Here is a 142,932-nt window from a genome sequence, read left to right as displayed (position 1 = left end):
GTCTTTGATCTACTGAGGACGGCCAGCCTCAATTCCCAAAGATGGCACTGCTCTCCTACTGGTTCACCCCTTATCACCTTAGGAACGGAGGGTTTCCTGGGCCTGTCCTGAGAACATAGTCAGGGGAGATGTTCTTTTGTCTTAAATGGTAGAACCTTCTGACTCCTTCCTTACTACCATACTGCAGAAGTCCTGAAATCTCCACTTCATTGAGTACAGGCCATCATGATGACCAAGCCACCAAGTGACATCTTAGTGGACTGTTAAATCTCATATTTTGCTAGAACCCTGAATCCTGTGAGTGCCCATGTTGATAAATTGTACCCTATCCTGACTTACATTCTATCCTTTTCAGTCTAACACCCATAACATGCCTTCCTGTGCATATTTCCCTGGTTCTTAGCAGAAAATACTACCCACCTTGTGCAGTTTCTCAGGTATAGAAGTTGTCCTCACCCAGAATTGGCACTGTACTTCCTGCTCGGGCTGTGCTTGAGTTATCAGCCCGACAGCCATGGAGACCAGTAGCCTGAAAGCGGTGGGCAATAGCGAGGCTGATCTTGAAAAGAACAAAACTATCTTGAAAGACACCAGCTTCATGAGAGGTGGTTTTGTGCAGTCTTGGGGCAGCTCTTCCGCTCACACAATATGGAGAATTCTGCTTCTGTTGGCTAGAAGTCTTCAGAGGAGTTGGGAAGATGCCTTCAGGCTTCTCCACCATGTTCACTCAACTGTCTCGACCCCAGGTCTCAGGGCCCTGCTCTCCTGGTCAGGGCCCCAGCTGTCAGGGTTGCACCTCTGCAGTTCTACTATTGCTGTTTTACTCTCTTGAGCTTAGCTTGGGCTCCCCAAGAAACTAGGTGTAAAACACAGTTTATAAGCTGCCACTTCACTGAGGAATGTAATCCCAGCAAAACAAGGAGGAGGGGAAATAATAGTGAGTCAGGGAAGGACGGAGGGCTAATGTGAGAGTGCATTACCAAGCTCACCACCGCATGTTATCAAACACCAAGAAATTGTTTGATCCCTCGGGACCATCTCAAGAGGTTGAATGAACTACAAGATAGTGTATACAGAGGATTGGGGAGGTTTACCCACCAGCTGTTTTCTCCCCAGTGGTCAGTTTTTCACCCCTCAGCACTAATGAGCCTGCACTTCGGGGTTGTACCTGTGTGGACACCAACTGTGTCCCATGGTATCCATGCTCCCCACCACAAGTCAACAAGAATGCTCTGGCACAGAAGTGGGAAGACACACGGTGCAGGCCTGAGGTGAGGCACTGTTGGGTTATGGCCAGGAGGGGTCACATGAGCCCACACTTTGGCATAGCAGTTCAGAACATATGACTGTGGATTCCAGAGAGAGGTAAGACTGAGAGGATCTGAGGTGGCCTTTAAAACGCGAGGTACCACTTCAGGGACCAAAAGATGCTTTATAAAGAATTGTGAGTGGGTGGTAGTCATCCATCATGCTTGACAACCTTCGTGCCAGTTGAGTGATATGAGGGATGCCCCTGGTGGATGTCCTGGAGTCGTTTGTTCTTTGTGGAAATCTGAAGTCCACACGTGCAAAGGATGCGGTAGGTGAATGCGGGAATTCTGCCTCGGGCACTGCGAGCTCCCCTCCTGCGCCTTTCCACTCGCGAGTCTGCAGGGTGCCTTACTGACCATGCTGTGCTGAGAAACACATTATTTTTAAGGAAATCCTTCCAACTGAGTGGACAAACTGCTAAATCTACCGTGGAGGTAATGGATGGCTTGTTCCCAGGCCAATTCCGCCCCCAAACTGAAATTTCTACTCAAGGTTCTTTTGGCATAGCTAGAGTTTCAGGCCTTCTGGTCTTTCCCAAAAATATATTTGGCCCTGATAGTCACTGGTACACAGAAACACCATGTGGACCAAATAGGAACATTTCAGTTTGCAACGTGATATGACCGAATTTCCGTGGGAACCCAAGTATGTGGCACAGACTATCAGAGAGAAGGAACTTTTGAAAGAAAACTACCATGACCAGTGCAGTCACGGTTGGATTTTCCTGTGCCTTGTCCTTGTTTCATCTGTGTCTTCGTGGTGGCTCGCACTAGCATCTCATTTCAGCCACTAGGGTCTGTTCTTGATATCCTCTGCCTCTCACTTGATATCTGCGGCTCTTGAACCCGTCTAGCTTTTGTTCATAGAAGAAGCAATTTCTATAATCATCTTCTTTGTAACCTACGCCAGACTCCTAGTTCTTCCATACCATTCCATCCCTGGGCTTGTACACATCCAGACCTTTATTTTTTTTCTTTAACCATGTGGTCCCTATTTCAGTGTTACAGATATAGTACAAGTGTCCCAGTTAGAAGGAGTTCAAGTGCAATGCCAAGGTTGCACACTGGGCTCGGGAAATTAACAGGGAGGTTTGAATGGAGAAGACGACTCCAGGATGCTCTTGGGTGAGTCTGATACTCACTCTTCCAGTGGGCAAAGGTGCCTTTGTGAAGGTGTCTGATCTTTAAGAGGTGAATTCCTCTTTCCATCCATTCACTGGAGTTCAAGCCGGCAAGTTACAGGCTTAGAAGAAACTAAAATCTGTGGTGGGAATAGGATCATTTTAGAAGTTCTCCACTTTGCACTAAGGGAGAATCTACTTTTAAGTTCATGGAAAGGATTCAGGACGATAGCTAAAAACAGGAAGGGGAGCTGTGCGAGCCTTGGGAGTGTCTATCGCAAACAGAGTGCATATCCTTCATGCCAAGTCTCAACAAAAACTGTTTTTAACTGCATCTGTCCAGTGTTTACAAACTGGCTTTTGTTCAAAGAATAAGCTTCGGTTTCTATATTCATCTTTTTAGTAACCTCTGTCGGACTCACAGCTCTTCCAGAGTTTCTGCTCCTGAGTCCATATGCTACAAATCCAGACGCATGAATTCATAGCTCTAGAGCTAGTTCTTTGCAGCTCTTTGAGCAAAAATCTTACAGTTGACTCTCACTGGGTCAGATGCCAAACCCTGAGTTCACTGCCATGGTCTTAAGATGCTCTCATGGACTTGGACTGAGCCACATGAGAATCTCTAGAGATAAGACTACCTGAGCTGTAAGGACTGAGGCGGGGGAGAGGTGCCCCCCAGAAGAGGATCTGGTGCTGTTACCAGAAGAAGAGCAACAAACAACAGATATTTTCCTCATGTCATGCCACAGGTCCGGTTGTTACGCAAACCAGTAATGTCTAGATTTACACGGGAATGACCAGGGGTGCGCCACAGGTTCCTTTATAGAATCACAGGCTTTCCCTTACTTCTTTTTTTTTTTTTTTTTGAGATTTTATTTATTTATTTGACAGACAAGTACGCAGAGAGGAAGGCAGAGACAGAGAGAGGAGGGAGCAATCTCCCCGCTGAGCAGAGAGCCTGATGCGGGGCTTGATCCCAGGATCCTGGGATCATGACCTGAGCTGAAGGCAGAGGCTTTAACCCACTGAGTCACCCAGGTGCCCCTTTTCCTTACTTCTTACGAAAGATGCACCATCTGAAGCTTTGTTTCTCTTAAGGACTGTGTGCTTCTTTCCCCCTTTTTTCATAGTAAAAAAAAATTTTTAATACAAAAAGTATAGAAATGTGTCACATATAAATATATGCCATATTACTTTGCTGGAGTTTAAACCCAAAAAACCAGAAACATAATGAGCTGAGCATCTTTATAGATAAGCTCTACACAGAGGTATGTCTGCATTCTGCTGATGGAGAAAATTGTTGCAACCAAGCCTCAAGTCCTGGTATTTATAAGGGATGTGTAAGAAATTAAAAAGATACCATTTGTTCCTAGACATGCATCCCTCTCCTAGGAGGCTCCCCACCAGGCCATTCCAGCTCCCTTTAGGCTGCATCCTCAGTACCATGTGTGTCTTAAGTGACATTCCTGGATCCCTGTATCTGTTTTCTAGTTCTCATGGCTTCTGTGCCTCTCTCGGGTGGGCACACCCTGGGTTGTCCATTCTGGTAAAGTGTAGGACATTAAGACTCAAAAAACCTTGCTTGTCAAACAGTAGCGTGGAGCTTTTCTTTCTCCTTATCTTCTCCCCCTCCCTGCCATTTCTTCCTTCCTTCCTGTTTTCCCTTTCTTTTCTATCTTTTTTTTTTTTAAGCTTCTTAGTGGAGAGAAGTGGGGTTTTGGTTAGGATAGAATGAAGATGCAAAGATTTTTATTAAAGTAAGACTTGTGAGTTGTGCCATGAGACCACACATTCATATTAGCCAAGAAAGGGCTTGTGTTGCAGAAGCTCCCGTCGTGAAGGCTGCAGGCCAAGGCTAACATCTCTAAGAGAACAAGGGCTGCACCTCCATTCTTCTAAGGCAGAGCCAGGAGGCTGGTGGGGAGAGCTGTGTGAAGGAGGAGGAAGGCCAGGAGGTCGGACGAGCTAGAGAAGAGCCACGGACAAAGGAGGCCACAGAAGGAGCTTCCGTGGGTGCTTCTCCAAGCGGGACTCTGTGTAGAACTTGGAGAAGTCAGTGTCCCAGTAAAGGGTTTGCCTCTTTCTCTGCACTCTGGGTGTGTTCAGGCATAGCTAATAGTATAATTATTTTCCTTCTGGGCTATATTTGCAGAACTTTTCAGATGTCACATAGATTATGGTGGACAGGGAGGGGAAGGGGGGGGTACAGCTGGAAATGTGAAGTCAACACCAAAAACCACACATAGTCTCCACCTTATGGACTCATTAAGAGGCCATAAGTTAACCTGGAAAATAAAACCCATGTAAGAAGAAAACAATGGAAATCATCCACAGCTTCCAAGTCGACAGATTCGTTTCCTGATTCACCACCCAGTGATGGTGGGTGGTGAGGAGACCCATAGGATGCAGTCCCGTCTGCTTTAATTATTTTGTGATGCATTTCACAAGGAGATTTGAGATGTCTAAGAACTGGAAAGATGGTCCGGCCAGAAAGTTCTGAAAACCCAGGCAGGGGGCTCTTGGCCCACAGCTCTGCCTGCCCTGGGCACGGTTCCTGTGTGACTGATCACGGCTGCTGGGTTTTCACGGGCACCAAGCACACAAGAAAAAGGCACAGATTTGGTCCCTGCGGTTGTATCCAAGGCCGGGAGAGCAGTTTGCAGCCTTGGGCACTGCCAGGTGCCGGGCTGTCTCAGCCCTTGGGGACTGTCTTTCGCTAGCTGGCGAGGATTATAGGACATGACTGTAGTGTTCAGCCTTGGGTGCACATGAGAGTCACCAGGTGAGCTTTTGGCAACAAGCAGGAGGGTTACACATCTGTATCATATAAACCGTAATTGGACAGGTTCGTTTCCAAAGCTTCGCCGGCGATTCTGAAGGATGGGCAGGGATGACTCTTTCAGGCTTTTCTGGGGAATTCTCTGGCTCTGCCTTTCTGGGGAATTCTCTGGCTCTGCCTTTCTGGGGAATTCCCTCCCGCCCCTTTCTATTTCCCTCAGCCCCGCTTCCCTCTTCCCTCCTCCTCCCTCTAATAAAAACCGTTGTGATGACGACTTATTTCTCCAAACACCTTGATTCTCCTTCTTCGTACTGAAAACGTACTTTCAACTTGCAGGGATCTGTTTCCAAACATTCTCTAGGCATATAGGAGCCTGGTTCTCAGTATGTGTATTCATAAAATGACGGCCTCCCCTGTGGGCCAGGCTGGCGGGGGCCTTGGTGGGAGGAGTTGCAGAGAGAAGGAATGAGGGCGCCTGGCTGGCTCAGTCGGTGAAGCGCTAAGCACCTGCCGAGACGCAGCCCGAGATCCCGCTCGGCATCGGGCTGCCTGCTCATCCCGTCGGCTGCCTTTCTCCCTGCCGCTCCCCCCTACAACCAGGCACACACACGTACATTCTCTCTCTCTCTCTCTCTCCCTCTTGCTCCAAGAAGCAAAATCTTTTAAAAAAAAAAAAAAAAAGTAATGGAACTAAAGAAACTTAGGGTCATGATTTGCCATTTCTCCATTATCCTCGTTGGTACCTCGACCCACTCAGAGGCCCGTGAAGGACACCAAGTCCTCAGTTCATTCCTAAAGAGAGGCTGATGACAACTGGAGGGGTGGCTGGTAGCCCTCACAACACACCAGCCCTGTACGAAATACGCCCTGATGAATAAGAAGAGACCTTCACTTTTTGGAAAAGATGTTATTTATTTATTTATTTATTTATTTTAAAGATTTTATTTATTTATTTGAGAGAGAGACAGTGAGAGAGAACATGAGAGGCGAGAAGGTCAGAGGGAGAAGCAGACTCCCCGTGGAGCTGGGAGCCCGATGCGGGACTCGATCCCAGGACTCCAGGACCGTGGCCTAAGCCGAAGGCAGTTGCTCAACCAACTGAGCCACCCAGGCGCCCCATGGAAAAGATGTTATTTATTTTGAGAGAGAGATGGAGTATGTAATAGTGGGGAGAGAGGCAGAAGGAGAGGGAGAAGCAGATGCTCCACGGAGCAGGGAACCCGACTTGGAACTCGATCCCAGGACCCTAGGACAGGACCTAGGCTGATCAGAGCTTTGCCACTTGAGCCCCCGGGTGCCCCTAGAAAATACTTTCACTTTTAAGTGGGTTAAACTTAAATATTTTACTGTAGTACAAGTGAATGGGTCTATTTGAGCTGAGTCTCAGAGATGGGGTAGGAATTAACAGGGCGAGAGGGAAAGGGTCCTTCTGGACAGAAGGGGGAGCAGGCAGAGGCTGGGCGGTGAGAGACGCATGCGCCCTGCGGGGTCTGCGGGTCGCCTAGTGGGCTTGCTTTTCGCTCGCAGGCTGAGAACTAGCCATCGACTGAACAGTATCAGGCCTCCCTGCCTCTTCTGATTTCAGATTTAGAACATGGCTTTGGGTGGTCTTTCCATCCAAATTGAGCTGCATCACAAATTTAAATTTTGTATGTTTATTCTTTGTGGTGGTGGTGGTTTTCCTCTCTTCCCTGCCGGGTGGCAGGCTTCAGACTAGGAAAGGTTGGGGAGGGAGGAAGTGAATCCCCACCTTATTCATAGGCTCGACAACACACACGTGCACACTTGCACACACGCACACACATAGGGACACACTTAGGGGAGGCTGCTTTTCCGGCCCAGGATAAAGACTTTCTAGTGGTAAGTTCTCCAAGGCTCCTCTCTGGAACTGGGCCTTGGAATTCAAATTTTTTTTAAGATTTTATTTATTTATTAGACAGAGATTACAAGTAGGCAGAGAGGCAGGCAGAGAGAGAGGGGGAAGCAGGTTCCCTGCTGAGCAGAGAGCCCGATGTGGGACTCGATCCCAGGACCCTGGGATCACGGTCTGAGCTGAAGACAGAGGCTTTAACCCTGAGCCACCCACATGCCTAGGGAATTCGAATTTTTAAAAGCCCACCCCCTGCCCAGTCATCCCACAGCACAGTCATGATTGGGAACCACTGGCCTGGTGCCCAGTGCTGACCCGAGAAAGCGACATTCCGAGGCTAACAGCCGACTCAGGCGGTGCTAACAAAATGCCACATCGGGCTCACAGGTTCTTGTATTAACTCCCTTAACCCCTGTCTAGCCCTGCAGAGGGAGCGCCTGCTTATTCCCATTTCGGACACCGGGAACCCGGCACAGGGTTCAGGTGCCTTGTGCGGGGCCCAGAGTCGACCACTGGCGGAGCCCGAGTAAAGCTTGTCTTAGTCCTTGCCTGAGCTCTGTCCTCTCGAGGGGAGCCACTAGCCGGGCAGACAAAGAGCACGTGCTGTGGTCCCCGCACGGTCTGAGCGGCCCGTTTGAGGACCTCTGAGGCAGCCTCCCAGCACGTCCCAGCTGTAAGGGCTGGGGGGCTCTGGCCAGGGCCAAGGTGCATGTGATTCTCTGTGCTCCCTCTTTCAGGTACCAGCACTGCTTCTATGGGGTCAACCTGTCCAGCCTCCGGGCGGCTGCAGTGGACGAGTATTTCAGGCAGCCGATAGTAGTAAGTGGCTCTCCTGGTAGGCTCTACCCCACGTGTTTTTCCGGACTCGATCGCTCACTCGCTCCCGCACCTGGCGGGCGGCGTGCTGCCAGGCTCTGCGAAGCCGTCACCGAGAAAAAGGAAGAGCTCCTCGGAACACTGTTCTCAAGTCTCCCAGCTCTCATCTCCCAGTCAGTTAAGAAAATTCTCAGAGCATGATGCCGTCACAAGCAAGGAGCTTTTCTGACTGCCTCTCAATAAGTAACTTCTGCTTCCCCCACCGCCCTGACTCACCCCATGTCCACACTGAGCCCTCACACTCGTTCAATAATTCATATCTTCCCATTGATTCTGGTGGCCTGAGGCCTCATAGAAGAGGCAGCTTTGTGAAATAAATAACTTAGAACAGGAGCATTGCTGTCAGACAGATCAGGGTTTCCATCGTGGTCCCCTCTAACTGTGTGACCTTGGACAGTAATAATTTGGCATTACCCAAAACTGACTTAATTACTGGCCCTCAAACCTGCAGAGCCTGGAGCTAGCGACCCACTGCTGGAGTTCGGGCAGTGTCACCCGAATCTGATTTCTCTATCCTGAAAATTTATCTCCGTTGCCTCTAATTTATCTCCGTTCCCTCTAATTTATCTCCGTTCCCAGACAGGGTCTCCCCTCCTGGTAGCAAGATGGCTTCAGGAACTCCTGCCTCAGATTTGTACAACTCTTAAGTCCCACAGGAGAGCCAGCTTTTCTCTAATAACTCGGGCCAAAGCCCCCGAATTAGTTTAGCTAGAGCCTGAGTGTCCTCACTCGGGTTGAGTTCCTGCCTGTGAAACCATCTTCAGGGGAAAAGTCACGCACTGATTGATTGGCCAAGCTAGGGTCACCGGCCATACTGGGAGCTGAAGGTGAGCTGAGGTTTTATGGAACTTCTTAGAATATGGTGAAGGGATAAAGTCTGAAAACACACCAAACACCTGCTTCAGGAGCATTGGAGGACTCGATGACACCACCTTAGCACTTAGGAAAAGCATGAAGTACGCCACGCTTGCATAGTAAGCCCGGAATAAACGCTAGTCGTCATTATGGACCTTATTCTCATTAAGCTCATGCCTTCCAAATCCTAACTCTTGTTGACTTGAAATTTGGGGAGGAAAGCCATCCCACAGTTTTGCTGGGGTTCGTTTGTCCTGATAGAGAGAGAACTTTTCTGCTTCTTCTCCCCCACCCCCCACCCTGCCAGGACACATTCGACATCAGGATTTTGATGGCTCGGACAGTCAAATACACAGTCAACTTCATGGACGCCGAAGAGGCAGATCTCCACAGGTTCGTAAATACCAGTGTGGCTCTGGACTTTTACACTCTCCGCCTCGCTCGTCCCCAAACTTTAGTGCAGGCTTTTGCCACTCACGCAGGGGAGAGAGCTGAGGTGGGGGTCTCGCCCAGAACAGTGCAGCACTAGTCGCGTTTTACTGCCAAACAAGGATGGTGAAGCTTCTCCCGTAGCATTGGTTGAAGAGTTGTGTGTGTGTAACGTGAGTGGTAATAGCTTGTGCTTATGCAGTCCGTTGGCGTTCTGAGCCCCTTACACATACCGACTCACTGAGTCCTCAAAACAGTACTCTGCATGCAGCACCGTGGTGACCTCCGTCTTAGGAGGACAGGTGCAAGGCAGAGTGGCACAGTAGGTTGTGCAAGGTCACAGAATGACGGACCATGTGAGACTGTTCCAAAGGCTCCAGAGTCCGGGCTGCTAAAGTCCTCACCTGGGCCAGGAACATTCAAGAAGCAGAGCTACAGCTTGCTGAGTGCTTGCCTACCTGAGTGCTGAGCTAGGTGTTTCGCAGGCACGAGCTCATTTTCAAAGACAGCACTCAGCTCCTTCCCTCCACCGGAAGAGACTCTGAAATGAGAACCCATTCTGCGGATCCTGATAGGAGCCCGTTTTGCCTTTTTTTCCTTGAGAAGGTCAGTATGCCAATATATTTTTTTCCTGGGTATGCAGCTAAAGACCCAGCCAGGTTGTCATTTTGCCCGGGCTTCTGAGGAAGTAAGGGCCAGACTTTAGCAGGTGCCGCTGGGCAGCTCAGAGCATCCTCTGTCTGGAGACCACAGCGGGCGCAGGGTGCTGTCCTAGTTGGGGCAGGCTAGAACCCGCTGCTGTCCTCAGAAACCACGTCCGTGGCTCAGACCGCAGGAGTCATCCCCTAGGGCTGTTTGTGCACGGGGCGCAGCTGTGGCTCTGTGTGGCGTCACCCACCCTCGCCCACCAGCCTCCGTACAGAGCGTCGCTCCTCACTTAGTCAAAAAGAAGGAGCGTGGCCGCACACGTCCTGGCAGTAAGAGCTTCTGCCCAGAAGCAACACAGCTCGCTTCTGTTCACGCTGACTTGGTCGAAGGCCCGGCTCAGGGGGCCAGTGTCTTCCTGCCGTGTGCTCCGCTCGAGGACTGGCATTTGGGAGCAACTCAGGTGACTCCCAGGGGCCCGGACAAAATTGGCCTCCGTTGGCTTTAGGTGCTGCTCGGGGCCACCTCCTGAGTCCAGGGAAGTTTGAGATCCGTGTCGGCTTTCCGTTCTCCATTTGCGTGTGTGGTTTCAGCAGATGCTTACTGAGATCTCGCCAGGGACCAGGTACAGTGCCGGTGCTTACACAGGCTCTGAAAGTAACTGCCAAAAGTCTGCACTTGAAGAGCTCAGTCTACTTAAGGGAATGCCCCCCCCCAAAAAAGGAGGAAGTAATGGCAGTGCAATACCAAACAATTCAGTGGGATCAGCACAATGGAAAACTCTAGAAACGCTCTGACTGCCGCAGGGTGAAAGAAGTTAGGGCTTTGCAGGCACCGTACATGCAAAGAAGGTATGACCTCCTTTGAAAATCTTTAGAGCACTCACTAAGCCAAGTCTCCCCTCAGCAAGGGACGAATAAGATCATCTTTTAACTGTGAAACTCTGTGAAGTTCACAGAGCGCTCTGTGTTATCCCCCTGCCCAACACGCACGAGACCCTCACAAGGGAAGTGGGAGGTTTTGTCACCCATTGACAGGTGACAAAACTGAGAGAGGATTTAAGTGACTTTGCAAGTTAGCATCTACGCTTTGTGTTATCTTTTCCACTCTTTCCTCTTCCCACTCACCCCGCGTGTGATAGAAGCCACAGCCACGTCTGCGTGTCGTTTGCTGTGGCCCTGTGCGAGGTTCAGTGACCTCCCCCAAAAATAAATGAACTGTGACAGTGGCCTTTATAGCTGGATGCAGCCCCCTATGATCTGCTTCATCTTTTAGCGGCCGGCCGGCCCTTGCCGTCTGAGCAGCAGCACAAGGGGGCTGCCTCACTTGGCGCTCTGACGTCTGGAAGGACGGGTGTCACCTGGGCGTCGTCCTCCTCTCTCGGGCTCACACCCCACTCTGGATGTCGCCTTCCCCCCGGGGAGTCCTGGGTTGCCCAGTGTGGTGATGGAATTCTTGCCAAATTTGGTCAAGAAACCACACTGTCACTACATCAAAAATTAGTGATGGACTGTATGGTGACGGCCATAATATTAAAGAAAAGAAGAAGAAAAAGGAGCCACATTGTCAAATGCATAATCACGCACAGAGAGAACGCTGCTTCCCAAGCCGGAGTGCTTAAGAGAGAAAGAAAGTAGCCTGGGAATGTTCTGGTTGATTGCTCGAATGTATCTTGTACGCCTGTCAACAGCAACAAAATAATTCCAAGTGTTCCCGCGCTCTCTCTCTCTCTCTTCTTTCCTTGCAGAGTAGAAATCCCCTTTGAGTTTCAGCTGACGCAGTCTGGCCTCGTCCACGGCCTGGCGTTCTGGTTCGACGTGGCCTTTGTGGGATCTCTGTAGGTATCACCCCCTTCCACGCCCGCTCGGGCCCCGTGCTGTTCCGCACCGTGTGTGATCGTGACTCCAAGGTGTTCTAAAGTGAATTTCAACCCCCATAATGCTCATTTCTCTGGGTTTCAATAAAATAAAGCACTGATGCAAACGGAACTTTCCGATTTTACGGCCAAGTTGAAATGAGGCCGTTTTCCGCAGTGTCCTTTCGGCCCTGGCTAAAATCCTGGGAAACCTATGGAGCCAATTGGATTGGGTTTTGAAGGAAGGACGGAAGGTCCGGGCTTTATCATCCCTCTTGGTTTTTTCCAGAATAGGTGGTGGGAAGGACCCCAGGCACCCGCCGTGGCTTTCTCTCTCACCATCCTGGTTCCAGAACAGCCTGTGTCCAGGTGCAGCCAGACTTAGACCTTCCCCCTCTCTGGTTTGCACCCTCAGCTCCTTAGGCTAGAACCTTCCTCAGTGACCAGGCAGGCGTGGACGGCTAACGCTGACAGCCGCGGCGGTGACATCTCCATCATGTACTCCTTCCCCGTCCTGAAAAGATCCAAAACCCCAAGGGAAGAGAGGAGACAGACTACCTCCAAGCTGATTCTCAGTGTCTGGCATTTCTCGTTGGGGCTGCACTATCCCCGGGACCCCCCCAAATCTGTGCTCTCCTCCGGACTCCCCCTACTCCCTTGCCAGGCTTTCTCGTGTTCTCTAATGAGTGAAGACAGTTGCTCTGGGTCACGTGGCCAGGCAAAAGGCAAACTTCTGCAACACACTCTCCTCCTCTCCGTATAAAAGCAGGCAGGCCCACCATTGCATCTGCAGAGAGAGAAGGACTCGTGGGTCTGTGATAAAGCTCAGGGAGCTTGGGGGGCTCAGCGGGGAGGGGGTCCCTAGAAGCCTCATCTGGGCTGACAATCAGGGAGAAAGAAAAGGGTGTATGAGTCAGTCCTGCAGCACGGAAGCGCATTTGTCCAAGGGAATCCACGCATTCATGTCTCCGACTTTCCCCGGTGAATTTGTTCCTGCGGGAGCAAGGGAGATAAGCCAGACGTGGCCTGCTCCAAGGGGAGAACTTCCTTTGAAGTTAAACGCTTTATCCTAAAAAGCTTTCAAAAATTTGCATTCTACTCTAATCTACTCTGAGTATATTTTGATCTAGAAGTGGTTTATGTTACTTAGCTAAATTTTGTCAGATATCCCCACAAAATCTTCCAGTCAAAATGGACCCTTCCTCCGTCCAAGCCAGAGACACAGCCTGAGCCCAGGACAGGTGACCTTGGTGTTGGAGGCCCAGCCAGATGTTCTCACCTCTTCACATAAAAGGAAGAATGTCCATTTAAACCCTTTCACACACATGCGCGTGCAGGAAGTGTGAGCTGGAAGGACTGTAGAGACCATCTGCCCAGGAGCTTTTCTGGCCTCCAGAAGCCTCGTCAGGTTCTCTGAACAGGTTGGCATGAGCCAGTTAAGAGACCAGCTCCAGACTCCTCACCCTGACAGATGTTTTTCAAACAAATCATTTCCTAGTTGAACTCTGTTACTTGTTGAATTTCTAGTGAAATTTGATGCAGAAGTAGAGATCGATAGAGCGGCCAAGTGCACGGCTTTGAACCTGGCTCTCCAGCTGTCCTCTGTGTGGCCTTGGGAAAGTCCTTTAACTTCTCTGGGCTGACCTCATTGAGCTGTTGTAAAGACTTAGGGGGATAATACACGCAGAGCTCTTGGTCCAGTGCCCGGCTCAGGGCAACGACCTAAACTGAGCTATCCTTATCTTTAAAGGAGTCCATGAGTCAAAAACCCTGGAAGACCAACTCTCAACCCAAGTCCCCAGGGCAGCCCATTAAATGTGAGCCTGGGCTGTAAATGTCTCTTCACTCTTTTCTTGCCCCACAGGGTAACTGTCTGGCTGTCAACAGCCCCAACTGAGCCTCTGACCCATTGGTATCAGGTGCGGTGCCTTCTTCACACTCCGCTCTTCGCCAAAGAAGGAGAGACCCTCTCGGGGAAAGTGCTGTTTGTAGCCAACAGACGGTAAGCAGGCGCGTCCCGACGGGAGACCACCTCTGCGTGCTGCTCACTGATGGGGAAGGGGGTACAGGAGGCGGGAGCCTTCCCAGCACCTAGAAGCGTGCATGGCGTGGTTTGCCAAAGCCTGGCTGACTTTGCCGGGTGCGCTCAGCTGCGGGGCTCAGGGCGGCAGGGATGGGGAGCTTGGGCAGCGTTCTCCAGCTGACCGCAGAGGAAGGAAGGGCATCCATCTGCTCAAGGGAACGCTTACCAAAGGCTCGAATTATCAAGTGCTTTAAATCCCACGTCAGCTTCCTGGCCTTCCTTGCAGCTAGCCACACACCCCCAGATTTAGCCCAGCGACATCGATCTGTACCCAGGGGGACAAGCACGGCAGGGCCGGTGCACCCTGTGTCAGCCAGGACTGGCGGCTTCCCTCTGATAATGGGTTTCACGAGGCCTTGGCAGGGATCAGTTTGATGGATCTCATTTTTAAAATGCTCTGTTTTCTTTCACCTTGCTGGAGCTTCTCCTGGGTGAATCAGAGGAGAAAGGATACAGCAGAGTGGTTCAAGGACTCTCTGGATCTTAAGGGTACTCACAGGTCATCTCGCTCCACTTCCTTCCCTCCCTCCCTCTCCCGCTTTCTTGGGCTTGTTCTTGAATACTCCTGTGACAGAGAGCTCACCACTTCACATACCAACCCTTCCGTTTCTAAAGTCTTGATTTCTTCCATTACAAAAACCTAACGCATTCACAAGTACATTCAAAACTACAAAAGCGTCCAGAGCCCACACACACTGCCAGCCCTCGCCCCAGGCCCCAGATGTGACCCTGTGCTCCGTAGCCTTTCAGGCGATTGTCTGTGCATACACTAACCAAAAATTTTCGTGGGGTTTTTATTGTTGTTTTACAAGAAGAGTAAACGAACAGTCTCCAACTCACATTTTTACTTAGCAGTGAGTCCTGGATCTGTGCAGACAGGTTGTTTTGTCATTTTACTAAATGCATCAGAGATGGACATAGATCATGTCTTTTTTTAAGTTGCTGGGTTTTTTTGTTTGTTTTGTATTGTTTTGGTTTTGGCCATTGCAAAAAACTCTACATTAAATACCCTTGAACAGGAAGATTGTACAGTGGCAAGAATATTTCTACGTGAGATCCCTAGAAGTGGAAATGCTAGATGAGAGATTATGTGTATGTTACGCACTGATAAATACTGCTTTTCTCCATGGTTGCGCCAACTTCACTCAACGCTGCAGCGGACAGCCTTATGCATTCTTGCACTTCTTTCCCTGCATTGCCCGTTACTGGTCTCTATGGTTTTTGCCAGACCCAAAAATCACTTTTCAAAAGTTGCTTCTGGTTATTTGGTGTCTATTTCTTTAACTACTACTAAGATTAAGTAACTTTTCATACAGTCTTTGGCTATCAACGTCATGTACTTTAGACATCTCTGATGATTACAACATGACTCTTGCTGCCGACCCTGTCTACCACTTTCGGTTCATTGTACCCATTCATCTTACTTCTGCTTCTGAGTCTGTTCCAACCTCCCAACGGCGGCTGTGACTATTTGGAGAGTTCTTCCAAAATGCTCCCAGCCTTCCTGCCTTTTGGCTAACATCTTCAACTCCTCACTCCTATAAGAGTGATTTTTAAATTGTCTGAGATTTTAAGTTCTCCCCCTCTGGAACTGAATCCCGTTCCTGGGACGTTTCCAGAAAGTAGTTCACAGGAGAGGCGTTCCTGTGGCCGGGGAGTCATGACCGTGTTCACGCGTCTGCTTTCCTCACCTCACACTCTGTCCTGCTCAGTCCTGGCACAGAGACATCCTGCTTCCTGCAAACATGGCTGCCCGGTGCGTCTCCAGGTGGGTCTGCTGTGTCACCGTTCTAGATGCGTCTCTGCCTGAGAGCCTTGCCTGCCCTCGTTCCTGCACAAGATGCTACAAACAAGGACTAAAACTTGTGCAGTTCAGAAAACGCTCCTCGTCTTCAGGGCCCATGTTTTGGGGAGCACTCCCTGAGGACGGCTGCCCGGGGCTCTCCTGCTTCTCTTTGCACTTCTGTACTATTTCCCCTATGACCCACGACCAATCTCGAGTGCTTTTGTATCCGTCATGCATATGCTAGAGTTGGTCGATTAGATCTTTCTCGCGGTTGGACAGAAAATGAGGTCTGTGGTCTGCAGTGTCTTTCGATTTTGCTTGTTAGGGGATGGCTTTCAGGAGAAAAATGGGAGAACACTGATTTTTACCATGTTTACCCTGAAAGTTACCACTTTCTTCCTGAATCTTCATAAGACATCTATGTAATGACCAGTTCTACAGGGGAAAAAAAAAAAAAAAAAGGCTCAGGAACAGTAGCCCACATCAGCCTGGAGTTTGGACTTGCCTTTTCTGCTTGATAAATTTTTGCTTTCAAATATTTGTATGTTAACATACCACAGGGTACTATTAGGTGAGTGAATTTAAACCATCTTATTGTTTCATTACTTTTTCTAACGTATCTTGGGTTTCATCCTCATCAGTCATACTTTCCTACCATCCTCTGCTTCATTCCCCTAGTCGGGAAGAAAGAAGCAAACATTCACCTCCCACACCTGTGTCGTGACTCCCGGCTCCTCCTGCCCGCCAGCCCTTTCCTAAAATACCGATGTCATATTGCTGGTATTTGCCTTTATGTGAGCATTCCAAAAAGAAGGCCCGAGTCTCACTCTATGGCGTATCCCTCCTCACTTAATATACTTCAGAGGTTCAGCAGTGATGTGGAATGACCACTTGAATGAAGAAGTCATAGCTGATGATCCTTCTCTTAGTAAGAATTTCATCTAGCACAGCTGAAAGAAGACGCTAAGATATTATGGACCCACAATGCTTTGCAGCAGGACTAAAGGGAGGGGGTGGGAGGGAGGAAGTTCTTCATATTAGACCAGCACCCAGGTGTAGTGAGAGAGGCCAGCCTTGGGTGTCTCCTGGTTTTGTCCAGTCTCCTCTGCCCATAGTTGGTGCTTGAGTGATCTTGAGCAAGTTAATGAATTTCTCTAGCCACAATTTATAGTAATTGTGTCATCAGGCTTGGCAGGTATTAGAGAAAACATAGTATAGTCATCAATACACAGTAGATCCACAGAAAATCTTAGCTTTATTTTCTCCTGCCTTATTCTCTTTCTTTTTCTCATTGTATCCCATCAGAGTGTTTGCTGGAAAATTCTTCTCTTCCTTGGTATTTTCTATGAACCTCTGCACTTCCTGAATGTCAGTGCTTTGACGCCCTTTTCAGTAAGGTGCTACGTGTTTGTCCTGCCTTTGGAGGGGAGAGCCCCCTTCCCTGCTGTCAAACAGTCTTTATAACCCCTGGCCTCCTGGGAGAATGTGTGCAGCCACACAGGCGGGGCAGTGACTGCCCTTTTCTCCCCAGCCAGGCCAGGGCCATTTATGATTGTATCATTAGCATTTCGTTTTCCACCGACCCCCCTCCTTCTGGAGCTCTCATTTATTTTGGTGCTTGGGACAGTCAAACAGAACTCACCTTACTTAGAAACTTTATCGGATTTACATCCCTACAGTTCATAGATGTGGCACCCGTGAAGCTTTTTGGTCACGTGCACCTAGGAGTAAAAACATTTTATGTATGTGTCCTCCAAGTATACTGCCACTTATCTTTTAATTACGTGAGTATACTACAGTAATAATAGAAAGCATAAGACAAAGTGCGTGATATAGAGATCTATGCATATATATGTATGTATATACATTCATATACTACAGACACACATGCATAGACATGTCTCTGTGTATGTGTGTGTGTATATATATATATACACACACACATAGAAATTTATGTAGTGTGTATCTTAAAAGATACAAAAATAGAAATAAAAAGAATGAATGGGGAAAAAAACCACAAATATATGTAGGCTGATTTTGGGTCTAGCTCAGCAACTTACCCTGGGCCAACATTTTTTGGAACAGAACTTAAAACTTTTGGATCCCTCTGAGGGATCCCAACTGAGGTTTGCCAGGGAATTTGGTTTACAGGGAGCTTAATGAGCTTTGTTTTCGGAACTAGAAGAAATGCTGACCAGAGGGCTTGGGAGGCTCCGAGTGCTTCCCCTCATGGTCATTACTGAACTTGCTTCAGCTGGCACTCAGCTTCTCTTAGCCCAAATACCTATGTATTCGGACTGCTACATCAGAAGGAACTGTAGGGGATGCTCTCGGGTCTGATTAAGGGCAGTGAAGTAATAGTATTTGCAGACGGCCTTTTGCGCAACGTTTCTTTGTTCTTCAGTGGTCCTCAGAATCTTCTAGCTCGAGCCCTTTGGTCCTTTACATGCTTGGTGTCTCCTTGGTTGCGTTGGTCCCATAATCAGACTCTTACTGAACCCTCCCACCTTAGCAAAACCTGAGAACTAGGTGAGCCTAACACATACCGTAACCGTTAGCTGGGGTTTAGAATCCAGCATTTACCTAGTGAATTCACTAGTGCTCAGGAGGTGTCAGGTGCACAACTGTCTTGGCTTCCGAGGACTGGCAAAATTCAAAATAAGAGCTCCACATTTTCTTCCATACCCCAGTGTACCGTCCCTCCTCCTCCCGGGGCATGCTCAGTCCAACCCTGCTGAAGCACACTGAGGTGGTGTCTATGCCAGTGAGGTTCCAGCTAACTTCCTTCAACATCAGTAAACCCTCGGTGGCTTGGGCCATTTTCTCCCCAAGCTTCCACTACTTCTGATTCTCCAACACCTTCTTCTTCTTTTTTTTTTTTTTGACAGCTCTTTCCCTCTTTACTTTTATATATATATATATATTTAAAATTGTTTTTATTAACATATAGTATATTATTTGCCCCAGGGGTACAGGTCTGTGAATCATCGGGCTTATACATTTCATGGCACTCACCATAGCCCATACCCTCCCCAATGTCCATAACCCAACCACCCTATCCCTACTCCCCACCCCCACAGCAACCCTCAGTTTGCTAAGTGAGATTAAGAGTCTGCTATGGTTTGTCTCCCTTCTGATCCCATCTTGCTTTATTTTTTCCTTCTCTACCTCCCAGACTCCCCGCCCAGCCTCTCAAATTCCTCATATCAGAGAGATAATATGATAATTGTCTTTCCCTGATTGACTTATTTCACTCAGTGTAGTACCCTCTAGTACCATCCACATGATTGCAAATGATTTTGCAAAAGATTTCATTTCTTTGGATGGCTGCATAGAATTCCATTGTATATATATACCACATCTTCTTTATCCATTCATCTGTTGATGGACATCTAGGTTTTTCCATAGTTTGGCTGTTGTGGACATTGCTGCTTGTAAACATCCGGGTGCACTGTGCCCCTTCAGATCACTACATTTGTACCTTTAGGGTAAATACCCAGTAGTGCCATTGCTGGGTCGTAGGGTAGCTCTATTTTTTTTTTTTTTTTGAGGAACCTCCATGCTATTTTCCAGAGTAGCTGCGCCAGCTTGCATTCCCACCAACAGCGTAGGAGGGTTCCCCATTCTCCGCATCCTCACCAACATCTGTTATTTCCTGACTTGTTAATTTTAGCCCTTCTGACTGGCGTGAGGTGGTATCTCATTGTGGTTTTGATTTGTAGTTCCCTGGTGCCCAGTGATGTCGAGCCCTTTTTCATGTGTCTGTTGGCCGTTTGGATGTCTTCTTTGCAGAAATGTCTGTTCATGTCCTCTGCCCATTTCTTGATTGGATTATTTGTTCTTTGGGTGTTGAGTCTGCTAAGTTCTTTCTAGATTTTGGATACCAGCCCTTTACCTGATATGTCATTTGTGAATATCTTCTCCCATTCTTTCAGTTGTCTTTTGGTTTTGTTGACTGTTTCCTTTGTGGTGAAAAAGTTTTTATCTTAATGAAATCCCAATAGTTCATTTTTGCCCTTGTTTCCCTTGCCTTTGGCGATGTTGCTAGGAAGAAGTTCTACGGCTGAGGTCGAAGACGTTGCTGCCTGTGTTCTCCTCAAGGATATTGATGGATTCCTTTCTCACATTGAGGTCTTTGATCCATTTTGAGTCTATTTTTGTGTGTGGTGTAAGTAAAGGCTCCAGTTTCATTTTTCTGCATGTGGCTGTCCAATTTTCCCAACACCATTTGTTGAAGAGACTGTCTTTTTTGCATTGGAAATTCTTTTCTGCTTTGTTGAAGATGAGTTGACCATAGAGTTGAGGGTCCATTTCTGGGCTCTCTATTCTCTTCCATTGATCTATGTGTCTGTTTTCATGCCAGTACCATACTGTCTTCATGATGACAGCTTTGTAATAGAGCTTGAAGCCTGGAATTGTGATGTTGTCAACATTGGCTTTCTTTTTCAACATTACTCTGGCTATTCAGGGTCTTTTCTGGTTCCATATAAATTTTAGGGATTATTTGTTCTATTTCTTTGAAAAAAAATTGTGGTATTTTGATAGGGATTGTATTAAATGTGTAGATTTCTTTAGGTAGCATAGATATTTTCACAGTATTTGTTCTTCCAATCCATGAGCACGGAACGTTTTTCCATTTCTTTGTGTCTTCCTCAATTTCTTTCATGAGTACTTCCTAGTTTTCTGAGTATAGGTTCTTTATCTCTTTGGTTAGGTTTATTCCTAGGGTATCTTATGGTTTTGGGTGCAATTGTAAATGGGATCGACTCCTTAATTTCTCTTTCTTCTGTCTTGCTGTTGGTGTATAGAAATGCAACTGATTTCTGAGCACTGATTTTATATCTTGACACTTTACTGAATTCCTGTATGAGTTCTAGCAGTTTTGGAGTGGAGTCTTTTGGGTTTTTCACATAAAGAATCATATCATCTGCAAAGAGAGAGTTTGACTTCTTCTTTGCCAATTCAGAGGTCTTTTATTTCTTTTGGTTGTCTGATTGCCGAGGCTAGGACTTCCAGTATGATGTTGAATAGCAGTGGTGATAGTGGACATCCCTGCCGTGTTGCTGACCTTAGGGGAAAATTCTCATTTTTTTCCCATTGAGAATGATATTCACTCTGGGTTTTTCATAGATGGCTTTGATGGTATTGAGGTATGTACCCTCTATCCATACACTCTGAAAAGTTTTGATCAAGACAGGATGCTGTACTTTGTCCAATGCTTGTTCAGCATCTATTGAGAGTATCATATGGTTCTTGTTCTTTCTTTTATTAATGTATTGTATCACATAGATTTGTGGATGTTGAACCATCCTTGCAAGCCCAGGTATAAATCCCACTTGGTCGTGGTGAATAATCTTTTTGATGTACTGTTGGATCCTATTGGCTAGTATTTTGGTGAGAATTTTTCCATCCATGTTCATCAGGGATATTGGTCTGTACTTCTCCTTTTTGATGGGGTCTTTGTTTGGTTTGGGGATCAAGGTAATGCTGGCCTCATAAAATGAGTTTGGAAGTTTTCCTTTCATTTCTATTTTTTGGAACAGTTTCAGGAGAATAGGAATTAATTCTTCTTTAAATGTTTAGTAGAATTGCCCTGGGAAGCCATCTGGCCCTGGACTCGTGTTTATTGGGAGATTTTTGATGACTTTCTCAATCTCCTTACTGGTTATGGGTCTGTTCAGGTTTTCTATGTCTTTCTGGTTCAGTTTTGGTAGTTTATACATCTCTAGTAATGCATCCATTTCTTCCAGATTGTCAAATTTTCTGACGTATAGTTGCTCATAATATGCTCTTATAATTGTTTGTATTTCTTTGGTGTTGGTTGTGATCTCTCCTCTTTCATTCATGATTTTATTAATTTGGGTCCTTTCTCTTTTCTTTTTGATAAGTCTGACCAAGAGTTTATCAGTCTTATTAATTCTTTCAAAGAACCAGCTCCTAGTTTCTTTGATTTGTTCTACTATCCTTTTGGTTTCTATTTAATTGATTTCTGCTCTGATTTTTATTATTTCTCTTCTCCTGCTGGGTTTGGGCTTTCTTTGCTGTTCTTTCTCCAGCTCCTTTAGGTGTAGGGTTATATGTGTACTTGAGACCTTTCTTGTTTCTTGAGAAAGGCTTGTATCTCTATATACTTACCTCTGGGGACCGTATTTGCTGTGTCCCACAGATTTTGAACAGTTGTGTTTTCATTTTCATTTGTTTCCATGAGTTTTTAAAATTCTTCAATTTCCTGGTATTTGCGTTGTTTTGAACTCAAATAAAAAGAGAGAATTTGACTTCTTCTTTGCCAATTCAGATGTTTTTTATTTCTTTTTGTTGTCTCATTGCTAAGTTCTTTAATTTTCTGGTATTTTAGTTCTTTTGAGTATTTCATGTATTTGAGTTCTTTCCAACCTTCCTCTTATGATTGAGTTCTGGCTTCAGAGCATTGTGGTCTGAAAATATGCAGGGAATCATCCCAATCTTTTGGTATTGGTTGAGACCTGATTTGTGACCCAGGATGTGATCTATTCTGGAGAATGTTCCATGTGCACTCAAGAAGAATGTGTATTCTGTTGCTTTGGGATGGAATGTTCCAAAAATATCTGTGATGTCCATCTGGTTCAGTGTGTCATTTAAAACCTTTATTTCCTTGTTAATCTTTTGCTTAGGTGATCTGTCCATTTTGGTGAGGGGGGTGTTAAAGTCTCCTACTATTATTGTATTACTGTCTATGCATTTCTTTGATTTTGTTATTAATTGGTTTATATAATTGGCTGCTCCCATGTTAGGGGCATAGATATTTAAAATTGTTAAATCTTCTTCCTAGATCCCTCAAATATGATATAGTGTCCTTCATCATCTCTTATTATAGTCTTTGGCTTAAAATCTTATTTATCTGATATAAGGATTGCCACCGCAACTTTCTTTTGATGTCCATTAGCATGGTAAATTGTTTACCACCCCCTCACTTTAAATTTGGAGGTGTCTTTGGGTCTAAAATGTGTTTCTTGTAGACAGCATATCGATGGTCTTGTTTTTTATCCATTCTGATACACTGTGTCTTTTGATTGGGGCATTTAGCCCATTTACATTCAGGGTAACTACTGAAAGATTTGATATTAGTGCCATTCTATTGCCTGTAAGGTGACTGTTACTGTATATTGTCTCTGTTCCTTTCTGGTCTGCTTCTTTTAGGCTCTCTCTTAGCTTAGAGGTCCCCTTTCAATATTTCCTGTAGGACTGGTTTGGTGTTTGCAAATTCTTCTAGTTTTTGTTTGTTCTGGAAGCTTTTTATCTCTCCTTCTATTTTCAGTGACAGCCTAGCTGGATATAGTATTCTTGGCTGCATATTTTTCTCGTTTAATGCTCTGAATATATCATGCCCGTTCTTTTGGGCCTGCCAGGTGTCTGTGGATAAGTCTGCTGTCACTCTAATATTACTATCATTGTATGTTGTAAACCTCTGGTCTCCGCCTGCTTTCGGTATTTTGTCTTTGTCACTAAGACTTGTAAGTTTTAGTATTAGATGATGGGGTGTGGACCTATTTTTATTGATTTTGAGGGGAATTCTCTGTGCCTCCTGGATTTTGATGATTGTTCCCTTTGCCATTTTAGGGAAAGTCTCTATTATAATTTGCTCCAATATACCTTCTGCCCCTCTCTTTCTTCTTATTCTGGGATCTCAATTCTAATACTGTTTCATCTTACAGTATCACTTATCTCTCAAATTCTTCCTTCATGGTCCAGTATTTGTTTGTCTCTCTTTTGCGCAGCTTCTTATTCTCCATCATTTGGTCTTCTATATCACTAATTCTCTCTTCTGCCTCATTTATCCTAGCAGTAAGAGCCTCCATTTTTTATTGCACCTCATTAATAGCTTTTTTAATTTCACTTGGTTAGATTTTAGTTCTTTTATTTCTCCAGAAAGGGATTCTCTAATATCTTCCATGTCTTTTTTGAGTCCAACTAGCACCTTAATAATTGTCATTCTGAACTCTAGTTCTGACATAATACCAATGTCTGTATTGATTAGTCCCTTGCCATTTGATACTGCCTCTTCTTCTTTTTTTGTGGTGGGTTTTTCCTCCTATATTTTATCCAGATAAGAATATATGAATGAGAGAGTAAAATATTAAAAGGGTGGCAAAGACCCCAGAAAAATATATGCTAACCAAATAAGAAGAGATCTAAAACCAGGGGAAGACGAGAGGGGGTAAAACAATAAAAAATTTAAAAATATAGTTATTAGACTGTGAATAGAACTGAGCCACCCACTTGATTTGGGGTGTATTCTGGTCTCTTAGAAGAAACTACCTCCCAAAATTTTAAAGAAAGAAAAACTTATATATTTTCAAAAATAGGGGTAAACACAATGAAGAGAAGGAATATGACTGTAAAGATGAAAAAGATTTAAAAATATTTTAAAAGATTTTTTTAAAAGGAATTGGTAAGATAAGTTGGTTGGAAAAAGAAAAAAAAAAGAATATGATCAGACTGTAGCTAGATTTAGGGTTTATTTTGATCTATTAGAAGAAATTATATCCCAAAATTTTAAAGAAGAAAAATGTATATGTATACAAAAAATAAGGTTAAATACAATGAAGGGATAAAATATGACTATAACCATGAATATTTTTAAAAATTCTTTTTAAAGGTATTGATAAGATAAAATAGTTTAAAAAATGTTTAAAGAGGAAAGAAGAAAAGTTTAAAAAATAGAATAAGAAAAAAATAAAATTAAAAAAATTTTACTTTGCAATACTGAAGGATCATGGGGAAAAAGCCATGAATTCTAAGTGTTGCTTTCCCCTAGCTCTGGAGTTCCACAGTTCTCAGTGACTAGAAAACTTGGTCTTGGCAGGATGTTCTTGCTGATCTCCTGGGGAAAGGGCCTGTTCCAGTGATTCTCAAATGTCTTTACCCGAGATGGAACTGCACCACCCTTGCCAGGGGTTGGGCTAAGCAATCTGCTCAGATTCGCTCTTGGGAGCTTTTGTTCCCTGGGCACTTTCCCTAGAGCTCTGGAGGACTGGAATGAAGATGGTGGCCTCCCAATCTCTGGTTTGGTAGGAGCTAAGAGCCAGGGCCCCACTCCTCAGTGCACCCTCAGAGAAAAGCAGTCAATCCTTCTCATCTCCTGGGTCTCCGGCCACACTCCAAGCTCCCCCAGCCCGTGACCAAGCGTTCCTTTTTCTGGAGCATGGCCCCGTTTGGAGTCCCAAAATGCAGCAGATTCCTGCCGCGGGTTCCCGCACCGCTCCTCCTGAAGGAGGAAGGAGGGAGTCTCCCCAGATCTACCACAGGGTCCCTGCTCAAAGAGCAGTGGCCTGACTGCCGCAGATCACAGTTTAAGGTAGCTCCGATCTGAGAGCTCACTCCTCAGCTCTGTCTCTGTAGTCGGCTTCCCCGCTTTAATACCTGCAAGCTCTGCTACACTCAGACACTCCAGTCATTCTGTGACCCCACGGGTCCTGAGACCATACTGTGCCCATGAGGGCTCTACCCCTGCTTAGCCTCTGGAGTGATGGCCCTCAGTGGAGCAGACGTCCAAAAGTTCTGATTTTGTGCTCTGCTAGTCTACCACTTGCTGGGATCCAGCCCCTCTGCCCCTTTCCCCGCTGTGGTCTATCTTCCCGTCATGTCAGATTCACTTCTGCACATGTTCTACCTTTCCAAGAGGGGTCGATTTTCTGGTTTCTAGAATTGCTCCTCCTCTTCTCTTCTATCTTCTATTGAGTTTGTACATGTTCAGAATGGCTTGATAACTATCCAGCTGAACTCCTGTGACCTAATGCTATTTCAGTTTCCTAGTTTTCTGCCATCTTGCTTCCTCTCTCTATTTCCATCTTTCTCTCCACCCCCTTCTTTCTTGGCAGTCAGCACTGAGCCTCTCCCTCCCTCTACTGTACCTTTCTGTTTTCTCTAATAAAACAGAGTTACCACATTCCCTAGAAAGACATGCCCTGCATATGTTGTTCCAATATCTGCTTGAGGACAAAAGAAATGTTGGTATACAAAGCAATGATTTTGCACTTAATCCTGAACTAAAGTATGTCCCCACGTATGTCACTTGACTCCATCTCCGTAGATTTAAAATAACTAATTCTGGCAGAGAATGAGGTTTTGTTTTTGTTTTTAGAGAATACACATTGCCACATAACTGGTTCAAAAGAATCCATGGTTATTTAGGATCCTGTGTACAGTCTTAGGGAAGAGTCTCCATTATTGGTTGCTTTATCCACATTGCACATTAATTACAGAGTCTGAAGTCGGCCTCCTGGGTGTCGTGGCACCAGGATGACCTGCTCCTGGGATAGGAGAGCGCATGGTTTTCATGCTGTCTTAGGAAAGGGCACATTCTCCCATGGTTGGGTGAATCACTATCAAATTAGCATGTCTAACCATCCTCCCCACCGCCCTCTGCCCCTGCCATCACAGAAGGGCTTTGAGAACAAACCTCATCTCTCACTCATCACCCTGAGCCATGACCTAACATAACACGAAGCTCCTTTTGCCTTCTGGAAAGCCAGGACTCTGAGGTTGGGTCAGGGAGAAGAGCAGGTTGAGAGAAGTGAGTATAAAGTGACAGTGTTATCTAGCATTCTGAAGAGAGCCTTGGTGAACACGCTATGGCAGAAACGTCCTGATTGTTCTTCCCGACCACACCTGGGGCCACGCAGGTCTCCCTTGTGCCTTTTATGCATCCGTGGACACACACATTTGCACAGACCTTGGCATCCCCCATTTCTGGTTGAAGTCCTATATTAATTACTTCAAATATTGTTAAGAAGGTGTCTTTCCTTTGGGAAAAATATGCATGTGTGTCACTCTCTGAATTACCTGTGAGACTTTCTCAGCCTTTCCATGACCAGGAGGGCTGCCTCCCTCCCAAGATCTTGGTGTCTCTGTGTCTTACTACCCCCACATCTACCTTTTGGTATCACAAATGCAGTGAACTACTGGATGTGGGTATCATGGAGGAAACTTACAGCACAGTAGTTTGGAGTTAATTATAGGAGTTGAAACAGAATTGAAGAACATCTTTCTTTCTTTCTTTCTTTCTTTCTTTCTTTCTTTTCTTTTCTTTTCTTTTTTTTTTTTTTTAATGTTTATGTAGGCCTGTCTTTCCCTCTTACTTTGTCTGGTGCTGATAAAATCTAGAACTGGAGCTACAGGTTTCATAGGATCTGACATTATATGTAAGACTTTCCACTATTGATAACGACAGGGTAGAAGGCCTTTGTATCTTTTAGTAATTTCTGGAATTTGAAATGAAAGCCAAACAGTCAAGGAAATTCAAATTAAAATAATAACATGTTAACCCCAAACATTTAAAATATTAAGGATTTGAAGATGTGTAATGAAACTAGCCTTTTGTACTTTGAAAGTGAGGAAGTAATCCAGTCCACTTTCTAAAATGTCTATTTTAGCAGTAGGTATTGGGAACCTTAAGTGTCTATGTGCTATAGCCTTGTGAGTCTAACACTAAGAATTTATTCCAAGGAAATAATCACAGATAGGACATAAAGATGTATTACAAGAATGTCCTTTACAGCAGAATTTGTCATAAAATTAGATTTTTTTAAGGTTTTTATTTATCTATTTGACAGAGATTACAAGTATGCAGAGAGGCAGGCAGAGAGAGGGGGGTGGGGAGAAGCAGGCTCCCCGCTGAGCCGACAGCCTGCTGCGGGGCTCGATTTCAGAACCCTGAGATCGTGACCTGAGCTGAAGGCAGAGGCTTTAACCCACTGAGCCACCCAGGCGCCCCATAAAATTCGAATTTTTTTTTTACTATAAGTAGTAATATGTTATTACATGTTTATAATATATTATAAAAATATAAATATTTGAATGTGGGGAATTATTAAACACATTATGCTATACCCATGTAATACTACTGAAAAATATATTTCCAAGAATTATAAGATAGGGGCACCTCTGTGGCTCAGTTGGTTAAACGTCTGCCTTTGGCTCAGGTCATGACCTCCGGGTCCTGAGATCCAACCCTGTGTCAGAATCCCTGCTCAGCAGGAGTCTGCTTTTCCCTCACCCTCTGCCCCTCCCCGCTAGTCATGCTTTCTCTCTCTCCCAAATAAATTTTTTAAAAGAGGAATTACAGGCTAAGTGCTTGCTTATGTTAAATAAAATTAGGATATATGAAGGAATATTTTAGGTGATTTTATTTAAAATTTACCCATTTATAAAAAAAATGGTAGTAGGGAAAATAATGGTGAGATAATATAGTAGAAGAATCTTCACCCAGTGATGTTATGGATTATTTTATTTTATTTCTATTTTATTTTTATTTTATTTTTAATTTCTATTTTATTTTTCAGTTCTACAAATGAATATGTAACACTTTATGATCTGAAGAAATACATATTTTTTAAAAGATTTTATTTATTTGTCAGAGAAGAGAGCTCAAGCGGGGGGAGCAGCAGGCAGAGCAGGCATACATGTGACTAATAAAAATCCCGTGCACATAATTCCTCCAGATTAGTCATCAAGGATATGTGTCTTATTAGCTGATCTTATCAGACAGTTCTCGCCAGAATTGCATGAGCCTTCATCTGGGGTCTCTTAAAATCATTCACATTTATTAACTGGCAGTCTGCAATTTTATGTCGGTATGAGATTTTTAAATTATCCAGTCTTTGCACAATTAAGATTGTTTTGGTACCTCGGTGGGTGACCCAGAAAGTACCTCTGTTAATTAAAGCCATTTCTGTCATTGCCATTGGTAAAACCAGAAGCATAATTAACTTTGTAATTTTGTAGATCACAAGACTATAACTGTCAAACTCTTCTAACAAATAAATATTAGTAGCATCCAGATAAGCTCACATGGGCCTGTACAAGATGCCACCCATGCACTCTTCAAACCCTTATGAGGTAGGTGGGTACGTGTAGGCAGTGCCTTCAGTGTATGTGAAGATATCTGGTCTTGTCAAATGACGGGTTTTTGTTTTGTCTTGTTTTCTGCCATCCAGACAGAGCTATGACATTCAGATTGTGGCACTGGTAAACCAGACAGGCTTCAGATCTGGGAACATCCTCGATTTAAAGAATCCTTTCTTTAGGTAAGAAATGCTCTCATCCATTTCACACCCACACATACAAAATCTCAACTGACCACAGGACCTGGTAAAGATAGTCAGACTGATTCCATCTTTCCTAAGAGGAGAAAAAAAAAAATCTACTCTTCCTCTTTAAGGAGACTTGGATCTTGAGATGGAGTTGAATGTTTTCTGTTCCATTAAATGGAATTCAGTCTGTACCAATCTGATCCTGAAACAGGGAGCACTGGGTAGTCCTACCAAGCGAGCTCTCTCCTTCCAGCTGAGCTCTAATGAGCTGTGTGACCTCAGGCAAAGTCACTTCCTTCCTGCATTCGGGTTTTCTCTCACCTGCAAAATGTGGAGTTTAACTCTGTGCTCCTCTGACCTTACCTCACTAACAGATGGTTTTTTTGTAGTAGGTATTCTTTTTTTTTTTTTTTAAGATTTTATTTATTTGACAGAGATCACAAGTAGGCATAGAGGCAGGCAGAGAGAGGGGAAGCAGGGTCCCCACTGAGCAGAGAGCCCAACGTGGGGCTCGATCCCAGGACCTTGGGATCATGACCCGAACCTAAGGCAGAGGCTTTAACCCTCTGAACCACCCTAGGTGCCCCTGTAGTAGGTATTCTAATTCATCTAAAACATGAAGTCCATTGAAAATGTGTTTTTGAGACATTTTTTGAGAGCATGTAAGTCAGGACATCCCTCTCTTTAGAAGCTGTGCAGATTGTGTGTGATACAAAGAACTTGCCACAATGAGATGGACACGACAGATCTTTCTGGAGAAACTCCCCATCTTTACACCCAGTCAATAGGAGTGAAGTCGTGTTGGATTGACATGAAGTCAACCCAACAATTAAAACCACTGAACACGGTCACTCTTTACTTTCTTAAAGACTTTATCTCATGTTATAATGTCTCCCAAGGCTTTTCTTCAAAGCATCATGTCTTACAGTACTTTTTGAAAAGTGTAAAGAGAGGAAGAGACACGGGAAACCAAACCTGGAATTCTTTGGCAGAGATGGGAACATGAAATGGTGACTTGGGACGTCATGGGAGGAAAAAAAAAACAAGCAAGGCTGCCATTGTTTACATTGTGTGCAAGTTGCCACACACAGTAGGACTCTTGAAAGCCTATTCCCGTTTCGGGATGTGGGTGCCGTCTTTCATTCTGAGGGAAAGGGGGTTTTCTCCCTCCCATTCCCCTACACAATCCTGTCACATAAAGTCAAGGGCATAGACTGTGGCCTCAGAACAGGCTGACTGTTCACTAGGACAATTTAACCTGCCGAGGCCTCAGTCTTCTCATCTGTGAAATGGGGTCCATACCATGTCCAAGTACTTAACAGTTGACATAAGTAGTATTCAGTAATTGTTACTTTCCTGTCCTTCTCCCTTTGCTTACTGGTCTCTGCACTCCCACTCTCTCAGTAAGTAAGTTAGGTGATGATCTGTAGTTCATTCCAGACTGAATCATTTGGATTTGGGGGTAGAAAATGAATTTTCATAGGGTTTTAGAAAACCCACCTCTTGAGGGCAAGAACCACGTGAACTAGTAACTCTTGAGTCCAGCTTTCACTTTTAACCAAGAAACACAGGGACAGGGCCTGGGCCTTGGCCTTTGCCAGCCCCTGCTTTGCACAAAGGCACAAACACAGTGGTTACAAGGTCAAAGTGCAGACTGGTCTAGGTTGAGTGATACTCAAGGTGGCCACCGGACTGTCAAAACAGACAGAGAGGGGTGGGGGTGGTGGGGACAGCCGATACCTCTCCTTTCCCCTTCTTCTCTCATTCAGCACCAAGTCAGACTGATGTATTTAATTAAATAATTAAGTAGATAAGGTTGCTTAAAATGTGACTCCCTTGGGAATTCCAGATCTTGATTGTATTTTTTTCACCAACTCTTCCCTAATGTCTAGGCCTCAGTATCTTCAGTGAGGATGTGTGCTAAATGACCAAATCTTGGAGAGCACGTAGCCTGTAGTAGATGCTCGGTTAAATGTTCAGCTATAGTAATGTCCTTCTGCTCCCTGACAGTCAACTCCAATCTGCTGCTGAGGAACAGAAAAGCGGGACACATGTGTGTGTGTGTATGCATGCTTGTGTGTGTTAGGGAGAACTAAAATAATTGGCATTACTGAGAGGAATTATTGGTAATTTTCCATCAAAATAAGTAACTTTATCTCCACCTGATTTTTATTCTGTCCATTTTTAGGGCTTACTATAGACTTACACACAAAAATGAAAGATTCATTTTTGGTTTTTTTCTGATCCCTGATACCATCTAAAAACATCTAATGGGGCATGCTAAAAACATCTCAAGATCTACAAGTTAATTACTAAAAACATAAACATCCACCATTAGAGTCAATTGATTTTCGACTGTTGCAAAGGCAGTTAATGGAGAGGTGATAGTCTTCCGAAAGTGGGGCTGGCATAATGGACATCAGTACGCAATAAAAACAGTGACCCCCCGTCCATATCTCAGACCGTCTATAAAAATTAGCTCAAAAGGGATCATGGATCAAAATATAAAACTTTGAGAATAAAACATAGAAGAAAACCTTTGTGATCTTTGGTTTGAACAAAACTTTCTTAGATAAGATTCCTGGAAAGAGAAAGAGAAAAAGGATAAATTGTCCTTTATGAAAATTAAAAACTTATTTTTGAAAGACACATAATATGAATGAACCATGATGAGTTACAAACTAGGTGGAAGTATTAGGAAATCACTTATCTGAAAAAAATAAAATAGTATCCAGAATATAAAAAGAATGCATGATATAATACTTTTTAAAAAGCCCAATAATAAGAAACCATTTTGTTCAGGACAAGAGATTTGAACAGACCTTCCTTCAAGAAGATATAATAACAAATAAGCACATGAAAAATGTTTACCCTCGGGGCGCCTGGGTGGCTCAGTGGGTTAAAGCCTCTGCCTTCGGCTCAGGTCATGATCCCAGGGTCCTGGGATCGAGCCCCACATCGGGCTCTCTGCTCAGCAGGGAGCCTGCTTCCTCCTCTCCCTCTGCCTGCTTCTCTGCCTACTTGTGATCTCTGTCTGTCAAATAAATAAATAAAATCTAGAAAAAAAAAATGTTCACCCTCATTAGCCAATGGGGAAATGAAAATTAAAACCATAACAACATACCACCACACGTCTATGAGAATGGCTTAAAATAAAAATTCGGATGATAGCAAGTGCTGGTGAAGATGTGGAACTACCAGAATTCTCATTCATTGTTGGTAGGAATACAAAGTGGTACAGACTTTTGAACATAGTTCACCAGTTTCTTCTGTAGTTAAAAATGCACTTACCAAATGACCCAGCAATCTCATTTCCAGGCATCTACACAACAGAAATGAAACTGTATTTGAATGTGTATGGCAGTTTTATTTGTAATCATCAAAACTGGAATCAACTAGAATGTCTTCTAAATGGAGAATGAATAAACTATAATCCATGCATACAATGAAACAACTTTCAGTAACAAAAAGGAAAGAAATACTGATGCATTTATAATAATACAGATGAATCTCAAATAAACTAAGCTATAGAAAGTGAAAGAAACCAGACTCAAAAGGCTACATAATATATGATACCACTCACATGACATTCTGGAAAAGGCGACACTGTAGGTACAAAGAATAGCTCGGAAGGGCTTGGGGAAGGGTTAGCTATGAAGAGATGTGGCGGCAGTTCGGGCAGTGGAACTTTCTGTATCTTGACCATCCTGGTGGCAGGATATGCCTGGATGCATTTGTCAAAACTTGCAGGACGACAGTAGAGGGGCTGAATTTTATTGTATGTAGATTTTTCCTCAATGACATGAAAACTTACTGATCGGTGTATTTCATTAAAAAAAAAAAAAAACCCACAAATCCACAAAACACCAAAACTGTGTAAAGAGAGAGTAGAAAACAAACAGAGTGTTAGGCCAGCCAGTGGCGAGGGATTGCATGAGGGCGTTGTTTACAGTGTGTAATCTGGGAGGCTTCTCGGAAGAGGTGGCAACTGAGTGGTGACTTAAATGTCAGGAAGCAACTGGGATGGGCAGATGTGCAAGCAGAGCCTTCTACAAAAGCACAGTGAGGGCAAAGGCCTGGGGCAAACCAAGCCTACGGAATAGCAAGAAGAGCAAGAAATAAGCTGGTGCTTCGTCTTTGCTGTAAACCTATTAAAAAAAGAAAAAAGTTCTCTCAGTGAACAAAAATCTGGATCATCATCTCAGATCTGAATTTAGGCTATGCATAATCAAACTTACTAAATATAGTGGGTAAATATAGATCTACGGCTGCCCGTAAAAACTTCAGGAAGGGCACGGGAGTGGGAAGAGGGGGGGAGGGGACGAGGAGGGAGAGAGAAGACAAGAACCCCCAACCAGCTTGCCTGCCCGGAGCTTTGGATCGAGGTGGGACTTACTTACTCAGTATCATAGAAATCACCTTCTCTGTTTTAGGTTTGCTTAGAAGATAGCCACAAGCCAATCGATAAGTAAAATGAAGACCTGAGAAGTCCCTCAACACCGAAGTTCATATTTCATGTTCCAAATATGCACTCTAAATTTTACAAGGATGATTAGGTTGATTTGAATTCGTATTTTTTCCCTAAATATAAAATGTGCATCCTCATTTTATTGACAAGTCTATTTCTTGGTGCTTCTTAGACTGGCTTTTTACAGCTTTCTGCTTATAGCTGAAGAAGAATTTTTTCCTCAATTTGTGATTTCTCTTTATTACTGTTTCAGTAAAGCCAACAGCTCTGCTTTCGTTTTTGAAGTATTTACAAAAGAAATTTAACAAAACCCTACCTCATGTTTATATGTATGCGTATGTATGACATAACACAAGAGCATGTTAGGAGTGAGCTTCTATTTACAATTTTAAGCTGTTTTCACTGATCGTCTCAGCCAATCAACAGTACTTTCTAACTCAGCAGTGTGTTAAAGAATTTTTGCCTTATCCATGTAATGGAATAATAGGACGTCAGGAATGTTCTTCATTGGCCGTATTTGATGACTGTATGTAGCTAAGGAAATAAAGATGGACCCTTTGTCAGTTCTTTTAGGTTTACAATAAAAATGTACAGTGGAAGATACCAGTGAGGCCTCTCCTTTACTTTAAGACATTTGTTATATGTCACACGTCAAAGGGTGATGAAAGATGATCTTTGCAAAGAGCAGGTTTTCCCCTGGCCCAGACAACTCTTATAAAAATGGATGTCGCATCAGTATGACAAGCTAATGAAGCCCGCAGCAGCCCGCCTGCTCAGGGGCGGGGGAGTGAGAGAAGCTGGAATCAAACCACAAGGACAGACCCTTACCAGCCAGTCAGTCCCCAGCAGCTGGGAGCTTGCCACTCTGCTGCTTTGGCTCGCTCTGGCCTCTCCATCCGACACAGTCTTGCCTTCCTGTCCAGCCACAGCCTTCCTTACCGCACTGCAGGGCTTCCCGTCCAGTGGACCGTCACGGGCAGGCCTTCTGCCACCTTTCACACTCACGTTGACACATCTCCTGTTCCTCCCTTCGTCTAACCCTTTCTTGCAGCTCTGTATGACCTCGTACCCTAAACACACATGGGTACACACACACACACTTTGTCTAACGTTAACCAAGTTATTTATTGGTTGGAGTGAGTCTGATTGATTCACTTTTTAATTTCCCACAATGCCTAAGGGTATGTCTCATGCATCAAAGGTGCTCAATAAATGCACACTGATGGAGTACATAACTTCATCCTGAAGTTAAGAGTCCTTGTAATCATGGAATCAGTTCTGACAGCGTTCCAGTCGCCTTTCAAGCAGAGTAGGCAGAAACCGGGGAACCCTGCACTGCACGAACTCAATGTTGCTGCTGCCGCCGGCTCCACCCACACCCAGGGCAGACATTGCTAATCGATCGCACAACTCTTCCCCAGGCAATATGACAGGCCCTCACCGGCCTCCTCAGCCCAGGCTCTAGAAGACGTCAGCAGTCTTTGGGATGGGCATGAGAGAGAAAAATCATGACTTTTCAGGATGCCAAAAACCTGATGCTATTTCCAAATTTTTGACCTATCCCAAAGATCTGTAATGTTTATAAATTTGTAATTTGACAAAGCCCAAATTTGATACGGAAATCTGTCTATATATACATATGCACATACTGTGGGTGTGGACGAATGAGTGTCTTTTTTCAGTCATTTAGAGAACTCATCTCCATGTAACTCTCCTGATGTATTCCTTATAACTGGTTTTCATTGGCTTCACCTTATTTCTGGAAATGTAAGTAAGTTCTTAGTGTTGCTTTTTAAGAAATGATGTAATGTAGAGTTTATTTTGCTGGAAAAATTTAGTAAGTTCACTACTTGTTCCTGTCCTTAAACCTATAGAATCATTAAGAACCAAAGGGGATTGTGTTAAGTGTTAATTTATTGTGTTTCATGGAGAAATTACATTGCCATAGCATCCTGCAGATTTGAAAGTGATGTCAGGGCATGTTCATTGTGAATATCAAGAGTAGATTGTGGATTTCAGGAGATTTTGGAAATGTCGGAAAGCTCAGTCTTTCAGGAAGCCATCCCATTGAGATTAAGATAAGGTCAGAAGTGGGGTCCCAGCCAGTTGGCAGGAGCTGCTCAGACATAGTCCGTCGCCAGCATACCTGTGGGCCCTGGAAGTACAATAGCCACGGAGCTCCCGGACAGATACCAGGAAGCCACCCTTGACCCCAGGACCACGGCAGCCCGAGGATATCCTGAACATGAAATGTATCGCATCTCACAAGGAGGCCAGAGGTCGAATGGTCTCCAGGATGGTGACAGAGTCTCAGCGACTCATCAAGGACTGAGGCTCTTCTCCACTCTTTCTCCAACTTCTTTCCTCCAGGCCAGCCTCTCTTATGTGCACAAGGCCATGATGGACATTACTGGAGTCACATCCAGGCTCGTAAAAGAGACACTCACCTCTGGCATCTCGTCTCAAAATAATGATAATGACAGTTAACAAGTGACAGTGTGCCCCAGAAACTTTCCTAAGTGCTTTGCAAATATTAACTGATCTTTATCCTCGCCACAACCCCATTAGCTATGTATTATTATTAACCCCATTTAACAGATGAAGAATGGAGGCAGAAAGGTTGCGTGACTCTCCTGATGACACAGAGCTGGTCAGCCGTGGAGCCGGGATTAGAAAGCAGGCAGTCCATCTCAGAGACGGCACCCTTAACCATAAGAGTCACCTCTACTGAGAAGGTCTTTCCAAAAGCATCCCAGAGACTTGCCTTCATGCTTGCTTGGCCACAACTGAGTCACATGGCCATCTCAAAGCCAGTCAGCAACAGGAGATGCTGCCACAAAGAGAGAGAATCCCATCGAGATTTATCACTGAACTGGAGACAGACTCATCTTTCCCAAGGGAGAAACCCTGAAAAAAATGGAATTCTATTCCCAAAGAAGGAGATGGACATAAAGCAAGGAACTAGCATCTCCTGCTCTGAGGTGCTGTAACAACAGTCCAGCTCGACCATAATTCCATTTCCTCTGCTTTGATAAGGAAAAGATTATGCTACCCCATGGTTACCCAGGCATGTATCTCTACCTCCCCTCTTGCTTGTAAGCGCTCCCAAACTAGGAACAAATCTCATGAATCTGTCTATTCCCCACAAGGCCTGGCACAGGGCCTTGCACATAGAAAGTGTTCCAGAAATGTTTGCTCATTGTAATTGAATTTTCTTTCTCAAGTCTGCTTAATTGAAGAGGTCAACAGTTGGCCATGCTCAAGGCAGGCAGATAATGCATTTTCACATTGATCTAACAATCAAATGAATTCTGAGAAGCTTCCCTTGCCATGCAAAATAGCATAAAATCACACATTAACATAGGTCAATCTAAAAGCCCACATTTATTAAATTGTTAGTGTCTTGCACTCAGCACCCTTGGAGGTAACACTAATGTCATATTTTTATTATGTCTTGACATTTCCACTGTATCTGAAGAAACACATCAGAGAATCATGAGAGCAGGTTACATAATCGGCACCACCCTGTGCAGAAAGGAGATGCAGACACCGCTCTGGGTAGATCAGTGAATCTTCCCTTTCATGGGCCTCCTGCTCTAACCTTCAGGGGTTAGGTGAGCCCCAAGACATTGCAACCTCCCAGGACTGGGCGTGAGTGAGAAGGCTGCATGGAGCAACCTGCTGAACTCGCTGTGGTCGCATCTGCCCAGAGCAGGGACATGCACTGCCTCGCCCCACCCTGAGAAGCTGCAGGATGTGTGCTTGACCTTGACCCTACCTGCTCCTCTGCCAGGTGGAGTGTAACAGTAGAACTTGGGCCATCCCGACCCAGTTGCCGCAGTCATCAGAGGTAGGAGCAGGGGCTGGGAGACCGGGCAGAGCGTGGAGGCCCAGAGTTTGGTGGGCGGATGAGAACTCATCTCAGAGGGGCACTAGGGAGTGGGGACCACCTATGAGCTGTCTTCAAGCCCTCGATGCAGGCTGCCTTTAGACTTATTTCACTTACAAAACACAAATTCAAAGATAAAAGTATTATGGATTTCAAGATGATGACCACAGGGCATTAAACCCCAAACACTTCTGAACACAGGAGCCTATGAGATCGCGCTTATCACGCACCCTGGCCTTAGAGGTGTGGGGTTGTACCTTGTTTCAAGTGAATGTCTATCCATGGAGAAGATAGACACCATTTTAAGACATGCTGTTATACAGTCTTATTGAATGAATGAATTAATCTAATGGGATGGGAAAAGACACTGGGCAGCGACAAGGGTTACTGGTCCCTGTTCATCCTGTGTTCCATTCAGCAGCTCCTGTCCTAAGTGTGTGCCATGGCGACTTTGGACTTCATCCTACAGACCAGCAATGAGGAGCCGCTTCTGCATGTTTTAAAGGGAGGAGTGGCAGCATGGAGGAGGAGGGAACTCAGGGAAGAAGACACTCTGGGCAGGCAAGTCACCTGGACTCTAGATTGACTTAAAGTAACTTTATAGCGCAGAGGCTAAAGGTGTGGGCTCTTCAGTCAGAGACACCTGGATCGTCACATCCTGGATCGACTTGGGCCACTCACATGCTTTCGCTAGCTGCACTTTCCTCATCTGTTGGAGCACTCGTGAGAGGGTTCTTTGTGAGGGCCGAAAGAAATGATTGCATACGATGCACATAACATAGCGCCTGGGTCGTTACAGGTAGCTGGTATTATATTATCGTAGGAAATGGAGTCTTAATAGTTTCTCTTAAGCCCTTACACGTTATCTACAACTGCTGTGCTTTCAGTTTCAAGAAGGAAACGCCCACATGCCTGACCACCCCCATCTGCAGGACTGTCTCCCTTCTTCAGTACATAATTGGGGGCACAGGGGGCGGCTGTTCATTCCCCCACTCCACAATCCTGTCTTCACCTTTGGGCACAGTCTCAAGATGTAGCTCTCCAGTGTTGAGCAGCATTCTCTCTCCTGTCCAGGAGGAGCTCTTGGTTGGGTCTCTCATTCATAAAAGGAATTTAGAAAAGTCCACTTTCATCCAGAGCCTCGTTTTAAACATCTTGTCTTGCTCAAGACATCACCTTATTCCTGTACGCATCCCTTCATTTATTCATCCTCTCTTGCCCCAGCGCATAAGGGTGATCTAAAGGATGATGATTCAAGGAGAAACAAAAATACATTACTTTGGCATTTCAAATAGATTGTCTCCATTAAAAGCATAGTGCATCATTGTTATAATAGTGTAATAAGTAAAATAATTTGTGGAAATCCCATTTATCTATAACTTACCAGGATAGGAGTTATTTGGGGGACACAAGTTATTTGGGGGACACAACAAAAGCAGTTATATCCCAGAAGCACCAGAGGTTGCTGACACCGTTTTCCAGGTATTAAGAAATACCTAGAAATCAGAGTGAAAGTATATTTTCATCAAAAAAAAAAAAAAGAGAGACTCTAGGGCCATGTTTTGTCAAAATGGAGGCACCATGAGCTTTAGAATCAGGCATGCTCGGTTTGCTTGTGTGGGGGTCTGACTGCTGCCCACCACTATTTCCAGTTTTCTTCTGATTCCAGGCACAGGAGATGATCACATTTCCTGGGCCCCTCGAAGTTAGGCATGGCCTTGTGACTTGCTATGGCCTGTGTGAGAAGGGATGTGTGTCCCCTGCCTATGGAAGAGATGGCATGAGACTCTCCATACCTGCCCCTTCTCCCGCCTCAGTGGTTGTGGGATTCCTGTTAACGTGACATCACACAGTAAAGCTGCCTTCAGCCTGGGTCTCTGAACATCTCAGAACTTCCCTGTCAACCCATGTCATACATGTCGTTTGAGGAAAAACAGACCTTTGTTGTTTTCAGCCATTGTGCTTTGGGAGTATTTCTTGCTGAGGGATTCTTAAGCCTCTCCTATCTAATGCAGCCTCATTTCAGGCTCTGAGGATACAGAAATAAGCAAGGTAGACAAAGTTTCCCTTTCACATGGTAGTGAGAGGGACAAATAGAGTAGACCTATAAGCAAAGAGACATAAAATTTTGGAATGTGATGGGTGCCCTGAAGGTATAACAGTGGCAGAGGAGGTACGGAGGGTCCTGGAGGTTGCCGCGGGGGCAGCAGTGCTCAGAAGAACCTCAACAAAGTGCTGGGCCCTGAGCTAGGGCAGAGAGAGCCACCTCGAGATTTCGAGGAAAGAACTCAGGCAGAGACTTAGCAGCAATCCGAGTCTTCGCAGCTGAGGATGGTATGAGTGGATGTATCCCATCTCCTGGTTGCTTTCGAGAAGCTGACTGTATGTGGGCAAGAATGAAAACAGGAAAATCCTGGTGCAGTGAGACAATGAGAGACAGGGTGTTGAGGTAGGCGGAAGACGGACAGGGACGAGATTCAGAATCTCTTTTGGAGATGACCGTAACACAACTCACTGATAGATTGATGGGTGGTGGTTGGAGAGGAAAAGAAGAATCAAGACCAACTCCCAGGGTTTTGGTCTGAGCAGCTGGTTGCTATTAACTAAGACCAAGAAGAGGCAGGGAGCAAGTCTGGGAGGGAAAATCAAGAAGTTCTGTTATGAGTTTGTGGGGTAGAGATGGCCACTTGATGTTGAAGCAGAGTGAGCAAGAGGTGGCTAACTGTGCATGGACCCAGGAGGACAGAGTCTGGAGTCGGGGTTGGAGAGTCATGGAGCATACAGGTGGAAATTAAAGCCCCGACCGAGATGTGGTCCCTTGGAAGGTGGTGTGGACAGGAGAAGAAAACCAAGGACAGGGAACTCTAATATGTAAAACCTGGAGAAGAAAGGGTCATCAGGAGACACTGAGCAGTTGGCCCCATAAGGTCAGAGCGGTAGAGTGGCATGGGACAAGAGAAGAATTTGCTTCAAGGAGGACGGAGGAACAATTTGTGTCAAATGTGGCCACCAGGTCAAATAGGATGGGAGCGGAGATTTGGTCACTGGAAAGGGGAACATGGACATTGATTAAGACCACTGCAGTAGTGAAGAGCGAAGGGAGCAGGCACGAAGTGGAGAAAGCTGGTCAAGGTGGCTCTCCCCTGGAGTTCGGGTGTGCAGAACAGCAGGACAAGGGGGTGAGAGCTGGGTCCCTGCATCCAGACCTGCCTTGACAACGTGCATGACCTCACATCCTCCCTCTCTGAGTGGGCTGGAGCCCCATCTTGCTCTTATATGGGCTGAAGTCCTCTCCTGAATCTTCGCCCCTCATCTGGGAACATACAACTGTCTGCCAGACTGACCTGAGGACACCTTGCTGCCTCCTAGAATTTTCACTTAAAGTAAGACTTAACTACATGCCCTGGAAAGACAAAGGAGGAAGAGACCAAAAGAGAAAAGAAAAACCGTTTAATCCTTTCACAAAATCAGAAAAGTCCTGTGTGCTTCATAGCGGTCAACGACAATGCTGTGATATCTGCAAAAGGCCTGGCCTTCAAGATGAGTGGTGATGGTGAGGACATCAAACGCCTCACGTGAACCGCAATGAAAACCAAGGTCACAGATGGTCACAATGCTGGGAATCAGTAAAATTTATTTTTGAATTGTCAACACAGTCACAGGGTTCAAAACTCAGAATGTAAAGAGGATGTACAGTGAGGTCTGCGTCCAACCCCTGTCCAGGCTTCCCATCCACGTCTCCCCCTTCTTCCACACACTCGTGCAAACACACCGGCATCCTTTCCTCTCTCCATCTTTTGGCTGAAATGCTGTTGCACCCTACGTACTCTCCTGCATCTACAAAGCTAGAAGTTGGGCAACACGGAAAGAAGTGGATTTTTGCAGCTTCACCTAACAGCTACTGAATTCATGCTAAATATTTTTAGGGAATTTTTTTTTATTAGGTAGTAGGCATGGTAAATGGAATCTAAATTGAGTTCTCATATGTCTGGGAGCATCTGTTGAATGGGGTGAACCTGTGAGGAGGGGGAAGGCTCCCAGGAGAACAAAAATAGGAAATGTGACATTTGTGCCTAAGCATCCTTATACAAGTTCCCAGGGACTGTCACAGAACCTAGTCATCACTGATGTGTCTGCATCTCTTCCCCATCCCTCCCAGCCCTTTTGGGAAGGCTCTGCCCTCCTCCCAGCACACCCCCAGGGGTCCTTGGCTGGCTCTTTCAGAAGTCCGTCAGATGCCAAGATCACCACCTGGCCCCTGTCAGAATTGGCCTTGAATTGCCCAGGCCTCCCTCCTGGCTGACCATCCTTGCGTGGCTTCCGTCAGGATTTACCGAGGAACCAGATCCCCTGCTCCTGGTTTGATGTCCCATCGCCAGCTGCGTGTCTGAGCCCCTCTTCTACAGGGGGCATGTGCCTCTTGAATGTGAACCAATTCTAATACTTCGGGGGGGGAAAAGAGGACCCGCTTTTTAAAATTATCATCTGATATGCGAAGTGAAGTGAAGCTCATTTTCAAATGATCCCCAGCTGTCATAATAGCGTCGTGCCTGGATGGCTGTCTTCACAGAAGCAAGGAGGGCACCTCGATGTCATATCCGACCTGATAACAGGAATTGTAGTAGGAAATCAACTTGAGATACTTAGAAAAGCTCCTTAGGATCATGTCAATTAACATTTGTACATTGCTTTCCTGTTTATAAAGCCCTTTTTTATGTGCGCTGTCATAGTATGTTAGGAGTGATGGTAGCTTTAAGGAGGGAACAGGACCCGAACAGTTTTCTTGCCTCAGCTTGGAAACAGGAAGGAAACAGACAGGTTCTCACAAAAGGGAAGAGCAAAGGCAGACCACGATGCTAAGCATGATTGAATAAGCATTACCTGTGCCGAACCCAGGGAAGCGGCTGGAAATGTCACCTGCTCAAGAGAGACGCTCCGTGGAGGATGGTCCAGCCGAACTGCAGTCCTTGAACACGTCCTTGAACATGTACCAACATGTTCAAGACTGAGGGCTGCTGAGCAGCTGTGTGGCCAGAAGAGGTTGTTCCTTCTTTCATTGGAAATCCATAGCTTTGGATCAAACTATCACGACCACAGAGAAACCGGAAGAAAAGACATAGTGGGCTGAGGCCTCCCTGCCTAGTCTCTCTTATGACCCCATTCTTGGAGACAGATGCCTGATGCCCACCCCCCCCATTTTGCTGCTTCTTCTCCCCTTTCCTGGAAAAGCACTAATCAGTTCCCTGCCCAACCTGCTCCCTCATCCAGTGGTTCGGGAATAATTATCTTCCTCGCTGTTGATGACTCAGTAACGGCTTCATTGATGAGAACTGCATTTCCTGGAGAGTTGGTTAGGCGTGGTTCTCTTTTGTCTCCGAGGCTGAAATACACAGTGTGCCTGTGCAAACTGGGGAAGAATTCTGCTTGATTAATGTCATGGCCATGAATGCCAGGCAAAATCATGATTCAGCACATCTGGTGACTTTGATTTGCCAATTCTGAATAAATATTTTCTTGCTGAGACTTTCCACAAAGAGTCCTACGGAACTGGCTCGAAGACAGCTTTGTGTCTCTGCTCTCCAGCCACACTGCCGCTGCCTATCAGATTCCCTTGCATACAGCAGGCGCTCGATAGATGTTTACTGAATGGAAGTTTTCTTAGTTGCAATGTGATGAGGCTCCACTGTTGAACGGACGCAGTAGGCTTGGCTTTCACATGAACTCCTCGCGTAGGAAACCATTGTCCTGGGGAGCAGACAAGAGCGGAATTGTTGAGAGGTCTGATCTCTCCACTCCTCGGGGATAAACGTAAGGACGTGTGTGAGTGTTGATGGCATGGCTGGAATGTGACCAGCCTAGTTGTGTGCATGTACTCACAGGCATTAGGACTTTATTCCAGGTCTGTAGGAAGTTCCCAGCACGTGACTCTTTTCACCAGAAGCTAGAACGAGGACTTCTTTCTCCTCTGACAGTTCTGTCCTCCAGGCTCCCCTTGCTCTGGTAAGTTCATCCATCTTAATACAGTCATACCCAAATGCTCCAGGTAAAAATTGACCTTAACTCTTGGAGAAAACCAGACAGGCCATGCTGGGCAGGATGCAAGGTGGAGGTTAGCTCTCCAAAATGAGGACCAGGGATGGACCAGAGAATGGAGCAAGAGCAAGACTGTCAGTGAGATCAACACTGGCCTAGCAACACTGGTACACATTTGAGGAGCTTTTTTTTTCTGGAAAGTTCGAATAGTGCGTAGTCTATAATCACCCTAAACCCTAACCTGGCTTAGAGATGAGGAGAGGAGCAAGGATGGGAGACAAGAGGCAGGAAAGGAGAATGAATGCAGGAAGTTAAGTTAGAGGGAGAGCAGAGAAGGGATCTAAACATGGAATCAAGGGCGCCTGGGTGGCTCAGTGGTTAAGCCGCTGCCTTCGGCTCAGGTCATGATCTCAGGCTCCTGGGATCGAGTCCCGCATCGGGCTCTCTGCTCAGCAGGGAGCCTGCTTCCTCCTCTCTCTCTCTCTGCCTGCCTCTCTGCCTACTTGTGATTTCTCTGTCAAATAAATAAATAAAATCTTTAAAAATAAATAAATAAAAAAATAAAAATGGAATCAATCGAAATAGTCAAGATTTATCAATAGCTCTTTTCCTAGGTGGAGATGGATCTATTTACCTTTCTATCTCTGTCTCTCTGCCCATCCATGCATCTAGGCATCCTGCCTTTTTTCCCAAAGGATTTACGTTAGTTTCCAAGGCTACATTGTAGATGATGATATAATATAAACCATGAGAGACTGTGGACTCTGAGAAACAAACTGAGGGTTTGGGAGGGGTGGGGGTGGGGATTGGGTGAGCCTGGTGGTGGGTACTAAGGAGGGCACACATTGCATGGAGCACTGGGTGTGGTGCATAAACAATGAATTTTTGAACACTGAAAAAAAATTAAATTAAAAAAAAAAACCTAATTGGGCAGAATAACAAAGAAATACTAGGATGGGTACAAAATGGAACTAGGAGGTGCTCTGGCCACACACGCTTCTGGACTGGATCATGGCCTGTGGCAGAGGGAGACAGTGGGACCCAGAACCATAGAGAGCATCTTACTAAACACAGGGCTCTGGCCTGTGAGATAGGTCTTCCTCTTCGGACCCGCCTCTCTGGCTGTGTATGGCCCAGACAAGAACACCCAGCTGGGCTCTGTGGGTGGCAGGGAGAGGGCAGAGCTAAGTATCTGGGATTCTGAGGGTTTCAGCTGTTAAGAACCAAATGCAAATATTGCTTCACCTGCATAAGACATATGGACAGAAAGAACCTGTCCAACTATAGAAAATACACTGTCAGAAGTTATAAAACAGCATTAATTTTTTTTTTCCAGATCTCAAAAACTAGCAAATCTGAAAATCTTTTTTTGAGTTAAGGCAAAAATAAATAAATAAATAAATAAATAAATAACAATCCAAAGAAACAAACAACAACAACAAAAAAAACCCTGGAATTTCAAATCACAGTGACAGGGCCTATGAGATTCTTTTCTTGTCTGACATCTCCCTCTACTGACAGGACACTCTCTCTTTTCCCAGGCAACCCAGCAGAGTCGTCTTTAGAAAGCGAGATGCCCATGAAATAGTTCTGTGTCCTTGCTCACAGATGCGAGGGGGCAAGGGAGAAGATCATAGGTTCTTCTTGGGACTTGGGGAACCGGGCCATCGGAGTGCAGTCCGCAACGGGACATGATGTCCGCAGCTCGGAAGAGGGGCCCCAGACAATGCGCGGAGTGGCAGAGTGGCTGTGCGGAGGGGCTGACGGAGGAGAGAAGGGGTGCCCTCCTCTGAGAGTCTCTCAGACATCAAGGTCAGGGAGATGGGTCGTTCCTCTGAATGAATACTTTCCACACAGAGCCACCCGTCTGCGGCCTCTATGATCCCAATGTTGGGAAACTCATTCCTTCGTGGTTGAGAATTTTTTTTTTTTTTTTCCGTTGTTCATTGTGAGGAAGTTACCACTTCAGGTGAGCTGGGATCTGCTCCCCCCACGTACCCCTCATTTTTATCATTCTGCTGTTCTGTGTGATATGGACACTCACCCCATGCTTACCCGAAGAGGCTTCCCCGTGAGCATCCCATGAGACAAAGCTGGCCACATGGGTCATTCACCCAATTCAGAGTCTACGCCTCCTCTCCCCTCGTTCTCCCTGGAGAGCAGAGGCTGTGTCTTACCCCGCTTCTGCCTCGGCCTCCAGCCTGTCGCAGGTTCAGGAAGGCACGGTCTCTTCAGCCATCACATCAACTGAGTGAGCTGGACAGCACTTCCCGCCCGCTCACAGATGAGGGACCTGAGGCTCAAGGAGACACGTAACTTGCACGAAGCCCCATGGCACGTGTTTGGAAGAGCCCCACTTGGGGTCCACGTCTCCTGGCTCTCAGAGCTGGGGCGCTTAACCCAACGTGATTCTCCGTGTTTTGTCTGCAGACAACACCAGCCATAGGGAGAACAAGAAAAACCCTACATCAGTGTCCACTGCGAGGAAACAAAGTGTGATAATACCTACCTGAAAATTGCTCATCCGGGGGCATGGGGCTTGTAGACGAAATAAGTAACGGTCTCCGGAGCCAAGATGCTTCCCGGCTGACCCTACTGACACTTCCTGATCTCCGCGCCGGCGTCCGGCCAACCTTTCTCTTTCCAGCTTTATTCCAGCAGCTGAGCCACTCCCACCGCACCTGCTACCTGAGCCCACCGGCAGCACCGCCTCCCGCCAGCCCTCCCGGGAAGGCCCCAGCCTCACAGGGACTCCTGCTGTCCTACAGGTGTTTCCAGCTCCCCGAGTTCTGTTCTGTTCTGGCTTCCCCCAGAGAGCCGCAGGCTCCTGCTGGCCGTATTTGGGGTGTAACTGGATTCCCACTAACCACTCCTTAACCTTAGATGATCACTTAACTCCTTGGAGCCTTGTGTCTCTTACTGTTAAAAAGGGAGTAAGACCCGATGGTCCGGTGTGATTGAGAAGTGAGTCAGGTGTCCAGTACGGCGCCTGCCCCACACCGGAGCCGCTCGAGTTGCCACCCTCAGCCTGGTGGGAAATGGAAAAATCTGCCATCATTGTTGCCACTGGAGGGGGTTGAACGATGAGGGAAAGACTGGGAGCAAATGGAGAGCAAAGTCGGGGTGAGAACATGCAAAATGCAGTTTCACGGAAGCCACAGAAAGAGTGTTCTCGGTTCCTATTCCCTAGTGGCCGTTCATGAGTCCCTGTCTCTGCTGTGACTTCCACGTCTTGTTCCTGTAGAAAAGTGGAGATAGAGACGGATGCTGGAGAAACCGAGCAAGGGCTTAAGGAAAAAGGCAATTATTGATATCTGGAAGGGTCGGCAGGAGGAGGAGACGAGCAGCAATCCAAGGGCAGTGGGTTTTGTCAAGTACACGGTGGAGAAGAGCTCCCTGAACCCGCGGCAGAGGGAGCACCTGAGTGAGGGAACGAGCGAGTGATGCTGGGGTTTCACTAACTGATTTTGATAATGTTAATATCATTCCGTGTGTCACCCTCATGCCTTTTTGCTAATGGTGGGAGGAAACTTGGGAAGATCATGCAATACTTTTAGCCACTCCGCCCCCCCCCCAACTTTAAACATGAACATTAGGTAAAAATCCTTCCACCTGCGACCATCTGAGGCTCTCTAAACCGCCAAGCTTTTTCCAAGTGCCCTCCAACTGCATGGGATCTGAGATAAGGCGTCAGTCAGAAGCGACTCGGGAATATGAGTTTTGGGTTGGAAGCTGGTCATCAAGGACTTGGAGATGGGTAAATGTGAGTTAAACATTTGAACCCATCCAGGGGCGGCTCCTGAGATCCTTATGCTCACATTGACTGAGACGGGATGAAAACCTACTTATCTGTTCCTCTCAGCTCCTTACCTAGAGCCAGGGCCCCAGTGCTTGAATGCTAGTGGCTGGCAGAATTAGCCGAAGCTGCCTAGGGCTGGGCGGTGAGTACCCAACTGGCCGCCAACCACCGATCAGGACTTCTTCCACTTTAATGTGCATGAGAATCCCCGCCTTGGGTCTTGCTGGAAATGATGATTCTGCCTCCATTAATGGGGTGGTGGGCGGATGGGGTTGCTGAGAGTCCATATTTTACCAGCTCCCAGGTGATGCTGATTCTTAAACTGCTGGGCACCAGCGCAAAGGACCCTACTTTTGAGAAGCAAGCTACAGCGTGTCTGACACCGGTTTGCACACACCCACCTTTGTGACATATGATGAGGACTTAACGCATTCTTGGTGTCTGTTCAGTTCTGGGCCTGGCTTCCTTCCCCGTCCCAACCACCACCACCAGTCCCCGCTAGAAAAATGCAATAAACAGAAATTGAGTTGCTTAGAATTCTGAGTTCACAGCTTAGAGGTATTTCTTCCCTGTTTGCTTTGGGAGGAAAATGTTTTTTCTTCTTTTTTGGATCCCAGAGTTCTTGATATTTTTTTCCTCCTCCCTTCCTGGTTTGGCACACACCTGCCTTTGTGGATTTGGTATTTCCTCTGTGGATAAACTTCCTGGCTTTGGAAAAAGCCTCCTTCTTTTATGAGGCACTTTTAACCTGCAGGATTTCCATTTAGCTTAATTGGCATATTTATGTATTGAGATGGGTACCTAGAGGGCTTGGGCCACAGCACTTTTGTATAAATCGAAAAAAATGAAATGAGCTGTTCTCACAGTTGTGTGCCCCTCAGTCATGGAGTGCGGTAAAAGGCTCATCATTTACAGGCTGCGAGCATTCGGGGAGATCAATAGGCATAATGCAGCCCGGAGTCATTTAGAAAAGCAAAACTCGGGATTTTCAAAGCCCAATTATTTCAGGAGCTTGGCCATTACTAATTCCCTGTTAAATCCTTCCTGGGCCTCCATTCCCTTGCCATGTTAAGGAATGGCCTTCGAAACTCCTGATGGATTATTCCCCCGAGAGGACGGCGGAGAACCTTCTCCTGATGGCCGGACCGTTCGTCACCTCGGAGGAGCTGACTGTTCCCGGCCAGCCCCTTCCGATAGCAAGCCCCGGCCGCAGACTGGGACTTTTCCGGTCCCTTCTGAAGCCTAGCACGCTTTGAAGGCAACTGAGGGGATTGATTCTTATTGGGTTCATATACCTATGGCTAATGGTTTATAGATTTTTATATAGTTTGGCCCCGCTAGGCATGGCGGTTAAGTCTCTATTAATGTTGACAGAGAGGAGAGGTCAAAGGAACTGGGTCACGTGCGTGGCTTTCCTTCAAGGCTGAGGGAGAAAGGACTCCTTAACAGAGAAGGCTAGCCATCTGAGAAGTTGAGAAAGAGGAACCATTTGGGAGGCACTGGGGGAATCCGGCCCCTGAGTGCAAGAACGCGTGCTGCCCCCGAGGGCCGGTGAGGGCAGCAGCGCAGGTGCCCGGCTTATGCGCCTTCACGGAAACAGATAGTGAACCAGCTGCTCTGGGAGTTCCCAGCATCTGGCAAGATGTCTACGGGGAGTTGGGTGGCGGTCCCAGACTCTGAGAATGTGACAAGGGTTCTTTGCTGATGTAATTAAGGCTCTCCAGCTGAGACCTTCCTGGATTATCTGAGCGGACCTTAAATGCAAGGACAAGTCTCCTTATAAGAGGTGAAGACACAGACGGGGAGAGGCGAGGGCAAGTTGAAGGCGGAGGTTCCGGGATGCGCTGCAGCCAGTGAGCCTCGAGGACTCTAGGTGAGAGGTGCCAAACCGAGCCTCCCTCAGAGCCTCCGGAAGGAGCCAGTCCTGTCGAGAGCTTATTTTTGGACTTCTGGCCTCTAGAGCTGTAAGAGAATACATTTCTATTTTTTAAAGCCACCAAGCCTGTGGTGATTCGTTTTCAGCAGCCCGAAGAGACTGACTCTGTCCTCCACAAGGAACCATGGAGAAACTCAAGAACCAAGAGGAAACATGGGTTCTAGAAAGCAGTGGCCACTAAATGTGAGGAAGGAGACCGAAGGTTGTCTTGGGTCGGGGTGGGACAGGTGGGCAGCGGCAGTAACAGCCATGAGGGAGGTAAGAGGGTGAAATCCGGCACTCCCTCTCCTCCAGGTCACTGGAGAAAGTGCTGACTGACCCTTCCCAGTTCCTCTGCCCAGTAGGGAGACAGACACCAGAGCCTTGCAGGGGTGGGTGGGGAATGAGAGGGGGCTCAGTATTGAGCAATCTCAGTGTGCCCACTCTGTTTCTCCTCCTCAGTCCCAGAGCTGTTGCTTACTGGGATGGGGGGCTCCCTGCCCCCTGCTGCTTCCCCCAAGTTTTTAAAGATGCCTTCCTGACCAGAGGGGTCACCTCATTTGACAGCAAATGGAAAATACCGACCATGGTTCTGGGGTGCCCACGGCTCCCCTATTGGGCTCAGCTTCCTCCTCTCCTCAAACTCGTGGGAACTCCCATGCCCTGTAGATTCCATCCAAAGCAGGAGTGCTGGAACAGGAACTTAAAGGGAATGTGAAAAGTTCCTATCATAGCAGAAGATAGATACATGAGACAATAAGAAATAAAAACAAACAACAACAAAAACAAACAAACAAAAAACGGGTGAAAACTGGTGTTTTGAAGACAGAATATAACAGATGGAATAAATAATAGAGCTGAAGAACAGAGCAGCGGGTTCGATCGGGCTGTAGCAATAACAAAGACCAACAGTGGGTTGATAACCTCACTGTTCGAAGAACCTGTGGAAATCGACAACAAAACCCCTTTACACTCTAGTTTTTAAACATGTGAAAGAGAGGAGCAAAAATTCCTAACAGAAATAGAAAAAAAAGGCCCAACCTTCACACAGGAATCAAGATCTTTTTGGCTTACTTACGATCTGAGATCTAGACAGAGATGCGAGCAAAGACTTGTGACACCTTTGGACTTCTGACCTCTGCTCTGTTAGGGGAAACTTCCTTCTCTGTTTTCTTCTGGCCCTCAAAGGCAAAGCCCCTCCGTCCTCCCATTCTGGGACTTCTTGTAACCTGTTCACTTTGCTCAGGCTTTGCTAAACTACCTGATGAAGGTTGCCTTCTGCCAGCCATATTGCATGATGAAGCAAGCTTGAAGGGACCAGCCATAGCCCAGGGTGGTGAGGCTGAGGAAGGAAGATGCCTGCATTCCTGGTGGCAGTGACTTACCTTACCAACCTTGTCCTGCCTACCTCTAGGTCTTTTTTTTTTTTAATTGCAGTAAAGTTATATATCAATATATCAATCTCAACAATTCTATCAATATGTCATCTCAACAATTCTATACATGAGTCGGTATTCATCGTGATTAGTGATCTTTTCATCCCCTTCACCTAGTCTACCCATCCCCCTGCCACTTCCCTTCTGGGAACCACTAGTTTGTTCTTTGTATTTAAGAGTCTATTTTTCTGTTTGTGTCTTTTTTTCTTTGTGTGTTGGTTTTGTTTCTTAAATTCCACATATGAGTGAAATCATACAGGATTTGCTCTTCTCTGACTGACTGATCTGTTAGCATTGTACTCTGTGTACCCATTCATGTTATGCAGATGGCAAGATTTCAATCTTTTATATGGTTGAATACTATTTCTCTGTGTGTGTGTGTGTGTGTGTGTACACCACATCTTCTTTATCTATTCATCTATCGGTAGACACTTGGGCTGCTTCCATAATTGGGCTATTGTAAATAATGGTGCAGTAAACATAGGGATGCATATGTCTTTTCAAATTAGTGCTTTTGTGTTCTTCGGGTAAATACCTAGTAGTGGAGTTACTGGATCATGAGGTGATTCTATTTGTCATTTTTCGAGGAACCTCCATGCTATTTTCCATGGCGGCTGCACAAGTTTGCCTTCCCACCAACAGTGCATGAGGGTTCCTTTTTCTCCACATCCTCGCCCACACTTCTTGTTTCTTGTGTTTTTGATTTTAGCCTTTCTGACAGATGTAAAGTGAGGTGGTTTCTCATGATTTTGATTTTCATTTTCCTGATCGTGAGTGATATTGAGCATCTTTTCTTGTGTCTGTTGGCCATCTGGTTTGCTTCTTGGAGAAATGTCTGTTCATGTCTTTTGCCCATTTTTAAATTGTATTCTTCATTTTTTGTTGAGCTGTCCTTTGTTGAATTGTATCAGTTCTTTACATATTTTGGATATAACCCTTTATTAGATATGTCATTTGCAAATATCTTCTCCCATTCAGTACGTTGTCTTTTAATTTTGTTGATTTTTTTCCTTTTCTGTGTAGAAGCTTTTTATTTTGATGTAGCCCCAATAGTTTATTTTTGCTTTTGTTTCTCTTGCCGTAGGAGACATATCCAGAAAGATGTTAGAGCTGATGTCAGGGAAATCAATGCCTATACTCTCTTCTAGGATTTTTATGGTTTCAGGTCTCATATTTACATCCTTAATCTATTTTTTTTCAAGATTTTACTTATTTTTCAGAAAGAGAGATAGAGTGTGTGTGTTCACAAGCAGGGGGAGCAGCAGGCAGAGGGAGAAGCAGGCTCCCCCATGAGCAGAGAGCCTGATGCGGGGCTTGATCCCAGGATCCTGAGAACATGACCTGAGCCAAAGGCAGAGGCTTAAACCACTGAGCCACCCAGGCACCCCGATACCTCCAGTTTTTTATCTTTCAAGATTGCTTTGGCTATTTGTGATCTTTCATGGTTCCATACAAATTTTAGGATTATTTGTTCCAGTTCTTTGAAAATTACTATTGGCATTTTGATAGGTATTGCATTAAATCTGTAGATTGCTTTGGATATTATGGACATTTTAGCAATATTTGTTCTTCCAGTCCATGATCCTGGACTATCTTTTCATTTATTTGTGTCACCTTCAATTTCTTTCATGAATGTCTTCAGAGTATAGTGCAATGTTTTCAGAGTTTCTTTAGTCAATGTTTTCACCTCCTTGGTTAAATTTTTTCCTAGGTATTTTATTATTCTTGATGGAATTGTAAATAGGATTGTTCTCATAACTTCTCTTTCCGCTACTTCATCATCAGTGTATAGAAATGCACCATCAAACACAATTAAAAGTTGAAGGCTTTTAATAAAGTTTTTGAGCTTAGCTGCATTCATGAGCACGCTTGCCATAAATTTCTCTCAGGTTGCAGGTATTTGGGTGACATCCATTTCCTGAAATACTGTGAAACTTACATGAATCATCAAGTAGTTTATTTTCTAGATGGATTTTTCAAATCCAGATGTTCTGTGGCAGCTCCGGAGCAGATGGTCGATGACGCGTGGAGAGGTCTTATCCAAGTAATACACAAGAGTGAGCAGATGTGGGCTTTCACAGTTGAACTGGATAGAACATCTGTAAAATACATTTCCTCCGGTTTTCCACATGTAACCCAACCTCCCCCTAATGACTCTTAGTGGCCTCCATGTTTATGTGAGGGAACTGGTAAAAGATGAGCGTGACCAACCTCAGTGGCCAAATATGGGTGCGCTGCCGAAACAGAAGAGGTGAGGCTAGTGGCCCCGGGGAGCGGGGCCTGTGTGATGTGGTTTCCACAACACCAAGAAGATTCTTGCTTCTTCTCAGGCATCTCAGGCTGGAACCTAGACTTTCTTCCATGGATTTTTGTCACTTTACTTAGAACCTGTTGAGAAGAGACTAGAAGGGAAAGGATTGACTTGCTAAGAATGGGCAGGGAGAATAATTTCATTATTAGAACATACTCCAGATGTCTGAGGAATTTGGAAAGGACTGTATTTTTAATCAAAAAGCTGCAGCTCTGAAATTCATGGCTTCTAACCTTCTAACATATCCCTCGTGACATCATCATACCATTAGCCAGATCTTTTCCATTGGTAGGTCCTCCTCACTCCCACCTCCCGGTTGCTCGGAATGTTTACAGAATCAAGTTCATTAGTATGTGTTTAAAGCTTCCTTACCATTGGCCTAGCAGGGTCTCTTGTGCCTCAGAGATTCCCGTCTTGTCTTTTGGGATATTGTCTGAGAAAATAAGATGCTCTCTCTCTATATTCCTTTTCCCTACCAAGATCTCCGTGGGAATGGCCAAGTTGTGTATCACTCTGTAGCGTTCTAACAGATTGACTCTCCGCACAGATGCAGACCCTTTCTCCTGCAAATTTTACCCTAGTTTTCCTAATGCTAAGTTACGTCAATGTTCTTATATAGAGACAGCATACAAATGTAGTTAGAGCTTGTGAAATCCCATTAGATGTCTTTGGTTATTGTTTAGATACAGATATCACTGGGGAAGATAGGAGTTTTGCAGGCAATACAAATATGAGAGTAATTCTTGAAACGGAGACTCAATAAAAAGTTAGGAGGAAGAACATGAGTGCCCTGGGTGCCTGGGGAGATGAGGCGGAACATCACCAAGGAGGAGAGGGAAGGTTGGAAGGAGCAAGGGAGGTGACGAGAACCCCCAGAGGGGCCGGCATGGGAGTGCTAAGGGTGACGGTACGCTGGCGCCCAGGCACTTTGCTGTTTTATGTCATCTGGTTTCTCAAGTCACACAAACTGTAATGTGGGTCTGCAGGATCCACCGAGGGCATTTGTGCGTGAGACGTGAAGGCATTGAGGAGAATTCATCTCTGACCTCATTCCCGCTCTAGTAGATATGTAGAAAAAATGACTGTTTTCCTGGAAAAGTAGGAGAGGGTAATTCTCTTTTAATTCAAATCTTCCGCATCTGAAAGAAAGCAACAAGACTTGCATAAGCGAGCGTGTTGCTATGAAGTGGACTTGGATGGAAATATTTCCTAGGGACAGTGAGTGGGAAGAGGGAGGGAAGAACGAAATGAAGCCAAACGCATCTCCATTTTCATTACTGCAGATTCAGCACCAAAGCAAAGACACAAGACCTGAGGTCCTGGTGCAGGGACAGACCAGTAGACGGTGGCACAAGATAGAAAACCCAGACACAGATTCATACATAAATTATCACTTAATTTATAACTAAAGAGCCACTGAAAAGTCATAGGGGAAGGATGCCATTTTAAATAAATGGTGTTAGAGCAATAGAATATCCTCAAGTGAGAAAAAGCGGAAGGAAGGAAGGAAGGAAAAGCCTTGATTTTTACTTCAAACCGTACAGACAAATCAGCTCTAGGGAAGTAAAGCTCTAAAAGTGAGAGGGAAAACAATGAATCTTTTACAAGACAATGTGGTAGAATATCTTTGTAATCACAGAGTACGAAAATATTAACCAGAACTGAGGGTGCCATTGAAGGAACATATTAATAAATTAGACTGTATTAAAATTAACACTTTGGTTCACCAAAGGTTACCATTAAAGAATGAAAATGCAAACTGCAGAGTGGAAAAAGATATTTGCAACACATTATTCAGAATATGTGAAGAATTCTTACAGGCAATAAAACAACTCTGTAGAAAACATGAGCAGAAGGCTTAAGCACTTAACAAATGTGGGAATCCAAATAAGAATATACTCACCTTTGTTAATACAGAGGCCACATAAATCAAAGGCACAATGAGGTGTCACTGCACATGCTCCAGACTGGCAGAATTAAAAAGTCTAACAGTGTCAGTTGTTGGTAAGAGCATGGAGCAGTGCACAAACCTTCATGGGCATCGTTGATGGGAACATGAGTTTGCATTTCCACATCAGAAAATAGTTCGGCACTAATCCGTAAAACTCGAGCTATGCGTCCTCTTGATCTCACAGTCTTACTTCTAGATACCCTAGAAAATGTTTGCATAAGTGCATTAGGAGACCTGTAGACTACCCAGAGCCACAGTAGTCATAATGGCAAAACCAGAAAAAAATGACCACCAGAGTCACTTAATCAAAATGGATAAGTTGTGGGATTTTTATACAGTGTTATTCCATATAGCAACAAAAATCAAATCAACAACACAATCAACAGCAGGTGTTGGTGACGATGTGGAGAAAGGGGAACCCTCTTGCACTGTGGGTGGGAAAGCAGAGTGGTGTGGCCACTCAGGAAAACAGTATGGAGGTGCCACAGAAATTGTAAAACAGAGCTACCCTACGACCCAGCAGCTGCACTACTGGGGATTTACCCAAAGATACAAAATACTGACTCAAAGGGATACAGGCGCCCTGACATTTAGACCAGCATTATCTACAGTAGCCAAATTATAGTAACAGCCCAAGTGTCCATTGATTAATGAATGATAAAGAAGATGTGAGATATCTCCATCATATTCCATTATACATACATTTATATATACATTTATATATATATATATATATATATATATATATATATATATGTATGTAATGGAATATTACTCAGCCTTACAAAAGAATGAAATCTTGCCATTTGCAATGACATGGATGAAACTACCAGAGTATTATGCTGAGTGAAATAAGTCAGAGAAAGACAAACACCGTATGATTTCACTCATATGTAGAATTTAAGAAACAAAACAAAGGAGCAAAGGGGAAAAAAAGAGAGACAAAGCAAGAAACAGAGTCTTAGCTAGAGAGAACAAACTGATGGTCACCAGAGGGGGGGCAGGGAGGGCTGCGGAAAGCGGTGACGGGGACTGAGGGGACGCTTGTCAGGAGACAACAGGAGAGCCCTGGGCGACGTATGGAAATGCCGAATCACTGTATTGTCCACCTGAAACTGATATAACACTGAATGCTAATGAGCTGGAATTTAAAACACTCACAAACAATATGAATAGTTCTTTTTTTTTACGTTGGGCAAAGGAAAGTAGACACAAAATCAATCTTGTCTTCACCCGTTGAGGTTGCTCTAACAAAACACCGCAGACCAGATGGCTTATAAGCGACAGAAATTTGTTTCTCACAGTCTGGGAGCTGGAGTGCCGATCAGGGAGCCCTCACTGCAGGGTTGTGGTGGGATCCCTCTTCGAATTACTTCTTGTTGTCTGCTGGCAGAGAGCACACAAGGAGGCCAACTCTTCTGTGACTCTAAGAAGGGCCCTAATCCCATTCAAGAGGCCTCACCTTTGTGTCATCATCTAATCTCAGATGCCCCCGTAAAAGTCCCCACCTTCTGATACCGTCAGGGTTTCAACATAGAAATTCAGGGAGAACACGAAGGCTCAATCCGTTACATTCCCTACGATTCCCTTTCCCTGAAGGTCAACAATGGCAAGAACTAAGAGATGGTGGTGACGGATTCACATGTATTTGGTCCAAGTGAAGAAAAGCGAGGAAGCAAAATAGGGAAGTGATGAAAATAAAGGGGGTGGGGGAGGCCAGTGTGGCCCGGAGGGACCTTTCCACTGCTAGAAATGTTGTATTTCTTGACACATACGGTAGTTACTTTACATCCATTCATTAAGCTGCATATTCATTTTTTGTGAATTTTTGTATATGCGTAAAATTTTTTCCAAGTAAGTTTCAAAGAAAGGAAGGCAGTGGAAAGCGCTTCCTTCTTCAGGCGGCGCTCTGAATCGGGAGAGTGGTGGGGGGAATGGAAGCTGACACACGACCACCCTTGCAGCAGCGCACCTAATACTTCCGGCGTTTGTTTCCCGGTTGTGTTAACACACTGTTTTTCATCATACGTCCCTCCTGGGCAGGAACGACTGTGTCAAGTGATCGTGCGTGGAAAGCGTATCTGATTTTCACAGTATTTGTATTTCATACAAAATAGCCAGCTCACATCGGTTCTTCTCTTTGCCCGAGGAGACGTGACTGAGAATGTCCAGAGCAGCATTATTCAGAATAGGAAGAAACTGGAGAAGGCCTCCCTCAAAGTGAACTTGATACAGCCTGTCGTAGTCTGTGTACAGCCACAAAATAAAGGCTACACCCAACAAGCTTGATCGGTCTTTCCTAAAAATGTTGGACAAAAGAGGAAAAATGAAAAAGGATTCATTTTCTACGACCCCATTTTCATCAAGTCTAGATACATGCAACGTCTAACCGATCCTGTTCAGAGGTGCACACTTACATGGAAAGACTGCGAAGAAAAACCAGGAAGTAATGAGCGTGGGCCAGGCAGAGGAGGGCCTGACGTGCACTCACACTGTTCTAGACTCAGACAGGAGATAGAGCAAGCCTAGAATCTCCTTCCCTAACAATGCTCAATAATTAATTTCTAGAATGGGAGTGTCTCAGGATTGGAAGGAACCTTACAGATCACTAAGCAAAATAACCCTTTGATTTTTTAAAAAAAAGTATTTATTTGACACAGAGAGAGAGATCACAGGTAGGCAAAGAGGCAGGCAGAGGGAGAGGGGGAAACAGGTTCCCTACTGAGCCAAGAGCCCGATGCAGGGCTCGATCCCAGGACCCTGAGATCATGACCAGAGCCAAAGGCAGAGGCTTAACCCACTGAACCACCCAGGCGCCCAACCCTTTGGTTTTCTTATTTCAATTTTTATTGCTGTATTTCAAAACAGGTAAGAGACTTCAATAGAGGGTTGTCAAACTTTTTATGTTGTTGGGTTTTTTTTTTTTAAGATTTATTTATTTGAGAGAGAGAGCAGTGGGAGGGGCAGAAGGAGAGGGAGAGAGAGACTCAAGCAGACTCCATGCTGAGCACAGAGCCTGATGTGGGGCTCGATCCTATGACCCTGAGATCATGACCTAAGGTGAACCCGAGTGTCAGATGCTTAACTGATTGCACCACCCAGGTGCCCCTAGGTAAAGTCTATTTAAAAACTGGCCGCTATTATCATTACCACTGGTTTGTAAAAGATGGCCTTTTGCCCTTACAAAGTAAGATAAAGCAAGAACCAAAAAATATCAGAATAAGTAATAGTCCTTTAAGTGGAGTAAGTTAAGGTTAATGATGTGCGTTGCCTCTGTCTTTTCTAGGGACTTTGTACAAATGTTATACTGGCCTCCCACCCATACCTAGACTAGCCTACGGTGCACCCTGACCTCATCTAGCACGCCTCTGATACCCGAGCCTTCGGCCCCCAGTCCCCGAGGAGCACTGCTACAGCCTGTCCACGCTTGCAGACCTCGGAGCATGAGAACTCACTCCTTCCTAATGACATGTCTTCATCTCTGAATGTCTGTGACTATTTCAATGTTCTTCTGTTTGCTGCACCTAATTCCAGTTCTTTTTCCCTTAACGGTCCTAGCCCAGCAGCGGCGCATCCTGTCCAGGCTCTGCTTTCTCGGACCGTCCTCCTCACGATCTCAGAGGTTTATCTCCCTCTGACTCTTGCTCCCCCTCATCTTTCAACGCCCTCAGGCCTTCTCTGTGTAGTTCATATACACATCTCAAGTCCTCGCCAGCCTTGTCATTCGGCTTATAGTGTTCCAATTTGCCCATTCCTTTAAAAACATGGCATTCCAAACTGGGGGCAACTTTCCTGGTAGTCCGCCTCGCCCAACGCAGCGTAAACCCATCCTCTGTCTTACTCTGGATATTAGACGTCACTCGGCGCAGCCTGAAATCACCCGGATCAACCCTCCGGGTCTTGATAACCCACTGGATGAAAACAAGCTCCTGTGCCAGCGTGAGTCTAGAAATTGGCTGGTAATAAAAACAAGGGTAGGATAACAGATCTTAAAAAATCTGGAAGATAGGAGAATGGCCGGTGATTTATTTTTAAATGCTCTGAATTCCCCTCATTTGTGCTTAGCCTGCATCTTTCCATTTGTCAGAAAACGCATCACCACGAGTGCTGCCCTCTGGAGTCTCGCGGGTCCGGTGTGGTTCCCTCTGCAAAGTTACGGAGCCGCCGCCGGTCCCGGGTAACTGCTCGCTGGCGCCCCCCTCCTGGCACCAGAGTGTATCACAGCTTCTCCAGGCGGGCGGGCTCTCCTGGGGACGCGGACTTGGCTTCCCAGTCCGTGATTTGCGGAAACTACTTTTCCGCCTCTTAGGAAATTTAAATGATGTGGGTTTTTCACGTAGTCTCTTGTGTTACTCACGTTATCCTTTAGGCTCCAAAAGGAACAGCTCCAGTCTCAGCAAACTACACCTGGATTTGTCTGGACAGAGATGCAACACGAATGAAGGTAAGATGATTAAATATCCTTGTCTGTCTTGGCATGATGAGAAAGTGCGACAGTTTGCAAAGAAATTATCAGTAGTAAAAATGCCAGCTTGCATTTGGACTACTAAGAGATTACGTATTTTTTGTATACATATCTCCCAGCCTGTAATATTTTTGCAATGTGTGTGTAACTCCTTATGATATACATATATATTCAGTTTCATATTTAAAAGAAAGTCACACAATAGAAATTCACAAGCATTTGGCAGAGTATGAAATATAGGATTTCTTTCTTCATACTTCAAAAAAAGAGGAGAAAAACATTTGTTTTAAAGAAGTATTTCCTAGCCTATCTAACAAGGCAAAAATGTATTTGCATTACATAAAATGAAGATATTTATGTTTGTGTCACTTGTAATTATCAAAGCTCATCCTCTATTTTATTGCTGTAATTCTTAAGAAGTCACCTTCTTTCCAGACCGCCATTCCACTCCATTAATATTACCCTGTACAACTCCCTCAGGGTGTTGTTCTACTTCTAGAGTCTATAAAACACAGTGGCAGGGGAAAAGACTGAAAATCTGAAACGCTGAATGATTTGCATTCCCATTCCTTTCCAAACTGGTTCACTCCTTTAACAAATGATGCACCTACAGATCGTGAGCATCGACTCTACGCTTAGCTCTGTTCTAGGCACTCGAGAGATCGGCATGCAGAAGCCTTATTCCTTCCCCTGTGAGGCCTGCTATTTCCATGCGGGAAATGGAAGGTCACAAAGTAAATACACAAATAATTTCGGGTGAGGATCAGAGCGATGAGGAAGATAAGCAGGGTAGAGGATGGAGACAAATGAGGGGGTTGAGGTAGAATGATGGAGAAAAGCTCCCGCGGCCATCCTTTCTGTCACGCTAATGCATGGGCTCTGCCGACCTTGGTCAGTTACCAGGTCCCCCCCGGCTCCTCCACCTCTTCCCAGGGAGCGTAGAAGGGGAAGGAAAAGCAAAGCACAAACGGCCGAGTGTTGTTTCTGGGACAGAGGGAGACTCATTTTTTCTTCGGGTAAAGAAATAAGGGGAGGAGCAAAGAGGTCCCCCGCAGTCGCTTTGGCTGCAGTTGCTGAAGGAGAAACAATAAACTCCAGGATGAGAAGATGGTAAAGAAATCTTAGAGCTTCAGAAGTGTGACAAGAGGGACACCTGCGTGGCTCAGGCCATTAGGCGTCCAACTCTTAGTTTTGACTCAGGTCATGATCCCAAGGTCATGATCTCGGGGTCCTGAGGTTGAGCCCCCCATCGGGCTCTGAGCTCAGCGGAGAATCTGCTTGTCCCTCTCCCGACCCCCGCCTTTCCCCCCCGCTCATGCTCTCCTTCTCTTTCTCTCTCTCAAACAAATAAATTTGAAAATCTTTAAAAAGAGGTATGACAGGGAAGGATGGGGAGAGACAGAACTCTAGGGCAGGGTACCGCAGGGAGAGCGCGGAGGGAAAAGGCGTGTTGGATCCCCATCTCACCGGGTCCTCCTTTAACTTGAGCCCGGCCAGCTGGAGCGGAGTTTGGCTTCCTTCGGTTGGCAAATGTGCGCTAGACGCGTGCAAGAGACATTGAGCCAAAGATTATTAACCTAGGGTCTTGCAGTCCTCAGGAGGTCCCTGCATAGAATTCAAGAGGTTCATGGACTAGTTTAAAAAAGAAGAAGGGGGCGCCTGGGTGGCTCAGTGGATTAAAACCTTTATCTTCAGCTCAGGTCATGATCCCAGGGTCCTGGGATCGAGTCCCGTATCGGGCTCTCTGCTCGGCGGGGAGCCTGCTTCCTCCTCTCTCTCTCTGCCTGCCTCTCTGCCTACTTGTGATCTCTCTCTGTCAAATTTTTAAAAAATCTTTAAAAAAGAAGAAGGAGAGAGAGGAGGGGGAGGAGAAGAAGAAAGGAAGGGAACCATCTTCGCTTTCATTAAATTCCAACTAAAATCAGGCAGTTTCATCAGATACGATTGTAGGCCACAAACGTCGCATCACGCTTGTTGCAGATAGCTTGGGGTACGTTTTGGGGCATTACGTGTCACAAGCACACCGACAGAAGCCTGCCCCTGGAGCTTATTCTTTGCTGCATTAAGAAGCACATATATTATCTCTCACATTTTCTTAGATATTCCGATAACCGCATTGCAACAGAATTGGCTTCCTTTGCAACCCTGTGCCTTCTGTTTCAAGCACTTAAAAGCATGATGCCGAGGAGAGTTGAGAAGCTGCCGAAGGAGCAAAGAAGCCCTGTATTGGTCCCTATAGAGAGCTTGACTGGGAAGAACAAAATCTTCAAGTCGCTCGTGCCAGGGGAGCCTGCAGAACTGCTGAGGAAGAGACAGGACTACGTTCACCCCTTCGCTCTGGGGCTCCAGGCACTCGACTTCAGGAGAAAATAATGGTCACTTGCTAAGAATCCTGGAAGTTATTCCTGCGTCTGAGTAGTCGGGCAGCTCAGGGCAAATGGCGCCATCTGGTGGCAGGTGTTGGTCCTCCGACGCCTGCTTGTATTTGTCTCGCAGTTAGGAACGGTCAGGGCAGACGGCTTTGGCAGAGGGGTCAGTACCGGGCTCTACCCTGTTTCCCTGCATCACATCTGTCCCGTCCTGCCAGCCCCCACTCTAACAGGTGCAATGCATGGTATTGGTCGAGGAAGGTTCTGCAGAATCACATCTTAGGTCTCCTCTTTAGAAATGTTCAGGCAGGGCCGGTGATTGGCAGGACTTGGAAGTCCCAGTCTCACAGGGCTTCAGTAATGGTGAATGAAGTCTCTCCCCTATCAAGAAAGCATTTTCATTTTCTGATTTGTGATAGCGCCGGGAGCATTTCCAGTGCCAGGTGCACAAGGAGGTCGGAGGGCTGCCGGGGAAGGGGTTTCTGTCTATCCAGAGGCGTCAGGTGGCATTGACCTGAGTGGATGGACTCTGGCTTTCGGATACATGGACACTGGACTGGCTCCTGTGCTTTGGTCAACTTGTCCTTGAATCATCAGTTTTGATGCCAGAGTCTTTCGTGAAGGCTGGTGCTTCTCCCCACCTCCCCCAGCACTTCCCCGGCTTCCCTGCCCCCTCCCTGTCTTAGCTCCCAGCCTTCCCTCTGGGATTATCAGGACAGTGTCCTATCTGGTCTCTCTTCATCCACCTTTGTCCCCCTGCGTTCATTCTCCACATAGCAGAGCAGATGATCCAGCAAAGACACATCCCATCAGACGGGAGGATCCAGCAAAGACAAAGTCCCATCATCCACCTCCTCTGTCCAGAAATCCTCCTCACTCTGAGTAAAGATAAAAGCCTTCACGCTACCCTACAAGACCCTGTAATCAGGCCTGCAGACAACTCTCTGATCCTCGCTCCGACCACACTCACTCTCACCAACAATACTGGCCTCGTGGTAGTTCCTCAAATCACATGTGGCCTGCCTCTGCCTCAGGACATTTGCACTTGCTTTTCCTTCTGCCTAAAACAGGGGACCTTCAGGTGCCACCAAGGCTCATTCTCTCACTCCTCCCACAGGATCAGAGGCGCCTGTGCCCTTTCTCTGTTTCATTTTCCCCTGTAGTATTTATCACCATCTAACATTTTACATCTTTTACTTATTAACTTTTCATTGTCTTCCTTCTCCTGCCAGAACATGATTTCCATGGCAGCAATGACTATCGTCTCTTCAGTTTATTGCCACATCCCCCGTGTCTAAAAAATGCCAGTCACCAAGCAGAAAATCCGGTGTCTGTTGGATTGAAGACCCGTGTTTCCTGCCATCAGGGAATCACACTATGCCTGGAAGATGGACCTTCTTTCGTTGCCTGCAGTGGAATCGGTACCCCACCCCGGACCCCAGACTCACTGAGAGCAAACCCCCAAATAGCAGAATGGCCCAAAGCTACTTTTCATGTCACATTTGAACCAACCTTGGGACATGAGGGTCACTCAGTGAGACGTTTTCAGATACTTGGGGAAAGTTACAGTATATGAACGGAGAATGCTCACCTAGGAGGGCTGTGATTTAGTTTCTCCTTGGGAGCTTTTTTAATATACCAGTGCTTAGAGCCCCTCCGCTAAGGGATTCTGATGCCATCAGTCTGAGCTGCGGGGGGCATGATGGGTAGTTTATAAAGCTCCCCACTGATTGTAATGTACAAGCTGTGTCGAGAGAACTAGTTGAGCGGTTTATGACTGACATAACAGAGCCAGACCTTACTGGTGTTGCTTCTCACCACAAGTCCATGTGACAGGTGGGATGGTGGGTGTTTTTGTTCCCATCTTATAGGAGACCCAAGAGGATGCCTGGGCCAGCCAGGAAGTGTCAGAGCTAGGATTTGAACCCGGTTCTGGCCCTAAATCCAGAACTCTTTCCCACTGGAGGACAGCAAAAGTCACCTCTGCTAGATGTTGTCTATCCATACATAACCTCACCTTCTCCTGGTGATGTTCTTCCAACTGCATTTCATTGTCTTCTCCTTTTTTGCCCAGCCTCCAGCACATTCTAGGCCGACGGCGAGGTAAGCGAGTGAGTGACTGAGCGAATGAACAAATGTAGCCATTGTGCCCTCGACCATCGGCTCTCTTGTTCTTGGCAAATTTGTTGTCAAGTCTGTGTGTGTCTGTCCTGCTTCTGAGCTCTGCTGCTGCCCAGTAAAACGTTAGACCCCAGGCGGTTTTACTCCAGGCACGTCAGAGCTCACATTTCCCCAGGTCAGAGGACCCCTCTTTCCTTTCTTTCTCTCCAGAGCATTTCTGCCGCTGAAAGATTGACTGAAGCTTCGGCATAAAGAAATTAAATTTATGTCTGCTCAGAAATCCCAAAGCAGCGGCTTGTCATAAGTCAGTCTCGGTGGAATAATTCTCTTTCCCAGCAAGTCAGAGTGGGAAGAGTGATCCTCATTAAGATGTTGTCACCGATTGCTTTCCAGATGAACCTAACGGTGCCCCACAAACTGAGAAACACCCGTCACCTTCCAGTCAGCGATGTCAGAGTCACGTTACCAGGTGCATGACCGGAGCCTGTGATCCGGGCTTTCTCAACCTGGGCACTGCTGACATTTGCAGCTGGATAATTTTCTGTTGCGGGGGCTCTCCTGGGCACTGTGGGATTGTAGCAGCATCCCAGCTGCCAGATGCCAGGAACATGAGGCTCATTTTGTGTCAATGTGGCTGGGGCACAGTGCCCAGCTCTGGTGTCAAAGTCTATCCTGGCTGTTTCTGTGAGCGTGGTTTGGGTTGAGATTGCCGTTGAAACTGGTGGACTTCGAGTAAAGCAGATTGCCCCTGATGAAGTGGACGGGCCTCCTTCCCTCAGTCAATAGCCCGAGAAGAACAAAAGACTCATGTCCCCAAAGCAAGAGGGACTTCCGCCAGGAGATAGCCTTTGTACTTGAACTGCACTACCAGCTCTCCCCTAGGTCAGCAGCCTGGTGGCTTTTTTTGTAGTTTTTTTTTTTTTTTTAGGTGTTTTTTTTTTTAAGATTTTATTTATTTATTTGACAGAGAGAGATCACAAGTAGAGAGAGAGGCAGGCAGAGAGAGAGAGAAGCAGGCTCCCTGCTGAGCAGAGAGCCCGATGCGGGCCTCGATCCCAGGACCCTGAGATCACGACCCGAGCCGAAGGCAGCGGCTTAACCCACTGAGCCACCCAGGCGCCCATGACTACCAATTTTGAACATAGCTGTGTGAGCCAATTCTTTAAAATCAGTCTCTCTATGTGCGTACACTCAGATCTTCCTGATTCTGTTTCTCTGGAGAACTCTGACTGATACAGCCCCCATAGAAACAACCCCAGCTGTCTTCAGACATCGCCCTGGGGCGGGAGATGAGGCTAATGTTCTCTCAGGGCACAGTTTCTAGAGAAGCTGACCTGGATAGAATATTCTAGAACCTACTGGAAGCTGAAATAGCTTCAGAGATGTGTTCTCTCTGTATAATTTGGTTGAAGTTTGTCCCAAGCCCAGCCTGACAGCAGAAGTCTCAGAAAACTCCGGACTCTCTTAAGTTAAAACTAATCAGCCTTAGCCGTGAGCCATCACGCTCTCTCTTCTAGAAAAACTGTATCCTATTTGCCTGAATTCTTCTAAGAAATAGGAAAGGGAATCGCCTTTGAATACAGTCCTTGCCAACGTTCTCATTTACAGGGCTCTCTCTCAATTACTTTCTGTTGGAAAACACGGTATTGCTGGGAATAGATGAGCCGTTAACTAGCTCCGTTAATGCGGATCGTGGATGCTAATGGAGAGCACCTGAAAGAATTCGTTTAAAAAAGGTAAAAAAAAAATTATATAGTCATTACTTCTTAAAGTTTAATGTTCTAATTCCTTTCTGAATATGAGTACTGGGTGACTTCCAAAGAGCGTCCCTTGATAAGAAGGGTGCTCCCACCGGAAAATGAATAGGGGGACTTCATTAAGTCAAACAGGAGAGTAAGAGCGAGCAAGAGCCCCACGTTTGCTGTGATTTTAAATGTGGCTTTAAGGGGGTGCCTGTCTCTAAGCAAATGAAGTATGAGCAGGAGACATCTGGCCAAGGCGCCTGTGACCATGAACGCTGAACTAGCAACTTGGCGCAGAGGCACTTTGGAAAATTCCCTCCTTGACCGAGGAGGGAGCGCTGAGCCCTGAATTCTCAGGCGCATGAAGCCTTTGCTACAGCGGCAGGATCAGGGGTTCGACAGTCCCTCTTCCTCCCCCTCTTCTTTCTCTGCTTTTCTACTCTGCCTTTCTTCCCAGCCTCCCCGTCTGCTTCACTCCCGCGCTCGGTCTCCGTGTGGGCCTTGCTTTGTTTCCTCTTCCTCCTTGGTCCTCATGCCTCTCGGGCCTGTACCTTTCAAACCCCTTGGGCATATGTACCCCTTCTTGTTCATGAATCGAATCCTGATGGCGGGAAGAGAAGAATTCAAAAGAGGAGGGGGAACCATTTCTGTTCTGACACTGGGGGCGCTGGTGCCGAGGAGCCTATGCAGACGGACGGGGTCTGAGAAAAGTCATGCTGACGGAGCTTACAGCCGTCAGCTTGGCAAACTGTCACCCACTGCCCCCCACCCACCCCCACCGCATGAATCTCAAAACAGGGCTTCCCGGTGCGTAATCCCAACAAAGCAAACAGAAAAAAGAGCAGTAGAGGTTATGTCTCAGTCATTCCTTCGGTTGCACGGTGAATTTGCTGCAAAAAGCAGCATTTTTTTTTTTTAATTTTTAAATCCGATTGATTTGGCTACACTCCCACTCACCAGAGGTATTCAAAGTACCCTTGTTCATGGGTCATGGGGTCCTCTGGGGCTCGTCCTACCTGTAAACTTGAGGAGTGGGACCTTTAATGTTTAGTTCATTACCATCACCAAGGAAATGCCCAGTCCCCAAGCCCCATGACCTTCAGAGCAAGGTCCTTGCGCTCCGCCTCCCTCCGATTCCTTCGCATCCCAGGAGCCCCGTCAGCCCTGACCCCACCTCCAGCCTCTAGCGCCCCCCACTTCCCTGCCTCATTCTACTCTTCTTCCATCTGCAGTGGTTTCCTCCCATTGCCATTCTGTTCTTCCAGAATCCTGGCTCTTTCTTTCTTTTTCTTTTTCTTCTCCCTTTCCCTTTTCTTCTTTTTTCTTTTTCTTCCCTTCTCTTCTCTCTCTGTCTTTTTTTTTTTTAAGTCTTTCTGTCCTGCTAAGGAGCATGGGGGTGAGAAAAAGGGGGAAATGCCTCTCATTCCTTTAGTTATAACCATGAGAATGAGGTGGAATTAATGCCCCAGTAAATTATTCTCCAGTGCTTCTATTATCTGATTTTCAGACTTTGGTGAGTTTTCTCAAAAGCTCCTGCTTGAAATAGTTGAGCCCACTATTCGCTTGTACTTACCTTACTTCTTTTTCTTTTTAATCTCAGCCATTCCTACGTAATGCTCCTTGATGCGCATTATTTCTTCATCATTTTTTCTTTTGTTCCTATGAAAAAGGCAGAGTGGCTGAAATGAACGAGTCTGGAATTGGGTCACATGCCTCCCTGCTCTCCCATGAGTGTGTTTATGAGTGTTAGAATGCCCTTCTCCACGTCCTGTTCTAATACGTGTCATCTGCAGGTATTTTTAAATTACTCTTATGAGGACGTATTTCCCCAGATGTATCACAAGAAGGCATGTGGGGCCAGGCCGACTTTTCTCTGAGTTTAATTCCAAAGTCATTAAGTGTCTTGAGGTGTCACCTTATAAGGCAAGAGTCTGTAAGACCAAGCTTGCAATTCCTCCTTTATAAAAGCTCTTAAAACCTGTTCCTTCTTTTCACTCCCTGCCCTGCTATTGGCATATTGGTCTGGACCCGTGTTACTCTCTGTTCAGGGGACTGACACAGTCCTCGGTCACACCTGCCTGTAGCAGATCTGTGAGCAGATCCCTCACCTGTTCACTGCACACTCTCCATCCCCACCCCCCACCACGGCCCCGTGCTAGCAGATGCATCTTGGAGGGTTTCTCCCAGGGCTGCCAGATGACTGTTATTGTCCCTGTGGCGGGCTGAGTATTGGGGATGTTTAGCCTCTGCCCCCAGGAGCAACCCTCAGCCAATAATGGTGGGAGCTCATGTGCAAACACCCCAGCTCCTACACCCCTTGGTGGGGAGGAGCTACCGAAGTGTGTGTTCTGCATTGTCTACCAGAGTTCCCCAACAAGATGATTCACCAGTCACCCACGGTGGTAAACAGCTTGACAAGGAACCCTTGGTTGGCAGCCTTCTTTCCTTTCTCTCCTAGTCTCTTTCTCTTTTTAATGACTTTATTTATTTATTTGACAGAGAGACGGAGCGTGCACAAGTAGGGGGAGCAGCAGAGGGAGAGGGAGAAGCAGGCTCCCCGCTGAGCAGAGAACCCCATGCGGGGCTTGATCCCAGGACCCTGGGATCATGACCTGAGCCAAAGGCAGATGCTTAACTGACTGAGCCACCCAGGCGCCCCTCTCTCCTAGTCTTTTATGGGTATCTACTGATGTCCCCTCCAAAATCAGTTATTTTCACTTGAATCTTTGTTTTGGGGTTGACTTCAGGAGAAACTCACTCTAAGACACTGTCTGTCATGGTTACCCGGACTAAACTATGTTGGCACACTGTCGTTACATTGAGTTTCTTTAATAAGTTCAAAGAGATTAAAAGAAAAAAAAAAAACTTCACAAACATCACCATCTCCACTCAGAAATTACCGGCCACTTCCCTTGGATTGAGTACAAATGGTCTTTAATCTATGGCCTGGGACTCTGTAACACAGCCTTTTTTTACCTGCTGTGATTCCGTTTCCTATAACCCACTCAGAATGGAGATTCCAACGGTTTGGTCTACGCTTCCATCCCAGGAGACCCAGTGTTCATCCTGACCCCCAGGCGTTTGCTGGTGCTCTTCCCACTGCCTGAACCCTCCCCTCCCCCGGCCACATGCCCTCATTTTAGTGTATCCAGACTACCAACAATTACAACCATCGTCCCCTTTGTGGACCTTTCTGCTAAACACACCAGGACTTTGGCACCTTGTCTCTACTTCTTTCCTCTGATAAATACCCCAGTTTTGTTTATTCCCATCCTGGCCTGCCACCTGCACCGTGAGCCCTGCCTAGGGAAGATAAACCATTTTGCATCTTTCAGACCTAGAATGTGGCCCTATAAACACTAGATGAAAAGGCAAAATTCAGACTCCGGCATTTATTAACTGTGTGACAATGGGATGTGTGTGTGTGTGTGTGTGTGTGTGTGTGTGTGTGTGTGATATGAACCATGTGATATATACATATATATCATATGATACAAATGACATATGTGTCATATGAAATGTATGTATATATATCACCCCTCTGAACTCCTGTTTTTCTGTTCTGTATTTGTGATCTAATGCCTGTCACATATAGTTGTCATGATAATTTGGGTGACCTACTAAATACTAAAAATACTCTATGAACTATCAAGGGGTGTCCAGAAGTTCGTCGGGATTACGTGGTTGGCCAGCAATTCCCCCTGCCACTATTGAAAGCAGGAATGATGCCGCGGCATTAAGACCAGCAGCTCCCTGGAGATGGAGAATGTAACTATCGGGAAAAATCAGAAAAACATATATCCTTACATTGAGTTTTCTAGAGCCCATTCTTGGGCAAGAGAACCGGATGATCATGTCTACTTCACATACTCATTAATTCTGCAAAGTTTATTGATTTGTTATAAGTCGGGTCATTTTTCTCCACTGCTCTTAACGCTAAGATGGTTCCTCTTTTCACTCAAAGTAAAACCCTAAGTCCATACAATGGCCAAAAATCCTTTCACTTCCGGCCAAGCACTCCTACTCACCTTCTGACCTTGACTTCTGCTACGCCTTTCCCTTGGCCCACACCAGCCACACTGGCCTCCTACCTCTTCCTCGAAGACACTGGTCATGTGTGATGATGGCTCCTGCCTTGGGTCCTTTGTTCTAGCTCTTTCCTCTGCCTGGAAGTCTCCCCTCCCAGAAATGTTTGGCAAACTCCCAAGCCTTCCCTCAAATCTCTCTTCCTCAATGAGACCTACTCTGACCACTCTATTTACTACCACAATCTGTCCCCCCAAGATGACCCCCCCCAGTACCCAGCTCTGTTCTTTTCACGGTGGTACTTGTAACATATCCTGCAATGTACCCAGCTCTGGTGTGTTGCTCTTTGATGTCTGTTGGCAGGGAGTCTTAGTTTTGTTGGCTGATACATCCCTAGTGCCTAGAACAGTGCCTAGGATACAGTAGCCACTGCATAAACCTAGTGGCTGAATTTGTTGCCGTTGAGTTTTTACTGTGTGCCAGAGAATACATTGACTCTGGTCCCTACACTCGGGAATTGATAGTTGGAATTGTTGGAGCCACAATACTTATTTAGCAAATACTCTGCCAAGCAAATATGTGCTAGACCATCTTCTAAGCCCTGGGGATGTTACAGGAAACAAGACAATTTCCTGGCTCTCATATGGCACATTCCTCTGAAACGATACAGTGATGTTTGAAAGAACAAATACTAATATATATAAAGTTCTTGGCCCCCGAATTTTAAATTCTTGATTGCTATGTTGCTGTCCCAGTTTTGTAGCAGAGCACGCTGCCTTCAATTTACTAAATCACAACAAAAACGTATCAAGACAAACCCTGGATTGTACAGCTCCCCGAAACCTAACTTCTACTTTCAATGGTGGGAGGTATTTTTGTTCAATGGTTTATATTATTTTTTTGTCCAAGGAGGTTTTTTTGAGGGCTTATTGCTTTGAGTTGCTAAATACTAGATGATTCATTGAAGACTATGTGGCAGAAATTAATCTTGTCAAAAAAAAAAAAAAAAAAAAACACTAAAGGAGCAAAGAATTAGTCTTTTCAGACCCTAGTGATGATTCTGGTTTTTGTCCTCGTCTTGCCACTGAACTAATCACATGACTGAGGCAAGCAGAGAGTGTACCTCTCCCATCTCCTGACAAGAACGAGCCTGCTGAGAGCGGTAGGAGGCTTGGTTGACTGAAAGCCTCCAGCTCTCCAACCCCAGGTCCACCATGGTATACAAACCAAGGCCACCGTCCCCCAGGGCCACTGCCAGCCATACTCAGAGCCTGGCCCCAGGATGCAAGAGCCACAGTCCCGCCCAACTGGGATTCTTCCAATGGTACTTAACTTTGGGGCTGCCCTCCACCTTGGCCGAAACTTTCTCGGCCTTTCTCGGGGTCCCCTCCCATCAGTGCCTCCTTCCCACATGGCAGTTGGTGGTTCTCCCACTTGTCCTGTTCCCACATTCCTTTATAGTCCCTGCATGACTCTCTTGCATGTCTAACTGTGCCATTGCTTTTGCTTCCCAGAAAACACACATGGTACCAGGCCGACTCCAGAAAGCTGGCGATCCGATGGGGTTTGGAGACTGGACTGTTCACCATGGCTGGCAAGGAGGATCACAACCCAAGTGGCCTGTGAGGCACACCTAGTCCTTGGCATGAGATGGTCACTCAGTTGCTTAAAAAAACAAACAGACACTCTCTGATGACCCGGGGGGACATCGGGTGGAGTGGAGCTGCCAATACATTGGTTGAGGCATTTGAAAGTGAAGGGGGTACAATGTATTGAAGGAGAGGGCAGCTGGAGGGTTCCTTGCAGAGGGATAATGAGAAACTGAAAGCAGTTAGGCAGGTAAAGGCTAGTGGGAGAGCCAGAGGCCTCTTTGGTAACTCACAGAGGTGGTCCATGCCTTCTTAAGAGCTAACGTTCTCTTGTGCAGGAAGACGCTGAGGACACGTCTCCCTGCAAGAGCACACCTGCTCCTCTCCCCATTCACTACCCCTTGGATCTGCCTTAGCTGCCCCTTCTGGGAGTTAAATCTCAGGGTAACCGACTGGGGACATGCTGCGCCCGAGGACTGAGAAAAGAGGTGCCCCGGGAGACTTACAAGAATCAGGCAGCACACACTGTGAGGCGCCGAGGAGAAGCCGGGAGTGGATTCTGAGGGTGCGTGACCAAGCGTTGGAAGGTAAAAGTGAACAAGCAGGGAGACACTGACTTGGAGTCACTCGCTCAGGACATGGGATTTAACCCCCTGGCAAGGACCCAGGGAATGGGACGAACACATTGCCGTGTGGCTTCCAAAGCCCAGGGAGCAAAGGTGAAATGCCCGAGTGTGCCGTAGCAGATGGTGAAAGAGGATGGGGAAGAAATAGACGTAGGAGAGGATCAGAAGCAGTTCATGTTCGTTGGAATGAACAGCAATATTCATTTACAGTTCTGTGCCAGGGCCATGTTCGCTCGCCCACCTCCTGTCTGAATATAGTCCGAAGAGATCTGGACCATCTGGAAACCTGCAGAACATCACACTGATCCGTCACGTCAATAAAATAAATCCATGGCTAGTGTGCTAGAGACCTTGGTAAGGAGCGTGTGCTCCAGAAGGTAGAGGACACGCCCTACAAAGATTCAGGGATGAGCTACTTCAGGAAAGCTTTCAGGAATCCTAAAAGCTGGGACTAAAAAGGAGGCACAGGTTTTTAAGGTCAGGGATGTGTCAGGAAGTCCGCTCCACAGTAAGGACACATTACTGTACATTCCTACTACAGAATAGAAAGTACGATGCCTGGGGGGCTTCCTCTGGTTCTGGAAGACACATATTCCACAGGTAGGAACCCTGCTCCAGGGCATACCCCAGAGGACATCCCAGGGTGCCAGCTCTAGGGGGCGCCTGGCTCAGGAAAGAGCTGCTCGGCATGTCCAGGCTGTAGTGAACGTGGGTTTCCCACTTAGACCAGATCATCTGACAGACCCTGTGGTGTGAGGGTGTCAGTGGTGAGAAAAAAATGCAGTGCTGAGTTCATGGTAACCCATTTAGGAAGGTTGCATCACAGGGCCTTGGGGTTGTGGCTCAAGGTCATGCCATTGCACATGCAGACACATCTCAGAAAAAGAGCCCCTGGCATGTTACTGAGCCCAACGGAGATGGGAGACTTGACTCTAGCATAGCAATGAGCCTCCATCCGGATCCGTGCGTTACGAGCCAGTTCTGTCTTTGCTGTCGATTCAAAAAGCCAGATGGGCCCAGAAATGTAAGAGAGAAACGATGGATCGGGAACTGAGGCCAAGTAAGACCAGAGGGCACGAGTGAGTTACGTGAACAGGGCGCACAGCCCTCCATGTCATGATTGTACCAGCGCCCCGCCCAGCTCCCCTCCAGGGTCTGATGTAGGGTGCCGCAAAGACAGCTGACGGAGGAGGAGAAAGCCCAAGCATAGTTTACCGATGAGTTGGCTCCGTTTGTGGATGGAGACTGAAACTGGACAGCAGCATTACAGCCTTATACAGGCTGGAAGCTGGCAGAGAGGGCACATCTTCTTAAAAGGTAGACAGTGCATCCCGTCATCCACTTTTTGGGGTAGAAAACTGGCCCAAGACGGGAACATACTGAGATTCCTAATCACTGGCCGGCGGCCCAACCAGCTGGTCAGAGCCTGGAAGCAAAAGGAAGATGGGAAATAAGAAGGTCCAGGGTAAAAGCATGTGGATGGACGGGTGGGTGGGAATGGACACAGAATACATACATTTCCCACATCAATACCACCAAAAACATCCACCCTGAACACCGAACAACTAGGTGGACAGAATGACTCAGCCGCTGACATGAGTTTTCAGCATGGAGCGCCCTGGAACCAGCATGATGGGTGCATGCGTTGAGCGGCCATGATGTCAGAGATGGAGGCCACGCACGGCCCCAACAGTATCATTTCTACTCACTGATGCCAGCCCAGCTACGGCTTCCTCTGAATGTAGAACCGGCCAGCAGCAGACCAATGCTGAGCCCCTGATGTGACTTTATTTCCCAAGGAGACCAACAAGCCCACTGGTGGTGAATTGGTGACACTGGGTTCCTTTCCTTCCTAAATGGCCAACAGATTCACTTCATAGGAACAGAGTCCTAGTCCAAGTATGGGCTGGCCTTTCCTGCCCACAGAGTTTCTGCCAGCATCGCTCTCTAAAAGCTTACAAAGTTCCTGGTCCATAGGTACAGAACCCTACGTAACACAGCACGTGAACAGGGGATGCACTTCAAGTCAAAGAAGACTTGTGATCCACAAGTCGTATTACACACTGTACAAGCCAGAGGCAGTCAGCCTGATAGGGTACTGCAATGGCCTACTGAAGGCACAGCTGAGACACCACCAGCACAGAGGCCATAATCCACAAACATGGGGGCTCCCCTCCAGAACGCAGAACCCCTGCAAATCCAAGATCTCTCCATGGTGCTGTGAGAAGGACATGGGTCTGGGAACTAAGGGGTAGAAGGAAGCACGATCCTGCTTACCGTTGTTTTCAGTGAAACTCTGTGGGCAGGGGGGATTGTGTTTCCTGCCCCCAAGAGTTTGGACCCTGTGGGATTAGAGGCCCTTGTTCCCAGAGGGAGTGCATTCTTGCCAGGAGACAGAGCCAGAGTTCCACTGAACTGTGGATGCCATCTGGACCCACTGGACTCCTTGTGTCCAGGACCAGTCGTGAGAAGAGGAGTCCGTGTCCTGGCTGGGACTACTGATTCGGATCACTAGGTGGAGGGAAGGCTGGACGGACCAGTAGAGCCCACGTGACCCACTTAGTGCCTCTCAGCACTCCTCGGCTCCCACTAGAACCGTAGATGGACCTGTGTAGCAACCCTCACCTTAGAAAGAAATCCCTGGGTTTCTGATCCCCTGAGTAAGGGCTGAGGCACGAGCAGGTAACCCACCAAGACCTGGCAAGTTAGTAGCTGAGGGCGAAGTAAAAACAGGATGGACGGTGCGGAGGAGATGATGAGTCTCTCTTGTAGCCCCAAGGAGACTCCACTTCACCGGTCATCTGTCTCTCGCAGCTTTCCTCCCCTCGGAGAACAGAGCCATGGGAGTGATAAAGGAGCTGCTCCCCCTAACACGGACGGAGAAGCATGTGTGTGTGCATGTGTGCAAGGCGTGGACCCTGGCAGCCATGGGAGTGAGCTGCTCTGACCTCCCTTCAGGAGAGAACACGCTTCGAGAGGTAGGGTGAGCTGACAGCCCCCAGAGGCCACAACCTCAGGCTCTCCCACAGCATCCACACTGGGACCATGCTCTCCCTGGTTGCCCAAACAAGGATGCGCACAGAGGGGTACTGGAGCTATACATTTCAGTTTCCTTTACTGGACAAGCTTTGCTCTGCAGCCCTGTGAGGGCTCAGACCCTCAGAGCTCTACAACAGTCTGAACATCATCTCTCCACATCCCTGGCCTCGCCATCTCTCCCTATTCGGGTGTCGGATCAGCACTGTGGTCTGATGTTCTTCCCACTTGCTGCTTTCCCCTGTCTTCTCATCCCTTGCAGGCTTTTCCACCAAAAATTTCTTGGCCTCCTAATTCTGTCTTGGCATCGGCTTCCTGGAGAGTTCACACTGACACAATGGGTGTCGTCCAGTCGGTTAATTTTTTTCTATATCTCAGAAAGGAGGAGGAAATTTGGGTAGGTAGAATTAGGTCATCACTGTGATTCCTGATGTAAACTTTCTATAGTTGTAAAAACTTAAATGGAGGGAACAATTTGGAAATGTATAATTATCAATATGCTTGGTTTTAAGACTTTATTGCTCAAAAAGCAAGGAAATCAGAGGCTAAAACAAGTCACTACTGTCCGAAGGAAATACCTCTTATCAAGCCTTTAAACAAAATTTAAACAAAAACTCAAAAACATGTTAATTGTTCTTACTCAACCCAAACCCAAAACTGGTACATGTTGTTTGCGGAGTTTTGTCTTATAAAACCATAGTGCATTGTAAGTGCTCCCTATATAAATGATCATTTGTGGGCTTTATGTGACATTAATTAACCTTGGTTTTTTACTTCCCCATCACATGCAGACATGATCTTTCATTAAAAGTGGTGCTTTATACTACAACCAGATAAACATTCATTTCGGTCATTTTTTTTTTTCCTTCTACCCCTAAGCATGATCAAAGAAAGTAAATTAGGGCTAAGATCGATTTTGTGTTTATGAGATAGCAACCAGGACATTATGAATGCACAATTAATGTTTAGACTATATCAGTACACTTTGTAGCAAATTTATGGTATTGAAAAACATAATCTACCCTACTCAGAAGCCGTTCTTTTTTACTAAAAGAAAATGTGTTGGCAACTGCTCCGTTTCCATGGATTTGTGATTCTAATAGGCCCTGAAAATAAAAGTCAATCTTTGCCAAAATCTCACTTATGCTTTATATCAATAACATGCCCTTTATCCCTGCTTACACATTTGGGAAACAGAGAAACAACACCAATTAGTTAAAAATCCATTAATTAGAACTCTAAAAAACTGATTTGAGGAAAGGGGAGATGTGTGGGAGCTAACACCTAACACTTTATTTTTATGAAAAAGAGAAAAACTGCACAAACTCAGGAGGAGTTGAAAAAAAAAAAGCAAACATTTTCCAGAATACATTTGAAAGTATCTATTTCAAATTTAAACCATTTTTCAATATAACATAATATTAAATAACTAATGGACACATCAAGCAGCAAGAAAGATACAGTTATGTCCAAGACATTCTACCTAAAGAAACAAGTGTATTATACGTTTGATTCTTTAATTCCGGTGGCAGAAAAGGAGGGACAAGAGGGTTACAGGGCTTAATCCTCAGTTAACTAGAAAATCAAATAAACAACTAGAAATCTATTTTTGAAACAAGTGGCTCTTAATTTTAGCCACATGGTAGTTTGGGGGAACTCTCCAAATCCAGAAAGCCCAGGTCCCACTTCAGATTAATTAAATCAGCATTACGGTTTGGTTTGGTTTTGCTTTGTTTTGTTTACAGGCGATTCTGATGTGTGGCCAAGACTGGGATCTGCAACCTTGAATACTACAATTATTTTAAGTTTTAGCTTACCACAGTTATTTTAAGTTTTAAACCAGATTAGTTTAAATTGCAGATTAAATCCCTACTGTGGGATGGAAGCATATTTGCCAAGGGGCTTTCATTTTCCTGGAGTACTGGAAAAATAATTAAATCCAAATACTATGATTAACATTGTGTGTGATGGGCTTCTGATCCTGAGGGTGGCCATGTAACTCAATTCCAGGCACTGAAATAGAAGGTAGATCCTGCTGGATCCTTTCTAGGATCAAAGGACCAAGCCCTGTTGGGTGGAAAAAGTGAAAAGTGAATTTCATCCCTTTCCCCATTCTCCTAGTCCTAAACTCTGATATGAATCCTGAACCTGAGTCCATCTGACCTCATAAAGCAACAGTGAAATAAGTCAGAGAAAAACTATTACTGTATGCTTTCACTTATACGTGGAATCTAAAAAATTGAAATTCAGAAAGAACAGATTGGCGGTTGCCAGAGTGAGGGGGCAAGGGAGGCTAGGTGAGGGTGATCAACAGGTACAGAGGGGGAAACAGAAAATAAATAAAAGCAACAAGTGTGAACACTGAAAGTCAACACACTGAGGCTTGTGGAGCCCAGAAACTGTAAAGGAGCTTCGGTCTTTGACGACATCATTGTGTCACTGAACTAGGAAACTAACTACCTTTAGAATTTTTGTTGTGTGAAGAATTAGTACTTAAGCCTCTCATAGCTTGAATTTCCATTACTTGCAGCCAAAAGCATTTCCAACGGATACAGCTCGGTTCTCTGTGTCTTTCTCCTTTCTAAAGCTATGCATCACTCAACATTTATTCCTGGTTAAGAACTCTACAGTTACTATCTTTGAGTCATGCAGCAACCCCAAAAGGTAAGTGCTACTATTCCCATTTTATCTATGCAGAAACTGGGGTTTGTACAAATTAACTATCTTGTCCATGGTCCTACAGACCTGGCATTCTAAGCCAGATTCATTTGATTCCAATGCCAATCGTCTTAATTACAGTGCTCTAAAACCTCTTAGCCCTGTAGAAGTCTAGCTGCTCTGGTTAAGTTCTATGCTGTATCATTCAAGGAGAGCAGTTTATGCTTCCAGGAATACACATACTCCTAATGCTCCACATTGAGACCATTAGGTATTTGAAGAATTAATGGGCTTAAATTGGCTAACTGCAAATTAACAAGATAAGCTTTCTTTGTTACTATTCTGCAAAACCAGGAGACACTTTCAACTCATTCCAAACACAAACACTCAAGTCAATTCATTTCTTGGCAGCACAAAGGACCTGATAAATTGCATTATTAATAATCATCTAGGGCTTAGGTATGTGATTTTTTTCCTCTCCCTTGTGAACAGACAAATGTACAGTAGGGTTTACATGGATGTGTCTGAGAAGATATGGGGTACTGGCCTTAAAAAGGAAAATGTATAGTTTTCCTGCTGAGCTGGGAGTCAGCTTGTCCCTCTCCCTCTGCCCTTCCCCCTGCTGTGCTCTCCGTCTCTCAAATAAAAGCTTGGAAGGAAGGAAATAAATAAATGTACCCGTTCCAGGTATGGTGTGGTACGCTGTATCTCTGCTCTCGAGCATTTACTAGGGAACTGATGGGTTAGGGAAAGCACTCCGGAGGCGGCCATGTTGCCTTTGGAGTCAGGCTCATCCCAGCAACTCTGCTGTGTTTCCCCTTGTTTCCCTATAACGAAGGGGGAAGACCTACTTAAGTGAGCTGAAATGCAAACATACTTACAATGCTTAAGGCAAACAGTAAGTACTTAGTAAACTTCTATGTGCTGAGCGGAGGGACGGGTGCCTGAGAGGTAACGACGACCCCCCTCAGTCTAGTGCATTACCAGGGCAAAGCCTGAAGGAACAAGAAACGGTGCGGTCTGCAAGGCAGTAAAATCCGATGCTTGACACACCTGAGATCATGTCCCCAACTCCTCAACTTTTCAGGTGGCCAAAAGACATGTTAGTGTCCCAACCCCCAGAACCCGTGAAAGTGACTTGATTTGGGAAGAGATCTGTGCACATGTCCTTAAGTCAGGGCCTTCAGATGAGATCATCCTGTATCGTCCCCGTGGGCCTTAAGTCCGGTGGCAAGGACCACCACCAGATTGTTCGCTTCTCCACCTTCGAGTGGGGATAATGCCCTAACGGCGGTCTCAGTTCCTGGGGTGGGCCATGGGGTCACGGCAGGCTGGGGAAGCGAGCAGCCCTCGGACGTGACAGTCACTGAGCGCTGCCCTTCCCATGCGCCGCGCTGAGCCCTTCGTGAATGACTTAGCGGTCTCCGTTTTACGGATCTGGTAACCAAGGCTCGGCGCAATGCAGTAATTTGCCCAAAACCACACAGCGAGCAAGCGGGCTGGGGGGGACGAGTTCCGAGATTTTATCCTCCACGCTAGACCGCCAGAGAGGATACAAATGAAAGCCCTCTAGCAACGTCCATTGTTTCGGCTTTAGCTCAGGCGCCACACGACCCTACTTCAAGAACCCACCACTGGGCGAGATAGTGCCTTCCTTCCCCCGGCCGGGAACGACAGGGTTAACGACGTCACTTTCAGGGGCCTGTGATCCGCGGTTGCCCGACGGGTCCTTTCAAGGGCCAAAATGCACGTGTGGCGCCCATAGATGAGGTCATGGAAGCGGACCAATAGAAATGCCCAATTTCCGTTTTCCTGGCGAGTTCCTATCCTTTAACCCCAGCTCCGCTGCGGAAGAAGGAAAAGGCGGGCCCGGGGGGCGGAGCACGTCGAGGAAGCGGAAGCGGCGCCGCGGAGCGAGTCCCCGCGCCGGCCTCGGCCCCACGCCGGCCTGGGCCCCACGTGCGCGGTGAGTGCGGCGGGACCGGCGGCCGCTCCTGGTGCCCGGTGCTGCAGGGGGACGGTCTCTCCGAGCGGCCAGAGCGGGTACAGGAGCTCGCGCCTGTCCCCTGCTGGTCGGTCTTCCGTGGCCTTTCCCGTTCCGGGAGTGTGGGGGTTGACGGGAGCTCGGCGGCTGTCCTTCCTACGGCTTCGACCTCGCAGGGCTGGGTTCGGCTGGACTCCCTTCGCTTCGTGAAGTCCGGCGGGAGCTGCCTGCGGCCCGCCTCTCTGTCGTGCGCTTGGCACACCTGCCCTCCGTCCTGCGCGTGCTGCGTGTCGACTTTACAACCTGAGGGAATGTTCAGCGGCAAGTTCTCCGCGCTGGGAAGGAAACGAACTGGGGCCCGGGGCGAGGGTAGGGGAATCTGAAGCGGTCTTTAAGCTGAGACCTAAAGCAGGACGAGAGGCAACTCTGAAATCTGGAAGCCCGGGGAAGGCTACGTTAAGCAGAGGCAGTGCCTGGGGCTAAGCTCCTGCGGCGGGAGCTGTGGAAAGGGGACCGGTGGGAGGTAGGGGTGCTGATGGAGTTGGAGGGGTGGGGCGGTTCTCTGGGCACCGCGACGACTGGTTGAGGTTTAATTTCCATCCAGTGCGGAAACAGGCCCGTTTCTGTCCTCATCTGTGGGGAGCATTGGAGGCTTCTCAGGAAGGAAGGAACATGAGAGACGCAGGTTCTGTTTTGGAATTGTGTAGAATTCTGATTATTACTGAGTATATAGGGAAAGTTTTGATGGTTTGGATTAGGGTGGTGGTAGTGCAGGTGCAAGTTGGAGAGTTAGCGGTATTTTTAAAGGGATTCGAAAGAACTTACGGAAGGCTTGACCAGAGCCGACAAGGGAGAGAAAAATGTGAAGGGTAGATCTCGGGTTTCTCCCTGAGCAGTGGAGTGGATGGTGTGCCATCGGCTGAGAAGGGGGAGCGTAAGATGGGGTCTGGCAGATGAGGATGTAGTTGTTTGACGGTGTTTTGCAGTGGAGATACAGTTAACAGTTTCATTCTGGACTTATTAAGGGCTAAGTGCTCCTAAGAGAGGCAGACAGACGTGTCAGATAGGCGGTTAGAAATGCAGGAGAAGTTCCTGGTGGGAAACAGTTTGGGAGTCCTCAGCATAGAAAGCCGCGGGATTGGACGAGATCACTTAGGGAGACATGTGGAGAGAGAGGGGAAGACTTGAGAAATGCCAGTGTTCAGAGGTTAGATATCGACAGTGTCCCTCTTTCAGAATACAGTGCTGATCCTGCTGAGGGGGTTGAGGGGGTGGGATCAGTCACCGGTCCTTCCATGTCCAGGAGGTCTCTGCTGTTTCCTCTCAGAAGGCAAAATTAGGCTGTACGGTTTTGAACACTTTATGTATAATTCAGCGATAACACTGAAGTGTGCTGTATTTTTATTTTGTTTGCTTGTATTCCACCACTTTGAATTTCTTTTTCATGTTTTTTTTTTCAGCCTAGTAGCTTTTCAGCACATAGTGTGTTTGTAGGCATGGTATGAAGGTCTGTGGTGTGAAGTTCTAAGAAGTTCATCCAAGTGTTCCAAAAAGGATTAAGAAGGACAATCATTTGGGAAAGGAGGCATATGGAGGAGAAATTTTAAGAAATTGTCATTTAAGCTAGATTCGAAGAAGGGGTAGGGTTAATATTAATAGAATGGCTTTTAAGTTTGGATCCTGAAAGAGAACTGAGGAAGTTTGGCACTAAACTTGATTGGCTTTGAATGCCAGTGTGAGTTTGAAGTGTTTCCTGGAGTCAGTGGGAAACTTTTGAAGGTGCTGGAGCAGGAAGGTGACTTGAAATTGGTGACTTTGTGGAAGATTGATCAGGCAGCTGCGTGTGGTCACAGCAGAGGAGATCCACAGCAAAAAACAATCTGAGTACGAGATGCAGTGAGAAACAATCTGAGTACGAGATACAGTGAGAAACAATCTGAGTACGAGATACAGTGAGAAACAATCTGAGTACGAGATGCAGCCTGAATCAGGAATAGAGAGAAAGAAAATAGAAAGCGAGAAGGAAAAAAGAGGAGACAGTTGTGAGAGCCACGGGAATGTGATGGTCGGATATGATGGTACAGAGTCCCCAAGCAGATACCCTTTGTTAAGTGAAAGAAGCAAGACGCAACAGGCCATACGCAGTTTGGTTTCATTTATATGACAGATTTGAAAAGAGGCAAAACTAGAGGGGTGGAAAACAGATCAGTGACTTCGTAGGAGAGCCAGGACAGGGTGATTGCAAAAGGCCTCCACTGGGGACTTTTTGGAGTTAGGAAACTGTTCTCCAAGGTACTGTGGTGGAGGAGATGTGACTGCATGTCTCGGGTTCAACACTGTACACCGGAGAGTGCACCTGACTGCGGATGAGAAGAAAGTCAGCCAGCACGTCTGGACGGAATGCGGGCTGCAAAAAGTACATCTAACTGGTACAGACATATAAAATAGCTTCACTCAGCAGCGTGGTAGGGGGAATTGACCTAAGTAATTTTGAAAAACAGTATTTTGAATTAATATTGTGAGGGAAAGGAAAAAAAGCTGTAACTAAACTCCGGTTGGTAAGTTTGTTTCCCATAGCCCTACAGTTGCGCCTTCTGAATCTGCTGCACAAATCAAGGGTGATCCTGGGAGGCAAGTTTCTCAGTGTCAAGACAAGTTACAAGTAAAGCAAGAGGGGGAGACTAGAGTGAATTAGAGTTGGATACATTAGGAGAAGCTTATTTCATAAAGAAATAGAGTCCTGTGTCCACATTGGTTAGGGTACAGATGCGTATTACCAGCTATTTCTGGTGGAAATAGCTAGAAGCAGTGACAGCAAGCACACCTAGCACTGAGATCATACCGTGCTCAGTAAAGGGAACCGGGTTCCTTGGAGAAATGGCTGATTTCAGGGCTAGTCGGGGAAAATAGAAGATGAACTTAGAACTAGTGCTAGGAAGTAAGGACATGACATGGGTCATGTCACCAAGACACAGAGCGACCTGGGAGACTTCCCACCGGCCAAAGCTGGAACAGTTTGAGCAGCAAAGTCACTATAGGATTAGGTTTTGCACCAAGTAGCAAAGTATGTGTGAGAACATACTGATGTAAATAACTGATTGAATAAATAAATGGAGAAGCAACAAACTTTCCCTACAGAAAAATTAAAAATACTAGAGGTAGACATAATGAGAGAAGGGGAAAATCACCATGAAAAACCACAGTAATTGCTGCAGGCAGGATCCACTGGAGAACACTAAAATCAGAGGGTGACAATTAGGATATTTGCATAATCTCAAAATGTCACCCCAAATATTTATCAGTTGCTCCGGTGATTTTAACATACAGATTTTTAGTGAAATTCTTTAGGACTCCCCCCGCGCCCCCCCATCCCCCAGAAGTGGAGGTTAATTCCCCTCTCCTGGTAATGGGCTGAACTTGGTGACTTGCTTCTAATAAGTATGGAAAGGGAGAGATGGTAACTTCACAGTAGAAAAATCTGGCAAACACTGCCTTATCCAAGGGATCAGAGTTAGTATCACCAGTGCGGGCACTGTGTGTCTGCGATGCTCTTCAGAAATGCCCATCACACCAGTCTGATGGTGAGTAACTCTCAGGCAAACCCCAAATGGTTTTTCTGCCAGTTGCATGACCAGTACTATTCAGAAGTGTCTCGGTTGTGAGAAAGAAGACCAAGAAACTGTCCCTTGATGACTAAACATAGTATATCCTGGAACAGAAAAGGACTGGCAAAATCCAGAGTTAATGGTACCAAAGTATTGTGCTAATGTCGTCTCTTGGGGTGGGATGTTAACTTTAGAGGAAGCCGAGAAGGGAGCTGGAGCTTTCCTTCTGTTTCTCTCTCCAAACTCCTCTGTAAAACCAAAATTATTTAAAAATAAACAGTTAAAAAACAAATGTACAGAGAAAATCTGTAAATGATTGCGTTTTTAGATGAAGACAAGCACAGAAGAACTAAGAAACTCAGGTGTAGTTATGATAAAGCAGCCAAGTGATAAAATGACCCTACGGTTACCAATGACTGAAGGAAAAGGAGTGATTCCGGGGCCATCCGTGGTGAAGAATTATAACGGTGAAGCCTACACTAAGCTGCACTTTCCAGAGAGTTCTTTGGAATCTTACTGGTCCCTTGAGATGTTTCAAGGAAAAGTGAGTCAGCTGGGGTTGGAAAATCTTGCGTACTTCAGCCTGTGCTTAGTTTTCCAGGTATTTGAGAACCAAATGAAAAGAATCTGAAAAACCTTTCTTTAAAAAACCTAGTTAATTATTTTCATTAAATTCACTATTTCTCAAATCTATGCTGTCTTTGAACCCTTCTTTTTTCCTTATACCCACTAATAATCTTGCCAAAATTAGTTGTTCTTGGAAAATTTCGAAGTCTTGGAAAATCTTGGAAAATTCTTGTTTTAGAAATACACAGTATTATCTAGAATTTCTCAGGTCTCCTTTAGGGGGTCAGCATTAGAACTTTAGAAATCAATTGAATGTTCAACTTTGGAAGGTAGAGAAATAGCCAGATGGTCTTTGCTCTTGATGTAGTCTCTGCTTTCAGGAGCCTTGGTTAATTAAGGGGTTTTCTGTTGTGTGCCCTGTGCACGGTGAGGTCTCAGTACCCAGAAGTGACTTGTTAGGTTTCCTCTAAATGAAATACGAAATATCCCAACATAATCTTACTTTGGAAGCCACTCAAAATTACTGGTCACCTCTAAAAAAAAATAGCCAATTGAACATTAGAAGCCAATTGAACATTGAATATTAGTAGAAGTTTTTGTTTTAGCTATACTGGGTTACATAGGGGACTTGTCGGCAGTCTTTGATTTTCTTTCATTAACATGAATATTGGTAAGTGCAGCCTATTTTTTGTTCTGGACTTTTTAGGATGGAAACCAAGAAATCAAATGGTGATGTCGTTGCTGTCTCATCACAAAGCTGTCCTAGATTATGGGAAACACAACACTGAATCATAGTTAACCTAAATAATGGTCTGTTTTTACCCAGAGCTGTTGTTGAATTGTTGTCCCCAAATACATCACACACTAGCCAAGGCGTGTGTGTTCTTAGATTTTGTGTTGCTGTCTTTTTTCATTTTTAAAATCTTCAAAGCATGGATTGTGTAGTTCCTAGACTCACGGGCCCATGGTGGACGCGGGTGGTTTGTCCTGCATCTACGAAGGCCCTGGACTAAGTGTGACCCTGGTCGATGCCACTTCCTGGCTGAGAACAACCCAGTGATCCTTTTGGGGTTTTGTTTTTGTCTTCCAGAACTGCTATGATGGAAGTTAAAGGGAAAAAAAAATTCACAGGAAAAGGTGCAAAGACATCACAAGAAAAAAACAGAGTTCACAAAAAGAATGGTAAGAGAGCCATTAGCAAACCACGCTTCCTATAGGACATGGCCCTATAGTTGGAGGGAGTGAGTGGCGGGATGAGGAGGCCTAGAGCAGATGCCAGTCTGTTTTCCTGGGTTGGGATTTGGAAAAAGCAGGAGTTAACTGTGTCCCCATAAAACTAAGTTTGCATGTTCCCCATAAAACTAAGACATTTTAGAAATTGCCGGGATAATCAGAGGATGTTATACTCCGGGGAGATCTCTCATCTTAGCTGGGAATGCTGCTGCCACATTTTCTTTATTAATTTGCTGTGTTCGATAAATTGTGCCTGATTAATGCAGACTACTGGTAAACCAGCTTTCATCGTCAGTGGTTCTAACTGTGCAGTCTGTATTATTCCATCAGGTGTCACTATTGCAGAGCGGAAAAGTCAGGGACTCGTCAGTGGCCTAAATGATTCCTAAGGCATCTTCGGTTTTTTTCTTCAGACAATCGTAGAGCTTAGCTATTACAGTTTTCTCCTCATTTGTTAGCTACTTGATTTGCAAGCTTGAATTAGCTAGTGATTTTTATCAAATAACTGTAATATAGGCTTTGAGGAAATTTTTCCAAAACTATCAATTCTGAGAAAAACTAAGGTCTCTAATTTGAAATGGTATTTAATAAAATAATAACATCCTTAACATTTTTAAAAGAAATTAACATCTTTAATTTTAATTTGATATGTGATTTAAAGTGGCATTTCTAAGTTTTAGGCGTTCATTTTAATTTTAGATCCGTTGTTACTGAATAATCGAAACTTATGCATGAAGACTTGAACAAGAAGTCATTAAAGTAGAATACAAGATATATAAATAATAATTTATCTTATTAAGTGATGTTAACATGCTTAAAACAGAAAAACATCTGATTGACGATAACAGTTAACCAAAGCATTATGGGTAGTTTTTATTATGCATTTCTCTAGTTTGTTGATTTTCTATAGTGAATCTGTATTATGATTTTATAAATCAGAAATTTATTTGAGAGAGAGAGAGCACCCACATGCAGGTGGTAGGGGAGGGACGAGGGGTTGCAGAGGAAGAGAGAGAATCTTAAGCAGGCTCCACGGCCAGCACGGAGCTGGACCCGGGGCTCAGTCTCATGACCTGAGAGTGTGACCCGAGCCAGAATCAAGAGTCAGACACTCACTCAACTGACTGAGTCACTGAGGCGTCCCTAAACCAGGAATTTTAAATTTTGTTTTTACTTTTTAAAATTCAGTTCTCCGTATTCGAGAGTAGGACACAGTAGGTTTCCCTAAGGAGTGTGTAATTTTATGTAACAAGTACAGCCCAGTGAATGAAAGAGATCTCAGCGCAGGATCACTGAACGGCGTTGATTATTATCCCTAGATTCTGGCTTGTCAAAGACGTTTCCAAGGAAAGCTGGCAAGGAAGGTGGACCTAAAATCACATCTAAGAACTTCGAGAAATGTGCCGTAAAACCTGGGAAAAAAGGTGTCAAGCAGTTCAGAAATAAGCAGCAAGGGGATAAAACACGAAAGAGCAAATTCCAGCAGGCAAATAAATTCAACAGAAAGAGAAAATTCCAGACGGACGGTAAAAGTGATGGTAAGCACTGATTCCTTCAACATAATCTTTGTGGAAGCCTTGTTGGCCCCCGAACTGTGGGGTGGTGGTGGGGTGCTCTAGAGGTCTGGTAGAGACGCCCCATTCTTGTTCCTCGACAGGCAGCATTTGGGGTGGTGAGAATAAGTAAGCCCCAGAAAGCACCTTCCCCGGTCAGAATTGTCTTCTGGTGCCTGGAGTACCTTCCTTCCCAGACCCCTGCTGGACTCTCCACGCTGTGGAGTTCAGCTGAGCTGGAGCGACTTTGTGCAGCAGAACATCTGCGAAACATCCCTTTCTGGAGGCCGAGTTTTATTGGTTGATTGAATGATTCAACGAACAAATATTTGAGTTTTCTGTGCATTTTGCCAGGAGATGGGAAAGAAGAATTGTCACAGCCCATAGGGGTGTAGGTGCCATGTCAGCTGGAGCTCTTGGCATGGCATTTTATTTTATTTTATTTTTAAGATTTTATTTATTTGACAGAGAGCACAAGTAGGCAGAGAGGCAGGCAGAGAGAGAGAGAGAGAGAGAGGAGGAAGCAGGCTCCCTGCTGAGCAGAGAGCCCGATGAGGGGCTCGATCCCAGGACCCTGAGATCATGACCTGAGCAGAAGGCAGAGGCTTTAACCCACTGAGCCACCCAGGCACCCCACTGGCACGGCATTTTAAACACACACACACACACACACACACACACACACATTCTCACGTGAAGACCTGTCATGAGGTAGCCCTGGTTCCTTTTCTGTGGGAGCGATGTTCCTGATGTGTCAGGATGGATCTCTGCTTTTATTTTCTCATATATTTGCAAGTCGGCACTGAGGGGGATTGGATACTGGAGGTCCCTGAAGCTTTCATGTGTACCGCAGCCCGCCGTGGCAGATGTCAGGGCGCCCAGAAGCTGGTGGAATTAAGTGAGCTCGGTCAGGGTCAGCCCTTCTGTTCTGTGTGGTACACGATGCCCTGATACGAACAGGAAATACGCCCTCTGTTCGGGCAGTCTCTGGTTACCACCGGGGAACAGATAAGTAAGGGGAATAATGAAGAACGTTGTAGTAAAGCGTATAGCCATTAGCCATTAGAAATTATGTTCTTGAGAAATAATTTAGTTTTGTGGAGGAACGCTTACAGTAGAATAATGTTTCAGTGAAGCAGTGAGATTCTGAATTTTTAAAGATTAATATAAAACATACATAGGGAAGTGACAGGAAGAAAATAAAATGTTACTACTTCTGCGTCGGTTTTGAGATGATAGGGGAATTTTGTTTTTTGCATTTTCTAGGTTGGTTTATAATGCATGTGTTTTCTGATCTGAGGAGGGAGACGTTTAGAAGGTGGTAATTCCCCAAAGGGTTTCTCAGAGGACACTCAGATAAATAATACCCATTTTATTAAGTTGTTCTTTGTTTGGCCTTAGTGGGTTTTTTGATTCATTTGGTAAGATACTTAGCTTTTGAAGACCAGAAAGCTCTAATGGAAAGACACTGGACTTCCAGAGCATTACTCTATAGAAAACTGAGACATTTGGACTGGGTACCATCATGAGTAAGAGGCAGCAGAGCACGAAGCTTCGGGGTTGTCTCTGGGTTTCAGCCCTGGTTCCACAATTGAGGACTTGTGTGACCTTGGACAAGGAACAGAAGGAACTTCTTAGTGCCTTTGTGAGAATTAAATGATAGATATCAACACTCAGGGTACTGAAAATTTTCATACATTTTTCCCTGTTTTAGTTTGGACTGATTTTTGTTTACATTAAGAACTGATTTTGTTTACAGTGAGAACTGATTATACCTAAAGTCTGAGGACTGTAATGTTTTATAGTAGAATTTTTATTTCACAATTGAAAAGGAAGCTTAACATTTTTCAGTTGCTTTTACAATCCTTTTTTTTTTTTTTTTTTAAGATTTTATTTATTATTTGATAGACAGAGATTACAAGTAGTCAGAGAGGCAGGCAGAGAGGAGGAAGCAGGCTCCTCGCTGAGCAGAGAGCCTGATGCGGGGCTCGATCCCGGACCCCGAGACCATGACCTGAGCCAAAGACAGAGGCTTTAACCCACTGAGCCACCCAGGTGCACTCTGTTAAGAGTCGTTATGTAGCTGTTGAATGAATGAGTGGTTGTTTTCATCTAAATTTAGAATGTATAAACTACTCAGGAAATAAAATAGAAGTCTGAGTTTATAGGAAATGATATTTTTACAGTGAATGTTGGTCCTGATAAGTGATTGCCCTGTGTGCCTCATTCGTACTGGTTTGTGGTGTTCAGAATGATAAATGTAATTTCTGTAATGACCAGAATAATTTCTCTAATGACTAGAATCAGCGGCCAAGAAACCTAAATGGGATGACTTAAAAAAGCAGAAGAAAGAACTAAAGCAAAGCAGACAACTCAGTGACAAAACCAACTATGACATTGTTGTTCGGGCGAAACAGATTTGGGAGATCTTACGAAGGTAATGCTACCTCGTGGCATCATTATTAGTCCCTGGAGAGCACGGAGGGCTGCGTGTGCCCCTCGTGGGTAGTGAGCCGTCCTGCCCGGACCTGCACAGCTCTGGCGTTATTCAGGGAACCCTCAGCACTGTGCTAGGCCCATTGGCGTGGGACGTCCGCGCGTGGCAGGAGTGTGCGGGGTGACGTGGATGGGGTCAGACACGCTTATGGAAATGGGTGAGAATGAAAATGGATCGGAAATGCTTTCTGACAGAGTTCTGAGAAGAAGGAGGATAGTCTCTTACCTGCTCAGTTCTGAGATACTTAAGTATTTGGTATCGTGGACATGTTTTATTATTTTCCTTACTTCCGAGGTTCTGGCTGCGAAGATTTAAATTGATGCATAAAATTACACCTTGTGAGATGAGTTCTTGTCTTTGAGAAAATTGCTTTTCTCTGGCTGCTCTGGAATAGTAATTTTAATGTCAGAGGTTTGCTGCCTCCGAAGAGAAAAATCACACCTACCTCGGTGAATGTACGCTGGTAGGGTTTTTAGTTTCTCCTGTTTAAAATAATGTCTTTACTTAAGCTCTGTTTCCCCCTTTATTCTCATTTATAGAAAAGACTGTGACAAAGAAAAGAGAGTGAAATTGATGAGTGATTTGCAGAAGTTGATTCAAGGGAAAATTAAAACTGTAAGTAGGGCAGGCTCACAGTTGTCTGTGTTAACAACTGAAATCGACTCGCTGTCAGGAGGGGTTGGGTGACCATTCGTGATCTGTGAAGTTGTTTTAAATGTATTTGGCCACAGATTTCCAGTACCTGTTACAATATTGACTAAATAAAAAATTTGATAGTTGGGACCTTACTGCTGAGAAATTAGTAAAATATCAAATATTTGGCTGTGTCACTTTTTTCAAAAATTCACTTGCAATAAATCAGTGTTCTTTAAAGTTGCCTTGAGGAATTTATTAGAGAGTCTTTCTCTGAACTCCGTATGCTTCCATATGTTCTAAATTGCTGGTTTTTTGAATATATGATGTTAACAGATGATTACTTCTTTCATCATTGCTTTTACAAACATCATACAGAGATCTTTGAAATACAGATTTGGGAGTTCTAAACTAATTTTCAATGTTGCTCCTAAATTGTATTTTATAATAAACTTCGGTTGACGCTTGTGTATTTGGGTAAATACTTAGCTGACTATTCACTTGTGAGACAACAGACTTAGTAGCTTTGGGGACCCTGGAGGGGTAGCCCTTGCCAGACCACATACGTAGGTCTAATCAGATGCTATTTTGCAGTTTGAAGTCTTGAACTATGCAAGTTCCCAGCAATTGTTTTCGTCTTTATTCAGGAAGAAGTATTTTTAGGCTGGAACTTCTCAGTTCCAGCAGTAGTCTGTTATCCTTGATTCATGAGTATTTTACACTCAACTTTCCCAACTACCCTTCGGTTAATACTGCAAGGCCTTGGGAGTGAAAGTGGTGTTCAGATCCTCACTCTGCAGCTTAAAATGTGTGTGCCTTTGGGCAGTAACAACCTCTGTATCGATTACTGTGTGCTAGGGGTTGCGGTAACCATCGGGTTGCGGTAACCATAGCATACTTTGTCTCCTTTAACTTAATGTCTTTGTCCGTGAGGGACATTTGATACATCTGGGATTCAGAGAAGTTAAAGTTCATCCCCTGGGTCATAGGGATAATCTGCTCCTTAACTTCTCATAAACTTGCTTTCCTCATCTGTAAAATGGGCATAGCAACAGCACATTCTTTTTTTTTTTTTTAAGATTTTATTTATTTATTTGACAGAAATCACAAGTAGACAGAGAGGGGGAAGCAGGCTCCCTGCTGAGCAGAGAGCCTGATGCGGGGCTCGATACCAGGACCCTGAAATCATGACCAGAGCCAAAGGCAGAGGCTTAACCCACTGAGCCACCCAGGCGCCCCGCAACAGCACATTCCTAAGGTTCCTTTGACATCTAAATGAGGAAAATGTACTTGAAGCATCAATCCTGGTTATATAGTAAGTGGTCAGTATGTATAAAACAGCCATCTTTTTAAAAACTTTTAGTTTTATCAAAAATATCTCTGTAAACGTTCCTTAAGGAAATTCTTCTGAAATGCATGGTATGTATGGTAGGTGGCAAAACCAAAGGATGTCATTTTGTACAATTGAAGCAAGCATTTCTTCTCCTGATCAAGCTCGGTTTGATTTTATCCATGAGACCCTACCTTTTGACTAGCAAGGAATAATAAGAGCGGTAGCAGTAAAACATAATACTGTGATAAAGACACCCGTCTTCAGAGAGAATCAGTATAAAGGCCCAAATTGGTCTTTCCTGCAGATCGCGTTTGCGCACGATTCCACCCGTGTGATCCAGTGTTACATTCAGTACGGGACTGAAGAGCAGAGAAAACAGGCATTTGAAGAACTGCGAGGTATTTCTTTTATGCGGAAGATTAATTGTGATTATTCATATGAAGTAACTTTTTCTCTTGAAATACCCAAGACTGCCCTGGAAAATAATTCTTACTGAGGGAAAGCCGTGTGTTCTCTGTAGGACCTTTTTTTGTTTTATTTGTTCATTGCGTGAGACAAGTTAGGAGAGTTGTCTGTGTTCCCAGGATTGTGCATTTTTGTGGTTGTTTGCTTCTGGGGGACTGTAGTGAGGCTAGCCAATCGTTGTAAATGTATTTTGTGTTTCAGATGATTTGGTCCAGTTAAGTAAAGCGAAGTATTCCAGAAATATTGTGAAGAAATTCCTCATGTATGGGTGAGTTGTTTTATTTATAAAATATATCGTCACTGGTTTTTTAAAGGTGGGGATACCAGTTGTGCACGTGGTCTGGGATCCCAATAATGGCCCCAGGCAGATGCTTGTGATGTTTCTGGGGCGCGTGATCTTAAAAGCAATTATTGAAGTAATGTAAACGATGGCCTTGCCTTCAACACTCTTATGAGGGTATTTTGATGCCCTGGAAGAGGAGGTGACCAGTATTTAGAAGTTGGAGGGCTAGGAGGAGGAAGGGGAGGAGAAATAGTGGGGTTAGGGTTAGAAAATGTCAAGACAGGAGGGTTTCCTAAATTAGCAGGAATTGCTACTTGTCCTGACTTCTTTTTTTGAGCATAAGGTGCCGTAATGTGCTCGCCAATAGTGAACAAAATTTCCAAGTATTTCGGGGTGTAAAGGAACAGTGTACTACAGGGAAGGAACACCAGGCACCTACTGTGTGCCAGTCCCAGTGCCTGTGCACCCGAGGTCACTCGGCCCTCGCCCCAGCCACATTCTTTGTGTCCCGTGACCGAAGAAGCTGCATCCTAGAGAATTCCAGTAACTCGCTCAGGATCCCTCAGCTGCCCGGCAGAGTCCGGTCTCAGACGCCGGGAGCCAGCCGGCTGCTGCGGAGGCCGGCTGCTGCTGGAGGTGGCCTTCTCCCTTGCGTTTCCCCGGGGCCCAGCAGCCAGCATTTTGATGGGTTGGGCTCAGGGCAGTTAGGGTTTGTGGCTGCCCGGCTTGCTTCTCCCATCACTGAGCTTTTCCCACCGTCTCACTGGGCTTAGGAGTAAGCCACAGATCGCAGCGATCATAAGCAGTTTTAAAGGCCACGTGAGGAAGATGCTGCGGCACGCGGAGGCGTCCGCCATCGTGGAGTACGCCTACAACGACAAGGCCATCTTGGAGCAGAGGAACATGCTGGCCGAGGAGCTCTACGGCAACACGTTTCAGCTTTACAAGGTGACAGCCCAGATGTTCTGTGAGCGCTCGCTCTTTCTCCGTGTGCTGGGCCTGACTCTGCAGTGCCCTGTTCTCAGGAAGTAGTTTTGCTTTGGTTGGTCCGTTAAGACACTTTTTCCCACCGTTTGTTCTCTTAGACGGTTTCGCTGGTGTGAGCCAGGTGGTCAGGCAGATGGCTCTTCCTCCCAGAGCACTGTCCCTAAATCCCCTTTAAAACTACATTATTACTCCCTCCCAAGTGCTCTGTGTAGTGCTTCGGTGTGTCCGTTTTCTGACGGACTGAGGGGGACGACTCTTAATAGGTAGCAAAGCTTTGTACCCGCCCCCGGCTCCGGCCGAAGTGCCTCGGGCTCCCCATCGCTGCTTCCGTGGGTCTTCATGGTGTGGACTGTGCTTCTCTAGGTTGTATCCAGGGAGGAAAGGGAGCACAGAAAACCAGCCTTGGATGTAGTACAGGGATTGAATCAGAAGGAGGCCAGGAAGGGGACTAGAACAGTTTCAGACCCTGTGACATAAACACACCCCTCTGTCTCCAGGGATACGGATTATTTCCTGGCTTGCCTCCCCTAGTCAGGTTCAGCTCCTGCTTTGAACTGAGTGCTTTACTGCTTTTGTGACTCCCGCAGTAGGAATATCCCCCTAATTACAAAGCATATGGTGGCAAGAATTTGTGAGCTGACTACTTGATCTTAAGATTAAGCACGTGCTGGCACCTGTTGACTGGTCGAATTGGTCAGCTGTTTGGGCTGGCTTTTTAAATACATTGATGGGTGTATAGAGTAAAAATCAGACAATCGAGTTACTCCATGAGTGTATGTACAGCAGGCCTTTCATTATATAAATAAGGGAAATCTGAAATTTATATTAAGTTTATTTGAAATAATTATGTTGAAGAAACTTGATTAAACCTAGAGGGGTTTGATTTTTCTCGTTGTAGTCAGCAGATCATCCAACCCTGGACAAAGTATTAGAGCTACAGCCAGAAAAACTACAGCTGATTATGGATGAAATGAAGCAGATTCTAACTCCAATGGCCCAAAAGTAAGAAAGCTGATTTTGTCTTTTCTTAGCATTTGAAAGAAAGAAATGTTATATAACCCTCGCATAGAAAAGGTAGATGGTTTCCCAAATAGATTGTGCTACTTACATTGGATCCTGAAATTTAGATGTTCAGGCGTGTGGCCTTCTTAGCATTTGCACCGTAGTGGAGTGGTTAAGGTGTAGCCTTTGGGACCCAAACTGCCCAGGTGGGAATCATGGTGCCCCTCTCACTTACCAACTCTGTGACAGCCGGGCGACGTAACCTCAGCTTCCACATCTATAAGATTGGGATAATAGTAGTACATGTTCCATGGAAGTTTATGAAGATTAAAAGGGTTAATGTTTCCAAAACACTCAGAAACAGTGCTTTGCCCATAAAGGCAGCCGGTGTCTGCTGGCTACTGAGATGGTCCATGTCAGCCTGACACCTTCGTGCTGCGACGGTCCGCCTCCACTGTACGTCTGTATCCCGCAAGCATCACACGGGGAACCTTGTGTCAGTTCGGGCCTGTTGCAGTTGCTGGTGCTGTTTCGTTCTGTTCATGTTTTAATTGAGCTAAAATTATTTTATGAAGCTAAGCATTGTGAAGGGTCCTTGACAGAAAGAAAATAACTGTAAAAAAGCCGGTGCACATAGGGATTTCTGATCACATGTCCGTTGTTGGGTAAAAGCATAGATGTCCTTACTGAAGATGGTAGAGTGTACTTGGAATGATGATAAGTCTTGGCCGACTAGATACTAGAAATTTGTATGCTGGTTTTGATTGTAGAGGCTACTAAAAGATTTAGAGGCTGGAAGGTGGGTTTTTTTTTTTTTCTTAATTCCTAGTATATTGCTGAAGGATGTATTCTGTCCTACGACGTTACATTTGCTAAGCCATTTCATTGGCTTTGAGTATTTTAGGACTACTGAGGCTGCCTCGGTCTCTGTTACTGTATGGAGTGCTAGATCTGACACAGTCTGTCTTCCCTTTTCTCTCTTTTCAGGGAAGCTGTGATTAAGCACTCATTGGTGCACAAAGTATTCCTGGACTTTTTCACCTATGCGCCCCCAAAGCTAAGATCAGTAAGTTCTTGCTGTTGGTTTTTAAAGCAAACACAGAGGAAGAGCCATGTTAAAATGTAAAACACTGCTTTGAAAATTTTGGAAATTTTAGATAGTTGTTTATTTATTTATTTGGGAGAGACAGAGAGAGGGTACCTTAAGCAGGCTCCACGCCCAGCATGGAGCCCACTGCGGACTCAATCTCCTGACCCCTGAATCATGACCTGAATCAAGATCAAGAGATGCTTGGCCGACTGAGCCACCCAGGCACTCCTGTTTCCTTATTTAAAGACGATAAGCCACTCAACGTCTTTTGAATAAGCCTACTAATTCCATTTAGATATTTGCCAGAAGACAGTGGAATTGACCATAATTCTATCAATCTTGTTAGATTTTTATATTTTAATTATTAGCCAGAAACTGTCCTCAAGCTAACCATACTGAAAATTAACTCACAAATAGATATTCGGCATGCCAGGGGTTTGAAATTCCCCTGTGCTGATAAAAAATCATGTCAGCATTAAAAGGCTAGGGGAGGACACTTCTGTAAAACTAAATGGACCATGAACACCTGGACCTTACACGCTGGAAGGATAAGGAACACAGAATGGTGATAATTTGTCCTGCCCTTCAAGTCATTGATGGGAATACAAATGAGAACTCATCATTTAGTCCCTGAACTTCGCTGGCCTCATCAAACTGAACTCATTGCCTGTTTGTCCTCATTGCTGTGGTAAGGGGTAACTGAAATAATGACCCCAACTTCTCGTTAACAAGTAGGCCGGGTTAAACATTCATAGGAATTTTGACCCTCTCAAAATTGACATAGGGAAGGGGTGCCTGGGTGGCTCAGTGGGTTAAGCCACTGCCTTCAGCTCAGGTCATGATCCCAGGGTCCTGAAATAGAGCCCCGCATCAGGCTCTCTGCTCAGCAGGGAGCCTGCTTCCCTTCCTCTCTCTGCCTGCCTCTCTGCCTACTTGTGATTTCTGTCTGTCAAATAAATAAATAAAATCTTTAAAAAAAAAACAAACTGACACAAGAAAAGACCTTCCCGAGAGTAGCTGCTCACCTAAGCGTATGGTCCCGTGAACATAGCAGCTGCTGCTTCTCTTTTGGGGATTTCTCTCTCTTTTCTGCAGAGCCCAGTTTCTGACAGGTCTGGATTTACTAAGGCAGGACTGTATTTTGGGAGTGAGAATATGAGCACTTGGGTATATTCAGTGGTAGAAAATATTTTTTTTAGTGTTGAATGTATTAATAACACAAAAGTCACTGGGGACTTAGTGTGAATATACATTAATGAGATAAATCTTTCCTGGCCCTGGGGCATTCACTCTCCAGCTGGGTGGCTTTGAATAGATTCGTAAGTTGAGGTATGTAAGCTGAGAGCTGTGTCCTTGAGACCCATCCTGGGAAAGGATAACAATAGTTAAAGATGAAATCACTTGTTCCTTACTGATGAAACTAGGCACCCACCTTTCTCTTTCATGGTCTGAGACTTTGTTTTTATTTTATTGATTTGAGATAAATTTTTAAATTGGGAACAGACTCAGGTGGGGTCCTGCAGCTTTTAGCTGTCAGAACTCATGTACCTCTGTAGGCCAGACTCCCGGATATAACTGCGCACTTACGTACACGGACGATGAAGAAGGAAGTTTATAAATGAGCGGAACTACCTTGTAAGACACTAATGTCTGTGTTTTTACTCAGGGGCCGTTGATAAATGAGGACCTGGTCTCATAGACTCATTTTTCTTAGGGAACTATTAAATGTTTTTATGGTGAATTGTTAAAATGATTTCTAGAAGGAATCCAATGATAAGCTGAAAAAGAGAAACTTTATTCAAAGTTAGTGTTTGGTTTTTTGTTCATTATATACATTATTCTCTTAGGAAAGAGCATTTTTTTTATTTTATCTGGTTTTACTGTTAAAAACCCCCTTCTTACCACAGTCACTTCCTAGATTTCTTTTTCTTGAAAAATCTTCTGGAATATACTACACATCTATATACCTTTTTGAATGGATAATTGGTAAAACTCCTCAGATATCTTAATAGAAACTGCTACCACTGCTTGCTGCTGTTGATGGGGAAGAAAATGTTTAGACAAAAGTTGTTTCTGTATCCGTCTCTACAAAATGAAAACTTAAATTGTTAACTCCCTGTACTCTCCTTCATCCTCTGTGCATAACTGCCCCTCAGTAGACAGATTTTAAAAAGGCAGGAAGAATACAATAAAGCCCCGGTGGCATTATTCCCGCAGGAAACGATCGAAGCCATCCGCGAAGCCGTGATCTACCTGGCGCACACACACGATGGTGCTAGAGTGGCCATGCACTGCCTGTGGCACGGCACACCCAAGGTCAGTGGTCCCAGAGGCCTGCCCTCTCCCACGGGCTTTGCCCTGACGCGTGCAAGCAGCATTGTCTTTGCGTGGTTGCACCTCGGGGCCTCCCGGGAATGGGATTTTCTGAAGGCCTGGTGTTTCTTTGTTGGAATTTTCATTTAAGTATGAAAAGCTGGAGTTGTCTTTTATTGGGAAGGGACCCGTAGAGCAAGTCAACACAATGTTTATGCCAGGCTGACCTTTATAGAAGTTTCGGTACCTCTCTGGTCCTTCGATTCCTCATTTAATGATCTTCTTGGGGGCAGGAGAGACAGGAGGTCCTAATGAGCAGCTCGGTTGGCTCACGTGGCTGTTCATGCTTGCAGGGAAAAGGTGAAAATCCACGTTAAATACCGAAGTTTCACAGGGGTGACCCGCACTTCCTTGTTAGTATAATTTTGCCTTTAAAAGAGTTCTGCTTTGCCCACTTTTTAAATGAATACAGATTTAATTTCTGTTCAGCAAGTAAGTATCAAATACTGTCTACACTGTGCTCTCAGGCATTTTGTAGGAGTTCAGACACCGAATGAGTTCTCTCCATTCTCACTGTTGTAAAAGAAGGTGGTTTCACTAAGTTTGTCTTATGGCTAATAATTCTGTGCTTCTGGATTTCGGTCTCTGCATTGTCACGAACAGGTCTAAGGTTGTAATAGTTCTGAAAGGACTTAAAGCATATTGCCATTTTTTTGGGTGGGGCGGTCTGGCTCATAACTGTTTTCAGTAGTGAAGAGAATGCCAGACTGGTGGGAATTTTAGTATTATATAAAATTTTTGACTGTAATTTTTAAGCGATCACTGAAGGCTATAACAAAAGTTAATTCTTCTTTTTTAAGGACAGGAAAGTGATTGTGAAAACAATGAAGACTTATATTGAAAAGGTGGCCAATGTAAGTATAATAAAACCACAGTTTATTAGGTTTTTGTTTGGTTTTGGCTTCTCTTTAAGCTTTATTTATTTATTTATTTTTAAGATTTTATTTATTTATTTGACAGACAGAGATCACAAGTGGGCAGAGGGGCAGGTGGGGCAGGGGGGTGGTTTGGGTGGGGGGAAGCAGGCCCTCTGCTGAGCAGAGAGCCTGAGCTCGGGGGGCTCCATCCCAGGACCCTGAGATCATGACCTGAGCTGAAGACAGAGACCCAACCCACTGAGCCACCCAGGCACCCCTCTTTTTGAAGTTATTTTTAATAATGAAATGAAATCACGTCTATTGCAGAAAATTTGAAAACTGCAGAAAATTGCCAAGAAGAAAATTGTTCCTTGTTTTATTACTTTTTCTGTGCATATGTTTGTATTTTAATAATACTAAATTTACACTAAATAAGATTCCTCCTTTTTTAATTTAACATTCTCTTGTGACAGTTTTCCATTTTTAGTAGATACTTTGTGAGGGCCTGGTATGTACTTCTTAATGAATTTGTCCAATTATGTTATTAAGCATGGAAATTACTGCCTAGAATAAATTTGTAAAGTCAGCAGAGAAAATTCTGGTTAAGTTTTATAGTTCTTTGGGATCCTTTGGAGATGCTGTAACAGCTCTCCAGGTGAAATTGTAGAGGATACGAAAAGATTTTTCTGAGGGATTAGCTGCCTCAAAAAAAAGTATTTGTGTGTATTTAAATACTAAGTGGTTTTCCATAGTATTTCTGGAATATATGTAATAGTAAGCACTTTTTTATTTTTGAGTTACTTTGAAGTTCAAATTTACTGGGGAACTAAAATTGGTTGATAACAACTATTTCCTCTGAAGAGTCCAATGAGAGCTGCTAGCGTCTGGGGAGTACTTGATTTGGCCAGTGCTGCTGCACACACACACCTGAGTTGGTACTGTGTGACCACATACATACCTGTCATCTCTGTAGGGCTGGAGACTAGCGAGAGCACGGAAGGCCCTGTGGAAGGCAGCTCTCTTTTCTGTAATGAAATGAAAGAAGAGATTCTTTAGGGAGCGGCTTCCAGAGTATGACAAGATTTTATTAGTCATTATTCACCACGAAGTAAATCTTCTGTATAACATTTTAATTTGAATATTTTAAATTAGAAATAAATAAAAATAGAATGTTAATAGAAAATTCTGGAAAGCATTACTAGTAAAAAACATTAAATAATAAAATTAGATTGTTTTAATTTTACAGTTTAGTGGTAAAAACAGTTTTTGTTTTTACTTTTTGTCTTTGAGACCCTAATCCCAGCCAGGCACCATGAGAAGGAGAGATTAACAGTGCAGTACCTTTTGCATCTCAAGGAGTTGCCTCTACAGAGGGGAGAGAAACTAGTAACAGCCCATGGGTTCGATTTATGGTTATTTAGAAGCGTTTACATTTCCAAATATTGGCGATTCTTGACATACTCTCTTATTTCGATCCTTTTAAAATTTTAAAGACTGATTCTGTGGCCCAACGTTCGGTGTGTCTCAGTATCTTGAGGAGAACTTATTTTGTGGAGTTAGTGGGTGTGGTTCTCTGCAAATGTCAATTAAATCAGGGTGGTTGATAGTGTTGTTCAAAGCATCAGTGTTTTTACTGATTTCTTCACTGGCTAGTTCTCTCAGTTGCTGAAAAATATTAAAAGCTCCAAATGAAATTGTAGGATTGTCTTTTTCTCACTTAAATTTTGTCCCAGCTTCTATTGTTTTCAGCCAGTGGTTGGTTTTGTGTTTGGGCATCTTTCTGCATGTGAGACTTATAAAAAATCAGAGACCAGTGCTTGTGTACCCTCTGCGTATTGTTCTCTACTTCGTGTTCTCCGCTCAGTCCACCTCAGGGGTCATTTTATTTCAGTATATATGTACATTTTATCTGCTTCATTCTTTTTAATGACCTGATAATGTTTTATTATATGACTTCATAATTTACTTAACCAGTCCTTACTGTTGGGCACTTAAGTAGTTTCTAGTTTTTTGTTATTTTAGACAGTACTCAGGTACTCTTAGTGCATTTGTGGAAGCACGTCTGTAAGGTAAATCCCTAGAAATGAAATTGTTAGATCAGAAAATACATGCACTTTAAATTTTTATAAATGTCAGTTGCTCTTTAAAGAAGTTGAAGCATTATACGTTCTCACCAAAAATAAAGAAACATGCCTGCTTTTTCCCAGACCTTTGCCAAGTTAGTATATTAGCAGGGCTTTTCCCTTTTGCATAGATGATAGGTGGAAAATGGTATTTCATTGCTTTAATTATTGTCCTTAAAACAAGTATTATTTCATATGCGTTTTTAAAAAAATTTTATTTATTTATTTGACAGATAGAGAGAGAGATCACAAGTAGGCAAAGAGGCAGGCAGAGAGAAAGGGGGAAGCAGAATCCCTGCTGAGCAGAGAGCCTGATGTGGGGCTTGATCCCAGGACTCTGAGACCATGGCCTGAGCTGAAGGCAGATGCTTATCCCACTGAGCCATCCGGGTGCCCCTGTTTCATACGCTTAAAGCCACTTACCCTTTTTTTTTTTTTTTTTAAGATTTTATTTATTTATTTGACAGATAGAGATCACAAGTAGGCAGAGAAGTAGGCAGAGAGAGAGAGAGATAGGAGGAAGCAGGCTCCCCGCTGAGCAGAGAGCCCCATGCGGGGCTTGATCCCAGGACCCTGAGACCATGACCTGAGCTGAAGGCAGAGCCTTCAGAGCCACCCAGGTGCCCCCACTTGTCCCTTTTTTTTCTGTGAACTGACTCTTTGGGTTCTTTGCCCATTTTTAGTAGAGGGTTGGTCTTTATATGGTAAAGACGTTAGACCTTTGTTATTTTTTTCTATTTTATTTCTAATTGAAACGTTATTACCTGCCGTGTTCTTTAGACCTGGCTCTAAATGAGTGTTACCAGAACTCAGGTAACCTTCTCAAGGTAGAAGATTGCTATCCTTATGTAGGATACAAAAAGAATATGCTACCAGCTCTGAAAACACTTTTTTCCTTCTTTTGTCATGAGGTAGAAGTTCTTAGACTTCGGAAACAATGTCAGCATCACAGAAGTAATTCTGTTATTTCAAGAGATGACCATTGTGAAAGTCACAACATTTTTTAATCTTGTGCTGCTATACTTTGTAAAGTGGTTACTTTTATTCTCATAGTATCTAAGTATATTCTTGTATTATTTAGTATTTCTCTTCTGCTTATATAGGATTATTTTAGAGAAATTAGACAGTATACAAAAGAAAAAGAAAAATCATTTATAACCCTTTAACCTAGCAGGGACCATTACATTACAGTGTTTTTCCTTCCCTGATTTTCTTTGTACACATATTATGTATATTTTGTATTATATCTGAGTTTATTTGCTTTATTTTTTATGATTAAAATACTGATATGTATATCTGTACATAGATACACGCATACATACGTACATATAAATAGTTTTACATTCTTGGCTATTGGTTCCCCACCCCCCCAACTTACACTTGCATTTTTTAGTGTAATTTTCAAGGAGTTATTTATTAACAGGATACCTGTTTTTGAGAGGTGTTATATCCTGGTTAGTTAAGAAAAATGAGACTCGGCTACTTGATATTGAAGAATGTGCTTTTGTTTTTCTTTTTTTTTTTTTTTAAATCAACCTAGAATATAATTAACTAGGTCCTGATAAGAGAGGAAGTTCCTTTGAATGGCTTTTATCTCTTTTCGTGTTATATTAGACAGTTGTCAGGCTGGTAACCTTATAAAGTGCCTCCATGGGGAGAATGAAAGGGAGAAGCTGTGTATTCTTCTAACCATCCCTAGCTTCTGTTTCTTACAGGGCCAGTACTCCCATTTGGTCTTACTGGCGGCATTTGATTGTATCGATGATACTAAGCTTGTGAAGCAGATAATCATATCCGTAAGTAATTCTCATGATCTTGAACATATGTTAAATTGATACATCGGTCAGTTCGATTTTACACCTGTGTGTATAAAGATGTTGAAGTGTGCTTTCTACTGGTATTTTGGGATTTTTTTTTTTTTCAGTTGTCTCAGTTCTGTTTTGTGACATTTGCTTTTTTTCCTGTGTAAACCGTGATCTTGGAACTTGATATTAATATTATTTTGGATTTGCAAGGGACTGGTTGCATTAGGATCCCATGGCTTTTTGACCACATGATTTGCTAAAAGAAAAATGAGTCAACAGTTCTGTATTCAGATGTGATGTGAAGTTCATTGCTGTAGTAGTTCTGCAGTTAATTATTCAGGGACTCAATTATTCTTGCCTCCCTTTGGAGAAACTACCTCCGCACAGTTACCTGGTTTATCATTGCCTCAGTGCTGGGTGGGGCTGGAAAAGAAAACCGATAAAATCTCATTCAGTTGTGATACTCCTTAGAGCTTTCATGAAAGCTTTTTCAGAGTCCTATTAAAAATTCTTACTAAAATTAACAGACCAGCTTCCTTTTTTCATTTCAGCAGTTCCTTCTGAGTGTGGTGCAGTGACCACAGAGTGGTAATATAAATGCAGTTCATTTAACACTAAGCTGGTCTTCAGAAAAACTGTGGTCCTTTGGTAAAAGCACTTCAGAGTAACATTTACCTTCTTCAGTACTTGCCTCTTTTCCTGACTTCTGAATATGTGATCCTTTCTTCCCTTTCTCTCTTTCGGGTGTGCGGGGGATGGGGTGGGGGGGCTTTGTGGTCGGGGTTCCAGGGTGAGAATCAGCCGTTGCCATGTTGGTAATAGTGACCAAATTTAGAAACGTTCTTAAAACCATATGATCTGTACAGACCTGGATGATTCATTGAGGCATTACACAGACCTTTGCTGGATACCCACAGATGGGGCCCTTCGGGAAATCTTAGTGACAAAAGCTACTTTCCCACCATGAGCAGGGAGGAGCCGTGTGGATGTGCAGAAAGAGACTTTACCTGTAGGCACGTGGGGGTGCTGTGGCCTCTCTCTGCAGCCCTTCTGGAAGCGCAGAGCTGGCGTAGTGGGGAAACAGGCTGGCGAGGGCAAGGTTAGGTGCCAGCGGAGGGCCCCAGTGTGTGTGAATTTCTCATGCCCTTGCTGTCATGTTTCGACTTTCCCCTTGACTGTTTTAAAATTGCGATGACTTTCTTTGGGATGGGATTGTGGGAAGAAGCAAGTTGGCAAGACTTGCATGTCACAGACGGAGTATTTTGGCATGTTCCTTGTGACTTTATTACCCTTTTGACTCCAATCAATAATGATTGTTTTTCATTCTGGTGACAGAGATGGGAGGCCATAAATTGGCAAAATGAATAAAGTTGTTTGATGAAAATGGAAACAGGCTGGGCTTTTGAAAGTTGCTTTGTTTAATATTTTCATAACAACTAAAATTTGCATAAGGGTTCCAAATGGGTTTCACGAGAGAAACCAGGATTGGCCACCACTGTCTGCTAGATCAGTTTTTTCCAAACTGTCGTCCCTCTTCAAGTCGCCGTTGAAACAGTTTTAATTCCTCGTGCTTATCCGTTTGATTCCCACAACTACTTGAGCTGCATTCCTTATGCCTTTCTCATACTTAGGGCAGCTTTCCCTGAGAATGGCCTGATGAACTCTCGCTTCTAACTGACGGAAGGCTCAGTGGGTTCTGGGTATCATTAAACTATATAGCTAGTGATAAAATCCAGGAATGCTAATTGCTCTTGTGTTTTTCCCACCACCACAAAACCTGTTGCAGTATTCAGTGCTTTAAAAAAAAAAAACAAAACCCAAGGAAGCATAGCGTGGCCAATACGCATTCTGATCAGGGTAACCAGGCTTCCTGAAATGTCAGGTCGGAATCCTAGCCGGGTCAGCTGAGCCCTCAACTTCTCCCACCCACTTGACTTTCCAGAATAAACATGTATATAAAATTTGATCCACTTACCTCTGGAATTGTTGGTATGATGCAGCCGCTTTGACAGCAGCGTTCCTCTGAACAGGAGAGAAGTACCCTGACCAGTTGCTGTTTGAAAGGAATAAGCATTGCAGTGTCCCTTTAAAATACTACTATTTTCTAAATATACAGAGAAGTACTAAGACTAATAGAGCAAACACCCAGCCTCCCACCATCTGAGAAAGAAGTAAAACTTGACACTTGAAGTTCAAGCCTTCTGTGTACCTGCCCCTGCTTGCCTCTCCCCCTCCCCCACACCTACTGTAATAAATTTTGTTATGTATTGTTTGCATACACTCCCTTATCCTTCGGCTGTATGTAGATGAATATGGCCCTGTTTTGCATGTTTATGGATTCTTTGTAAGCATGTCTTGTATGTTTTCTCCTGCGACTTGCTTTTTCTTTTGGCATTAGGTTGTGAGATTTCATCGGGCTTGGCAAGTCTTTTTTTTTTTTTTTTTTTTAGTATAAGGCCAGGTTGTAATTATTTTAGGGTTTGTGAGCCATTCTATGATCTCTGTTGCCTATTCTTGGTTTTTATGTTTTGTTTGTTTTTAGCGACCCTTTAAAATATGAAAACCATTCTTACCTCATAGTATGTGTGAAAACAAGCCACAGGTTGGATTTGACCCATGAGCCATGGTTTGCCCACCCTGTTCTAAATCACTTGTAGCGCCAAATAGTATTGTACTATGAGTATACTGTAAATTAGTTTTCCCTTTTTCTGTTGATACAGACTAGATTGTTGGTAGTTTTTAAAACATTAGAGTTTTCGTTATTTTTTGCTGTTCAAATTTTATGAGCATTCTTGTATGTCTCCTTGTTTTTCTAAGGCATTTACTTAGCACAGTCAGTGGGCTGCCAGATACACTGCTCATATGTTCATAGAGTCACACGCCGTATTTCCCACCCAGCCACTACAAAACCTGTTGCGTCGCGCAGTGCTTTTTAAAAATAGCCAAGATGGCTTAGTGTTGCTAAGCATTCGGCTCAGAGTAACTGGGTTTCCTGAAATGTCAGGTTGAAATCATAGCCTAATAAACACTCCGCCTTCTCTTATTTAAGAAGCAGCACCAGTTCTGTCTTTAGATGGTTTTCTGATCTCCCAGGCAGCTCTGGTCTTCCTGTCCTCACGCTCCTCGAGTTTGCCTTTGCCATCTGTTCAGTTAGCAGTTGATGGTGCTGTGCCCCAGGCTCCGGGCAGGTAAAAGGAGGAGGCAGCCAGGTGTGTGGGGTGAGCTGTGGGGGAAGGAGAGGCTGCAGCTGCCTGTCCAGGGTGGTAGCTGCCAGCTTCTGGGAATCTGAGCGCCACGGGGATATATTTTCCTGGTTGTGTTTTTGTTTACTTTTTTTTTTTTTTAAAGATTTTTTATTTATTTATTTGACAGACAGAGATCAGAAGTAGGCAGAGAGGCAGAGAGAGAGAGAGAGAGAGAGAGAGGAGGAAGTAGGCTCCCTGCGGAGCAGAGAGCCCAATGCGGGGCTCGATCCCACAACACCGGGATCATGACCTGAGCCGAAGGCAGAGGCTTTAACCCACTGAGCCATCCAGGTACCCCTGTTTACTTTTAATTGTGGTAAAACATGCATAATGTAAAATTTGTCACCTTAACCTTTCCCCCTGTTTTGCACATTTTCTTTTTTTATTGAAGTTAAGTTGGCATACACTGAGTTTCAGGTACCCAGCATAGCAATTGGACAATTACATATATTCCTGTGTCCTTAGCAGGGTACGTAGCAGTCCCCATGCGTCACCATACAGAGGTATTACAGGACTGCTGACTTCCCTGTGCTGTACTTTACAGCCTGTGACTTACCTATTTTGTAACACAAAATAAACATTAAAAATACACTCGTTAAAAAAACAATACACTTGTAAATACAGAGAACAGACTGGTGGCTGCAGCAGGTTGGGTGTGGGCAGTGATAATTGACCTTGGTGAAGGAGATGGAGAGAGAAATTCCCAGTATTTTTAGGTTCAGTAGTATTAAGCTTATGCAGACTGTTCTGGAACCAACCTCCAGAACTTTTTCTTCTTGCGGAACTGGAATGACACTCATGAAACTCTGTCTTCCAGTAGTTTGATCACAAGGAGATGTACTTCTGGACAGAATCATCGTAGTTTTTAAAAGAAAACACGTAAGGGGCTGCCATCCTTGCCTAGTGATCTTCCTTTTATACTTACCCATCCTTTACCTCTTACTGGTATTTTTCACTTTTATTACATTTCTCGTGCCTCTTCCACTAGATTTTGGCTCTATGAGGTTAAGGCCAGTGTACATCTCTTTCTGGCCCCACACGCAGCCCTGCACAGAGGTGTGTGGACCAGAGGCTCCGTTCTCGGTATGGTGCGCTGCTTTCTGCATGTCCTCCTGCCACCGAAAGTGCGAGACTTGTGCTCTGACCCTGCTTCCGGGGTGCACCCTTTATCGGGACCTTTACTTTTCTGTTTTAAAAGAGGCTCAGCAAAACAAGAAGGCCCGTGAATCTCATAAGGGTCCAACACGGGGAGGTCAGAACTGGGCAAACATGTCTTCAGGGGGAGGAGTTTTATCCTTGCCTCACTCTGCTTCCGTCCGCGCGCCTGCTCCAGAGTAAAGCACACAAAGAAGTTACCACAGATGGTTCTTGGGATTTTCTCTGTCAGTTTTATTGAGAAGGATAGTTGAGTCGAAAACTTTTAAAATTGAACCTTCATTGTTGGGGTTCTCTCTGTCTTGAGGCTGTCAATTCATGACCCTAACAACTTTACTTAATCTCCCCCAGTTTAAGAGCCTATAAACTGAGAGGTGTGTTTTTAATATGGACATAAATACTTTACAGCATTTTTCAGTTTGCAGTGTGAATTTTCTCAATTGTTCTTGGTAACGACCCACAAGTCAGGCGGGTCTATCATTTCCTTGCATGGATGAGGGAGTTGATAGGCAGAGAGGTTAACTGATTTGCCAAAGGCTACACAGCTTGAACCCAAAGATCGAATCCACCACACAGCTGTACCATAGCTACCCCTTACCTATTTCTACCTCTTCTGGTAGGCAGCAGTGTTTTGGGAGGATCATCTAGAAATTTCTCTCTGCTTTCTCTGTAATGCACGTTAAAGAGAAATGAATTAGTACTCCTTAATATAGCCATGCTCGTAGTATTTTATTTTTTCTAAGATGAATGTTTTTGATGGTAGGAAAGCTTGGTGAGAGGGAGATGGGGAGAATTAAATTGTACCACAGTTTTTTAAAATGGGGAGGGGCAGAGGGAGAGCAGGAATCCCAAGCAGGCTCCACATCCAGCACAGAGCTCCACTGGGAGCCCGACATGGGGCTGGATTCCACGCCCCTGAGAGCATGACCTGAGCCAAAATCAAGAGTCGGCTTCACCAACTGAGCCACGCAGGTCCTCTTAATGATACCACATTTTTAAGTAAAGGTTTTTTTAGTTTCATATGACAGTTTATAAACATTGCACTTTCTGAAAAACCTTAAATTTAGATTCTGAGTTTCTTAATGACAAACTGAAAGGAAGGAAAAGTTCAGTGAACTTGGGGACTAGTCCTAAGTAATATTTGTGCTTGGGTTTTGTGTGTTATGTTGGAAGCCCTAGCTTATTGTGGTGAGTGAAGCATGTGCGTTTCCCAAACCATGTGTGTTGTACTAGCTCTTAAGTGTAGCCTTCGCAGAGAAAGTTAAGTAGGTTGAGGAGTACATTGTCAGGTTCATGCCTCCTCTTTTCCTCTTCACCAAAGGAAAAACCATTAATTAGAAATAAGCAGCAGCCATTTATAACTCTTTATTGCATACTCCCCTAGGGTTTTGTTTTGTTGGTTTTATTTTGTTTTTTGATTTTTTTTGGTTTTTGTTTTCAAAAAAGCATTTGCTGTTGTTTGTGGACTAGAAAGGAAGAAAGCATTTTACAAATGTTCAAAAAATCCCAAGGCAAGCAACACAATTCGTTCACCATCACTCCTACTAGAAAGAATAAAGATAACGGCATCTTATTATATAAAACTGTACTTTCAGAATCGCATTACAGGTTCACCAGAAACTATGGATGCAGTTTTAGGCTTCATCAGGGAAACAAGTTCCATTCAGATCAAGTTACATACTGTGCATCTAGCCTATTTGGATCGGAGTCTGGAACTGCTCACTGTTACCCCAACAGCTTTCAGAATTTTTCTTTTTAATTCTTCTTCCTCTGACTTTTGTATCCCCTAATACCTCCACCCTCTAATTATCAGAGAAAGGGGGAGCAGGGAAGCAATACAGCTTCTGTTCTGAGTTTCTGTTCCCATTTATTACTAGCTGATTACAGAGCATTTATACTGGAAAGTGTGCTGGAGAAATTTAAATACTGAGTTTTTGTTTTGTTTTACAGTGCCTATTTAGAGTTGGAAGTTGAACAGCTTTTGTATTACCTACTTTGGTTTTTTTATTGAAATTTTGAAATCAAACATGTCTTGATTTTTCTGTTCTATTGAATTGCTATGTTCAGGATGTTTTGGAAAGGGGGTGGGGGCAGGGACTCTTTCATAAGCACTTGTTTTATTTTGTGTGTGTGGAGTATAAAGGCTACAACCTTATTGTAAAAATTAATAAAGTGAAACAATCACCACCACCATTATTTTAAAAAAAAAAAAAGCATTTGCTGTGAAGATACTATACCCCAGAATGGTTTTCCTAAGGACAGTAGAGTTAGCAGGGGCAGGTTAGCGATCATAGAAATTGGCGTAAGCTAGGTATCATTTTCACTCCTCTTCTTTCAACAAATTAAAGCATCTGTCTTTTTTGAGTTGGTTAAGCCTTAAATTGGAAAAGTCACTCTGAAGGTATCCTCTGTTTGTGGTACTAAATGCTTCGTTATAAAAAGTATATATTCTGAGCCCACTCTGGGACATGTTTACCTTGAAATTACAAAAGCGCTCCCTCCCTCATGAGAAGGTATGAACATTTTTTTCCGTCTTCCTTTTCTGACTGAAATTTTAAGTTTTTTGCTCCCTGGGTGGTTGAAATTCATAACCATTTGGAAGTGGTTGGATCTTTTGCACCTGTTCTCTGCAGACCTTTATCTTGTACAAAGAGATCTTCATATGTGACCTTAACCATCTTCAAAAGTAAGAATGCGACAGGGTTTAAAATCATGGAAACCGGGGGAGGAGTCAAGATGGCGGAGAAGTAGCAGGCTGAGACTACTTCAGGTAGCAGGAGATCAGCTAGATAGCTTATCTAAAGATTGCAAACACCCACAAATCCAACGGGAGATTGAAGAGAAGAAGAACAGCAATTCTAGAAACAGAAAATCAACCACTTTCTGAAAGATATGATACTATATGTGGAAAACCCAAAAGACTCCACTCCAAACCTCTAGAACTTGTACAGGAATTCAGTAAAGTGTCAGGATATAAAATCAATGCACAGAAATCGGTTGCATTTCTCTACACCAACAACAAGACAGAAGAAAGAGAAAATAAGGAGTCAATCCCATTTACAATTGCACCCAAAACTATAAGATACCTAGGAATAAACCTAACCAAAGAGGCTAAGAATCTATACTCAGAAAACTATAAAGTACTCATGAAAGAAATTGAGGAAGACACAAAGAAATGGAAAAATGTTCCATGCTTCTGGATTGGAAGAATAAATATTGTGAAAATGTCTATGCTACCTAAAGCAGTCTACACATTTAATGCAATTCCTATCAAAATACCATCCATTTTTTTCAAAGAAATGGAACAAATAATCCTAAAATTTATATGGAACCAGAAAAGACCTCGAATAGCCAAAGGGATATTGAAAAAGAAAGCCAAAGTTGGTGGCATCACAATTCCAGACTTCAAGCTCTATTACAAAGCTGTCATCATCAAGACAGCATGGTACTGGCACAAAAACAGACACATAGATCAATGGAACAGAATAGAGAGCCCAGAAATAGACCCTCAACTCTATGGTCAACTAATCTTCAACAAAGCAGGAAAGAATGTCCAATGGAAAAAAGACAGCCTCTTCAATAAATAGTGTTGGGAAAATTGGACAGCCACATGCAGAAAAATGAAATTGGACCATTTCCTTACATCACACACGAAAATAGACTCAAAATGAAGGACCCTCAGTGTGAGAAAGGAATCCATCAGTATCCTTTAGAACACAGGCAGCAACCTCTTCGATCTCAGCCACAGCAACTTCTTCCTAGGAACATCGCCAAAGGCAAGGGAAGCAAGGGCAAAAATGAACTATTGGGATTTCATCAAAATCAAAAGGTTTTGCACGGCAAAGGAAACGGTTAACAAAACCAAAAGACAACTGACAGAATGGGAGAAGATTATTTGCAAACGACATATCAGATAAAGGGCTAGTGTCCAAAATCTATAAAGAACTTAGCAAACTCAACACCCAAAGAACAAATAATCCAGTCAAGAAATGGGCAGAGGACATGAACAGACATTTCTGCAAAGAAGACATCCAGATGGCCAACAGACACATGAAAAAGTGCTCCATATCACTCGGCATCAGGGAAATACAAATCAAAACCACAATGAGATACCACCTCACACTAGTCAGAATGGCTAAAATTAACAAGTCAGGAAATGACAGATGCTGGCGAGGATGCGGAGAAAGGGGAACCCTCCTACACTGTGGGTGGGAATGCAAGCTGGTGCAGCCACTCTGGAAAACAGCATGGAGGTTCCTCAAAATGTTGAAAATAGAACTACCCTATGACCCAGCAATTGCACTACTGGGTATTTACCCTAAGGATACAAATGTAGTGATCCAAAGGGGCACGTGCACCTGAATGTTTATAGCAGCAATGTCCACAATAGCCAAACTATGGAAAGAACCTAGATGTCCATCACCAGATGAATGGATAAAGAAGATGTGGTATATATCTACAATGGAATACTATGCAGCCACCAAAAGAAATGAAATCTTGCCATTAGCTATGACGTGGATGGAACTAGATGGTATCATGCTTAGCGAAGTACGTCAAGCAGAGAAAGACAACTATCATATGATCTCCCTGATACGAGGAAGTGGAGATGCAACATGGGGGGTTAAGGGGGTAGGAGAAGAAGAAATGAAACAAGATGGGATCGGGAGGGAGACAAACCATAAGTGACTCTTAATCTCACAAAACAAACTGAGGGTTGCTGGGGGAGGGGGATTGGGAGGGGGGTGGGGTTATGGACATTGGGGATGGTATGTGCTGGGGTGAGTGCTGTGAAGTGTGTAAACCTGGTGATTCACAGACCTGTACCCCTGGGGATAAAAATACATTTTATGTTTATAAAAAATAAATTTAAAAAAAAATCATGGAAACCCATAGTCTTGGGTCAGCCACGTCCTGGTGAGTGACCCTTACGCATCTACCACAAGTCACTAATCTAAGCCTCGGGCTTCTTCTTAGTAAAATGGAAGTGACTGTAGTCCCTCTGTCCTGGTGTTGGCAAGAGTGTTTAGGATCACGGGCGTAGTGCTGTCTGCATTGGTCTGGCTCCTCTGAGTGCCTTTCAAGTGTTAGCTGCTATTATGAGTTTTAGGAAGCACAATATATTTTTGTGTAAACAATGAGGGAAGGTTGGCATTTTTAAAAGAGAACTGTGATGTGTGGATTCTGCAGTTGGATCACCAACCTTGGGGTCACAAATTTGGTAGTATTGGGATCTCCTCCATGACCAGCTTCATTTTTAGCTTGGCTCCTTGCATTGAATTATTAATCTCAAATCTCATTGAAGGTAATGGTTATTTAAGAACATAGCCCATCTGAGTAGATTTCCCCATGGAGAATTCCTTTCCGTGGAGTCGGGGGACCAAGACGGGGGACCAAGACTAGTCAGAGGCCCGCCACTGACACGCTGTGTCCTGTGGCAGGTCCCTTCTCTCCTCCATGGGTCCCTCACTGGTAAACCTGATGACCTGCGCAGAGCGGTTTCGGTGGCCCCAGCCAGTTGTGCAGGACCTGCGATGCGCAAACACGTATGGCTGTGAATACCTGTTAGGCTTGTTGCAAGAATTAGGAATGTTAAAGGGGAAAAAACACGATTTTTTTCTGTTGCAGATTCTCTGTTAAGAATCGAGGAATTTTTAAACCGTAACTTCGCTGTCTGGAAACATCAGCACACTGACACAGGAGCTTAGCCGGGGTGGGGATGACATTGCCTTTGTTACTTCAATTCAGACAACTAGAAAAGGAGATTACTGTTCTTGGGAAGTTGATTGGAAATGTCCTGGAGTGTGACTGTTCGTGCGCGCTCCGGGGATGCTCTCTGCATTCATTCCCTTCCCCCCGTTGCTGCTGTCAGTGCGACCCTTCAACAGCCTTCATTTGCCATGAATAAGCAACTAACTTTAAAAGCCTTTATTCCCTTGTTCGATGTAACAGAGTTCCTTTCTCTCCGTTCACATACATCTCAGTGGGGAAATTCTAGTAAGAATGTCCTTCATCGATGCGGATTCTACATGTAAAGCAGCTGCAGATTAACTGTATCTGCTCGGTGACCCCAGCAAGCCATGTGCCTAGTAAGAGTGGCCTGAGAACTCTTGGTCATAGAAGGAAGAGAACGCTTTTAAAGATTTTAAGTCCTTGAGCTCGGTCATCCATGTAAACGGCTTGTTCAGTAATGCTGGTCACAGTCCAGAAGCCGTTCCGTGTTCTGAGCATCAGGCTTTGTGCCTTTAAGGGTGAAATTTCAAAATCAGCTCCACATTTTCTGCGAAGCCCATGGGAGAAAAGTGTCGCACATGGCTCCTTCTGTACCCTTCAGATTGCAAGCGTACCTTGTCTTAAGCACATATGTTCATTTTTTGTTTCTATAATTTTCCAGGAAATTATTAATTCTTTGCCCAACATAGTAAATGACAAATACGGAAGGAAGGTTCTGTTGTATTTACTGAGCCCCAGAGACCCTGCACATACGGTGCGAGAGATCATTGAGGTTCTGCAAAAAGGAGACGGCAATGCACACAGGTAAGAGCCGAGTTGCGGGAGCGCTTTGCTCCTCTGCTCTGCCTGCTTCTTAGTTTTGAGGAGCTTGTGTTTCCAGAAATGTGCTCGTGCATGCACACCCTCTATCGTGCTTCTTCTCTAAAACTCAGAAGGTGAGGGCGCCTGGGTGGCTCAGTGGGTTAAGCCTCTGCCTTTGGCTCAGGTCATGATCTCAGGGTCCTGGGATCGAGTCCTGCATCGGGCTTTCCGCTCGGCAGGGAGCCTGCTTCCTCCTCTCTCTCTCTCTCTCTCTGCCTACTTGTGATCTTTCTCTGTCAAATAAATAAATAAAATATTTAAAAAACAAACAAAACAAAACAAAACAAAACAAAATACCCTTGGAAGGTGAATCCCATTTTTAAGCCTGTAGTTTTGACAGATAATCTTAAGGTTTTTATCTGGAAAAGGAATTAAAAGAATCATGCCAAAAGAATACCTCTTGAGTGCCTGGCACATAGTAGATGATTAGCGTATGTGGTGTGGTTTGATTTTGCTCTATTCATTTGTTTAATTTAAATTATAGCAACTTTTTTAAGGCTTGTGTTTTGTTTTGTTTTGTTTTTGACTCCAGTATAGTAACATACAGTGTTGTGTTAGCTGCGCGCGTGCATGTCGTGACTGGACGGGTCTAGGATAACGCAGTGCTCGTCTCGTTGAGTGTGCTTTGTAATCCACTTCCCCTGTTTCACCCCTGCCCTCCCCTCCCTTCCCCTCCGGTAATACTATTTTGTTCTCTCGAGTTGAGAGTCTGGTTTTCAGGTTGTTTCCCTTTTTTCTATGTTGATTTGGTTTCTTAAATTCTACATGTGAACGAAATCATACAGAATCTATCTTTCTCTGACGGATTTCACTTAGCCTTCTACCCCGTAGACCCATCCATGTTGTTGCAGATGCCAAGCTCTCATCCTTTTTCTGTGTCCGAATAATACCCCGTTACCAACACACCAGCTCTTTACCCGGTCCTCAGTCCGTGGGCCCTCGGCTGCCTTCAGAATTTGGTTGTCATAAATATTGCTGCAGGAAGCGTAAGGACACATGTATCTTTTCAAACTAGTGTTTTCATATTCTTCGGGTAAATACCTAGTAGTGAAATTACTGGATCATAAGGTATTTCTGTTTGTATATTTTTGAGGGACGTCCACACTGTTTTCCAGTGGCTGCCCCGGTCTGTATTCCCACCGACAGTGCGCGGGGGCTCCTTTTTCACCACATCCTCACCAGCACTTGTAGTTTCTTGTGTGAATGATCTTGACACATATGAGGTGGTATCTCGTTGTGGTTTTGATTTGCTTTTTGATAAGGAGTGATGTTGAGCATCTTTTCTGTCGTGTGTCTGTTGGCCATCTGGATGGCTTCTTTGGAGAAATGTCTGTTCATGTCTTCTGTCCATTTGTATTTAGATTCTTTGTTTTTCTGCTGTCGAGTTGTGCAGGTTCTTGATATATTTTGGATACTGACCCATTATCAGATGTGTCACTTGAAAATATCTTCTCTCACTCTGTAGCTTGTCTTTTAGTTTCGTTGATTATTTCCTTTGCTGTGCAGAAACTTTTTATTTTCAGTTTATTTTTGCTTTCCTTTCCCTTGCCTCAGGAGACATATCTAGAAAAAAGTTACTCCGGCTGATGTCAGAGAAATTACTGCCTGTATTCTCTTCTTGGATTTTTATGATTTCAGGTCTCTCATTTAGGTCCTTAATCTGTTTTGAGTTTATTTTTGCGTATGGTGGAAGAAAGTGGTTCAACTTCATTCTTTTGCAAAATGTAGCTGTCCAGTTTTCCCAGCAGCTTTGTTGAAAATATCGTCCTTAGCCCATTGCATAGTCTTGCCTCACAATCTTTTTGAGGATTAATTGACCCTATAATTGTGGGTTTATTTCTGAGCTCTCTGTTCTTTTCCATTGACCTGTGTGTCAGTTTTTGTGCCAGTATCTTACTGTTTGGATCACTACAGCTTTGTAGTGTATCTTGAAATCTGGGATTGCAGTATAGCCCGTTGTGCTCTTTTTCAGATTTTGCTTTTGCTATTCATGCTCTTTGGTAATTCCATACAAATTGGAGAATTATTTATTCAAGTTCTGGGAAAAATGCGATTGGTATTTTGATTAGGATTGCGTTAAGTCTGTAGATTGCTTTGGTAGTGTGGACATTTTAACAATATTTATTCTTCCAGTCCATGAGCACAGAGTATCTTTCCATTTGTTTGTGTCACCTTCAGTTTCTTTCATTAGTGTTTTATAGTTTTCAGAGTACAGGCCTTTCGCTTCCTTGTTTAAGTTGATTCCTAGGTATTTTCTTTGGTGCAGTTGCAAGTGGAATTGACTTCTTAATTTTTCTTTCCGTTACTTCATTATTACTGTATAGAAATGCAGTAGGTTTCTATGTATTGATTTTGTGTCCTGCAGCCTTACTGAATTCATTTATCAGGTCTGGTAGTTTCTTGGTGGCATCTTCAGGGTTTACTCTATATAGTATCGTGTCATCTGCAAATAGTGGAAGTTTTTCTTCTTCCTTACTTTTTTGGATTCCTTTTGTTTCATTATGTTGTCTGATTGCAGTGGCTAGCACTTCCAGTGCTCTGTTGAACAAAAATAGTGAAAGTGGACGTCCTTGTCTGGCTCCTGATCTTAGGGGAAAGCTCGCAGCTCTTCATCATTGAAGATGCTGTCAGCTGTGAGTTTGAGTAGACGGGCTTGATTATGTTGGGATATGTTCCCTCTAAACCTGCCTTGTTGAGGGTTTCTATCACGAATAGATGTCGCACTTCCTCAGATGCTTTTTCTGCATTTATGGAAATGCTCTTACAGTTCTTACCCTTTCTCTTGTTGCTCCAATGTATTATGTTGATTGATTTGTGAATATTGAACCACTCTTGCGTCCCAAGAATAGGTTCCACTTGATTGTGGTGAATGATTTTCTTTAAATGTATTAATGGGTTTGGTTTGCTGATACTTTGTTGAGGGTATTTGCATCTGTGTTTGTCAGAGATAATGGCCTGTGATTCTTTTTCTTTTTTGTAGTTGCCTTTATATGATTTGCTATCGGGGTAATGCTGGCCTTCTAGAATGAGCTTAGAAGCTTTCCTTCTATTTTTTGGAATACGTTGAAAAGTATAGTTATTAACTCTTCATTAAATGTTTGGGAGAATTCACTGGTGAAGCCATCTGGTCCTGGGCTTTTGTTTGTTGGAAATCTTTTGATTACTCTTTCAATGTCATTGCTGGTAGTCTGCCTGTTCACATTTTCTGTTTCTTCCAGATTTAGTTTTGGGAGGTTTCATGTTTCTAGGAATTTATCCATTTTGTACAGGTTGTCCAGTTTATGGGCATTTAATTTTTCATAAGATTCTCTTGTAATCCTTTGTATTTCTGTGGTGTGGATGGTTTTTTCTCCTCTTCAATTTATGATTTTATTTGAGCTCTCTTTTTGAGGAGTCTGGCTAAAAGTTCATCAGTTTGTTCATCTTTTCAAAGAACGAGCTCCTGGTTTCATTGATCTGTTGATCTGTTTTTGTGTGTGTGTGTGTGGTTTTTTTTTTTTTTTTTTTTTTAAGTTTCTATTTTGTTTATTTCTGCTCAGGTCTTTATTATTTCCTTCTTTCTGCTGGTTTTGGGTTTCGTTGTTCTTTTTCCATCTCTTTAGGTGTAAGGTTAGATTGTCTATTTGAGATGTTTCTTGCTTCTTGAGGCAGGCCAGTATTGCTATGTATTTACATCTTAGCACCATTTTTGTTGCATCCCAAAGATTGGGGGGTGTCGTGTCTTCATTTTCATTGTCTTCTAGCAGTTTTTGATTTCGTCTTTGACTTCTTGGTTGACCCATTGTTTAATAGCATATTAGCTATTTAACTTTCATGTGTTTGTGTTCTCTCCGGATCTTTTCTTGTGGTTGATTCCTAGTTTCATAGCATTGCAGTCAGAAAAGATACATAGTGTGACACGATTCTTTTTGAATTTGTTGACTTGTTTTGTGGCCTAATATGTGATCCATTCTGGAGAATATTCCATATGAACTTGCAAAAAATGTGTATTCTACTGTTTTAGGATAGAATGTTCTGAATATATCTCTTAAATCCCTCTGGTGCAATGTGTCATTCGGAGCACTGTTCCCTTGTTGATTTTCTGTTCGGATGTTCTGTCCCTTGATGTCAGTGGGGTATTAAGTCCCCTACTATTTTTGTATTACTGTCGATTACTTCCTCTATGTCTGTTACTAGCAACTTTAGGTATTTGGGTGCTCCCATGTTGGGTCATGAATATTTACAATTGTTACATCTTCTTGTTGGATTGTCCCCTTAATAATAATGTAGTATCCTCACTTGTCTCTTGTTGCAGCCTTAGTTTTAAAGTCTGTTTTGTTGCTTATAAGTATTGGTACCCAGCTATCTTTTTACTTACATTTTCATAATAAATGTTTTTCCACCCTTTGACTTGCATTGTGCGTGTCTTTAGGTCTGAAATAATTCTTGTAGGCAATATTTACATAGGTGCTTTTTAATACATTCCATCAACCTGTGTCTTTTGATTGGAGTGTTAAGTCCATTTACATTTAAAGTACATATTAATGGATATGTACATATTGCCTTTTGTTACTTGTTTCTTGGGGTGTTTTTGTTTGTGTGTGTGGTTCTCAGTTCCTTGCTCTTTCACAGTTTTCTGGTTTCGTTCAGTGATGTACTTGGATTCCTTTTTCTTTATTCTTTTCATATCTATTGCTGGTTTTTTAATTGTGGTTATCATTAATAGGAATCATAGTAATAATATCATTAATAATAATCATAGTAATAGTATCATTAATAGTATTAACAATAGTAACATCAAGATGTCAGACATCTTCTGCATATAACAGTCTGTGTTAGGTTGATGGTCACTTAAGTTTGAACCCATTCCAAAAGTGCTACATGTGTTAGTGTTCTCGTCATTGTCTCCTCATTTCGCCTCCATTGTAGGTATATGGTCTTACACTTTACATCCTTTTATTTTGTGACTAATGACTGATTTTTATATATTTACTTAATTTTACTGCTTTTATGCTTCCTGCTTTTCTTAATTCTGCTTATGGTCTTTCATTTCTTCTTAGAGTCCACTTTAACGTTTCTTGTAGGCCTGGTTTAACGGTGATGCATTTCTTTAACTTCTGTTTGTCTGGGAAATTCTCTATCCTTCTGTTATGAATGATAACCTTGTTGAGTAGTTTTTTTGGTTGCGGGTTTTCCTCTGTGCACTTTGTATGTATCAAGCCACTCTCTCCTGGCCTGTAAAGTTTCTACTGAAAAATGTGCTGATAGCCTTAGGGCTTGCCCTTGTATATAAATGTTTTCTTCTGCTGCTTTTAAAATTCTCTCTTTATCACTGGATTTTGTCATTTGAATTACTACTTGTCTTGGCGTGGACCTCCTTGGTTTGATTTTGTTGGAGGCTGTCTGTACTCCTGGATTTGGTATCTTTTTTTCTTTCCTAGATTTGGGAAATTTTGAACTGCTGTTTCTTCAAGTAAGTCTTCTGCCCCACTTTCTCTTCTTTTTCAGGGATCCCTATTATGTGAATATTAATACACTTGGTGTTATCACTGAGTTCCCTTAAATCTGTTTTCATTTTTTGTTTTTTCTCCTGCTTCAGCTTAATTGCTTTCCATTATTCTGTCCTCCAGGTCACTGATCTGTTCTGCTTCCTGTAGTCTACTACTCATTCCATCTATTGTATTGTTAATTTTAGTTATATTCTTCATATCTGATCGGTTCCTTTTTGTTTTCTTTCTTTTTATTGAGGTCTTACTGAGGTCCTTTGCTCTTTCCTCAAGTCCAGTGAGTATCTTTATGACCATTACTATTATCAGGCGTATTTCTTCTTTTTCTTTTTTCTTTTTTTTTAAGATTTTTATTTATTTATTTGACAGACAGAGATCACAAGTAGGCAGAGAGGCAGGCAGAGAGAGAGGAGGAAGCAGGCTCCCCGCTGAGCAGAGAGCCTGATGCAGGCCTCGATCCCAGGACCCTGAGATCATGACCTGAGCCAAAGGCAGAGGCTTTAACCCACTGAGCCACCCAGGCGCCCAATCAGGCGTACTTCTTATCTTTGTTTCATTTAGGTCTCTTTTGGTCTTATTCTTTCATTTGAGACATATTCCTCTGTCTCCTCATTTTGTCTAACTCTCTGTCTGTTTTTGTGTGTTCAGACAGTCAGCTGTGTCTCCTGCTCTTGGAGGTAGTGTTCTTATGAAAAAGAAGTCCTGGAGCGCCCCGCAGTGCCATGTCCCTTGTTGACCAGAAGCTGGCACTCAGGGGTATCTAGTGTGTATGTTGTGTGCACCTTATAATTGTGGCTGAGCTACTTTTTCCTTCATTGTCGTTATGTACAATGGCTCTCTTTCCCTGTTGTGGGCAGTGTTTGGTCCCTTTGTTGTTAGTGGGCCAGTGGGGGCCCACCTTGGACTTGATGTGAGTCAGACCAGGCATTTGCCAGAGATGTAGTAGCACCGAACTGCCCTGTTGTCCCCTGAGCAGCTTTCATTGGTGGGTGGGGCCTGCAGTTAGACCAGAATCTGTCCGCAGCCCCTGCCGGAGCTGGACTGGACTGGTGTGTGTGGTTAACTTCCCCTCTTGCCAGGGCAGGAGTTACTTTGGAGTGGGCTGGCCCCTCTCAGCTTGTAGAGCTGCTTTGGTTGTTCTCTCCCCAAGGGGGTATTGGAGGAGAGAGGTCTGCAGGACAAGGCAGTGTAGAGCTGGTCTGCTGTGGGACGAGGCCAGCTGGGGAGGGGTTGTGCTGGCAGAAGTGCTCAGGAGAGTGTTGGAGAGTGTTTTGTTTTTTCTCCTGCTTCAGCTTGATTGCTTTCCATTATTCTGTCCTCCAGGTCACTGATCTGTTCTGCTTCCTGTAGTCTACTACTCATTCCATCTATTGTATTGTTAATTTTAGTTATATTCTTCATATCTGATCGGTTCCTTTTTGTTTTCTTTCTTTTTACCAAATCGGGTGGAGAGTGTTGTCCAGGCACTGGTTCCTGCAGGTGTCTATGTATCTTGGTTAGAGGACAAGGAAGGGAAATGTCCACTCTTCTTGGTTCCCATGGAAATCTCCCAAGGATCCCTGACCTTCCATCACAGGCTGTGAGATTAGTAAACAGATTTCCTTCCTGTTGTGCCCCAGATGCTTTTTAAACTGCTGGCTTCTATGCCGTGTCTCCACGGGGTTGTTTGTTGTGCGGTGTCCTTAAGGTGGGAACTCCCCCCCCCACCCCACAAAAAGGCAGGGACTCCCATTTTATCTCACCCTCCCAGTTCTCCCAAGCCAAGCACGCTAATTTTTTAAAATTCCAGGCATTAAGCCCCACATGAAATTATGCCGCACTGAATTAATTAACTTCTCTCTTTCTTTCTTTCTTTCTTTTTTTTTTTGCCCTGCTGAATTTCAAAGCCGGATATTTCAGGGGTTTGTCTTCCCCACGCAGGTACCCTGTGCGTGGGGTACCCGACATGAGGGTCTGATTCCCTCCCTTCTCCACGCCCACTATATCCCTCCCTCCTATAGTCAGTCGTGGAGGTCCTTTTAGTTTTCCGACATGCCTCCACGATATGGCCTCTTGTCTACATTTAGCTATGGAGAGTCTGCTCTGCCAATCCCATGGTCATTCTTGGGGTTATTTACACTGATGTGGCTGTTACCTAGCAGTGTTCATGGGAGGAGGGTCCGCCTGCTCCACCGTCCTCCCTGGAAGTCAGTTTCTTTCTTTCTTTTTTTTTTTTTTTTTAAAGATTTTATTTATTTATTTGACAGACAGAGATCACAGGTAGGCAGAGAGGCAAGCAGAGAGAGGAGGAAGCAGGCTCCCCGCTGAGCAGAGAGCCCGACTCGGGGCTCGATCCCAGGACCCTGGGATCAGGACCTGAGCTGAAGGCAGAGGCTTTAACCCACTGAGCCACCCAGGTGCCCTGGAGGTCGGTTTCTTTATTTTTAAAGCTACTGGCATCACATAATGAAGTCTTCTAGAGAGTAGTGTCCATAAAGTGGTCTACTTCTGTCTTATAATTTGTTGTTGCTGTTGTTTGGGTTTTGGATTGGTTTGGGCTGTTTGTTATTAGTAAGTGCTTGTTCTGTGCCGGGCACGGTTCAGATGCCGGGGCATGGAGATGGCAGAAGGGTCTCCCACCCTTAAATGGCTTATTACCTGCATGCACAACAGAGACAGACAATTACAGTAAGTTTGACAAAGACTGTTTTAAGCCCTTAGAGGTTTTTGTGCTAATAAGATCGCTGTATTCCCTTTGCTTTTCATCTTACCTTAACGCCTCATTCACCATGTTCCCACAGTAAGAAAGATACAGCGATCCGCCGACGTGAGCTCTTAGAGGCCATCTCTCCTGCTTTGTTAAGCTACCTGCAAGGACACGCCCAAGAATTGGTGTTGGATAAGTCTGCATGTGTGTTGGTGGCCAACATTCTGGGAGCCGCCGTTGGAGACCTTCAGCCTGCCATGAATGCTATTGCCAGCGTGGCAGCGGCCGAGCTCCATCCCGGTGGCAAGGATGGAGAGGTAACGTGCTACTCGCAGACACGTGGAAAGCAGCAGTGTTGCATAACCGCAGTCATTGAGAATATGGCCGTAGAGAGAATTCGAATGCTAATTGTCTCAACTCTGCACATGCTGACAGCACATCTGATCGTTGCGATTTTGAAATAGCGGTGCTGTTATAACCCCTTCTTTCTTAAAGTCTTCCCCTGACTTCACAGTACCTACAGAGGAGGAGAAACAGAATCTTGTACCGTGGCTCTGTTGTCCACGATTGGCCCAAGACTGCCTTTCTAGCATATGCTGTGTTCTTAATTCTATTTTGAATTTGCTTTGGATTTTTGCACCTCTCTGCATTTGCACGTTTCTTCCGTGGGCCTAGATGCTCCCTGTGTCTCCATTTTGCTGTGCTATCGCTGTCGAAGGCCCTGCTCATCCTCCTGCAAGGTCCCCAGCATCCTTCTCATGGACGTTGTTCCCAATTTCCTCTCTTTCTGATACCTCCCGCCTGTGTTACTTGGCCCCTGAGTAATTCTGCCTCGCATCTGAAGTTCATTGATTCATGGACCTGATTTGTGTGAGGCAGGGTCAGCACCGTTCCCCCACCCCTCAAAGAAGATCGTAGGCGGGGGGAAGACATACGCAGTAGCCCGAGGGGAGAAAGGGGCTTGGCTCGGCTGAGAACAGGAGGCTCGGGCTCGGGGTAGGAGATGGGTTTGCCGAGGGAAGAGAGGAGGGCAGGAGGCCGACGGTGCAGGCTTTGTGCTGCACTGGATCGTAAGCTCATGCGTGTGTGGAGTCTGCGGAGCCCTGCTGTGGCTCCTGGGCCTTAGAGAAGCCCTGGACCTGTCCGCCCGGGGCCGCTCGGATGAGCAGGCGGGAAGATGGACGCATAATGAGTTTCCCCTTTGCTCCCCTGCTCTATAAGGAGAGATCCTAGGTATGTGGGACCAGCAGTGCCAGCTTTCGGTGCTTTTCTGCTGTCACTTTTTGTCCCAAAGGTTTCTTTGTACCTCAGCACTGCATACTGCTACCTGGACAGTGCTCAGCGTGATCTGAGGCGCACACTGTGCTGGGGCTGTTCAGCTGGGAGCACCTGATGCGGAGCCTCAGAGCTTTTCAGCAGCTCCTTTGAATATCCGTCTGTCGGTGTGGGGATTAGACTAGATTGCTGGTCCCCCGGCTGCTCATGGTCCGTTCTCAGTGACTTGACCTCCGCAGCACAGTGGAACTTTCCATGTGGCCACGTCCTCACCTGTGCATGGTAGAGAACACATGGTCGGCCGCAGCGTGGCTGAAAACAGCTTTTTTGTTTTCCTTCCAGCTGCACGTTGCAGAGCATCCCGCAGGACACCTTGTTCTGAAGTGGTTAATAGAACAAGATGAGAAGATGAAGAAAAGTGGAAGAGAAGGTAGGCTATAAAACATGGATTTTCCTGAATCGTCTGTGGAATTTCCTAACCTCCGGCAGCCCTGAACTCGATGCCCGCCGTTTATGTTCACATGAAATTTGTTGAGTGTTTAGAAATGGTGTCCGTGGACAAGAAATGATTCAGTGCTTGCAGATAATGCGTTAGTAAATACTGGAAATTGATGTCCTGGGGTCCTTGAATTTCCTTTCTCTTTCCTGTCCGCCCTCACTGCCTCTCCTCGCGTGGTACCTCAGTCTTCTGACCAGGTGCTGCCGGGGCCCTAAAAATGCCATTATGTTCCTTGGTGAGGTGGGGGTTGGGGTTGGTGAGACTTGGGAGGGGGACATTTGTGAGTGTCACTGGGGTACAGTTGTAAAGCAGGGTATCTGTCTGTAGTTTGGAGAAAGGGAAAAGCAAAAGAAGAGAGTCCTCATCAGAATTTTGAACTGAACACCTGTTTGGGCACTGAACTACATGCAACCACAGAGCAGGCCAACCTTGGCCTTTGTGGCTTTTCACAACGCTCACAGCTGCTCTGTAGAAACTCCGCTTTCAAGAGAAGGACAGCATCTTTTAATCGAATTGAAAAGTCTCATACCATTCCTTTCTCAGCCCCGTCTTTGACCAGACCTTCTGTTAACTAAATTCGAGCTCCATCCAGCGTTTTAGCCACTAAGGAGATCTCCCCACACCGAGTTTGAACAGTTTGGGTGTTCTGTCATTGTGTCTGAAAAAATGTGACAGATCATGAATTTATGTCTTGAGGCAAGTTGCAGTTCTGAAGGCCGGAGAGGCAGTCGATACACAGTCACACTGTCCCTTCTCACTCTGCTTTGAGGAATAGAGACTCAGGGGTGTGAAGGAGAAAGCTTCTTGTAATAAATTTTGAACAAAAAATAACATACGGAGTCATTTTTTGTTATTAAGAAGTTGGTGCACAGTTGAGCGGAGTTCCTGTCCAAAACGTTGTCTGGCTTGCTTTTAAAATCCAAAGAATTTCCTAGTGATACTTTTCCTTAATTCATTTACACCGACAGTTATGAAGCAGGCCTGCATGGGCCTTGTGTGTGTATCAGGTGCACTCTGAACCAGTGTGGCTGTCTCCGTTATCTGTTGCTGTGTGACAGGCCGCCTCAAAGCTTGGTGGCTCTCGAACAACATCCCGTCAGGACTCGGTGGAGCTTGGTTTTGCTCCAAGCAGTCCTCTTGGGCTGCTCTGTTTGTGGTAGGAATGTCTGTTTGGATGGTGGCTGGCAGGGGCTCAGTCCAGCAGACTCAGTCCCCAACCCTTGGTTGGGTTTTAAGAGAAGAAAGCAGTGCGCAGTGCTTTTTTGATTTAGCCTCAGAAGTTATCACACATAACTCTTCCCACACTCTCTTGGCTCAGTCCGCCACAGAGGCCCGCTGGAATTCAGAAGACGTTGATTCCCCCACGGCTGGGGGTGCGGGTGTGCAGCATTCTAGCAGTGCTGTTGTGCTCACGTTTCAAAAACATTGTCTGTCTCATGAGTTGATTACAGTCCTTCCTTAACTTGTGCCCTGAAGAGCTACGTAACCGTAGGCCTCTTGGCTTTTAAAGCATCCTCACACTTAGGTATCTTTGGGGGAATTATGCATTCTGCATACCCAAGATACTTGCCTTCGAGATAGGCTGCCCATACTTCCATCTGCACCAAGTCCTAGCTTTCAGAGTTTTTCCGTTGTCCAAGAATTGGTTATTGCTTAGATGGCACAGTGAGTTAAAGATGATATACCGAGAACTTAGAAATCTGGTAATAACACATGAAATAATAATAAAAGATGAATAATCTTCTTGATGGGTGAATGTCTAGCTTTGTGGAGAGGAACTACCTGGTGTCGGCTGGAACAGTCTCCTGACCACTAGTGTTCCTCGTGGCACCTTCCCAGTGAGCATTTTTCACGAGGGAGAACTTGATTCCATCCAAGCGTGAGGTACTGCTGTCAAACATTGACTTCCTGAATACCTTTCAGGTCAGGGTTAAATCATTAAAGAGTACAAAGAGATGCAAACACGAGCAAGTGAGCTTTTTATAGGAATTCAAGTTTTGTCTTGAGTAACTACAGTAAACATAGCGTGAGACTTGGACCAGAGTTGAAAGAAATGGCTGTATTAAAAAGACATTAAATAAATCAGAGCTGGAGCTTATAGTGTTAAGGAAAGTTGAGTGAGAACTCTTTTTATTCACTTTTTTATGAAAACATGCTTTTGCAAATTTAAGGGCGGTAGGGACAGAGATGGGGAGTTTAAAGCTTGTATGCGGTCACTGAGTTTCAGTCTATTTTTCAGGTGGTTTTGCAAAAACACTTGTCGAGCGTGTTGGTGTGAAGAACCTGAAGGCCTGGGCCAGTGTAAACCGTGGGGCGATTGTCCTGTCTAGGTACGTATGATCCGTGCCTTTCTGCGGAGGGCCTTCCTCCTGAACGCCGTTTCCGCAGAAGATGGTTCCTTTACCTTCCTCCTCGGTTCCGAGCTTTGTTCCAATTGTTCAGGATTCCTCACGGTCACTCAGGGTCTAGACAAGTGTACTAAATAGTGGAAATCAAGCCTACCTCTTCCCGTCAGTCCTTACTTACCTGCCCTGTTCCGGCTTCAAGGATTGTGAAGTTGTCACCAGGTCTCGTTCGAGGGTTTCACCCCATTTAGGGTTTCAACCAAATGTGATTGTATTCTCTCTCTCTCTCCTCTCCCTCTTACTCTCAGGAAAGCTCTTTACATTTGATTAGTTTATAGAGATCCCTTTCACTCCCTCCTTTTCCCCCCAGATTAGGGAGCCCTCCAACACCCAGTTATTCTAAATTGTGTAAGTCGGAGGACTTGCCAAGCCCATGTGTTCTAGAAGTTTATTCTTGCTGTTAATAATTACTTATCTCAAAAATAGACATCCGTAGCAACACGCTCACCTATTGCATTTAGTATTTGTTCGGCTTAAAATTAACATTATGATATAATAAGCCATTAGTTTATCTAATACCGTCCCTCCTCGCCCGGTCCTCTTCCCCGTAAGCCTGTTGTAACCCACTTCCGCCATCCCGAGAGATGCAGAAGAGACCGCGTCGCTTTTTGTTTTGTTTTTTTCTCTTTAAAATTTTGTCTTATTATTGTTTTACCACCTTTTCATCTCCTTTATCCCTATCCACACCTCCCCTGGCCCCCTCTACACTCCCACAAGCACACATACTTCCTGCCTCTGGCAACCACAGATCTCTTCTCTGTATTTATGAGCTTGTTTGGTTTTGGTTTTTTGGGTTTTTTTCTTTCTTTTCTTTTTTTTTTCCACATAGAAGAGGGGCACCAGGGTGCCTTATTCGGTTAAGCACCTGCCTTCAGCTCAGATCGTGATCCTGGGATGCTGGGATCAAGCCCCATGTTAGGTTCCCTGCTCAGTGGGGAGTCTGCTTCTCCCTCTCCCACTGCCTCTCTCCCTGCTCGTGTTCCCTGTCTCTCTCAAATAAATAAATAATATTTTTAAAAAGATTGCACATCTAAGAGAGATTATACAGTATTTATGTCATTTGATGGTCTCACTACAGTTAAGGTTTTGACCAAATTGTAATTGCGTTCTTTTTAATGAATTAGACTTGTCCCTCTGAAAACTGTGACAGAGCTGCTTTTTAAACCACAACTCACTTTACATGCAATTTTCTTTACTGATTTTCAAGTATTCTTAAAAGGATTCTGGAGGCATTTGCTAGTGAAGTCTGCAAGCTGATTGTTTGTTTCTAATTAAAATGGTAGAAAACTGATGATTGGTAAATCGAGGCGTGCTTTCCACCTGTTTATTATTCTCTAGACAGAGTCGTGTCGAGTTTATAATTCACAGGTCATTGAGACTTCAGCTTCCTTGCGTTCTGTTGCTGGATGCAAAACCCTTCCATTAACGACATCCATTTAAAATAGATTTGTTTGTTGTTGTGAAGCAGTCACTGTCGATTCTTTTTCTCCTTCCCATGTTAGTGAGGTTTGGAGAAAGAGATACCGATCTTAAGTTTGAATTTCCCATAGTGTGGCACGTGCAGCACACCGTGCAGTTTCATCTACGCTGTTCATAAGTGTTGGGCCTTTATTCTTTATATAATTTGACTTGGAACACGTGGGCTCACAGACACAATCCCTTGGGGCATTCATTTCTTTGGGTAGATCAGGATCTCCAAATACGTAGGTGGTGCAGATCATTTTTGTTCATTTCTCATTGAAATTAGCCGATTTTCTAGTGGACGTCAAAGAGCCAGAATCCTTTAGCTGAAGCGTGGACTTATTTAATGGGAGGTTTTTTACCAGGCATTTAAGAGTGTTAACACGTACTACTGACATATCCTTTCATTAACACTCAATTAACTAAAAATTTCAGCCATGCCACGCAATTAATTTGTAGAGCTCGCTCATCGATCATAGCTCTGTTTGGGTGGATTGCAGACCTCGGGAGGCTGCTGCAGGCTTATTGCAGAACACTGCTTAGAGGTGGACCACTAGTCCATACCGTGTTTGAGGTTGAAGGGAAGTTGAATTACCAATGACCTAATGCTTGATTAATACAATAATCAGTGTTACGTGGTTTTAGAATACTGTTACGCGCTCAACTCGTTTGGTGAAATTCTCTGCTTCTTTATATTTTTCTTCAAACTCATACGGTGTTTTTCCCCTAGAAATCTTTTTTACAATAAGTGAAAAGGCATCCTGGGTAAAAAAACAAAAAACAAACAAAAATAAACTTTCAGCCTTTATACAGCCTGAAAATGCTTCAGGGAAGCAGAATTCTCTAGCATTTAGATCATTGTGGGCTCTAGGCTTCCTGCCTGGGTTCCAAGCCCAGCTTACTGTGTAGTCTTAGGTAAATTATTCAGCTTTTCTGAAACTTCATTTTCTTCATTGTAAAACTGGATTCGGGATCATCACAGGTCGTCGTTGGGCTGCGTGAGACGGTGGAGGTCCCACGCTTAGCATTATGCGTGTGCTCAGCAAATACTGACTTCGTGCTTCATGTCAGCATAGAAAATAAAAACTACCTAGTAAGTCATCAGCCTGCTAAAAGGGACTTTTACCAACTTTCTCGGTTTCCCAGGTGGTTCTCCTGGTCTCCCGCACCCAGAAGGATGCTGCCCAGTGGTGCTGGCTCCCCGTACTCTCTATGCACGTGATGGAAGTTCTTAGCACCAGGGACTCTGGGAAGCGGCATTGATTTGGTTTTAGGATGTGTTTCAGATCAGCATTAAAATGCCGTGAAGAAGGAGGAAACGGGAGACAGCCCTCCATTCTGCATTCAGGCCCCTGTTCACAGAGAAAGGGGCCTTCCTGTGACCAGCCTCCAGGACTTCATTCACTTTCGGGGATAGAGCCTTCTAGCAAGGTTTCAGAAAGCAGAGCGTACTTGTTTGCTTATTTTAATGGCTCCTGTTGAGTAAGCATTGAGTGCTTCCTAAGTGTCAGGCTCTGTCTAGGTGCTTTAGGCATGAGATCATTTGAGCCTCAGAAACCCTCTCTGATGGCAGGTGGCTTGTGGTGTTGGTCCCATTTATAGGTCAGGAGACAGTCCTAGAGAATTTAAACAGCATGCCCCTGCCTGTACAGTTACGGAGCGGCAGAGGTCGCTTTCAGGTCTAAGCCGTCAGGCTGCTTACCCCTTCCCATATTCTAGCTGCAGAGGTGAGGAGGCCGGCTCTTCCCAGCTTCCCTGGCGGGCCCCCGCCTTTCCCCTGTGCCCCCCTCCGCTCCTGCTCATTCGGTCCCTCGGCGCTTCTCAGCCGTCTCCTCTGCACGTGTGCTGCCGAGAGATCACGACGTAACAGCCGGGGTTTCTGTTCTTGAGCTCCCCTGGGTGGGGGAGGGCAGATAGAGTACATGCAGGAGCGATCTCTGAGGCAGGGTGTTTTCCTGAGATGATCAGTCACAGCGGAGGTCGGACCAGTTTTGTCCGGGGCGGAGGTGCTCCCACATCGGAGCGACTGGCCCAGCAAGTTGAGAGAACGTGTTCTGTTGATGTGGTTTCCCAACATAGGCTACCAGCCCCCATCGTTCAGCTGCTGGATTCAAAAGATGGACTTCTCATTAGAGGACTTGTCTCACAAATCAGTGAACTGTTTATACCTCGCATGGCGCTGGTAATTGCAGATGATTAGGGTCTTTATGAAACATGATTGTTTTTTGTTTGTTAATCTTTGTCTTCTGTCTTCAGCCTTCTCCAGAGTTCCGATCAAGAAGTTGTGCAGAAAGTCAAGGCTGGACTGAAGGGCCTCATTCCCACATTGGAGAAAAACAAGAACGCCAGCAAAGGAGTAGAAATGCTACTGGAAAAACTGGCCGCATAGTGGACACAGTTAAGAACAAGAGAGAATCGTTTTTCCTGTCCTCTTTTCCAGTGTGGACAAGAAGTGCTCGGGTCTACCTTCCTGGGAATCTGGGTGCTCTGTATATTTGTTTTTTTTTTTTTATATAAGAGTCTATTTATAAAACAATTTCTAAAAATTGCCTTTTTTTTTTAATCCCAGCCATGTCCTCTATCGTACTGAGTAGTGAGGAAATCAGGTGAGGCGGTAACGTAAGAGGTTTAACCGTCCTAGACGGTGGGACCAGCCCAGTATGTGCCACGGAGGAGCAGGCGTTGATTGAAGAGAAGACGTCTTCAGAAGCAGTAGTCTGAGAAGGCTTCATGGAGGAGGTGGGGCTTGGGGGCCTTGAAGGAAGGCGGGGCGTAGCCAGAAGGAGCCCAGGGTAGTCTGTGGTGGGAGCAGAGGGGAACTTCTAGGAACCTTGGGGCCTTGATGGCTCCAGGGAGAAAAGGTCCTCTGCAGCCAGAGCGGCCCCCTCCCCCAATGCCTTAGGGATGGGGCTCCGGGTTTGTGTTTGCAACGAAGGGTCTGGAGTAAGGTAAGGCTCCTGGGGGAAATGTGTTGCAGAAATGAGGGCATCACCAGTAGTGAAGGTCCAGGTTCCTGGGAGGACCTCCCTGTCTCTGGAGACTTCCAGGGGGATCACTCCTTGTGATAAGATGTGCGCCCTTGAGACTGTCCCTGAAATAGTTGAAGCCATTACAGGGTCCGCGCTCGCAAATAGGAGGTGTGCATTTGTTAACAGTGCTGCTGAAGTTTAAGTGTGAGGGGGATGTTGGTGTTTTCAGACTGTGCTTGGTGTTAGCAGCCCCATGTGGAAGGGCTGGTAGACCCCTCGCGGCCCCTGTAGCCGCACTGGCTTGGACACTGAGCCTGGGAGCTTTTCTCTAAGGAGCCTGCAGGACAGGACGCCCCCTCCGGGCTGCCACTGCGATCCACCTGCTGGAGGACTGCCGGGCCTTACCTGACCGGACCGCGGGGGCCCAAGATGGCCCCCCACATACCAGACGCCGGCATCCCCCCCTCCCGCTGTCCTGCTGGGAACGTGGGACCTACCCAGGGAACCTAAGAGCCCATACTTGTAACTGGCCTTGCGCTGGGACCCTCCCGCCGGGTCTCAGGCTGGAGGTGGGATGGGTGAGGAGGTCAGCGGGGGAAAGGCCACATCAGAGCTGGCTTTTGTTTGACGCAGACGTGGTGTGTTGTCCATGTAAAGGGCGCGTTCGGAAAGTGGAGAAAAAGCCCTGCTCTTTGTTCCGTCCAGGAGACTAAACAAAGTACCATACACATCTTTATAAAATTAGAGCGGAACCAAAGCAGCAGCCCTTCCTCTGCCCCGGGCGTTCCTCCACACCCCTGCTTTGCCCTGGCCAGAAGTAATGTCTTCCAGTTCTTTTCAGCTCTGCTTAGTTTTAAAATGCAGATTTGGGTTTTGTTGTGGGTTTTTATTTGTTTAATCTATTAGTTGTAGGCTTTCTTTGACTTTCTCTTACAGGAAAATATAGATGAAGACTTCTCACCACGGGGGTGGGGGCGGGCAGGGGAGGTGCCTGGGTGGCTCAGTTGGGTGAGCAGCTGCCTTCAGTGCAGGTCATTTTCTCAGGGTCCTGGGATCAGCCCCATCGGCCGGAGGGCTGCTTTTCACTCTCCCCCCGCCTCCCTCCCACTCCCGCGCTCCATCTCTTTCCAATACATAAATAATATCTTTAAGTCAGTGGTGGAGCCTGGCCAGGGAACCTGGGAAATGGTCTTCTTGGGAAAGGTTTCTTAGACCGTAGGACCCCCCCCGCAGGAAGAGTCCCCCATGGTCCCTGTCAGCCTTGGACGTGCAGACTTGATGCGTGGAGCCCGCGCGCTGTCCGGGGCCGTGGTCGAAGGGAGCCCGCGGATGGCGCCTGAGCCCAAGATGGGAGGGAAGTCGAACTTCGGGATAAGTAACTTTGGGAGCTGCCCTACGACAGGCTGTGCGGCTCTGAGACGGTTATCAGGCCTTTTTGAATTGGATCTTCAGACCGGCAGCTGAAAGTGTGCCAACCCGACTATCTCTTCTGACTCTTCATTTCCATGCTAACCCATTGAGTGGGGCATTCCCGTTTCTAAACCCATTGAGTGGGGCATTCCCGTTTCTCCCATAGACACCCCTCCCGGAGCCGCCGGCTTTGTGCATGCCCAGAGGAGCTGCTGTGCAGCCGCCGTCATCCCGGGCCTTCCTCCATTTCGCCTTTAGAAAGCCCGTTGCCGGGATCCCATGCGTTTCTTTTTCTTACTTAACACCTTCTTGAAAGAGGCACAATCTCTAAACACTTGCTATGAAGGAACGCAGAGGAGATAAAACGTTAAAGGCCACACGTCTTCATTCACACCCTTTCACATCTGGACACCTAGTTTAGCTGGTTATAGAATTCTGGTTTGAAATCAGTTTTGCCTCAGAATTTTAAGGGCATTGGTCAATATTTTCTTGGATGTAGAGTTGCTTTGGAAGCCGAATGCCATCCTTATTCTTAGTTTTTTTTTATATGTGGCCTTTTGCGGAGGGCAGGGCTCCTGGGGAAGCTGCCTTATCGGGAGGGAAACTGCGTTGGTGAGCGGCACGGGTCTGTTTCCCGGGCTTCACGCTGGGCGCTTGGGAGCCTTGGAGAAGACTCCAGCTCTTCCAGGCTGGGAGTTGTATTTGCACTGTTCCTCTGACTTCTTTTTTTTTTCCTGTGCTTTTTCCTTCTTCGGAACTCCTGTAAGTGCAATTTTGAGCCTTTGGTTTGATCCTCTAATTTTTCCTTCTTTGGCTTCTTGTTTTGCCCGGAGACGAGGAGCGCTGCGTTTCCTGTCCTCTGCCAGCCCTTCCGCTCAGGTGTCCTTTTTTGTGTGTGCGCTTTGGATGAACTCTCTCTTATGTCTTGAGATGTTGCGTTTTATGTTTATTTTACTTCACTTTGTTTTGCTTCGCGTTGTCTCTTTTCTGTTCTGTGCCCTTGTGTTTATCTTGGTCTCTTTCCTGTGTCGAGGCTTTGCTAGAGAGATCTTTGGCGCTCTCTTTCCTTCAGATACTGGAAGCCGATGAGAAAGGGGCAGGCCTCCTCCGCCCTGTTGAGGGCTCGCTGCACAGGTGTGGCAGCTGACGTTTGACCAAAGTCCTCCAGACGTCAGGATCTGTAGGCCCCTCCTGTGGGGCCGTCAGTGCCTCTGGAGGGAAGCCCACGTGGCAGCCCGAATTCTCGCTGCCCGGCACTCTGTGCGCAGGTGTGAGTTAACCCACTGACTTCTGGGAAGGCGAGTGCCTCTCCCTCGTGCGCTCTTGTTCCTGGGCCCCCGAACCTGGAGGGATTGAACCAATGCAGTTCCAGAAGGTACACTGTCAGCCTTTTGCCAAGGTACGGAGTGGTGGTGTACCAGTTTGGGGCAGTCTCCCTTTTTCCAGCCCAGGCCTCCTCCCAGAACCTCGAACCTCAGACCGCGGGCGTTTCGTGTGCGCCGTGAGAATCCGTTCGCTCCCCGGCATTCACCATTCCCTGCCCTGCCGCTTTCTTCACTGCACTCTGTTCTTCCAGATTATTTTTTGTTAGTGCCCACTCACCGATAGCTTTTCTCCTCTTTACTCTGTTCTTGTGAGTTTGGACCATTTTTATTCTTAGCTAAAATCTACAAATGGTCTTAACCAAACCAAAAGCAACCAGGCTGGTTGGAGGATTTGTTTTCTGGGGCAGGAGTCTAATTGGACAGCGTTTTGCAGTTTTCAGATTGCATCAAGCCCATGCTTTCCCCCGGGGTCAGACCTTGCCTACAAGGAAGAACTTTGTTTTTCCTTTAAGCCTGGGGAGCTGTGCGTTTGCATAATGGAATAAGGACCCTTGCAGGAAACGGCTTCCTGCATGCTTGCTTTCAGAAGATTGGCTCTGACAGGAGATAGCACTTGTGTTACTATTTTCAAAGAAGTTTTGAAAAGATTACATCTTAATTATAGCAGGTTAATCACTCAAGTCTTGGAAAGATGAGGGTGTGCGTGTATTTTTAGACTAAGAGCACAAGGTCTCAAAGACAGCAGTTAATACTGAGCCTCTAACCATAAACGTTCTATACCAAGACTAAAGAATGAGAAAAATGTAAAAATCTGCTGCTTGAGCTCTTTGCTCACGTCTGATCTCACTTAACCTAAGGAAACTAAGTCGACACTAATCTGTACCTGGGACGGAGTGAGTTTGACTGTTTGTGTGGTGGAATTCTAACCCCACCTGCCGCCCCCAGGGCCTCCGAAGGTGCCGTCTTTGGAGACAACCTTTAAAAAGGTTAAGTCAGGTGGAATGAAGACACGGGGGTGAGACCCAGTCCGGTATGACCGGTGTCCTTGCAAGGGGGTGAGGACACAGCCCACAGGAGGACAGAAGGTGTCTTCTCTGGGTCGGGAAGCCTCTGGGTGCAACCCACCTTGCTGACGCCTTGACCTCGGACCTCTGGCCTCCAGTACCAACAGGAGATCAAGTTGGCCGTTGAAGCGCCCATTCCGTGGTATTTATTATGGCCGCCCGAGCCAACAAGCCCATCTTTTCTCCCCTCTGCTTAAAACCACCACCACTACCAAAGTGCACCAAATTCCCTAACCTTTCCCCCAGTGAGTTCTTACAGCTTTTAAGCGAGCATTCTTACCCAGGAGGTAAAGTTTGCTCTGTGGGTCCGACGGCTCCCACAACTGTTGTGAACGGGAGCCCGACGGCCACTCTGCTGTGCGTTCCCATGCCTACAGAGCAGTAGTGTTTGGAATCTTGTATCAGGATGTTTTATCCAGTTTTTAAACATGGATTCATGGCCGCTGCCCAGTGGACAAAGCTGCAGAAATGTGGTGAGGAGAAATGTTTCGTTCGTGGTCTCTTGTTTCGAGGGGAATTAATTGTGTCTTGAGGGAGAGTAATTAGCGCTTCGTTGTGCCCGCTGGGTGACGACCCCTTCAGTGGAAGGTGGAAGGATCTGGTGGGTTGCGAGAATCCTCTGACTGCGTGCTCTTGGGGGCTGTAATTAAGCACGATGAATAATTCAGATATTTTAAATGACTTCCAGATGCTTGAAAACAGACTTGACTTTCAGATAGAAATCCTCTTGCATTTGGAATGCGTAGCATTGTTACGGATACATCTATCAGTAAAGACACGCTGTGACGGTCAGCAGCGCGCGGCGGTGGCACGAGAGGCCAGGTGTCTTAAAGATGGGTGTGCGACAGCAAGAAAGCCGCGTGGGGGAGAAAGACAAGTTGGGTTCTATGTTTCTTGCCGAGTCAGCGATTCTGCTCCAGCCTTGTCGCTTAATACCTAAGTCTAGTTCCAGATATCGAACGGTTGGAATCCGCCGTGTCTGCTTGTGTTAATAACCTTGCGGAAGTAACGCTTTTGTCTGGCACCCCGGGGACTCCCCTTCCACATTTCACAGTCCTGCCTCTGCCAGGTGCACATGACCCAGGTCTGCCACATCACCACTGTCCCGTTGGCCACAATGACTGATTAATGGGCACCGATACTCATAAAGTAGCTTCTAGTTAAAATCTGGGGTGGGAGTAAAACCAGCCCCTTGAGCCTTGGGCCTTTGTGAGAAACTGTGGAAGCTACTGCCCCCACCTCTGGGATCTCAGGCTCCTTAGTCTGCCAGCTGGTGCTGTCTCCCCCCCCCAATCTTACTCTGTTTCTTCAGTTCTAACAGTGCACATTCTGTTCACAGTTGAACAAACCCAAAAGGATGCATCTTACAGTTGGTGGCATCTTAGTCTGGTCATTTTTAACCGGCAGCTTGCTTTCCTAGTGCTACATAAAATAATGGTGGGTCTTAGCATCAGGGCCCTAGTACAGATGCTTAAATGCAGTGTTCCCTCTTTTCCCCTCTCTCTGTGTAAGCCTGCTCTTCTTTTTTTCTCTTTTTTATTAAGATTTTATTTATTTGTTAGAGAGTAAGCACGAGCGGTGCGGAGGAGCTGAGCGCGGAGCCCACGTGGGGCTCAATCCCAGGACCCCGAGATCATGACCTGTGCTGAAGGCAGACACTTAACCCATTGAGCCACCAGGTCCCCCCAGCTTCGCTTCTCTAGTAGCTTTTCACTTCCTTCCAAACTCGTGTTGATTGCTGCACTCCCACAGGTGAACAGGCGTCTTCCGCTCCATGTTTGCACACAGAGCACACCCCTTTTGAAAATGAAAATCCAGTAATATGAGAGGCGGGACGGCGTGAGGCAGGGGCACCCGGCCAGACCCGCACTGCGATCTGAAGCCTGGCTCTCCGCCGCGCGTCCTTAGGAGAGAGCCGGAGCCAGCAGACTTCAGCTTCTTCATTTCCTAGAAAGGGGATGCACACGTCATATGTCACTGTGAGCATTAAATGAGCTTATGTATGTGGGCTTTTTTTTTTTTTTTTTGCCTTAAAACGTAAAAAATTTTACATTGACATGTAGTGTTGTATAAGTTTAAAGTGTATACGTGTCAGCTGACAGATGGGGATGTTGCCGTGTGAATGCCATTGTAGCGCTAGCTAAGCCCTCTGTCAGTCACACAATTCCGTTTTTGTGGTGAGCAGTATCTCGTCTCTTAGCACGTTGGATGCTTATAATGCTGTACTGTTGCCCACATCACCGCACCGTATTTTAGTTCATTGCAGCTGTATTTACATTAGCCAAGACGCAGAAACCAACTAAGTGTTCAATATATAAAGAAGATACATACATAAACACACCGTATCCTATGCATACATACGCACACACGCTGGAATAGCATTCCACCACCGGAGAGAAGACAATCCTGCCATTTGCAACAACGCGAACGGGTCTTGAAGGCATTAATGCCAAATAAGATAATGTCAGCAAAGAAGTACTGTTAGGCTCTCACGTGAAATCAGCAACAGCCACCCTTGTGAAAACAAGAAGAATGGTGGTTACGAGGGGCTGGGAGGTTGGGAAATAGGATCGATGCGGTTTCAATACAGGAACTTGAAACTGGTAGTTAAGTCCTGAAAATGAGCTTACATTTGGTGAAGGACCTACAGCTGGGCCACTCAGGGCCAGGCTTCCGCACGGGGCAGGGGGGATCCTGGTGTTGGGGGGCTGCTAGAAAAGCCCCTGTGAGGACTCTGGAAATCAAAGTTCCCACGTTGGACATTTTCAACATTAAACATTTCAGCAACCCTTGCCTCAAAATGCAGAGTAATACTTGTCCTTTTGACTTCTATATTGGCTAAGAAATCACATAGGAACTTCCATGAATTCATTACCATTTTTAGGTTCATATTTTATAATTTAAAACAGCGATGTAAAGTAGAAAAGTAGTCAGAGGGGGTCACCTGGCTGGCTCCGTGGGCTGAGCATCTGCCTTTGGCTTGGCTCGAGACCCCAGGGTGCTGGGATGGAGCCCTGCGCAGGCTCTTGCTCGTCAGGGAGCCTGCTTCTCCCTCCGCCCTTCCCCCTGCTCATGCCCACTCGCGTGCTCTCAAATTAAATCTTAAAAAGCAAAACAATAAAGGGAAAGCAGTCAAAGGTGTAAGCCATTGTCCAGTTTATAGCTAGTGCCTGGGGTGAGAGGGTCTGCAGGGCCCTCAGTCTTCTCTAATCACCAGTTAGGCAGAGGGTAAGAAAGCTCCTTTTAAAATGCAAATCACCGTGGTAGGAGCAGGGACCCTCGCCTACCAGTCTACCAGCCCGCCCCGGCAGGAGGCTAAGAGCTAGACAGGTTGGAAAGGGAGTTTGCTTGCGGAAGGAGTAATCCGAGGTCACACGAGCAAGGCCACTAGGCGTGGGTAGTAGAGCAGAGACGGGGATTTTGACTTGTCTAGTAGTCTGGGCAGCCGGAGCTGGAGTGTAGGTCCACGCCAGGAGACGGCGTGGCTGCCTCGAGGAGCTTGTGTAGAACACCTGGGCCCTGTTCGGGTGCGGCCACGGGAGAGCAGGTGATCTCGGTTCTCAGTGCCTCATCCATAACACAGGCCACCTGCCCTCCTGTTCCCTCAATTCACAAAGACTTTAAAACCAGACCCTCTACCAGCGGAAGGGGTTGTGGAGGGCAGTACCACCGAGGAGCGTGCTTGGGGTCTGGTTGCAGAAGAGCAGGCGTTGAGGCTGGGTTTCAGCTCTGACCGAGAACTTGGGTAAGTCACAACCTTTATGAACCATTGTTTGCTTACGTGTAAGAATAAAGATAGCGGAGAATCTCCGGGGCCGGGGGTCAGGAGCGTGTGAGATTCTGCATGTTGAAGGTGCCGGTAAACCTGTAGGAGGTTAGGAGTCCCGCGATGAGATATTCCTTGCCTAGTTTGGTGACCGCAGTCCACATGAGCCAAAAGCTACATTAAGTGTAATTATCAAAAGCCTAGAAATAGTGCAAAAAGATTTGCCACATTTAAAGACCTACTAGAGCATTTTCTACAAAACCACAGGAGGTTTTGACTTTTTCAGGGAGATGTAACTGTTTGACTATTTTACTACAGCTCAGCTTCTGGAAAGTTGGGTCATAAAAAGTCGAAATCAACATGCTGCAAACAATTTCTGTCCAAAATGGAGAGCACTCAAGAGATGAGTTGTATGGCCATCAGTATTGACGAACTGTGCAAACTTATTCTACTGGTCGTTCACTGAGTGTGTGTGTGTGTTAGAGAAGATAGTCCTCTAGCCTTCTGGTTCTTTTAAGTTACCCTTCAAGCTGGAGCTCGTGTAGAAAAAGACCGATTAACAGGAGAAAAGCACCCAAGTTTCCTTAAGTTCTGCATGACACGGGAGCCTTCGGGAGCAAATGAAGACCAGAAGAAGTTAAAAGCTGAGCGTTTGTATGCTCGGCTCGATGAGCGGAGGGTCACGGGAAAGTAGAAGAGAACAAACGGGACAGCCTAGTAAGCGGGGGGAAGCGAAGCCTGCTCCGCCAGCTTCCTCTGGCTGTCCCTCCGCTTGGAGGTAGGGTCACTCCTTTCCCTTCAGAAGTCGGAGGGCGCCTCTCACCGGAGGGTCTTGGGACTGGCTTCAGGGGGCGATCACGGAGCCCTCTTGTACCTGTAGGTTCTCCGGTTTCTTCCGCTTTCAGGTTGGCTGTGTACAGCCTGAGCCCTGTCGCTCGCTCTCGAGCTTGACCACCTTGCTTTTGTAGGAGAGTCGTGTTTGTACCGTTCGGAAAATGCTTCTGACATGACAAACTAGCTTCTCTTTTCCGTATGGCTCTGCAGCTGTCATTATCTGTTATTCGCACCCTTTTAATGCCTAAAACCTTCGGAGACTGATTGGCTCCTTCTAAAAGGTATCAGCCAGTTGATGTTTGTTTCCAGATAGGAGAAGCGAGCTACGGTCTCCCCTCCCCCCCCCCCCGGGAAGTGAGGCAGTCAGTCCTTCTGTAAGCTGAAGTGGGGTAAAATGGAGAAAGCCATTAGCCTTAATGTATATGGAAAATTTTTTCAGTGTTCCCAGATCTCAAACAAAGAACCTCTCTTGGGCTTCTCTGCTACCCTAGGCCCTTTTTTGCTGATGGATGCACAAACTTGATCCAGATAAGCACACCGGCTCCCGGACGCAGCATAAAGCTAGGGTGGCCTCCCCCTGAGACGGGGTGGCTGTCACTCCCGGGGACAGGGCTTAGCAGGGCCACTGTCCCCGCTCAGGGGCTGGCTACTCCCATAGAGGTTCAGTCAGTGCAAAACACTGAACACGTCAAGCTTTTCGCCTTCCCCTTTTTTTCTCCCCTCCCTAAAGTTGAAAATCCCTCTCATGTTTGTCTCAGTGAGCAAAAGCAGGTGCTGATCTGGATCCTTCAGAAAAACGCAGTGGTGTAACGCGAACTTGGGAAAAGCTGGAGATACCCGCACGTCCGCTCACCCATTCTGTTGTCAACTGCAGTCACAACACCGCTGTTCTCCGGAACTCTGTTCGATTCGGGTGGCGTTGTAAGTGTAATTTGTTTTAAAGAGAGCTTTAAAGATTCACAGTTGTGGTTACAGAAGACGATTAAGAGTTTTCACCAGCTTGAGTGTTGTAAGGGAGGCGGCATAATTGAGCAGAGAAGGGCCCACCGAGAATTTCCCCTGCTGATGAGAAGACCTAAGTCGGGCGGTCCGACCCCCACAGAACTCACCTGAGAAGTGTTTGAGCCGAGAGAATCTGTGGAGGAAAAGGTACTTCGTGATGGGAAGGTTGACTGTGAGCCCGCGGTGGGGAAGGCTACAGCGCAGTTCTCCGTGGGAACGAGCTCCTCCACACGAAAGGTCTCTCTGGAGAAGTTTAAGTTTCTCAAGGTCCTGCCCAGACTGGAAGCGGGGTCAGCAGGACTGGAAATCCCAGCAAATGAAGAGGATGTGTGTGCAGCTGTATTCAAGTCCGTCCGCAGTAAAAAAGACAAAACCTCTGTGGGGCCTACCTGCAAGGTGTCCTTGAATCTTTGCTGTTTCTGGGGTGTTGTGATAGCTTCTGTCTGTGCTCGATTTATAAATGACAGTTCATGTTCCTGCGACCCAGGGCTTCCTGCTTTTCCCTCTCACTGGTCAAACTGCCCACTGGTGCCATCCCCTGCCTCTTGCCTTCGCCTGGGTGTGCGGGGCAGGGGTGGGGGGACCAGTAGTTCCAGGGGAGCAGTCTCTAGGAGCTTCCGAGGAAGGACCCGGCCGTCCTCCACCAGGACCACACAGGGTGGGGGACGTTCTGAGTCCTAGAAGCAGGCAACCCCTTTGATTCTAATGTACAATAAACACTGCCTTTGGGATAAGGTGTGAGAGCGCTCACCGCACGATAGCTTGAGGGCTGGCCTAGGACTCCAAGGACTATCATTGTAGAAGGACAGCATCTGCGGACAGGTATGAGTTCTAGTACCTGCCTTGCCTGAAACCAGGTGTGTGACCCAGACTATGCCAGTGAAACCTTCTGGATCTTAGCTCTGCTCTCAGGAGGAAGAGGGGCTCCGAATAGATGTTTTCTGGTCGGATCCTTGGAGACTCCAGGTGCCTTGAGATGCCTTGAGAGCTAGAATGTGGTGGGGGGTGGGGGCAGAGCAGGTGGGGGGTTCCTGGCCACCTGCCTAGACTCTAGTTGGGGCCACCCCACTTACATCTTTTTAAGGTGTACAAATCTGGAGCAAGATGTCCTTTGGTAACAGAGTTTAGCTGTCACAAATAAAACAATGTGGGGCGCCTGGGTGGCTCCGTCGGTTAAGCACCTGACTCTTGATTTTGGCTCCGGTCATGATCTCGGTGCACTGGGATTGAGCCCCGAGTCGGGCCCTGCACTGAGCGGGGAGTCTGCTTGAGATTCTCCCCCTCTCCCGCCATATCCCTACCCCCACACTCATGCGCTCCCTCGTACTCACGCTCTCTCCCTAAAAGAAATAATAAATATTTAAAAAAAAAAAAAAAGAAAAGAAAAGAAAAAAAAAAAGAAGTTGGGAAACCACGGGTGAAAGTTCTCTCCAATGGCTCTTCGAAATGAAGTGTCTGATTGCTGCCCCGTGGCTGTGTCCCTGCCCCATGCGCTCAGCCAGCGGCGCCCAAAGGGACCTGTGGGGCCAGTGGGGCTGGAGCATCGGAGCCCCCTGATCGTTGGACATTCTGGAGCCTGCTACCTAACTTTGTATTCCGAATTTTCAGGGGAGATCCTCAATTTTACAGGCTTTGGGCCCCACAACCCTGGATCCTCCTTCACATAAGGCTTCAGCTTCTTAATGAGCAGATGCCACTGCGGACCTGTCCTAGTGAACTGCAAATTCGGTCTTCAGAAGAACAAAGCAGCCATTTGCAGCAGGGTGAGGGTTGCTTTGGAGCTCAGCCTCATTAAAAACTGGCAACAACAGCGCTGTGTTATTCCTGCTAATGAGGAATGGATGTGAAATAACAGTTACGACTCGGCTTTCATCTCCTCCACCAACACTTTTATCAGAGCAGCACAGCTCTGAGGCTGAGAACACACGCTCTGCAGATAAACGGCCTCGGTTGGGATTCACCACTTCCTAGTCGCGTGACATCAGGGCACACGAGCCCACTTCTTCGAGCTCCAGCTCCTGCATCAATAGAAAGACAAACAATTTCCCGTGGAACTGCAGCGCCTGGACCTATAGGAAGCACTCCTAAGTTTTGGTTTTTCTTATTATGTTGTTGAGTGATTAAGGCAGAAGCAGCTAGTTTCCCCAGTCAGTCCCTCAGAAACACAGCCCCAATTTTTAGGTAGAGGGTCTGTGCCCAATTCACATTTCAACTCTTCATCACAGAAAAGTTTTCTGCCAGCGAGAGAAAGCTCTAGGAAACAGGATTACCCTTCTTTGGTCTTTTCCCCATCCCACTCTTTTGAGCTCAGATGTGATGGCTGGGACTCCAGCAGCCATATTGAATCATGTGGACAAGGTTTTTTCTCTTGGGATGGAGGAACGGGAGCAGAAGGGAACTTTGGTCCCTGAGGACTTCATGGAGTCGCTCTTTTAGCCCTGGACTGCCAACTCTCAGGTTGTTTTATCAAGGCAGAGTTTGCAAGTCACCGGTATGATTTGTTAAAGAGATTTCTGGGCTCCACTCCCAGAATTTCCATGCTTTGGAGTCTAAAGAGCCTTCATTTTTAGCAAATTTCCAGGTGATGTGGAATATGGTGGTCCCAGGACCTTTTTTTGAAAGCCAAGGTTTTATGTGTTAGGGAAACACACCCTTTGTTGTTTTTTTTTTTTTTTTTTAAGATTTTATTTTATTTAATTTGACAGAGAGAGATCACAGGTAGGCAGAGAGGCAGGCAGAGAGAGAGAGAGGGAAGCAGGCTCCCTGCTGAGCAGAGAGCCCGATGCGGGACTCGATCCCAGGACTCTGAGATCATGACCTGAGCCGAAGGCAGCGGCTTAACCCACTGAGCCACCCAGGCGCCCCCCTTTGTTGTTTGAACCGCTCCTATTTTGGGGTATTCTATTAAAGAGGTGTCTAATACATTAACTTCAGTAGCTAACTCCCCTTGCTCTGCTAAGTTATAAAGAGCAGCAAACTGATTAAAATGCTCCTCAAAGTGAAACAGAGACATCGGGTGAATGAATTGCAGATTTACTTCGCAGCTTCTTTGCTGTGCATTCATCAAATGAGTCCTGAGAACCTAGTATGCGCTAGGCATATACCAAAACAACTTGAAGACCGGGGACTATGATTTAACAACAGGTACCTTCTCCCTGATACTCCTGTGGAATTCAGTTGAGTCAGATTCATTTTAACCAGGGTCTGCAAGAGAATGATGAGCTAAGCCAACAATGTCCTGTCACTCGATTAGTCTGGAGATGGGGGAGAGACAGACCCAGGCACAGGCATGGAGGGGTCCTGAGCGACTGCCGGACGCAGTGGTAAATCAACCTCACCTACTCATTGAAATCACCCGAGGAGCTTAAAAATCCTGCTGCCTGGCCCGGTCTCCCTGGAATCTGATTTCTTGGGTCTGTGGTGGAGCCTGGGTATCTGGATCATTGGAAAGTTCCCTTAGTGATTGTCATGTTGGAAACCACGGCTCTAAACTAATTCAGAAAGGTGAGGTGACTGCCCCCAAGTGACACAGAGGGTCAGAGGCAGGTCTCCTGCTACCCAGTGGAGGGCTTTTCAGAGGCTTGACTGGCCCTCAGGACCTGCCTGAGGCCGCGAGCACGGCCAGGGTGATTGTCCCTCACCCCTTATTGTCAGTGACGCAGGACGTGCGGGGCTGGAAGCACGCATCTGCTCCCGGCTCGGTGACAGAGCTTCCGGCAGCTCATCAGTTTCCCTAACAAGATTTTCCTTGGTGACAGCAAAACAAATCATTTTAATTAGCATTAGATAATGAATTTAAATGGCATTGAAGTAATTCCAAAATCTCCCTTAACTGCCCTAAATAACACCATGCAGGAGGTGCTCTAGTGGGATTTATTGCTGAGAAATTGCTGTGCTAAGGACACAGCTGAAAGGTTTCCTTGCCTGGGATTGTTCTCGCTGGTTTTACTGTGTACAGACGGTCCGGGTAGCACCAGGCACTGGCCGAGCTGCCAGGGTTCACGTGCCGGGTTGGTGTCCTTGCCCCGTATCAGGTGCGCACATCTCCTCGCCGGCTTGTCCTTGTGATGTGGCCGTGACCCTCGGCTGGGAGCAAGCTGCTCACAACGGGCTCATTCTCAGTCTCCTGAGGGGCCCCTCCACTCAGAAAGTCCTTCCTTAGGCTCAGCTGAGGCAGTACCCCCGTCACTTGTCCCCTGGGTCCCAGTGCTCTGTGGGAAGTCCTTCCCTGCCCCTCAGTGCCAGGGGCGCAGGGC

General features: G+C 45.4%; 2 protein-coding genes and 1 long non-coding RNA gene across 6 annotated transcripts in view; 2 read left to right on the top strand and 1 right to left on the bottom strand.

Annotated features, from left to right (window-relative positions):
- The window catches only part of LOC116570691 (histone-arginine methyltransferase CARM1-like), a 261,533-nt gene extending 227,780 nt beyond the window's left edge, over positions 1 to 33,753 (top strand). For 2 of the 3 annotated variants that reach the window (XM_032308150.1, XM_032308152.1), the window contains 6 exons: positions 7,818 to 7,899; positions 9,119 to 9,204; positions 11,633 to 11,722; positions 13,605 to 13,742; positions 28,584 to 28,673; positions 33,113 to 33,753. In XM_032308150.1, coding sequence (XP_032164041.1) covers positions 7,818 to 7,899; positions 9,119 to 9,204; positions 11,633 to 11,722; positions 13,605 to 13,742; positions 28,584 to 28,673; positions 33,113 to 33,122 — 496 coding nt within the window. In that variant the 3' untranslated portion in view covers positions 33,123 to 33,753. Of the gene's footprint in view, positions 1 to 7,817; positions 7,900 to 9,118; positions 9,205 to 11,632; positions 11,723 to 13,604; positions 13,743 to 28,583; positions 28,678 to 33,112 lie in introns of those variants that run through there. The other variant, XM_032308151.1, reaches the window with a different exon arrangement.
- Positions 33,754 to 41,479: 7,726 nt separating this feature from the next.
- On the bottom strand, positions 41,480 to 47,238 carry LOC116570692. Of its 2 annotated transcripts, none has more exons than XR_004277526.1 (5): positions 46,940 to 47,238; positions 45,247 to 46,307; positions 42,289 to 42,781; positions 41,918 to 42,118; positions 41,480 to 41,639 (listed from the first exon to the last, which is right to left on the bottom strand). It is a non-coding gene; the product is annotated as an uncharacterized LOC116570692 (long non-coding RNA). The 2 variants fall into 2 exon arrangements; XR_004277527.1 differs by having other exon boundaries at positions 41,954 to 42,118.
- A 31,727-nt stretch (positions 47,239 to 78,965) lies between these two features.
- Positions 78,966 to 128,787, top strand: PUM3 (pumilio RNA binding family member 3). Its single transcript, XM_032307302.1, has 18 exons — positions 78,966 to 79,079; positions 84,360 to 84,451; positions 85,822 to 86,040; positions 88,357 to 88,492; positions 89,092 to 89,167; positions 90,823 to 90,916; positions 91,185 to 91,251; positions 92,040 to 92,214; positions 93,152 to 93,255; positions 94,243 to 94,321; positions 96,563 to 96,661; positions 97,519 to 97,572; positions 101,414 to 101,494; positions 112,295 to 112,437; positions 120,761 to 120,983; positions 122,284 to 122,371; positions 124,680 to 124,770; positions 128,563 to 128,787. The coding sequence occupies exons 2-18, from the start codon at positions 84,367 to 84,369 to the stop codon at positions 128,693 to 128,695; spliced, it is 1,947 nt and encodes a 648-aa protein (XP_032163193.1). The 5' UTR covers positions 78,966 to 79,079; positions 84,360 to 84,366; the 3' UTR covers positions 128,696 to 128,787.
- The last annotated feature ends 14,145 nt before the right edge of the window (positions 128,788 to 142,932 follow it).

This window comes from Mustela erminea, chromosome 12, assembly GCF_009829155.1.
Source record: "Mustela erminea isolate mMusErm1 chromosome 12, mMusErm1.Pri, whole genome shotgun sequence".
Classification (NCBI taxonomy): domain Eukaryota; kingdom Metazoa; phylum Chordata; class Mammalia; order Carnivora; family Mustelidae; genus Mustela; species Mustela erminea.
The sequence above is the reverse complement of the archived record's forward strand: the minus strand, read 5'-3'. Positions and strand labels throughout refer to the sequence as shown.

Bases quoted from the DNA above. Each gene is read 5' to 3' on its own strand.
- PUM3 (XM_032307302.1), top strand. From the start codon at position 84,367: ATGATGGAAGTTAAAGGGAAAAAAAAATTCACAGGAAAAGGTGCAAAG. The intron at 94,322-96,562 runs GTAAGTTCTTGC...TTATTCCCGCAG, and splicing joins CGCCCCCAAAGCTAAGATCA to GAAACGATCGAAGCCATCCG. The intron at 96,662-97,518 runs GTCAGTGGTCCC...TTCTTTTTTAAG, and splicing joins TGTGGCACGGCACACCCAAG to GACAGGAAAGTGATTGTGAA.